General features: G+C 36.1%; 2 protein-coding genes across 4 annotated transcripts in view; both read left to right on the top strand.

Moving 5' to 3' along the window:
* The window catches only part of LOC134792296 (arylsulfatase B-like), a 20,723-nt gene extending 878 nt beyond the window's left edge, over positions 1 to 19,845 (top strand). The window contains exons 2-7 of the mRNA XM_063763565.1: positions 1 to 16; positions 7,205 to 7,428; positions 8,168 to 8,276; positions 18,269 to 18,421; positions 18,675 to 19,334; positions 19,421 to 19,845. The exon at positions 1 to 16 is cut by the window's left edge and continues 150 nt beyond it. Coding sequence (XP_063619635.1) covers positions 1 to 16; positions 7,205 to 7,428; positions 8,168 to 8,276; positions 18,269 to 18,421; positions 18,675 to 19,334; positions 19,421 to 19,800 — 1,542 coding nt within the window. The 3' untranslated portion in view covers positions 19,801 to 19,845. The remainder of the gene's footprint in view (positions 17 to 7,204; positions 7,429 to 8,167; positions 8,277 to 18,268; positions 18,422 to 18,674; positions 19,335 to 19,420) is intronic.
* A 20,185-nt stretch (positions 19,846 to 40,030) lies between these two features.
* Positions 40,031 to 120,890, top strand: LOC134792082 (fasciclin-1). 3 transcript variants are annotated; one of them, XR_010144384.1, is made up of 15 exons: positions 40,031 to 40,421; positions 98,970 to 99,108; positions 103,435 to 103,613; positions 104,654 to 104,793; positions 109,677 to 109,773; positions 110,643 to 110,820; positions 111,371 to 111,531; positions 114,428 to 114,585; positions 117,049 to 117,139; positions 117,490 to 117,501; positions 118,040 to 118,260; positions 119,161 to 119,323; positions 119,981 to 120,128; positions 120,408 to 120,658; positions 120,700 to 120,889. XR_010144384.1 is itself a non-coding variant. In XM_063763221.1 (14 exons), the coding sequence occupies exons 1-14, from the start codon at positions 40,320 to 40,322 to the stop codon at positions 120,599 to 120,601; spliced, it is 1,983 nt and encodes a 660-aa protein (XP_063619291.1). In that variant the 5' UTR covers positions 40,031 to 40,319; the 3' UTR covers positions 120,602 to 120,890. The 3 variants fall into 3 exon arrangements, 1 of the variants encoding a protein (XP_063619291.1); XM_063763221.1 differs by having other exon boundaries at positions 120,408 to 120,890; XR_010144385.1 differs by lacking the exon at positions 117,490 to 117,501 and having other exon boundaries at positions 40,060 to 40,421; positions 120,700 to 120,881.
* Positions 120,891 to 144,179: the final 23,289 nt, after the last annotated feature.

Genomic DNA, 144,179 nt, shown 5'->3' with positions numbered 1-144,179 from the left:
TACCCTATGAGACTCGGTAAATACTTTTTTACTATCAACAAAATGTGTTTATGAGCTTTTTCCCGACAGGCTTTAACATTTTATTGAAAATGTGTCACGGAGAGCCTGTTTTCAAGGCTTTTACTGCACGTTACGATGTTTGAAATCATGTGATTTTACTTAGAAATACTTAACACAAATCTAAATGGATCAAAAAACGTAGTATGAATAGGTATTAAGACTAATTCATAACTTCGAACAATTTTATTGCAAATCACTCATTAAAAAGTAGGTATTTATACTGTAGTTTCCACTTCACGAATAACTAATCTTATTGTACATACCTATTATTAAAATATCAATAACCGCATTTGTGTTGTAAATGAAAGTAGTGTTGCATATTTTATTATTTCCTAGCTTTATTTCTTGTAAATATCAATCAGTAACACAGAAAATCATTATTAGGGCCTGTCTGACTCAATTCAAATAATCAATAAAAAAACAGTCACTCACAACTGAATTATTGCAGTAAACGTGTGACAACTTTCAGGCAATTTTAATAACAAAACTTCCGTGAGACACGGACATATTAAATACTAGCTGTGCCCGCGGCTCCGCCCGCGTGGAATTCGGTCTGTATCAGTAAGCGGCTAATTTCTAATCCTAATTTCTCTCCCTCTCCCCTGGAGGCGGAACTTGAAGTAAAGTTGACATAATATATGGATATGCTAGAGGACTGTAGTCCAGATAAAATATTTTACAATTAGGGACCACTAAATAAAACTACACTCCAAAATCAATAGTTTTTTTTCGCCCTTATTCAAATTTTACACGTGATTTAAACCATGGTATAATAATATACTCCGCCTAGTACTCTATTCCGAGATTCGCGTATGACCTAACTGACACGGGCCTACGTCATCATGCTGTTTACAGGTTCTCAAACTTTAAAACGTGGGAGAATTTTAACCAACGGTGAAAATTATTTTAACGGCATTAATTTTAAGTTATTCATGTAGAAACATAGTAAAATAAAACAAATGTAATGTATTAAATTAAACTTTATTTATCTATACAAGACAAACGTTTGAAAAACTAATTCACAGTTACACATTAATTACCAAGCTTACGGCATGAAAAGTTTGGAAAACACTGCTACTGCTGACACTGAGCGAGAAGGAAATAACAATTAACACGCGTTCGACAAGGATGACGGACAGGGCATGAAGTTATCTAGATCCGAATTGTCAAATGTGACAGCGCTATCCTGTGTTGTCAGTAGTGTAAACAGAATTACCCGAACGTCTGAAATTTCTGTCGTGAATCGGAAGATATTGCTAACGAATAATTAAAAATGACGTGTTATTGTAAAATTTAAGATAAAATACATATAAATGAAAATTATAAAATTATAAAGAAATATTTTAACTTATTAACCATAGGTATAATGTACCCATGTAACATGTTATGTTGAAATAAAGTGGCAATGTTATTGTCACGTAGGCCCGTGTCACTCTGGGAATAGAAGACCATGTTTTATTAGACCATGATTTAAACGACAGAGTAACTGTAGGTGTATATCGGACAATACAGTAAGGTACTGGCGGCCTGCCTGGCTAGAGCGCCACTCACCGTGGTCTTCTTCAAACTCCTGAGGAAGACCATGTGCGCCTTGTACCTTCAATGCGTTGCGAGACTTTCGCGAATGATTCGATTTTTTTCGGGAAAGCATGGTAATGCGTATAAAATGTGTATAAATTGCGAGTCCCAAATCGTTTGACTCCGCAAACGATCAGTGCCGGATTAAGATATTTTGATGCCCAAAGCATTTCTAGACCACCATGGTCTCTCCAAGGTCATCAAGATTACATTGAATTTATTTGGTAAATTGAGTAAAGTTCACTGCCGCATTACAGCTGAGAATGGAAATCAGTCACATCATTTTATCACGAAAATTGACAGTGCCGCAGCAATAACGTTGCAACAGAGTACCTAATGCTGCTGCAGTCGCCACCCGAATGTCACCTTTATCATATCTTAGAATGTTATTGAAAAATTTTACGATATAAAAACGCAATTTGATAGACAGTTGTACATTTTTACTTTTAGTATGGAAATCAGTCACATAATTTTATCACGAAAATTGACAGTGCTGCAGCAGTAACGTTGTAACAGAGTAATGCTGCTGCAGTCGCCACCCGAATGTCATTTTATCATATCTTAGAAAGTGATTGAAAATGCGAGCGAAGCGAGCGCGAAATTTTTTCGATATAAAAACGCAATTTGATAGACAGTTGTACATTTTTACTTTTAGTATGGAAATCAGTCACATCATTTTAACTCGAAAATTGACAGTGCTGCAGCAGTAACGTTGCAACAGAATAATGCTGCTGCAGTCGCTACCCGAATGTCACCTTTATCATATCTTAGAAAGTTATTGAAAACGCGAGCGAAGCGAGCGCGAAAATTTTTCGATATAAAAAACGCAATTTGATAGACAGTTGTACATTTTTACTTTTCGTCCCAACAGGCGCGAATCCAGGATTTCATACAGAGAAGGGGTGGGACAGTTTTTTTATCAGCCTAGCTTCGCATAGGGCTCGATATTTAAGGGTCTCAGCGAGGTTGTTTGATGCAAGAGAGGTGAAAAGATGCAAGAAAGCAGAGCTTGGAATTGACCAAGTGAATTGAATTGGCGAAGAGTGAGCAAGGCAGAAGGCCCAGCTGCGAAAGAGGAAAGCTTGGATTTGGATCCACGCCCAAGTGTGATTAGGGCAGAAGATCAACTTTGCCGTAAGGCAGAAGGCCTCGCTTAAGACCTAACGCCGAACTGCAAAAGAGTGGCTTGAAATCGAATCTATGCATGTAATCACGACTCTTCTACTGCTCGCTGTTCGGCTTCACTCGAAGCCGAAGCGCTACTTGATAGGATGCTTTTAGTTTTCGGCTTTCACGGGGCCCCTTATAACACTTTTGACAGGTAGGTCTCAGGATCGCGGCTAAGGAGCAACTTGGCTTGGCCGACAAATCTGGCGTGCAAGAGAGCAAAATTCGCTATTAAATCGGTAACCTATGTCGCCAACCGAATGTCACCTCATCATAGAAAGTAATTGAAAACGCGAGCGAAGCGAGCGCGAAAAATTTTCGATATAAATACGTAATTTGATAGACAGTTGTACATTTTTACTTTTAGTATGGAAATCAGTCACATCATTTTATCGCGAAAATTGACAGTGCTGCAGCAGTAACGTTGCAACAGAGTAATGCTGCTGCAGTCGCCACCCGAATGTCACCTTTATTAAAAAAAATTGACAGTTGTACATTTTTACTTTTAGTCCCAACCAGGCGTGAATCCAGGATTTCATACAGACAAGGGATGGGACAGTTTTCTGTCAGCCTAGCTTCGCATAGGGCTCGATATTTAAGGGTCTCAGCGAGGTTGTTTTCATACAGAATAGATGCAAGAAAGCAGAGCTTGGAATTGACCAAGTGAATTAAATTGGCGAAGTGTGAGCAAGGCAGAAGGCCCAGCTGCGAAAGAGGAAAGCTTGGATTTCGATCCACGCCCAAGTGTAATTAAGGCAGAAGATCAACTTTGCCGTAAGGCAGAAGGCCTCGCATAAGACCTAACGCCGAACTGGAAAAGAGTGGCTTGAAATCGAATCACGACTCTTCTACTGCTCGCTTTTTGGCTTCACTCGAAAGCGCTACTTGATAGGATGCTTTTAGTTTTCGGCTTTTACCCCCTTATAACACTTTGACAGTTAGGTCTCAGGATCGCGGCTAAGGAGCAACTCGGCTTGGCCGACAATTCTGGCGTGCAAGAGAGTAAAATTCGCTATAAAATCGGTAACCTATATCGAAAAAATCGGCTGGCCGCAAGCTAGATTTTTTTTCCATGACTTTAAGGGCCTCCGCGTAAGGTCAAATCGAAAGCCTACGTTGGAGATGTTCTTTACGTACCCTCACTCTCTTACTTGATCCCTACGACCCTTCGTTATTAGATGGGTACTTGTACACGTATAAAAGTTTCATGTAGGTACCTACACCACGACGACTGCAATGCTGATGCAGCCTGCGCGTTTTTTTGCCTACGGTTTTGGTGCCCCCTCGACGTGGTGCCCCAAGAAAGTGCTTATTTTGCTTAAAAGGGTTAATCCGGCACTGCAAATGACAGAGGTCAATGTTTTTTTTTCAAAGTACCCATTTCCGTGGCCTTTATTAAGTGCTTAATACGTACGAATATGGATTTGATATGGATGCGATATAATTACGATTAGGTATAATTCATGACGGAGAAAATTAATAATTGTAAATAATTATACAATTATGCTCGTGTTGATAATTATGTGTGTTTATTTTACCACTACGAATGTAACTATGTAAACTCATTTTTAGTTTTCTTGATTACCCAACTAGCAAAATAGTCGTATAAGAATTGATTTACTCAGCCTGTAATCGTATAACAGCCGAGTTACGGTTGTTGAAGCACCAATATATCGTATAATAGCTGTTAACTCGACTATTTAGCAATTTTCGCTAATTAGTGCTATAATCATGTCGTATAAACGTTTATAGCACTTTTATTCCACCTTTTAATAAATGCTGAGTTAGCGCTACTAAATCACTTTTATTCAGCATAATTGTTCTATTAAAATCATATAACAGCTATAGATTAGCTAATTAATTGTCTGAATAAGGCGCTTTAATACAACTGTTACTTAACTCTCTTCTCTGTTGCTATAAAAGCCTATTAAAAGCAATCAAATATCCATTTGGCAACAATGCTGCTGTAACAGCGCGCTTATATCATAATTCGGGTAATGGGGTTCAAACTGCTGTTATAGGAGCTGAAGTGTATTTACAGGTTTTATTCAAAATGTATTCAGCTTAGAGTACTTTTAAAGAGTTTTGAACTACATTAACAGCACAAGTCAGCCATGTTGACGTTTCAATATAGTCCGGTGGCCAACTGCATGAAACCCTACCTGACAAAAAAATAGAATAATCCTACTCTGTAGCTGACTTTTAGTAGCATCAACTGTTCTTGGTCGGCCGCGGCTTAATTTGGAAAATTTTGCGCTAATGGCAAAATAGTGGCACAAAAATTCATAAAAAAAAACCCCATCGTATAATAGAATGAAACTTGCATGGTAGGATAGCTGCCTTTGAGGACAGCAAAACAAAACTGGTCAGCTACATCCTGTGTTGGTAGGTTCTTGTGTCCGACCGAATTTGTGGTACCACGTGACAGCTACAATTTACCTCATCGAAAAATAGAATCAAAACAACTGATTGTAATACCTACATTAAATTTGTTGACATATGTCTTGGTCGGCCTCACCTTAGCCTGACAGCGTTTTCAGTCCGTCCGCATTAAAATAAAAGTCAATGGCTACTATCCTACCATACAAGTGACATTCTATTTTTCGATGAGGTAAATTGTAGCTAACTTGGTACCACAAATTCGGTCGGACACAGGAACCTGCCAACACAGGATGTAGCTGACCACTTTTGTTTTTTGATGAATATTTGTACCACTTTTTTGCCATTTGCGCAAAATTTGCCAAGTTAAGCCACGGCCGACCAAGAGCAGTTGAAGCTGCTAAAAGTCAGCTACCCCTACAGAGTAGGATTTTTCAATTTTTTTATCAGGTAGGGTTTCATGCAGTCGGCCATCGGACTATAAATCCATAAACATGGCGACATCATGTGCTATAAGTGTAGCAGTAAACGCAGTTACTCGACTTATAGTCGAATTAATGAGATATAACAGAAACTAGATCGTGTAAGCAAATTTTTACTTATTTTTATTAATATTTTTTTATTGAAATTTAAGAAAATAGGCGGCCCATGAATATACCAGTGACTTTGGTTTTATCAATAAAGTATTTTTCGCGCTGGGTTTTACTGTATTACGTGTACTTACAGACAGTAAAAACTTATGTACACAATCACGGTAAAAATAAATGTCATGGATGACAGCAGTAAAAAATACTTAAATACCTTTTTGTTTTATTAGACACGTGAAGACGATTAGGCCTCAAACTGAATCAAATAATTGAAATATAATCGCTTACCTGAGATCGTTTTTAGCACATATTAGTTGAATAAAAGCATTTACTGCACTCTTACACATTTAAAATGCCGAGTAAAAGCAATCCGGCTACCTTTACGAAACATTTTTGCTGAGAAAAAGCAGTGCGGCTGCTTTTATAGAACACTTTTACTGAGTAATAGTAAATTGCTAATGTTTATAGAACAAATAGTCGAGTAAAAGCACTATCGTTGCTATTAAAACACTAGAAGTGCTTTTATCCACTTTTACTCAACTCTTACAGCATCGATTTGCTTCTTATACAGCGCTTACTCGATTTTTATAACACTTTTAGTCTGTATAAGTGCGCCTTTTCGCGTTGAGTAAACGCTTACAGGACTTTTACTAGACTGTTTTTACACCGTTTATAGCACCAAAAAGCGAAAATAAAAACGTGCTCTCAACTTTTATAGCACATAGATTTGCTAGTTGGGTACCTACTTAACGTTTACTCAGTTCCCCAAAAGATGGCACTGTGCAATGTGTGGCAATTAATTTATTGTCGTTTAATTTTGTTGTATTATTAAATTAATACAATTATTCAATTAAATTTGTTGATATCCGTACCCCCTCTTCTAAACTTAGAGTTAATTTGACAAAATCCTTCCTCAGTGGCGCCATCTGTTAGTTTACCACGGTACTCTATAGTGGTAGCACATATTTGAAAAAAGTTTGCCCCTCATTCCTAAGTAGCGCCATAAGATTCAGGGTCAAACTTAAGTCAATCGAGTGTTGTGGCTCCCCCCCCTTTCAGCGGTTGAATTTTTATAGCCTATAACCTGGCCGAGGATTTCCTCGACAGATTAGCAAAGATTTCATCAAAATCCGTTCAGCCGTTTTCACGTGATGCGCGTTCAAATAAACAGACAAACAGATAAACAGACAAACAGACAAAAATTCTAAAAACTGCTGGAATGTGTTCTGTTATCGATTCTAAGTATCCCCAGCCAACTTTTTTTCAAATATCTTCCATGTACAGACTTTTGACCCTCTTCAGCTTTATTATATGTATAGATAGATATTAAACTGGGTCACTCACGTTTATAAAGTCGATGATTTCTCGACATGTTTCGCTCCTTAATGAGGAGCATTTTCATACAGCGCACGCGTTGTATATTTAACTTTCAGGCACACAAAGCGACTCCATACTAGCATCAGAAGACCGAGGTATCCCAGTATCGGAGCCGCTGCTACCCGAATACCTACGGGAACTAGGCTACGACACGCACTTGGTCGGCAAGTGGCACGTCGGCAAATCCCGGGAACACTATCTGCCTACTTACAGGGGATTTGATACTTTCTACGGCTTCCTCGATGGCTCCGTGGATTACTATACGTACAACTTGGTCGAGGTATGACTAGTTGACTACTGTGGGCGCAGCACGGTTCCATTTTTATCGTCTATCACTATGCGCGTCCCTTTCGCACTTACATACTTGTTAGAACGTGACAGGCATGGTGACAAGGGATAAAAACGCGACCGTGCTACGCCGCCAGCTTAAGATTGATTAGACATAGATTAACCTAGTTAAATAGGCGATGTATTTTCGAAAATAAATGTATTTCTTCTTTTTCTTCTTCTTCGATGGTGCTTTATGGAAATTGTATACAAAGTGACATACTTTTATGGTTACCTATGTAATTAAACAAGTCTTTTCTAAACCATATAAAAGTGACATGATATTAGGAAAACGTAATATCATGTCACTTTTATTCATTATCTGTTAACTCGATTAAACATTACTGGTATCAAAATATTACTTATAATAGGTATTATAATTTAGGCTTTGCCGTAAAATTATTTAAACACTGATGAATAACGAACGTTATCATAATTACTACAATAAACCAAACTCGAATATTAATTTGTTCATTAACATATTCTTGTTTAAACAATAACCATTGTAACCGAGACCACAGGTACGATAAATTCACGTTAAGAGTAAAAGCGAGTTAATTATAACTTTTACGTAACTAGTTAGTAATATTTATTTTCCCGCTCAAGGATTTTACTGTTTTATTATTTCATTTAAGGTCTAGAAATTGTCTAACTAGAATCTCCAAGTACATATTTATCGTTTATTTTTACAGAATTGTAACGGCACATCGTTCTTTGGTCTCAATTTTTATGAAAACTTGGCGCCCGTGGAGGATCTAAGTGGACATCTTACGGAAATACTCACTGACAGAGCTGTTAACTGTAAGTGGTGTTCCCGACAAATCCTTTGAGTCCGCTTCGCACTCTAGGCATACTGAGGAATAAACTGCCACATAAGCAAAGCTGGAAATACTCCGTAAACGGTTACAGTTTCGAGTTTTGTAGATAGTTTTTTCTTTTATTTAATATTTGTGTTATTCTAAGGAATAAATTATAGTTTTTGCAATTTACTTGCGAATAATGAAAACAGGTAACCTTGTCTAAAATGGCCTTAAAAAGTGCCCCATTTTTATTATGATATTATTTTCTTATGACATAATATTTGAATAAAAATGGATCTCCTCATCTATTCAATAAGCCTGTCAATGATTGCTATGATGCAACGACCTCTGGGATTGTAATTGATCGAAAGCCTACACGTCAGCAGAATGAATAAATAAATGAATGAATGTCTCTTGAGATATTAATTAAGAGATCTGTGAAGTCAGCGTATAAACGGATATGTTTAGATTCACTTCACGAAGGATTATTTGTGATTTTTTTATAATAAAGCCAATTGGGATGATGCCACAAGTTGAATTTTATAACAAAATCTCTATGACTTAATAGTAGAGGTCCGGCCAGCGAACGAAACGTCTTCTAGAAATCGATTTTCGCTCATGTCGTCTCGGATAACCATATACCATACTAGCTGTGCCTGCGGCTCCGCCCGCGTGGAATTCGGTCTGTGTCAGTAAGCGGCTCATTTCTAATCCTAATTTCTCTCCCTCTCCCTTGGAGGCGGAACTTGAAGTAAAGTTGACAGATGGATATGCTAGAGGACTGTAGTCCAGATAAAATATTTTACAGTTATGTACCACTAAATAAAACTACACTCCAAAATCAATAGGTTTTTTCGCCCTTATTAAATTTTTACACGTGATTTAAACGACAGAGTAGTAGGTGTATATCGGACGATACAGTAAGGTATACGCGCGCGAGCGAAAGCGAAGCGGCCTGCCTGGCTAGAGCGCCACTCACCGTGGTCTTCTTCAGACTCCTGAGGAAGACCACGTGCCCCTTGTAACCTCAATGCGTTGCGAGACTTTCGCGAATGATTCGATTTTTTTCGGAAAGGCATGGAAATGCGTATAAAATGCAAGTCCCAAATCGTTTGACTCCGCAAACGACCAGTGCCGGATTAAGATATTTTGATGCCTTAAGCATTTCTAGACCATGGTGCCCCCTCTCTCTAGGGTCATCAAGATTACATTGAATTTTTTTGGTAAATTGACTGACGTTCATTGCCGCATTACAGCTGAGAATGTCACCTTACGCCACCCGAATGTCACCTTTATCATATATTAGAATGTAATTGAAAACGCGAGCGAAGCGAGCGCGAAAATGTTTCGTTATAAAAACGCAATTTGATAGACAGTTCATAAAAATGAACTGTCTATCAAATATGGAAATCTATACTTATAGTATGGAAATCAGTCACATAATTTTATCACGAAAATTGACAGTGCTGCAGCAGTAACGTGTAGCACCAGAGTAATGCTGCTGCAGTCGCCACCCGAATGTGACCTTTGCCATAATTTAGAAAGTTATTAAAAACGCGAGCGTAGCGAGCGCGAAAATTTTTTGATATAAAAATCGCAGTTTGATAGACAGTTGTACATTTTTACTTTTAGTATGGAAATCAGCCATATAATTGAATAGTAAATGAAAACGCGAGCGAAGCGAGCGCGAAAATTTTTCGATATAAAAAACACAATTTGATAGACTGTTGTACATTTTTACTTTTATTATGGAAATCAGTCACATCATTTTAACTCGAAAATTGACAGTGCTGCAGCAGTAACGTTGCAACAGAATAATGCTGCTGCAGTCGCTACCCGAATGTCACCTTTATCATATCTTAGAAAGTTATTGAAAACGCGAGCGAAGCGAGCGCGAAAATTTTTCGATATAAAAAACGCAATTTGATAGACAGTTGTACATTTTTACTTTTCGTCCCAACAGGCGCGAATCCAGGATTTCATACAGAGAAGGGGTGGGACAGTTTTTTATCAGCCTAGCTTCGCATAGGGCTCGATATTTAAGGGTCTCAGCGAGGTTGTTTGATGCAAGAGAGGTGAAAAGATGCAAGAAAGCAGAGCTTGGAATTGACCAAGTGAATTGAATTGGCGAAGAGTGAGCAAGGCAGAAGGCCCAGCTGCGAAAGAGGAAAGCTTGGATTTGGATCCACGCCCAAGTGTGATTAGGGCAGAAGATCAACTTTGCCGTAAGGCAGAAGGCCTCGCTTAAGACCTAACGCCGAACTGCAAAAGAGTGGCTTGAAATTGAATCTATGCATGTAATCACGACTCTTCTACTGCTCGCTGTTCGGCTTCACTCGAAGCCGAAGCGCTACTTGATAGGATGCTTTTAGTTTTCGGCTTTCACGGGGCCCCTTATAACACTTTTGACAGGTAGGTCTCAGGATCGCGGCTAAGGAGCAACTTGGCTTGGCCGACAAATCTGGCGTGCAAGAGAGCAAAATTCGCTATTAAATCGGTAACCTATGTCGAAAAAATCGGCTGGCCGCAAGCCCGAAAGCAAAATATTTTTCCATGCCTTTAAGGGCCTCCGCGTAAGGTCAAATCGAACTCACTCTCTTACTTGATCCCTACGACCCTTCGTTATTAGATGGGCAAGTACTTGTACACGTATAAAAGTTTCATGTAGGTACCTACTCCACGACGACTGCAATGCTGATGCAGCCTGCGCGTTTTTTTGCCTACGGTTTTGGTGCCCCCTAGACGTGGTACGTGGTACCATAAGCAAGTGCTTATTTTGCTTAAAAGGGTTAATCCGGCACTGCAAATGACAGAGGTCAATGTTTTTATTTCAAAGTACCCACCTTCGTGGCCATTATTAAGCGCTGTATACGTATGAATATGGATTTGATATGGATGCGATATAATTACGATTAGGACTAGGATTCATGACGGAGAAAATTAATAATTTTAAATAATTATGCAATTATACGCGTGTTGATATGTGTGTTTATTTTACTACTACGTAACTATGTAAACTCATTTTTAGTTTTCTTGATTACTTAATTTTTACTCAGTTCCCCTGTGCAATGAGGGGCAATTAATTTACTGTCGTTTAATTTTGTTGTATTATTAAATCAACATAATTATTCAATTAAATTTGTTGATAACCGTACCCTCTCTTCTAAACTTAGAGTTAATTAGGCAAAATCCTTCCTCGGTGGCCTATTCATGTCAACACGTATTAAATTCAGCGCCATCTGTTAGTTTACCAGGGTACTCTATAATGGTAGCACATATTTGAAAAAAGTTTGCCCCTCCTTCCTAAGTAGCGCCATAAGATTCAGGGGCAAACTTAAGTCAATCGAGTGTTGTAGCTACCTCCCCTTTTAGGGGTAGAATTTTTATAGCCTATAACCTGGCCGGGGATGTTCTCGACAGATTAGTAAAATTTGCATCAAAATCCGTTCAGCCGTTTTCACGTGATGCGCGTTCAAATAAACAGACAAACAGATAAACAGATAAACAGACAAACAGACAAAAATTCTAAAAACTGTTGGAACGTGTTCTGTTATCGATTCTAAGTATCCCCAGCCAACTTTTTTTCGAATATCTTCCATGTACAGACTTTCGACCCTCTTCAGCTTTATTATATGTATAGAATAGATAGAAGATATGCAATTATACGCGTGTTGATATGTGTGTTTATTTTACTACTACGTAACTATGTAAACTCATTTTTAGTTTTCTTGATTACTTAATTTTTACTCAGTTCCCCTGTGCAATGAGCAAGGACCGGAAAACCCCTCTTTACGGTTAATCCTATCCATTCGGTAACCCAATCGATTCGGTTACCGTATCATTCGGTAACCCTATCATACTGTTACCTGATTGTAATGGTAAGCTTATTGAAACGGTAACCTTAACCTTTAACCGAGTTAATTCAAAACCCCATCGCGATAGGGTTTTTGTTAGGGGTTTTTAACAGGTTTTTATTCGGTTATGGTAACCTTTATTATCGGTTGCTTATACGTTTGCAACATCCGTATTTAGTGATGTGCCGTCAGTAGAATACTAAAAAAAATAGTTGTTTTATTAATTGTTAACTTTCTTAATTTTGTTTTTTTTACTTTTTTGTTTATTTATTTACTATAATTCATTTATTTCATTAATGTTATTTATTTTATTAATAATATTTATTTTATAAATGTTATTTATTTTATCAATGATATTAATTTTATTAATGTAATTTATTTTATTAATAATATTCATTTTATTAATGTTATTTATTTGATTAATATTATTTATTTATTTTGATTATTTTGTTTATTGTATTTATTGTGTTTATTTCGTTCATTTCATTCATTTCATGTATTGTTTAGTATGTGGTTTCAGTTATTCATACTGCGACCTGCGACTTTCTGCATTATATTCAATTAGAATGTTATTCTGAATTAAGTTAACTTTTGTAGTACAATGTATATAATTTGTAAAATAAATTTCACTCCTCTTTTCAATGGTCGGATTGATTTGAATTTTTTTTAGCGTAAAAGTTGTGATTGTGATAGATAGGTAGGTACATTTTTTTTAGGAGCTTTCGAAACGGTGATGATAATTTGATAATGAAGCTACATAAAAAGTAAACTGCGAAATTATAATTATGATGGTTCAATGTATATTCCTTTGCCAATTAAGTATGTATTTTGTTTATTATTCTTATCAGCCTTGAGGTCTTACGTATGCTATCTCTTTCACACATACGGAAAGTGAATGAGATAGCAAATTACAGCAGGTAAGAAAAGAGTCCTACGCTTATCACTAGATTTGCAGAAAGTCGCAGATCGCAGCATGAATTATTGTATTGTATTATTTGGCGTGTTTCCACTTGAGACCGTCATTTATTACTCATTGGCAATAACAATAAGATTTAATCGTGGCGTGGTGAATTTTTTGACAGCATTTGATTTGAGACACGTGCGGTAGGCAGTGTGTGAAACGATATTAATACCTATTGATTTCCGTCTAATAATTAATGCAAATTTTAAATATCAGCTGAACTTTTAAAAACACAATGAGTCTCGGTAGTAACTCGGACACTGAAACTACATACTAATGCCTATTCCCATCTGTGCCCGGCGGAGATAAATAGGAATACACCATATCGAGCTATTCCTTATCATACCTTTAAAAACACCTTTTTTAGGGTTCCGTACCCAAAGGGTAAAAACGGGATCCTATTACTAAGACTCGGCTGTCCGTCTGTCTGTCACTAGGCTGTATCTCATGAACCGTGATAGCTAGGCAGTTGACATTTTCACAGATTATGTATTGCTGTTGCCGCTATTACAACAAATACTAAAAACAGAATATTATAAATATATAAGTTGGGCTCCCATACAACAAACGTGATTTCTTTGCTGTTTTTTGCGCAATGGTACAGAACCCTTCCTGCGCTAGTCCTACTCGCACTTGGCCGGTATTTTATTTTTTACATTAAATTAGGCACTGAGCCATTGAAGTGTTTCGCTATCCACCATCCGGTCAGATCAGCTGAATTGTACCTGATGATTTAGTTATCACATTAAAGCAATACGGGTATCGACCAACACAAAGACTATGCGGCAGTAAATTAAAGTAATAAAATTAGGTATAAATTAGACAAGAAACTATTATTATTTACTTCTATCTATACGGCACCCAGACTGCATTTTAATCCAGGAATATTATTAAGAATATAAAATCATGATTACATTTACTTGATTAAGAATGAGATTATTCTTATTAAATTTGTTCACATACGTTTATTATTTCCGATCAAAATTATTGGAATAATTTTGACGGAAATAAAATCAACATGATTTTATTCTTAGGAATTCTTATTCAAATAATGATTTTATTCTTGAATGCCCAACACTGCTTACTAAGTATGTATCTATTTAATTTAATCAAAATTATTTCACCTAGGTACCAATGTTACAGATACTCAATAAATATAATGAATTCTGGTGTTAATGAAAGATTTGAAGTATTAAAATAAGGTTATCACTGCTATAGATAATATATATATATTCTGCTCGCTGCATTAAGCAAAACAAGGTAAATTACGACTTTTAGCTGACACAACTCACCGCATCTGAAAACGTTTAAAAGTAGTTGCTTATTATAAAATAAGCCCATAATAACTACCTATTATGTCATTTGTCAACAATGGTTAAATATCTACCACACTACCACAATCCGCTAACGCATGTATCTTTATCACAAAGTGATTTATTTAATCACTCTATCTAAAGATAAACTATACCTACCAGTAAAATTACTAGTTAGGTTAAAATATTTCCTTAAATCAGTCTTTACTCTGTATGTACATACCAAGTTCGAACCCGAAAATAGAAAAATAATATCTAAGTAGCATTAAAAATATAACTAAATAATAGCAGATATTGCTAGGATAGGATGGTGTTTACTTGCAGCAAGCCCTTTTCTAAAAATTCCAAACTAGAATTGCTCCGAAATGAACAAAAACAATAAGAACACACAGGTATAAAGATAAACAAAGGAATGGCCGCGCTGCGGCTGTCGCTCCAAAGTAATACTGTAATCGCTCAATAATGTTTTCAATTTTAGCTTAAGGACTCAAAGTACAATATTGTTTGAATTGACAATAAGCGAAGTTACCGACAAAAAAACATGTTTGTGCTGGAGACTTAATAGACCGCCCATGCCAACCACGGTTATTCAATAATAAGTTCAATTTAAGTGTGCGTAAAGATTACAATCGTTTGAACTGGTTCAAAACCTTATTATGAGGTAACTGAATCGACTGGGTTTTTATTTCGGTTACCGGTAACCGAGGTTAACTCGATCTGATACGGTTACCGAATCAAAGTGTTACCTTATCAGACGGTTACCGTTATGGTAGGGGTTTTTATAACCACTTTTAAAATAACCCTATGAAAAACCCCGGTTAAGGTAACCGGTTCCGGTCCCTGGCAATGAGGGGCAATTAATTTACTGTCGTTTAATTTTGTTGTATTAGGGTGGATTTCAAAATCCAGCGAAAACTTATGGTTCGGTCTTTATAAAAAAAACTAGTAGGTTGTGCGAGTTGCAACTTTTTTATATGTTTTTAAGAACTATTATCTTCATGTTCCTTCAATTACCATCTCCAATAACTTAATAGTTTTTTTTATATAAAATGTTTTATGTGTCTAAAATCATCACCGTCGACCGGAAAAATCTGAACCTTTTTGTTTGCAGTGAAAATTATAGCATACCTATCGTACGATTGCGATTTTTCTTTTACTTATATCTTTTCCATGTTGTTGTTTAACACATGAAAAAATATGCAATAATTCCTTCACCGAGAAAGTACATTTAAAAATATTTAAAATTTTGTCACGAATATTCGTCAACACCGTCATGGTAATGTCAATGTGAGCTTATCTCGGTGTATGAACAACGAAATACCGCTAAAGGTCCTTGCCCTATTTTTCACTTTAGTATAGAATGCCAAAAATGATTTCACTATAAAGTCACATCACTGAATCGTGAGAAATATTACGAACAAATTTGTAAAACGTAGTTTGTCACAACAGAGCATCATCACCGTTATGCTTTGGTTTAAAAAAGTTACAAATGATATATTAGAAATAATTACTGAAATGAATGGCAAACTACATGAAGTTTATTGTGTAGCATAGACATTAACTACTATTATTCGTATTCTAGAAATAAAAACAAGAAACTCTCAAATCGTCAACACCATACCCATCATCACCGTGAAAAAATGACGACCGGTGATGATTTCATGTGTATGGTGATGACGGTTCTCAGAAACTTTTCTAGTTATTTTGCTATAATTCATTATGAAATTAAGCTGTATGTTTGAAAAACGTTCTCTATGTCTTCTAACACTATATAATGTCTACCTTATAAATGTAGAATAAATGTAGAAGAAGATATAATTATTTCTTTCACACTAGAGGATGCTTAGTTTTTAATTAACATTTTGACTGAAGTAGGCAAAATTTAGGTCATTTAGAACTTAGAACATACAAATGTTTTTTTTTATAATCTAATAATGTAAATCGTGCAACTTAGAGTCTGTAATTGCATGTTAGTCGTGTTAAAACAAAGTATTTAAACAAGCAACATATATTAAGTTTTAAGCGACCATAGGCTACGGTACTGGCTCACTATCGTGATGGCTTTATGTTTTTTGATAATATTATATTAATTGATGTATATAATTACAGCAATTAATAATTATACCATTGGGTAGTCACCGGACCCAATACCTAACATTTTGTAACTTATGACATGCATTACAAGTAGGGGTCTTGCAACTTATAAAACACTGATTATATATTAATGTTTAGCTATTAAACAACATATATATGGATTTAAATCATTATAGCTATTTTTAAAGTTAATTAATAAAACAACAAAAATACAAACTTGTGCAATGAATCAAACTATCAAAAAAAGGTAATATATCATAAAAATTAAGCTCATTGGTAAGCCAGTAATTTTATAATATGACATAAATACCAAGTTATGCAGTAGATAAAAGAAGATGCGGGTTTAAACTGATAATAAGAGTACAATATTGTTAATATGATTTAACATTGAAAAAACCCAAAAAAAAAAAATGAATACATAAATTGCCTATTTCGGAACATAAATTATTTAAAATTATACAATAAAAATACTTGTTATATATTTATTTATATGAATAAAATGTATTTTTTATAATTTTCTAAAAATAATTTATGTAGCTAGTCTTATGTTCAAAAACATGTTATTTTTAATGTTTATTAAAGTTCTAAAGTCTTACAATTAAAAAAAGTTTTTGTTTTTTTAATACGTTTTTAATACATATGTAAATTAGTTCCCAAATCGTCATTACCGTACATGCAGTGTCATTACCGTCTATAAAAGAGTCATTACCATACCATGGTTGTCATCACCATCTTGCGTTTTTATTTTCCGAAAGCGATAACTTCAAATATAAGCCACAAATGATTGTATACATACCATACATATCCTCAATATACAGCCCTCCATTACTTTACCCAGCTAGAATCGTGTTAAATTAAACATTTAAAAAAATTAATTTTTTGTATGGTGAAATTTTTTGTGCTGAAATCCACCCATTATCAAATCAACATAATTATTCAATTAAATTTGTTGATAACCGTACCCTCTCTTCTAAACTTAGAGTTAATTTGGCAAAATCCTTCCTCTGTGGCCTCTATTCATGTCAACACGTATTAAATTCAGCGCCATCTGTTAGTTTACCAGGGTACTCTATAATGGTAGCACATACTTGAAAAAAGTTTGCCCCTCCTTCCTAAGTAGCGCCATAAGATTCAGGGGCAAACTTAAGTCAATCGAGTGTTGTAGCTACCCCCCCTTTTAGGGGTTGAATTTTTATAGCCTATAACCTGGCCGGGGATGTTCTCGACAGATTAGTAAAATTTGCATCAAAATCCGTTCAGCCGTTTTCACGTGATGCGCGTTCAAATAAACAGACAAACAGACAAACAGACAAACAGATAAACAGATAAACAGACAAACAGACAAAAATTCTAAAAACTGTTGGAACGTGTTCTGTTATCGATTCTAAGTATCCCCAGCCAACTTTTTTTCGAATATCTTCCATGTACAGACTTTCGACCCTCTTCAGCTTTATTATATGTATAGAAGATAGATAGATTCACCCATATCTGAGACGACTTGAACGAAAACTAACCTAAAGCCTGTCCGGCCGGCCGTCTGTAGGTAGATAGAAAATACTTATCATCTAGCCTATTGCGATCGAGTCAAACAAACAAAGTCCTACTTAGAATATTATTACATTTTCATCGCGAATGAAGAAAAATGAAGTAGCGAGATGAAACTGAAAATCTGCTAACTTTTATTAGGTGACATTTGCATTGCGAAGATTGCAGTAATAACGCTGCTGTGGTCGCAATCGGAATCTAACCTCTATGTTTTAACATATTCCAGTGATAAGAAACCACAACACATCGAAGCCATTGTACCTCCACGTGTCGCACGCGGCTCCACACACCGGCGGAGGCTTGGTGTCCCTGCAGCCACCTGTCAACACCTTGGCGGAAAACAGCCATATAGCGCACACAGCTCGGCGCATGTATGCCGGTATGCATTGTTATTTGTGTATTCTCCTAACTGAACGAGAAATGCATCAGATTGGCATAATACGCGACCTTAACCCATGCGTTTTTATGTGAAGAATGACAACGTTGGCAGATTTTAGCTATTGTCGCTGTCGTGTGTGATAATAAGCTTAGGTATATTCGTCAAAGCTAATTTGTAACGTAAAAACAGAGCTAGAAGTCTACTTTTAGATAGTAGCAGATTTTAATGTGTACACCAATTTGGACATTTACAGGTCTTGTTACAAGCTTAGACAAGAGCGTTGGACATATAATTGCTGCTTTAGCAGAGAGGGAAATGTTAAAAAACACGATTATAGTTTTCGTATCTGATAATGGAGCAGGTGCAACTGAAAATTTTGGATGCAACTTGCCGCTGCGAGGAGAGAAAAGTACTCCGTGGGAAGGTGCTGCGAGATCTGTGGCTCTCGTATGGCACGCTTCAGTGGCACCTAATAGAAACGATCAGATATTCCACGTTACTGATTGGTTGCCCACTTTTCTATCAGCTGCAGGTGGCGATATACCCAAAAATATTGACGGAATCGACCAATGGCGTACAATTGTAAAGGGCGAAGTATCTAAACGGGACAGCGTACTAATAACAATTGACGATCTTAACGGTTGGGCTGCGTTCAGAGAGGGTGACTATAAAATAATTGTGGGGAATGTAAGCAAAGAGAAGAGTAAATATCAAGGCAAAGAGCTCAAGGCAGTGCGACTTGGCTCGTTTCCGTACGAAAATGTGCTACTGGCATCGGAAGCATGCTTAGTGTTTAAAGAAACACTGGATCTGAGTTTAGACATAGTATCAGTCTACGAGATGCGCAATAACAGTAAACTGGTAGAAACTGTTAATGATCTGCCAGACGAGGCAGTTTGTTTTCCAACATTAGGTGAATTGACGCAATATTTATATTTAACTTACTTTGAATACCTTTACTCTCAACCGATATAAAACACCAATTTTTTACTTTTACAGCAAAAGGCTGCCTATTTAAAGTATCTGAAGATCCAACTGAGGCTTTTGATCTGTGGCATGCAAAAATGGATATAGTTAGACGCATGAGTTTACGACTAAGAACTCTCTGGACAGAAATGACTCCAAGGCGACTACCCAAAGCGGATCCTAGAGCTAATCCATCAAATCAGAACTACGTGTGGTTCTCTTGGGTACCTAATGAAGAAAAAATCGATGCACCACGAAAACCCGTTCCACCTTTTCCTTTACAGGTGTCAAGAGATGAGCTACAGTACGTCGTCGACATCAATTTAAGTTCTTTCAAAGATAAAATTCACGAGTATATTAAAAACATGGGAGAATCATTTGTTACGAGCGTCGGTGGCTTGTTTAATTTTTAGTTTATTTTGTAATATTTGTGTTCTTATAGTCAGGGCAATGTAGAAACCAACCAACAAAGTAAAAGCATAAGTTAAACCGTAGGTCTAAGCTTCATAATATATAAGGATCAATTCATAAAGTAACTGTCAAATATTGATTCATACGTTGCGCTGACTATAGCTTCTTTGTATTTAGGTAGGTATGCGGTATCAAGGAGCTAAATAAGTAATGTTTTTATAGTTGTAACTTTTGTATCTATTTGAATATTTTGTCCTCATTTAACTAAGTCCGACAGCTGTTATTTCCCCCACCATAATTCTAGAATAATAATAGTACATTACTACAGCGGCCGGGACGAAAGGGGTTGCCGGCCGAAGACATATAGACGGCCGAGCGAAGCGAGGCCGGATAGGTCTGAGCGCGGGCAACCCCATTTCCTGCCAAGGTATGTATAGTGCTTTTCTCAAACATGCAATGAAATAAATAAAATAAAAAATCCACGAAACCCAAATTTTATTTATAGAAAAAAGTAAAGTACACCCAAAATATAACCAACACATACCTATATCATTATCACGCGTATGTTTTACACGAGTCGTGTATTTTTACTACCCGTATATTTTCATGTATCTTTGATTTTTTCGCCTTGTATCCGTCTGACTGTCGTTTTCGTCACATATGTTTACATAGTCTTTCATGTTGATATCATGTTTCACATACATCGTTGCTTTATGCACGGAGTAAATAAGTATAATTTCCACAGTGTTGACGAATTTGTAGTTACATTCATTTAAAATATGCCACAAAACTGTTTCTAATAAACTGTAAGCCATTTTTCTTAGTTTCTCAAATAATAAAATTGCCATAAGCAACCATATACATACTTCGTCTTTGACTTGGCGGCAGAGGCAGCAAGTTATTAAAATCAATTCTGCTTACGCTGCCAATTCCAAGGCCTACGATTACAATTAATATTAATTTCATTATTTCGTCGGAACTCATATTAAAGTCAAAAAATCAACAACGCACCATAAATCCAATAAAACAGAATGAATATTTTTCAACTTTACCTCCATAACAATTTAAAAAATATAACTACGCGTGTTTGAGTAGACCTTTTTACCGCTAACGTTTAGATGAAATATTTTAAATGTTTTTATTTGTGTCGTTAAATTTATAATTTAAAATTATAAAATTATAGAATGTATTATTTATTAAGTTCATGTTGATTTTATACAAATAAAACTGCAAATTATAGCAAACATTGTTTTTTGTTTTTTTTTTATAGGCGTAGTGGCAGAGTGTCATTACGAACCATAAAGCAAATACTGCCTCTAGTTTTTTTTTATGGATGAATGCCACGATGCTGTGTCACAAATATCTGTGAAATGAAAATTAAAAAAGAGGACTTTGCCGGCCTAGGCCTGCAAGATGTGTATGAAATTCCATTAACGACCTTTTGTCCTAGCCGCACCTGAAACGTCATACTTCGCAGCCTATTATAAGGAACATAACATCAATATTTCATTGCATGTTTGAGAAAAATATATTAAATTATACAAGTTTTAATTCCTCGACTAAAGGTACCCATTCGGATTCAGAACGACTCCAGCATTACTGGAGCAGTATTGCAGCGCATCATTCATTACTGCCTACTGCATTACTGCCCACATCCGGGCAGCACTATAGATTTTGATATTTTTTGTATGGTAATACAGACACAGCAATGAGGTGAATGGAACTTTTGTAGAATGAACCCATACTAACATGCAGTTCTTTACGGCCGTCAATTGAATGTTCAATTTTATTACATGTATCTTACGTGATATTGGATTTAAATATAGTAAACTCAATTAGCCGAATTAAAATATATAATTTTTATTTTTTGCTTAGTCGACTCAAATCAAAATTGATTGCTTAGTCGACTCAAATCAAAATTGATTGCTTAGTCGACTCAAATCAAAATTGATTTGAGTCGACTAAGCAAAAAATAAAAATATATATTTTAATTCGGCTAATTGAGTTAACTATATGTAAATCCATTGCAGCTTTATCTAAGTAAAAAAAAACGCAAAACAAATCAAAAGGATGTGGTTTTATATTATAGTATCTGTCGTAGCATGAATGATAGCCGAACAAAGTTATTGTAGTGGAGATTGCCACTTTGATTATTCCGTGACTGGTTGCAGTTCAACATGTCTAGACTTAAGATTATATTGGTATTGGTAAAGAAATACAGTATAGGTATGTTGTGATATTTTAGACTGGAATAGATTTTTTAAATGATGCTATTCAGCGATGAGTCGTAATGCGGGTCACAAAGCAAGTGACTGGTTGAATGTCTGTGTGCGACTGATTTGTAGGTTGCTAGAGTTAGAGCAAGATAAGTCTGCAACGATTTTGATAGCACACGCTATGCAAGTGTTATTTTAAACGTCAAATTCTATGAAATTATGACGTATAAATAACACTTGCGCTGCGTGTGCTATAAAAATCGTTCCAGAATTATCTTGGTCTAACTCTACTATGCTTACTAAGTACCTACATATGGTAAATAACGACTAGATTTGGTTACTGATACATTATCTTCCATTAGAAAACCGCTGTGTAAATTAATTACATCAAATGACAACAGAACTTGCACTTTGCAACAAGCTTTTAACTATGAAGTATTTGAACAAATTAAATTATTTTCCAGAAAATATTTTAATTTGTTTTTATCAAGTAGAAACACTACTATATAAATTATAAACTGAAATAAATGTCATATACTAAGAAAAAGTGACCAAGGCCTCCAGTGCCCCAGGCTGGAATCGAACCAGCGTCCTCTGCTATCGCGGCAGGTGCCTGAACCACTCGGCCACCGGGCCACAGCGACATTAGTCAAATTTTCCAAGTATATGCACTTCCTACTGAAGGCTTGTGGAGCCTGGGGCACTGGAGGCCTTGGTCACTTTTTCTTAGTATATGACATTTATTTCAGGTTAAGCTTTTAACTGTTAAATATAACAAAGTACAAGTATTTTTCTATTAATAATGTTGGTTATCTCGTTAATTAAGAGTCAAGAGTAAGGTAGACAGGAGCTCGCGTCACAGTAGACAGGCGTGATATTCCAATCGCTTAGAAAAGGCGCGTCAAACCCCCAGGTGATAAATATCTCCATATGTCTCTCTTTTAAGATACTTTTAGTATATGGACTTCTATCTTTAATTAAAAGAAGGTGTGGGTTTGGTAAGTGGCAGCTAAAGCGTTTTTGAATACCTATACCTAATGGTAGAATAAATATCGAATTACTGAAAAAAAATAAAAATTCTTTTATTAAGGAATTTTTAAGTCGAATATTGCAACTGATCCATAACAAGCTAATTACAAGCCCTTTTGACTGAGTCTTGAACTCGCTTGAACAAAGGCAAAGAGCAATAACACGGTATGACGGGTCGACCGCGCCGAAATAACGAATTTTATGAACCGATGAAGTCTTTTGTCACCGCCTCGTCGGCCGTCCTTTGATCAGTGCGTGCAGCAAATGGGAAAATTGGTCAGCTTTTCGGGTTCACCTAACCGTCCGGACAGCCGTTATCACGGTGAAAGACAAAAGTGAAAATTAACTTGCGAATGGCTATTTTTTATTGCTTTAATTTGAGACGTGCAATTTAATTGGAGTAAAAGGTTTGCAACTGCATATAGTTTATATGACTTTATTGTTTTTAACAATAACTAAAAGGAGTTTTTTTGTTGTAACCAGATATCATATTTTCATACTTATTGCCGATAAGTCAAAATCACAAAAATACCTACTTCCTTAAAATCAAACTGCCTGCTCATTCGTGCTGTTTTCAAGCAAAAGGCAAACCTGTAACAAAAAAAAAAGAAAATTGATTAAAGCCTTATGCTTACGCATCAAAATCGGCTCAGTAGTAGTTTCAACGCTACGAGATGAAGCACACGTCATAATACGTCCGTACCTATCCACTCACCCATAGGTATATTATTACACATGTAGAACAATAACCATAATTCTTTTTCGCTCACAGCTCAAATGGCTGCCTATTCGTTTTCGTCGTAACTTTCATATTCTGTCTCTCCTATATTCTATTATTTTCTTTCCAGCGTTGTCTGGAAGAGATCGCTCTTTAGCGATAAGACCGCCCGTTGTCTGCCTCTACATTTAATCTATTGTTCTTTTCGTTTGTATATTTTTACTGAGGTGTGCCAATAAAGAGTATTCTATCTATGTATGTATATATCTATCCTTTTTTATTAAATTAAATCATTTGTTTAGGTAATCATATAAAAAAAAAATTAAGGATTGATTGACTACCTACCTACTTAGATGTGAAGTATTTTCAAATAGGACATAGTATACTTAAACACAAAAATCGTTTTTCTGGTTAGGACAAACAGACAAGTTTAACCACTCCAATCTACTTATATATTTTTCTCTATATATTTATGGACAGAAGATATTATATCAAAAGCTTTATGACCACGAAGAAAACATTATGGTACAAAACAAAACTGGAGTGACGCATCATGAATAATACATCCGATGCTCCCGTTCCAATTGGACTCGTATAATTGGAATGAAATCCATGACCCTACAAAAAGCAACACCTAGGTACACATTGTGTACTGTACGACTTTCATTTTATTTATGAGCTTTGGATTATAATGGAGTAAAGTTCGAGTAATCGAGTTAGAACTGAATTATTTTAGAGATCCTTACGGCTACCACGAGCTTATCACTAACTTGGCACTGACATATTTGCTAACGTCGGCGTAACTTACTTTCTACACATCTCGCTCGCACCAGGCGTGGCTCACTCCGCGATTTCGTCGCTTTGCTACAGGTAGCTAAAAGTACATCCGTTCCACACCAATTTTGGTGGCTAGCCATAAGCCGCGCGTGGCGCTGTCGCCACCTAGCGGCCATATCTGTCCAGATCGTAACAGACGCGTTTTGTTAGAGAGTGAGTCTTCTGTACCTAGTACTATTATTTATTCTGTGCTCGCACTAATATGCGAGTACTAGCGAGATGCATAGAAAGTACGTTATGTACACGCTAGGGAATATGTCACTGTCATAAGGCTACCTAAGTTATAGTCTGTTCGAGAAACGGAAAACGGTGAAAAATAGAGATAATACTCCTAAAAATACGTGTGATACCTCATTAGATTCGTAATGATGTCTAGAAAAATGTATTCGAAGCGTGTATTAGCACACAAAAAATATCAAAAGTTATAAACAAAAAAAGGGGGAAAAAAGTACATATTTTTTATTTCCCTAAAATCTCAAAAAGTATTAATATTTAAGAAACCAAAATGAATATTATAAAAGAGGAGGATATTTTCAATCAAACATTCCATACATGAAGAACTGTATCTTCATTATTTATACTTTTTATTCAACGCTGAACACAGCCCTCCGCGCCTCATTTTCGAGAATCGCGCGCGGCATGAAAAAACGATTACGTAACATTAAATATAATTTAAATATTGATTAAATATTTTTTTAAATTATGGTGTATTTGAAACATGTTAGCAAATGTACTACTTGTATAAATTTATCTTAAAGTTATTTTTTCAATAAGTTATGCAATTGTTAATGAACAAAATTTTCTCGAACATCCTTCTTTATTGAAAACGAAAAAAAATGTATTAATAACTATTGTAAAATTTTGTTGCTTTCTAGAGCCCTTCTCATATACATGCTTAACAAGATCAAATTATAAAAGTTTTAATAAAGTTAATTCTTTGCTTAAAATAAGTTTTAGAATAACAAAGAAAATTGACGAAAAACGAAAAATCAAGGTAAAATTGTAAAATATAAAACAATATTATAACCAAACTATTAATTTTTCCAGAACTTTTATAACGTGATCTTATTAAGCATGTATATGAGAAGGGCTCTAGAAAGTGAGGAAATTTTACAATAGTTATTTATATTTTTTTTTTCGTTTTTAATAAAGAAGGAATTTCGGGAAAATTTTGTTCATTAACAATTGCCTAACTTGTTGAAAAAATAACTTTAATATAAATTTCTACAAGTATTACATTTGTTGACATGTTTTAAATACACCATATTTTTTTAAAATCTTTAATGAAAATTTAATACCTTTAAAATTATATTTAATGTTACGTATTAATCGCTTTTTCACGCCGCGCGCGTTTCCCGAAAATGAGGCGCGGAGGGCTGTGTTCAGCGTTGAATAAAAAGTATAAATAATGGAGATACAGTTCTGGAAGTATGGAATGTTTTATTGGAAATATCCTCCTCTTTTATAATATTAATTTTGGTTTCTTAAATATTAATACTTTTTGAGATAGTTGGGAAATAAGAAAAATCTACTTTTTTCTCCCTTTTTTTGTTAATAACTTTGTAATTTTTTGTGTGCTAATACACGCTTCGAATACATTTTTCTAGACATCATTACAAATCTAATGAGGTATCACACGTATTGTTAGGAGTATTATCTCTATTTTTCACCGTTTTCCGTTTCTCGAACAGACTATTAGTTTAAATTCGATAAGGTTTATCATTAAAGTTCCTGAGTTATGGATGTTTTCAATATCATTTAAGTATTTGTTCACATCGTAGTCTTGTTATACATAGGTAATACAAAACTATCATTGTTATACACATTCGTTGTCCAGTAACAACCACACGACTAGATTGATTTGTGTAAGAGTTTTAGTCCCATATTTTTTATTATTATATTGAATTGACATTGACTTGAAATACACTGTTTATAACTAGCCACTACTTAATTAATAGTATATGTAGGTATAACTTGTGTATTGTGTGACGGTTTCTTAAATGCGAGTAAAAGGAAATATTATTATTAATTTTTTCCATTTCTAACAAGAATGTATGTAAGAGGTAATATTAAAATTATTTGGATACGATAAAAACCTTCATATATTTTCTTCATCCAAGCAAGCCACTAATGATCACAAGGAACCGTAAAATATTAAATTCCTGCAATGTTTCATTTCCTGTGGTATTAGTTATTTATTGTAAACCAGCCATTCTTTCCATTTCTGAATCTTTCGCTTAATTTCTACCTTCAAAGAATGCATCAAAGAGCGGATTTTTTAGATATTTGACTTTTTATTTTTTGTATCGGTTTTTTAAATAGCCTTTGAAAGAAGCTGCTAAGTCATATCTACTGTGTATTGTTATAGTAGCAACCCATTTTAAGGGGTCCGTAGTCAAAATATCAAAAAACCCTAACAGTTTTTAAATATATAAAACTGTATTTACTTTCTTGTTGCGTCGCCCAGCCATTGTAAATAAGTAATTGTTAGTGCCATAAAAAAATGTGACTACTAATTTAAACAAGCCATTTTTTAATATTACCTACTTAAAGTAAAGTGCGCAATAAAGGATTGCTAAACGTTTTAAATCGACTTAGGTACTTATTGCCAGCATAAATCTCGGATCCCGACGACTAGAGTCTAATCTAACGGCGGACGAGTAATATATATCAGCTTCTGTTCAGGCCGATTTGTATTGCATTCTTGCAAAGCTGGCTTGTGGGAATAGTGATTTGCGAAAAATTGCTCTTCTTTCAAAACTTTCTATAACATTGTTTTGCTTTCATTTTGTTTTTTTAGGCATTAGGATGGAAACAGCTGAATAACTTCAATTGGCGTCTTATATCTTTTGTAATACCTACGATATTTCTCGAATTAATAGGTTCTCAAAAAATCTACTATATGTATATTTACTGGGTAAGGAGTAGGGACAAATGTAGGTACTAATACCAATCAACATTGCAAAGCTGGATAAAACATAATTGAATTAAATAGGCTTATAAAGTTTTATAAATAAGGAGGTTAGTTATTATAAAACATTGTCACGCTTTTTTGCGCTAACAGCAAATGATAAATAAGTTAATTACAAACTCCAGCAAGTTGAAAATAACATTCTAATTAGATGATGTCTTCACGCCATTATCTCGATAACAAAATTGTGTCCCTTCAACGGATCGTAATTTAGTTTGGCTCTAGTGTTAAGTCAGTGTCACGTCTCCGCCATTATCCTAACAAGATGGTTCTAATCTCAGCCTCCGCTGGAGCGATGTCCTTGAAGCCACATATTTGTCTATAAGCAGGGGGCGTTCCGATGGCGTCACGAGTATGGGCAGTTGAAAGCTCAGCCAAACCAGTATACAGAATCGGCTAAGTTTAAATGAAGTTTCATGAATAGGACGTGGTTGCCATGTACGAGTATTTCATTTGCTCTACCCCGTAGACGTGGTTTCATTTACGTATATTTGTTACAGGCATTTATTTATATATGCATAGTTCTCTCTGCAAGGTACGAGAGCGGGCCCCAAAAGTGTGATAATCCAAGCCTAGATTAACCTATATTACCAACGAGCAGGCAGTTTTAGGACTTTCCAGATTTGAAAGTCGAATGTGAGCTCTATATGTGCGGAGACAGGTGTCATTGTAGACTCGAACTGCGACTAAAACATGATTGCGTTTAACGTGGTCAAAGTCTAGTCTCTCGTGTAAATAATTTCACTTTTGTTCTCGAGAATTCAACTCGCCACGTGTAACCTTCAACTCAAGTTCCTCGTATCTCCAGCCAGTGGCACGCATTCTGGCGCCTCGCCAGCGGCCGGGTACTAACAACTTTATTATGCATTACTCGGTGTCCTGTGATCCTAAATAAGCAACAGTTCTCTTGCCAAGTTACGGCTTTACATTTTCATTAGATGATGCCTTAGCCACTAGGTACCGCCACGTGCTGACGATTAACACGGCGCCGTTGTCATAGAATATACATGAACTTTATTGTTAGGCTTCTTTGAAGAATGTCTTCCGACGCACTTTATTACCTAAACATGATGTAGGTACATTTCGACGAGTTAATATGATTAAAAGGTTCAAAACGCGCAAATTAGTAATCTGTAGCCACTGGTTACGATCTGCGGGGATTTATGTGTGTTTGCTTTAGATTAAAAAAGGGTGTATTTTTTTTACAAAAATAACGTTTAGGAACTAAACTCCTAAGAGTAACTGCTAGTAACTAACTAGTTATCAAATAAAATTGCGTACACCAGTTTCTAGAAAATCACAATTTTCTGTTTGAAAGCCGCACTCGTCTTGCCGCTTGTTTAAAATTGCTTCGAAAATATTTACAAGTCTGTATTATGGAAGTTATTTAGATGTAATTTTGCGATTTTCAAGCTGTCACGAGGAGCCAGCAGCGGGAGAATGCCGCCTCGAGGTGAGATCAATTAAAAGATACAAGCAACCTTGTGGGCAACTCATGCACACGAACACCTATAATGTTAGGAGAGAGTAGCTTCCGCCCTCGAAAACCTTTGTTATTGTAATGCCATTTAACTTTAACTGTAATGAAAACAGAAAAAACATGTGCGAAACAATTAAAAAGTGAGTGTAAAGCCCTAAACCACTTAGGTAAAATAAAAGTTTGCTTGTGCTCAATGTATGTATCCAGCAGTACCTATATGAGATGAAAAAAAAATCTGAGTAGATAAGTATCTATATACGATAAATGTATACATGCGTGCACACTGCACACGGTTATTAAATAATGGGGTAACTTAAAGTTGTTTGCGACGTAAGAAGTTCAGTTGTAAGATCTGTGATTACCTAATTATAAAGTATAATTTTATGAAATTCACGAGGCAAGTATTACGATCCGCTGTTAGGGGTTGGTACATTTCTCTGAGTTTACGACTTTACAATTCGTGTCTCCGACTTCACGAATGTTATTATTTTAATTAACTAAAAGTCGGCGTTTTGTCAGTCGTTGACAATTTGGTTGTAACCAACTTTCATTTAATTGTCTTCTATTTGATTAAACTTGGTGGAAAATGTTAATGTTGAACATGGAAAGTTCACCTTTAATATTTGTATAAACAAGAAACCTATTAGCAATGTGCCAGATAGTTCGGAGAATATCTAGCTTTGTTATGATTTAATTACCATTCTTGTTGCATCGCATTGCTTCGCCCGGAGAGTTTAAATTAGAACCTACTTTATATGTAGGTACCTACATATATCGGATGGAACAGAACGAAGGACTTTTACGTAAACTGAGAATTGTTCAGACTACGTACTTACTTTATTTTTCACTTATTAATCACGTTAATATTTCTAACCGTTTTTGAGATACAGTTTGTTAAACATTAGTGCGAAAATCTGTATGTTTCAACCCTAGCAAGTAGATCGTATGAATGACATGACATGTGTCAATTGAAAATGTAAATAACTTTGTAGGGTTGTCACTGATATAAAAATATTTCATTTTAATGATTTTGTTTTACTATTAAATCCAGCTTTACGATTATAATAACTCGATTGTAGATAACTCAGATAACACTATCCTTTCAGCTCAGTCTCTTATCTAGAAATGTTCCACCCTGTATATGTAATTGAAATGTGTTATTGGTAGGTACATATTTTATGTAAGACAATTATAAAGTAACGGCGCGATTCGGGAAATGAATGAGATTCACTAGATATGAAATAGTAAAGATATGTGGCGTTCCACGGCAAAAGGTACCTTATGGCGGCTGGCGTTTACGCTATTATTATCGCCGCTCCAATATTCAGCCGGGGCAATGGTAACTTTTGCCGTGGAACGTCACATATCTTTACTATTTCATATCTAGTGAATCTCTAATTCATTTCCCGAATCGCGCCGTAAGTTGATTAATCTACTGAACCCATAAGGGCCACTTGCACCATCCCACTAACCCGGAGCTAAACGGTTAAACCTGGAGTCACCATGGTTACCAGTACAATTTGACAGTGGGTTAACCGGTTAACCTCGGGTTAGTGGGATGGTGCAAGTGGCCCCAAGTTACCTATTACGTGACTGAAAACGGTTATGATTTTTTATTCAAAACGTTTATTATATTGTATTGAATCTATAAGAAGGTACATAGTTCATTCTTACCGAAGGCAAGTATCAACAAATAGCGGTTGAATTTTTTTGTAATCTACAGAACTCAAGAGACTACTTATATATGTTAGTATGTAAATGTTATAGGGCATAAGAAAAGTTTAAAAAACTTAAAACCATCCTTAAAACACACTTCACTTCCATACTTTCCATAAATTTAATATGAAAATATAATAATTTATTGACCCAAAAAAGAAAAACATAATAATAACAGCATAGGTACCTTCAGATCCACAGCGCAGGCTTCGAGGATTTAATATGAATCCTCGCAAGTTCCCGTGGACTTGTACAAATATAATATAAATTAAATTCGAGTTTTGAGCTCATATAGAAATAAAACAAAGTCCCAAATTCAAAAGCACCAAAATTGCCCTGGGTCTTACGAGGATAAAAACCGTTATAAATTAAGATTGGCCGCATATTCTTATAATTATCCTTCTTTTTTATTGGGTTATTTTCAAATTCATTAAATTTCCCATTTAAATAATTACAAAAAAGACTAGACCTTTTTTCATGGTTACTTAGAGACCCTTACTCCTAACTATCAAAATGCATAAAACTATCAAATCTATTTGTGATTAGATTTTGCCCATCAATAAACAACAGATTAGAATGTTCATTTCAAATGTATTGTCAACTGATTGAGTCTGATTCACTAAACTGATAAGTGCAGAAATTCATAGCGGTATCTCAGACTATACGAGTAATCTAAGGCAATTGTGCACTGTGCAATTTCAGAAATACCTTATCAGCTAAACATTAATCTAGAGAACGGAGTTAATTAGACTACCAGTGTCTTTGACAAATTAACTTAATTTACGCCCAGGAATATACCTTCGAAATTAACGGACTTCAAAAAAACAAGGTGAAGTGTAGTTGAAAATAATGGGGATATAAGGTGGAATCTAAAACTGTTGATAATCTTTACCTATACCTGCTCCTTCATATCGAATCTGCTGTTCTAGTTATGAGCACTGAAGACGCAGTTTTGATACAAAACTAGTTTCTGGACAAAGATTTAGTCTTGCACAAGACAATGTTTTCATATTACTAATTTATTTTCCACGGTTATCGCAAACCGCAACTCGGCGGGCTGTCTAGACGAACTTTGACTTTCGCCCGTTTTAGCATAAAGGGCTTTCATATCTTGACAGAGCGAAACGGGCGGTTGTTATACATTATTCCTGTATAACCCGAGGTAATTAAGAGACTAATGGATGTACATCCCGAAACTTAGTGGAAATAATTTATGACGTCGTAGATATCTCTACAGATTGTGCTGAACTCAACTATAAGGTTGGGCTCTGTGGCAGTTTGCCTCCAGCGATCTGTGGGGCAGGTTAGTGGCTAAGTTCTAGAAAGTGAAGACAGAGCGGACGGTTATCGTAGCGAGTCTGTATAGAATTGACTGGTCGCAATATTAGTCACTTGTTCATTCGTTACTTAAAATTTAAAACAATTTCGATCTTAAAATGATTAGATAAATTGATGTTTTATTAGGTATTAATGTTGAGTGCATATTTCGGAATACTCGAACTTTATTTAGACATATTTCGACAATGGCAAACGAATTGCAATGTCAAAAGCTGTAAACAATAAATAGTATATTCCTCTGAGGAGAATGTATATTGACGATGGGTATTGAACAAATACATCTATATATCTGCCTGTCTGTATCATAGTCATCGGCTTTCAATTGCATTTTTTGTTATTGTCAGTCGAACCATGCGCTCCGCGTTCACAATTGATCTTCTCGTTAAGCCTCCTCCACACTCGGGCGCGAATCGCGGCGCGAAGCCGCGAACGCGAGTGTGGAGTCGATTTTCGCAGACAGCGAACTCGACTCCACACTCGCGTTCGCGGCTTCGCCCGCGATTCACGCGCATAGTCTGGAGGGGGCTTTACTTTGCTATTCACATCACATTGCATTTAACGCATCACCTCTAAAACGAACCAGTAGCGACTATACTTATCAAAAAAGTAGACAACTTCAAAATCGTTTTGTTTTTTCCCGAGTAGGTGAGTAAGTTTAAAACGGAATTTTAAACAAATCAATATTTGTTTGGTGCTCATTTATTTTCCGGAAAATTTAGTTTCCTTTTAAAGGACTTATTGATAATTATGCATTTGTAAATTCTTCAACTAATTTGTCTTTTTTTTTGCAGCGACCGCGTAATAGCGGCGGTGGTGTTGATTTTTTGGTAGATAGAAGGAACTCTGTTTTTGACATTAAAGATATTGAAATTGAAATTTATAAACAATATGAAAATTTTGTGCTTTATTCCCTTCCCGTAGCTCATGATAACGAGGTGGGTCAGACGCATAATCAGAAAAAGGTCAGGTTTGTAGACAAAACAATAAAAAGCTTATTACTTATTTAACGATCCGAGTGCTTATTTATCAGATTTTTTATTTAAGTCTCAAGTACTGAACAAAATTATCCCGTTTGTAAGGGTGCAACGAAAAATTAGCTTTTGATTATCTTAACTTTGCGATGTCTACATAAAAGACGTGAACGAGTTAACTTACATACAATAAAATGTGTATGGCCCAGGTGAAACATCAAGCTAAAATAAGCTATCCTGTGCTCTGTTATGAGAGGAAATCACAGTTTCTGCAAGCACTCATTACACAAACAAGCACAGTGTCATACTCCGGTGTCAAAATTCACGGTAGCGAAGTGGGATTCTTTGGAACAATCGTATTATGGTACATTTTGTGTGATTTCTTCACGCGTGGCAAAATTATTTTAAGTTATAATTTAGGTAGGTAGTTCTGTAATAAATTAACATCCGCATTTGTGGTTTGAATAACTATTTCAGTTAGTTTCATCCTGTAAAATACTTAAAAATAAGTAATGATTTGTCAATATGATCGAAAACTTCCTTGCCCATTTTTGACGCATTTTTCGCCTCTTTTACGTTGTCATTGTTTTTTTATTTGATTTTAACTCTTAACAGAGCACAGGATAGCTATTTTATTTTAGCTGGATATTGCAACTGGGTCATACACATTTTACCTTGCATTTTATGTCATGCTGCCATCACGTCATGTGATGGGCGTGATTTAAAAAGTCGAATACCCGGTCAAGTGAGAATATTTTTATAAACAAACTTACTTGTAGGTATGTAGACTGTCGTTTCTTTTATGCAAAGACATATAGTTACGTGAACTTTAATCCCCTATGTCACTTGATTAATCTTCGACTACGTAGAACTTTGGTAGTTTGTTCAAAGTTTTTTATTTGTCTATTGTGACACCAACAGTAACATAAAAATATCGCTTGAGTTTGAACTTATCGCACCGCAATTTTATTGAGTCCTGGAGCCCGATCATTATTTTAATTTCTTGTTTTGAAACTGTTATCCACTGGTACAGTAATGCCACTTTCGACAGCTGACAGATCAAATTCATAACAGTTTCAGCCAATAATTAAAATCAGAATCGTACTCTTATGATATTGAAAGAATTTATCGAAGGCATTTTAAGGAGTTTGATGCTGGAATGCTGATAGAATTTGATTTATGTTGTCCTTATTTTACCATTTTTCAGATTTTAGATAATGCTATTATTACTGAGCACGGAGTACGTGAGCCTCCTTAAACCTAAAATTTGACTACGAGTTTCAACGAAAGATAATTAATGATAATCTATATATATCAATATCTGATGTAGTCTTATGATAATTCTCCAATCGTGCATGATGAGCCTAATGAGGCAAAGGAGCTATTGTTTGATAATGGATTATTCGACAACTTCGCAGACGAAGGCCTTGGTGGTGTAATTCGGCAGAATTAGCTCGCTGTTTGCTCAATTATCCAGGAGCTTCGTTTAAGGGGTGGCCACACGGTCGCGAACAAAGCTTCCGTCTAGCTTTTTGATCGTGTAGACGGTGGTTTGCCAGTTGAAAGTTGGTTGATCGCCGTGAGGCCATCCCTTTAAAATTGTTTAAGCTGCACGATTTAAGGTGACTGTCAAATTCAACGACTTTAACTGTACAATAAGACCATGAACAAAAAAAATAAAACGGCTGGTTAATCAATCACCAAACCAATAAACCAATAAATTTATGTTTATGTAACTATAAATTATATTATGCCATAGGCACAAGTTATAAATTGAAGCAACTGCCGCCTAACCTTTCAACCTTGAAAGGATAAGTAATATAACTTTTTGTGATCAAACCAGCTTCTTTTACCCACTAGTAAACACTGTCGGCAAACATCTAATAATTTAATGTGCATAATTTCCAAGAAACTTATTTATTAGTCTCACGCTGTAACCACTTGGCTATCGCTGCCTTTTACTTATCATTACTAGTATAATTATCAGCGTCCTCGGCACCATGCCAAAGGGGCCCAATTTCTTGGACGTATTTTAATTTAATTTAATTTAATTTAGTATTAGTTTTATTTTATAGATAAGTTAGTTTATTTTTCTTTTTAATGTTTGTATCTACATTACCATTATAATAATAAGAATATATGATTTTTAGTAACATTCACGATGTACATACTTAGGCTACAATACTTAATCAGGTTAGGTTATCTTTTTAGGAAACAATAATTATGTTGATTTTGATATTTTCTTATTATATAGGTACAGTCGCTATCTGAGGTGCTCATTAATATCTTTGACAATAGAGGCGTGTTCAGATATTTTTGAGCTTTCCGGACGCTCCGATATAATTATATGATGTACTATTTCTTAATATTTAAATAATAATTTAATTTAATATTTTACTACCTACTATAACCTCTTGAAAGTGTCGTAGCACCTGCGTCGCGTTTTCATTTTTATTTCGCTAAAATAATAAAGCTAAAAACGAAAGTCGCCTCTAGGCATCCAGTAGAGCAATGAAATTACGCACGGAATCCGGTTAGCAGAGGTTACAGAACCATAATGTTATCTTGAGGCTGTTACTTTAAAAGGTACTCGTATGTATTTTTAGATACGAGTAGAAGTAGGTACCTAATTGTCTAACAAATACTGCTAATCTTCAAATGTTCATGAACAATCTAGATATAAAAACTTTTTACAAAAAAAATTAAACCGACTTCAAAAAGGACGAAATAAAATATTACCTATCCTTTTTTAAGTCTATGCGAACCAAGTGATATGTTTGAAGTCGGTACCAAGCCAAATTTTGAAGCATACCATGACTTTGGTGCGATTCGATAAGGATAAGGATGTACCTAAAAAGTTTTTATTTTTCCATTTTTAGTTTTAACGCATTGTTAAGAGCACGACGCCTGAATGAAAAATAAGATCATGTTTAACACTAAATTCGTGTACCTATTACTTTTGTAAATAAGTATGTACTTAATCACTAATCAGGAATTTTCTCGAGTCCGTCTGGGAAATTATAATTCATGTCACTACACTAAATCCATCCTCCGCCCCCCACTGGCGCAATTCCTCAACCCTCCCGATCACTCAACCTCACAGCGCACCAACCCCTGAACCAGGAACCCCTCGACCCTAAACCAGCAACCCTTCAACCGCCATTCCCCGACCCCTTAATCCCTGACCCCTTAACTCCTAACCCTAACCCCCGATCAGTAGGCTTACCATGCAGCTTACCACGAGTTTGACATTGATATATTCGCTAGCGTGTGTGTAACTTACTTTCTATGCATCTCGCTCGTACTAACATTAGAGTGAGCGAGATGCATAAAAAGTAAGTTACAAAGACGTTAGCTAATATGTCAATGTCAAACTCGTGGTAAGGCTACTGATCGGGGGTAGTGTCAAACTCATGGTAAGGCTACAGTTGCAGTACATCAAATTGGTGGTATTCGGTAGCAAATGCTCGAGTTACTTTAGAAAACACCGAAATCACTTTACACGTGCCTTTAAAAATTGAGGAGTTCCCTCAATTCCTCATGGATTCCATCATCAGACCAGAACCAAAAATAATACGAAAACACCTTGGAGGTAACTTCTTCCAAACAAAAAAAGAATTACTCAAATCGGATCACAGGTGCCGGAGTAATCGCTGAACATACTACATTTAAAAAATCATCATCATTATCATCAAAACAACCATCATCATCAGGTCTACTTCATCAAATTGGTGGTTTTCGGGAGAAAATGCTCCAGTTGCTTAAGAAAACACCCAAATCACCATGCATGTGCCTTTAAAAATTGAGGAGTTCCCTCAATTCCTCATGGATCCCATCACCAGAACATAACCAAATTAATATGGGACTAACTCGGGGATAGCTCCTTTCAAACAAAAAAAGAATTACTCAAATCGGACTACGGATGTTGGAGTAATCGGTGAACGTACATAGAAAAAAAATAGCCACAACCGAATACAGAACCTCCTCCTTCTATGAAATTGAAGTCGGTTAAAAATAGGTCATCATCATATATTTAAGAGCCAACGGGAGTGGTAATTTCTCCATACAAACGTACTCCTCGTTTTCCTCCGTGGTTTTTGAAGCTAGAGCAATGATTTTTTCAACACAGATTAATATTGTCAATATCTGTGTCGGACCGTTTTGCTTTTTTGATATTTTTGTTTTTTAAGGCGCTAGAGCCCTTCAAAAATGGCCAAAATGGCCTAATTGACTATGCCGCAATGAGAGGCGTGGCATTCAAAACTGATATCAATTAGCCAAAAAAGCAAAACGGTCCGACACAGATAATTTCATAATCATTTAGATTTCCAAATTTGTTTACGATTGGTTAAGTTTTTGAGGAGGAAACAGAGGAGTACGAAACCTCGATTTTTGAGATTTTTACGCAGGATTTTTCGCCTTGTCCTTATCGCACTACTTTTAGGTGCCGCTTCCGTTAGCGAGACGGGTATATTTACCTAAAATATTTAAAACTCAGCTCGTGTTTCGTCTTAAGAGACTCTTGTCGGTGGAGCGATTTCCATGCATGTCGGTCCTCTGCCTTCTCGTTGATAAAATGAGAGATAACATGGGTGCGTTACTTATTTATTAATTTATTTATTTAAACTTTAATGCCATACGGCATTCTCTACCAGTCAACCTTTAGACAAAACAGAGAAGCATAGTTTGTGTTGGTACTAAAGGTTAATTAAAATTATTTGAACACATCGGTATATTGTATGTAGGTATACATGGTGTTCACGAGGAAACCGAAAGATTTTAAACACGCATTTCTGAGGTCAAAAGAAGGAAAAAATGTAATACGTGTTTAGGTCAATTTCGACAAAAAAAAAATATTTTTGTTTGTTTATTTCTTTCAATTTTTTGAATGTATTTGTACATAAAAAGTAAATGTTATTGGTAAACATGTCACTTAAAATGGATTTTTACTTTTTTTTTTTCGTAAAACTTAGTTTTTGCAAAGTGTTACTTGTCACTTTTTGACATCTATCAATAAGGATATTTAGACTACGTCCCATAGTAGTAACATCACCATAAAAAAAGCGTTTTGCACTATGTAACAATAAAAACTGGATTTTTTAAAAATTGGTATTAAGTCTGAAACTTTCAAAAAAGTTTATAGGACATTTTTGTATCTAAAAATGAGAAGGAATACGCTGTTAAAATTATTCGGTTTCCTCATGTTACACCGTGTATAGGTAGGTATTTTGAGATAAAAAATGAATACCTGTTTGAATATTATAAAGTTTTGTTAGGAGAAATGATCCAAAGATAATCATCATGTCTACATTTGTCCCGGCTTTTGCCACAACACGCTATGAGAGTTTTGGGCCTCTCGGTAATCATGAATTGTACTTAAGCATTCGTTTTTACTAAAGCGATAGCCTCTGACCTTTCAACCCATAGCAGGAAGTCCTGTTTCCGCACGAAGAAAAAAATGCATTTTATAAGTCAATCTAATATCGATAATTAAGTTCAGGAAAATTAATAGTTAAACTTCATATAGTTCATAGTCAAAGCGAAGGAACAATGTGTTTATTTATTTATTTAAACTTTATCGCACAAAATACAAAAAAATGTACAAATGGCGGACTGTTATCTAATATTGCTTTATACTGTAGTTCGTGAAATATTGCAACCTCTAGCCGAGCTTAATGGAACTGAAACCTCACTAAAGAGTACAATAAAAATGAAAAAATAAATTGTTTATTTCGGAGGAAAGCCAATTTGTATGGAAAGTTACTCTCTCTAATTGGATTGCGTTATGTAACTTATGTAATAAGCGATCAAGTGACACTGAGTTAAAACTGAGAAAATGGGTTTCAAAGATAACATTATAAATTATAGTTAATTAGCTGTCGTATATTCATTCTTTATGTTAAGGTTAAGAATATAATTTTTACTCTAAAGCCTAAGAAACACAAACAATATATAAAAGTTTAGCATAAACATACAATGCATATTAAAGCTTAAAAGTTATTAACATATGTAATTTCGTTTAATCATGTCGTATGATTCGTCAAGTGAAATAAGGTGTCTATAGGAGCGCTCATATGTCATAGGAGTTGGAATTGGTATTGCGTTTAATACATAAAAAAAGTTGGGATAGATAGTAAACAGTAACGGATTAAGTACCAAATTGTGAGCGTTTAATTTGTTGTGATAAAAAAGAATTGTGCATTTTGCAGAAGTAGGTACCTAAGTTTGGCGCCTCTTTCCTTTTTTTACATAACGAATGTGTGAATACGTCGTAACAAATTCTGATATTTCGCTTAATTCAACCTCTTATAATAAGGCAATAGACATGATTTTATAACATAATGTAACTAATGAGGTAGGTCTAAGACCTAGGTTGTACATAGCTTATCATGCCTACCTATAGAATAGATATGCATTCAGTTTTTTTCGATTTTGCGCTTAATTCGTTATTATATAACGTAATCCAGTTGACTTGTTGCTGATAGCAACACAAGGGTAGAAAGTCAAAGATGCCACGCGATAGGGAACAATGGGCAATAATCGGTTTCCGTCACGTCGCCGAGAGGCTGACGGCAGGTAAAAACAGCGCGTATTCCTAAAGGCAGCGAGACCGTGGGCGAGTCGCGTTCTCGAGTCGACTGGTGTAGTGTGACCTTAAAGACCCATAATTATAGTGCGTTATTGGAGAGATATATATATTGCATAATATACTGTTACAAATACATACCTATATAATGACATTATTTTTTTTTGAGTTTACCGTAAAATACCTACCTACCAATGTTGGATAAATGGTTTTAAGTAGGTAATACCTACTTGATTTGGACACAGGAGTATTAGGACAGTTTTGAAAACGAACGACCCACAATACCCACATTATGCGTTGGCAAAAGCATAATTTGGCTCTAAGTACTACCATTAGCCATTGTCTCAGTCGTTTCCACAGTTAGAGCACTAATCTTCGGCAATGAAGTGTACTCCGCTCGGAGTGAGCTGGAGTGCCAATTTTGAACTCACAACGGCCACATTACGGTGACTGGAATGACCAGTCTGAGTATACACTAACGTAACGGACGAGTGGGAAGGAGGGGAGCGCGCCGGCTGCGGCAGCCGCGTCAGTACCTCCCGCGCTATTCCGGCAGTTACTTACTGCGGCGCGTCCTTCGCGCGATCCACGCCTATGACATCGCGAGTGTTCGAGTTACAGTGAAGTTTCAAAGTGATTTGGATAACATAAACGTAAACATGGGACCTCTAGTGTTGTTCTTTGTGATGTTTGCGAGCGCCGTGGCCGACAGGAGAATGAGCATAGCCGAGAAACTTATGGAAGATGCAGACCTCTCGCAGGTATGTTAAAGTTAAGTTTGATTCGGGAACTTAAGGTTCGGCGAACTTTTTGGAGCGTTAAAAAGGTGTTTAGTTTTGCCATTAATGGAAGGATGATCGAAAACTTCATGTGCCCGTACCAGTACGAGTAAGTTGTGCTAGTTCAGACTGCTGAATCTGATTGGAGGATGAGAAGTTAAAGTTTCCAATTAGGTAAGCACTTGGTTCTCCATTTGAACAGAACAAGTTCTAGATACCTATACTTACTAATAGTTATCTAATTTTGTGTTTGAATATCTGAGAGGTATTAAAAATGGTTTAGAAATCTCTGAACTTAATCTGAACTGAATAATCGAATTCAATACTAACATAAAGTACCTACCTAATATAATACCTAAGTGACTTTGTATTCGTAGTTAGGACAATGATTCTAGATTTTTAAAAATTATGAATTACGATCTAATGAGCGTTTTTTTATTTTTTGCCATTTTTATATATTGTGACCCATTTTGCCACTTTTGTATTATTTCTACTCAGAAGCTCTTTCGATCCTAATGGGATAAAAAAATGTCCCAGAGTTTTTAATAGGTAAGCACTTTTTTGAAAACAGGTGATTTCAAAAACGAACGAAGAAAAAAGGCATACTTACTGTAAGTATGGCTTTTTTCTATACGTATTGAATGTTTAATGTTAAAATAATGTTAGTGTCATAACCAAATATATTTTTAGAAACTTACAGCAAGGGATACTCAAGTCGCGGAACATACTACAACTAAGAACAACGCAAACCTTGTACCGTATGGTTTGCTTATTTGCCTTTTTTTTAAATAACCGATTTACAAAACAATATGCCATCATTGTATGATCTTGATTAGCAGTTGTATTCCACCGAAAGACGCTTTCCGAGGTAAATGCACGAATTACTATCAAAAATACCCAAATAACTAAATATTATAGTGTGCCTATAATATTTGTAGAGTTCTCTTGATTCTTCCAGATCATGACGTGACGACAATATGACCAACTGTACAGTCCTTATACCCTTTAAAACAAAAACTGATTTACCAAATTTGTCCATCCGCAGCCGTGAAACCATACATAAATAAAGAAAAATCGGAGTTTTTTAACAATTGACTCGGTTAAATACTGTGGAATAGGTACTTAATGTAATTTAAATCAAACTACGCTCATAATAACTTGAAAAAGGCTTTTAAACTTCTAATATCATAACCTAAGCTACGAACAACGTAGAGAATATTTTGGCATATAGCAAAATATGTAATTACACCTTTGGTACATAACTATTATTAGTAGTAGGGTCGGACCAAGCTAACTGTGACATTAGCAATGACAATTAGTGTGGAAATGTCGTCATTAATGTTAAATTTCTGAAATAAAAATATGACGTGGATAATGACATTTCCTCACTTTGTTCTATTCAAATCGGTGCAAAGTTAGCTTGGGTGGAATCTAGGCAGTCTAAGGTCCACTTAGGACAAGGCCTACCGTATTCGCTGCGGAGACCTGCCCCAACAAATCATTAATATGCACCTACTAGTAATATGCATCTGCAAAACGTAATTCAAGACCAAAAAATAAGACAACAATGTTACCACTTTTTACTAGCTCGTCTTGTATTTATGTAAAAATAAGTAAATAATAGTACATTACTACAAAGGCCGGGACGAAAGGGGTTGCCGGCCGAAGACGTATAGACGGCCGAGCGAAGCGAGGCCGGATAGGTCTGAGCGCGGGCAACCCCATTTCCCGCCGAGGTATGTATAGTGCTTTTCTCAAACATGCAATGAAATAAATAAAATAAAAAATCCACGAAACCCAAATTTTATTTATAGAAAAAAGTAAAGTACACCCAAAATATAACCAACACGTACCTATATCATTATCACGCGTATGTTTTACACGAGTCGTGTATTTTTACTACCCGTATATTTTCATGTATCTTTGATTTTTTCGCCTTGTATCCGTCTGACTGTCGTTTTCGTCACATATGTTTACATAGTCTTTCATGTTGATATCATGTTTCACATACTTACATCGTTGCTTTATGCACGGAGTAAATAAGTATAATTTCCACAGTGTTGACGAATTTGTAGTTACATTCATTTAAAATATGCCACAAAACTGTTTCTAATAAACTGTAAGCCATTTTTCTTAGTTTCTCAAATAATAAAATTGCCATAAGCAACCATATACATACTTCGTCTTTGACTTGGCGGCAGAGGCAGCTAGTTATTAAAATCAATTCTGCTTACGCTGCCAATTCCAACGCCTACGATTACAATTAATATTAATTTCATTATTTCGTCGGAACTCATATTAAAGTCAAAAAATCAACAACGCACCATAAATCCAATAAAACAGAATGAATATTTTTCAACTTTACCTCCATAACAATTTAAAAAATATAACTACGCGTGTTTGAGTAGACCTTTTTACCGCTAACGTTTAGATGAAATATTTTAAATGTTTTTATTTGTGTAGTTAAATTTATAATTTAAAATTATAAAATTATAGAATGTATTATTTATTAAGTTCATGTTGATTTTATACAAATAAAACTGCAAATTATAGCAAACATTGTTTTTTGTTTTTTTTTTATAGGCGTAGTGGCAGAGTGTCATTACGAACCATAAAGCAAATACTGCCTCTAGTTTTTTTTATGGATGAATTCCACGATGCTGTGTCACAAATATCTGTGAAATGAAAATTAAAAAAGAGGACTTTGCCGGCCTAGGCCTGCAAGATATGTATGAAATTCCATTAACGACCTTTTGTCCTAGCCGCACCTGAAACGTCATACTTCGCAGCCTATTATAAGGAACATAACATCAATATTTCATTGCATGTTTGAGAAAAAGTACTTTTTTAAATCGTAGAAGTAAAATTACTAATAAATAAATTATCTTAACGTGATTATTTATCGAAGGGAATTTACTATTTTACAAACAAATTATCGCAGTGGCAACATTGTCTTACTTTATTTGGTCTTGAATTACGTTTTGCAGTATAGCTTCTATCTGACAAAGAGCAACCCAACCGGCCGCCCGTATTTCTAGCGAGGATCGATATTGACTCTTAAACTAATACAAAAAAAAGGTCCACATTTAGGTATTTTATTAGCACGGTTGTTGTGAAATAGGTGTTTGATACCCGAGTTTATTTTTATATTTTTATGTCATTGATCGCAATTAACATTAGGTAAGTACATCATGTAACTCATGCATGTTATTGTATGTATTAAAGCGATAAACTGGGAATGAACAATAATATTGTCAAGCTTATCTAGTGCTAATTTGGCAAAGACAAGAAAAGGTTAAGGGTTAAAAGATTAATTACCATTACATCTTTTAGGTGGCGTCAATCACTGTCTGGTTTGGATAAAGCATTTCACTATTTTAACTAGAAAATCACAAAATGGACGCAACTCAAATATTTGGGCAATTAGAGTCTAGTTTGTTGCCGCTGCCGGTCTTTGAATTTCCACGCTCGACTGTATATGTGCACAATGCGATAATAAAGAGAAATGGACTTGGATACCTATGTTGTGCTTACAATACACTTTAAAAAAATATATTGTGAGCGTAACTTTCGTTTGAGATATAAAAGAAAGAGATTAAAATAGGAAAGATTTAACACACCAAAGATTAAACCGATGACTAACGCCGATTGTTAAATTAATCGTATTAGAGATTAATTAAATATTATATATTATACAGTTTGTATAAAATTACACAATCCGGCAGCTGCATACAATTTGCAATGATTTGTAACCGACCATCTGGCTCCTGGTGTTTAAGTCGTGAGTCACCGTCACCGCGAAATGAAACCGTATAACGTCATATGTGTATAGGTACAACTTATGTTTCACATTTTCTTTTTCAGTCTACTAGAGTGCCTTACCCCAAAACAAAAAATAAATACAGCTTTTTTGGTATTTTTCTCTCTTTAGCGTGGTAGGTCACAGCAAATTACGACGAATTTCTATATAAATAATAGTGCGAACAATAAATTCAGTGTGCGAACTGAAAAAAATAGAAATAATTGCGTGCAAAGCGTTGAACGTAAGCATTTCAGTTCAAAAGAAGATAAGATTAAAGTGTAGATGTTTTCATTATAAGTAAATATTTACAAAATATTATCTACTATATTGTCAAAAACTAGGTACACATTACATTATACATAATCAATAACTGAGAACATGTCAAATTTATATGATTCAATTTACAATTTAAAATGTCAAGGTCATATACTCATTTACAGAATAAAGTGGATTATCCAATAAAAGGACTCTCAGTTGACGTTCAAATGTTGTTGACAGTATGTCGTTAGTGGTATGAATGTTTTTCTTTCAAGTGAGCGTTATTAGCATCAACAGGAACATCGTAGAAAAGTATTTTAGACGTCCATTTATAAAATGTCATTGATTCTATGTAATGGCGATGGCGTGGGATGTGTTGATTTGGTTTAATTACTCTTTAACTTATTTTCGTTACTAAGAAGTGTCCGTTGGAATCTAATATATGTATGAGATTGTAAGAAATATGATTAAATTTATCGTATATATAGCATCCTTATCGAATCGTAGGCCAAATTCGGCATGATCCATTGTACCTCTGTATTTCCAATAGATGTGTCAATTTGCCGTTGCATGAAGAATTTTATATTAAAACCACTGTAATTTCCTACTTCACCCGATTCCAATTACTCCAGACCTGGATGAAACCACACAAAGAAAATACGCGGTATAAAATACACCCGGAAAATGTTATCGTAATTCCAACGGTGATATTGAATTTATAATTGAGACAGCATTCAATTATGCTACTATTATTTCTATTATGTATTCATAAACCTAGGACTCAATTTGCTCTATTTCACTTTCATGACTAGGTAGTAAACTAACGAGTAAAAGTAGTTCTTTTTCAGCATAAGATCAAACTTCATTTGTTAAATCTCACCCTTACATTCATCATTCATCATCATTTCAGCCTATATACGTCCCACTGCTGGGCACAGGCCTCCTCTCATTGCGCGAGAGGGCATCCTTACATTACCCTGTAGTAAAATATACCTAAGTGTTTAAACACCGTTTGTAAAATTTGTGTCAGCGACAAATGAGAAAAACACGGTTGTGTGAGACTTAACGTGGATTTAGAAATATTCAAATGTAAACATTTAACTTTTATGAATGTTAATCCTTTTTCTCTTTTTGCGCCAATCCATTTAGATCATCCCGTGACCTTTATGTCTGTCATTCCGCGCAAAGAACTGTTTGATGCGCATACCTGGCCAGAGAGAAATTTATTAAAATACTTTTACCCCGACGGGTAACATGCCATTGTAATGCTGTTGTTGATAACACGGAATGTTTTTAATATTAATATTAATAAGTAAATTTTTCGCAAACGCGTGGACAGCATGAAATCAATAGACACTCTCAATTCTCTTCTCCACGCGAGAATGGCCTATTTTGGAGTATAAATACATGTTAATATTACCTCAACGATTTAACTTGTGTGCGTAACCGATTTTAATAAACATATAATAAGATATTCCTTAAAATATCTAATCACGAAATGTTTTCAATAGAAAATAGCTCCACTACAAACGACATTATTTGAGCCCGGGTCTTATTGGTTCATTTTAAAGTGATGTTGATGCGTCCACATTATTTTATTAGATAGGGACCCTCATGGGTTCCTCTTAGGTAACCTTATACCCATCATGAGTCGCAACCTCTACAAAGGAAGCTCAAATGAAATTTAACTGCCCGTTGATCGACGAACGGATCCGTTGTCCGCAATAATTACCTCTAAGAGGAAGTGAGTAAGACGAGATCAACTAGCGTGGTCCAAGAATTTATAATTTTAACATCATTCCAACGCGTTTTTGGGCATTTTCACTACTGTGTACCATTAACGGCCGGTTAGCAATCGTCACAAAACTGACGGTCAAATGTCAAACCCCATACATTTTGTCAGGAATGTTACGGTTAGACGTTACTGAAACACGACTTAAGCCGCGCTTCAAAGTACAAGTTAAAATGAAAATGCCCTTTACATCGTCTACAGATATTTAATTCTCTTGAACGCTGAAATGATACTTAAATGCCGGCAGCCTCGAATTAAATTCTTGATAATGTTCGCTCATTTAAAACCCGACTTTGGATTACATTAATTGTTCTAAACAACTAAAATATAAACAATTTGCTGTAAAGTTTAGCAACCGTACATTTAACTCATTCACAATGTTTTCATTTCATCGCTTAAAATTAAATGAGAGTCATCATGGTCCCTGGAGTAGAAATGGTTGGTGCCGTTAATGTCCACATATCTTCTGACCCATTACCACGCCATGCACCGTCGAGTGTAAGTATCTAGGACGCCTGCTATTACGCCGATCCTGTGTTTCCCTTTTTAACCATCGCTCATCTTTGTAATGTAGCGGATGATTGTTTTATTTTTGCTTACTTTTTTGCCCCTGTTGTGCGACTCATTTGAAGACGAAATGAAAAAGTAGGTATATTTTTACATGTATATACATACTGTGTAACTGGATTTTATTTGACAACAATAAAATTGAATGAAATTTATCGTATATTATTCAATCAATACAACCAGATGCTGTGATATATCTGCAATGTTACCAGTTATTAAACTGATATATTTTTGTAAAAAAGAAAATATTCGTTTTACACAATCGTGTGTTTTGGAAGTAGATCGCTACTTCCCATCTCATTTTAAAAGATAAAATATACCTATACAAAAACCGTTAAACGGCATTCTCATCTGAACATTCTGAATAAGAAAAGTTTGAAATAAAGTTGGACCACAGCGCAAGTTAACCAACATAAACGGATGCAACCGTTTGAGACGCTGCGTTCAATTATGTAACCAAGGCCTACAGTGACTTCAGTTTCTTTTCTTTTCTTTTATTAGTTAGTGCTGAACTTTTAATAAGAAGTTAAAATACTCGTATGAACTTTACTATAAAACATACAATCGAATTTATAACCTCCTACTTTTTTTTGGAGTCCGATGAAAATACTTATGAAGTAAAGGGGGGTTTATGTGGGTTTAAGTCTTAATTTGATTTTATGATTTTGACTGTCAAAGGTTTTGTTTTGTTTTCTAAAGAAAAATAGAATATAATAAAACATACGTCTCGTTGATACTTCAATAGTAAAACAATAGGCTAGATGTAGATGTCAAGTTTTTATTAATGGTATCAGTCGAACCGGTTTCTTTTGAGGATCATATGTTTAAGTACCTACATGGGATTCATTGTATTAAATCAATACAAAAGTCAGAAATGACAGTCAAAGAAAGTCAGAAGTGACACTCATACTCTACGCACGTAACGCCCCTTAGAAAACAGTACTAAGAAATGACGTTGCGAATTGAAGATGTCTTGAAGTGTCAAAATCAAAAAATAGTTATTTGTACAACAAGAGATCAAAGTTTGATATTTCTTCGAGTGCTTATTTTGAGTCCCGTGCAAGCGAAAGATTCTATAATTTAGAATCTTGAGCGTAGTAAGGGATTCAAAAGCGCACGAGATGTAAATAACTTTGATCTCATGTAGTACACAAAAATTTTCACCCTAAGCAGTGAGAACATACCTAGAGGGACAGAGATAATAAAACCCCAGTATATCGAACTTGTATTAGACCCCGCATGTTGAAATGACATTTGACTATAAAGGTAACTTGAATGTAATTTTGTCTCACTCAGTGAGCAAAATCGCATTTTGCTCACTGTTTTTAAGAAGCAAAGTACCCTTGTTCGAGCTGCTGAGGTGAAAATATATTTTCACATCACCTATTCGAAAAAGGGCTTTTTCTTCCCCGCTAGGAGGGATCAAAGTGGCACTTTTCTTTCTTGCTAAGAGGGATCAAAGTTGTACTTTTCCCTTCTAGGACTCGATTTTTTCTTTCTTGCATACTATTTTTTTTTTGGTCAAATAATACATATTTTGGAACATAACAATTTCCTCATAGTTGATGTGAAAAGCAGTATGTGTCACACGGTATCAAAATTATTTCGTCTTGGGCGTTAACACTTGAATCCCTCATTACGCTCAGGATTCAATGTACGCCCTTGACGGAAATATATCACAGGGATCAACCCTTGTAACACAAACTACTACTCTTTTATGTAGGTAAATTTGTAGTGGTAGGCTTTACAATTCTTTTAATTTTAGAAAATAAATAATAAAAAAATTTTTGAAACATACCTATTTTTTAGCATTTTAGTGTCTGTTAACTGTCATAAATTACTCATTTTCTATCTATTTAACTAGATAGTATTGTATAATTCAATATACATATTGTGTTATCATCCCTATTGCTACTAGTAGGTTCAACGTGTCCAGTCGATATCAATCCAGACGTTTCATCGGAGAGAGCTTTAGTAGTACTCTCAAGAGCCAGGGATCTCGAGTTCGAGATTAATTTGACCCACGTAACAGACAGCTGCAGCCCTCCAGATGCTCGATTAAGTGAAACTGTAATCAACGTGGACAAAGACCGTTTTGACGTGGTACAGTCGACATCGAAGATATGTTTACACTTTTGCACCTTACTTAAAGCTCATTTAGACGGTGCGAGAACTCGCATGCGAGTTTCATTACAATGCGTTTTTTGATCGGTCGGCTGAATTGATGTAACCTCAATGGTCCGCAATGTAACTAAAATCGTATAAGAGTTCGCATGCTGTCTAAATGAGCCCTTATTGACGTATATCTCAGGACTTGCCTTGTGGGCAATAAGAATAGTGCATGAATGGGGCCAGTACAGCGGTGTGACACCGCTACAACGCGATTGGTTGATGAGTTCGCAACGCAACACTCGCGCGATTGGTCGCAACTATTTGCCACTATATGAGTGACACCGCTGAACTAGCACTATTCTTAGTGCCCGTAAGGCCCGTCCTGAGATATACGTCAATGACCTTACTCCTTTGTAATAAGGCGAAAAACGTAAACATATTTTTGACGTCGACTGTCAATACCTACCACTCAATTTCTGATTCGTTGACTTATGAATGTTAACTGTTGCGGAATTGCTTTGTTGCTTGACATCTGATACCGCCCGAGGGTAGCTAACCTCACGGCGTCCTCAAAGCGTTGATAACTCGACTAGTATTCAAATTTCGATTTAGATAGAATATTCCGATTTCATAGTATGATATAATAGTATTTTAAAAAGTTGATAACTGTATCGGACAGCTATCAAAATACTGGAATAGTTTCTGTTTTGGCGGAATTGTTTAATTTCACAGTGTTATATTAGTTTTTAGGATTCCGGAAGTCAGTCGGCAAAACGGAACCCTTATAGGATCACTTTGTTGTCCATTTGTACGTGTGTTAAGGCCCTTTTTCTCAGTTGCATGTTATAACACTTTAAACTCTCGCGTTTTGTACACATATTTAATTACACAAACGGGTCTACCGCGATATAATTTCATTGTTTTTACCTTTAATTCCGACGTTTCAGCTGAGTTGCACCAGCTGTGGTCACGGAAAGACTGACGTCCCAACAAATGTCAACAGAGATATTAATAAAACACCACTAAACTACCCGAAATTAGTTTGCATGCAGATGTAGAAATAAAAATAAATATAATTCAACATTGAAGCTGCATAAACGTCCACATAAATTATAAACTGGTTACTTCCTGACAAAGAAAATTTTCAGAATGTGTAACTCACCGTGTTCTCTTACTATCTATAGAAGCACGTGTTTAGCATGTACCCTCTTAACGACTTGTCGCAATTTGCACTGCGGTCACTAGGATAACTTAAGTAATCTAGGGACTTAACCTCTCTGGCTGAATGTCCTATCATTAGAATGCAAATGACCAACCTAATGATGGAAATTGGGATTAAGTGCGGTGGCATGTATGACAAGTAGTGAGTGGCGCAGTGTTCTAAATCATATTTTACAGAAGTTTTATTCTTTATGTTGATTTATTTTTGTTATAACACATATTGTGCGAACGATACAACATCGATGATTCAATAAAAACGTTTATAAGTAAATGTTAGGATAAGAATAAAGTGCGATGCAGACAGCGCAGGCTTAGAACATAACATGTAAGTACATACTCGTACGTATAGTTCATGTCTGATCTGAGCCCCATTTACTTTACATTAGATCTTTTTGATACCTAAGACATATATGTAAAATAATACTGCTTGCACTTGGCGGGCCATAATTCTGTAACTTAAATTATATAAAATAAAGTTTTATTCTATTCTATTCCATTCTAATGAAGGGCTCTCGCTCTTCCATAGATACTAAATCTTCGGCACTTTCTAGATTTATCGGCGAAGGCAGTGGTGCAGGGTCATTGCACTCGTCACAGTCATAAAATTGACAATCTTGACAGTTTTCAGACTCGGTCTCTCTTTTATCTTCGAACAATAAAATAGAGTCTGACTGTACTTCAGGTTCTGGTGACCTTTGCTTCAGCTCTGTAAAACAATTCTCAAAAAAGGTTGCATCTCTGGACATAAACATTCTTCGTGGGCTGGCAGGATCCCTAAAAATATAAGTACCTGGATTTTCTGAATAACCGACGAAAATCGCTTCCTGTGCCTTGATATCTAATTTCCTTCTGTGACACGAGGGTATATGGACAAGTGCTCTACATCCGAACACTTTCAGGTGACTAAGATCACCTCTACGACCATACCACCTGTCATAAGGAATTTTTCCACCTAAGGCTCGATGAGGAGACCTATTCTTTAGGTACACGGCAACTTGAAATGCGTCTTCCCAGAATGCTTTCGACAGTGAGCTTTCAGCTAGCAACGTCCGCGCCTTCTCTGTAATCGAACGATGTGTGCGCTCCGCGACTCCAACCTGTTGAGGACTGTAAGGCGTCGTCGTTTGATGCTCGATACCTTTCGAAGCAAGATAATCAACAAACTCTTTATTAACGAACTCCTTACCTCCGTCAGTCCTAATCGCTTTTATTTTCTTGTCTAATTGATTTTCAACAAAAGTTTGAAACAGACAGAATTTATTTTTTACCTCTGTTTTGGAAGAAATGAAATAAGCAAACACCTTTCGCGAATAATCGTCTACTATAGTTAGCATATACCTATTTCCTTGAAAAGAGGTTGTAGACACCGGTCCCATGAAATCCATATGGATCAGCTCTAACGGGGAAATAGCCCTATTAAACGCTACCTTCTTGAAAGGTTTCCTCGCTTGTTTACCTTCCACACAAGCGATGCAACTATTTTTATCTTCTACTGAATACTTTACGCCTACCTCGTGATTCTTCAGTTGGTTCATGCCTATGCGACAAAAATGTCCTAGCCTCTTATGCCAAAGTTGATAACTGTCCTGACAGTCAGAGTGCACATCCTGTGTCATATAATTATCTGCCACATTCTCGGGAACATTGACAGTACCGTCTAAAACGTACAGTCCACCACAGGGCGAGGCATGAGCAACAGATTCACCTGTAAAACGAACATTATCAGATTTATAAAAATTACATCCATTAATATCAAAAAAACCCTTATAAAACCCTTTTCAACAGTTTTGTATACAGACAACAAATTAGCTTTTAAATATGGTACAAAATCAAGATCACTGATCTTGTTGACCACGTTCTCGGGTGTGTTTATTGATATATTTCCAATTCCGCAGCACTTAATCTGTTCTCCGTTTGCGACAGTAACGGTACCTTGATTCTGTATCGTAAGACTTTGAAACCAATCTCGTCTAGAAGTCATGTGTCTAGTACAGCCCGAATCTACATAAATGATATCCTTACTTGAGCTGCCAGAAGTATTAAGAGCTGTATGTGTAAATGTCGTATTGTTGACAGTTATCTCATTGGCTTTCTCCTTCTTGCCTCTCATCGGACAGTCTGGTCGCTTATGTCCAGGCATCTTGCAGTCGTAACAAACCAGATCCTTCTTCTTTGACTTCGGCTTCCTTTTCGCATGAAAAACCGATTCTAATGGTGTAGCCGCATCCTTGGACATTTCATTCAGCAGTTTTGTCTTAACTAAGTCTGTAGTCACATCGACATTACAGTTTTCTAAAGCCATAATGAGAGGTTCGTATTTTGGAGTGAGACCTCCCAAAAGTATCGCAGCAATAGACTTATCCTCTAAGACTACATCTATATCCGCCAGATCCTGTGCGGTTGACATAACTGCGTTAATGTACAGTTCCATATTCGAAAAGTCTGACAGACTTAACCTGTACAATTTTCGCTCTAAAGAAAGTCTTCGTCCCATTCCCTTATCCTCAAAAGCTTTCTGCAAAGATTTCCATGCGTCGCGGCTGCGGTTTTCGCACATCTAACCTGAATGATTGCCGCACCATCTATTGTCAGACATATCTTTGCCAGGGCTTTCGAATCTTTTCGTACCTTTGTAGAGGCAGGGGTCGTGTCTCCTTCAGGGTAGCCACCGATTGTCTCCCACAGACCCTCGTGCAATAGGTAATTGCGCATCTTAAATTTCCTCGCAGGGTATCCATCTTTGCTCCTCAGGCAAAATGATGGAATAGATGAGCTTGAATGGGAATTAGAAACACTGGAAGCATCTCCCGATTCGTGTGACATTTTTACGATTTTTATTATTTTCATCAATCACACAATCACTACAACTCAATATTTTACGAAATACACATTACACTAAACTTTGCATTATAAATTATAGCATTCGTGCTGATAACGTGTTGTGAAAATTAGGTATTTGTAAAATAAAGTAAGAAAGAGATGTTCATGACAAGAGTGTTTTATTCGAAGTAAGGTAACTAGGCAAATTTAAAATACATATATATCAAAAATAGAAAATAGAAAACTTAACAGTTGTCTGCATAAAAGAGGTCAACTACAACAAACAGAAAACAGCAAAAATGCGAATATAAATATTTTTACAGTAAATCTGGTGCTCCAATACGACACCCTGTGCACAATTAAGCACATTACATAACTACGTCAAAAGTTTAAAGGGTCACAATTATGTACCAACTGTAAAACGTTGTATGTACGATACACGTGCGAATAGGTAATTCGCAACTCGTGTCGATTTGAAACACTCCCTTCGGTCCAGTGTTTTAAAATTCGCCACTCGTTTCGATTTTCCTATTTTTCGCACTTGTATCGTAAATAACTATAACATTTATACTACATACTGTGCTTCTACTGCATAAAGGTGGCATTGAGCTTCCTAAAGACCGTTAAAATATTTCAATTCAAATGTATAGACAATGTATCTGAAGTAACTATCAATTACGTGCTTAGAAAAATTTAATAAATAAACAGGTACCATTGCGATAAATCACCAAATGTTTCCTGTTATCGTATCCGGCGTTCCTGGAGGTGACGAAGTATGAGTATCATTTGGCGGGGAATTCAATAAAGGCGATGGATGCGGGCCCTGTGCGTGAGTCACTTGTGTATTCTATCCCTGTTTTGTCTCTATGTGGGAGGGGGGCTAGCCAAGATGATAACCGTTTTTAGAAAACACAAATCGGAACTTAAATAATGTATGGAAATACTGCCCGATTCGAACTTTAAGATACGTGAATTAATAGATCTAGAAACGATATGAATTAGATGTGTCAGTGTCAAATGTGACGTTTTTGTTTGAAGAAACGTCACATTTCGAAAGTTCGAATCGGGCCGATAGTCACATGACTTTTCGTAGCATCTGTCCTTGCTTAATAGGTACAAAACACATAATTCTGGCCCAATTAAAGTCGAAGCACTAAAAGGCTACATATAAATCTTGCTCTTAGGCGACATGTGCGTTATTATGACACTGACTTGGCTCATGGACTCTAAAAAATCCTCTTTCCTATACTGTCCTACGTCAGTTCGATCCGATGCTTATTAAAACCTTTTAGGGTTTAATCACTCTAGCGCCATCTTTAAACATGTTGCTATATTAGACATACCTATCAGTTTTCAGGTACAAACTAGCAATAAATTATCAATAAATCAAGCTTGCTACAGACCTTCGACGAAGCTTTTTTTTAGCTACCTACTCATTTTGCTAAATAATTGTATACTTGCTACCCGTAAAGAAAGTCGGTATAGCTGCGATATGTTCACAACTCCAGCCAATATTGTTAAAAGAAGTTAGGTAGGTATATTGTATGTAACATTGGTCATCTGTAGGGCTTCAATGAAAATGAAAACGTTGCTTTTATTTCGTCAGAGGTTTTTTTTTTCAACAACGGTCGTCGGGCTCCATTTAATAAGTGGGCGGAATGCACAAAGGCTTCCCTTGTTGTCGAGTATTTTGACTAGTCATTCGGAGCTCTAATAATTACTAGGTACAATGCGAAACTTTGGGAGAATATCTTCAAAGTTGGACGTTCTTGGGATTTCTTTACGTAACTCGGCAAGGCGAGCTTATCGTTGCGCTAACCGAGTGATTAGGTATTATGCTAAACCAATGGATTTAACCTACAGTGGCGATTGTACTTAGGAAAGCATAATTTGATTTGAACTATTACAGGATGGCTAAAAAATAACTGCATTCCCGTTGCCAGAGAGGTTTTGGGATTATACTGAACAACTTTTACTATGGAACCAACGCAGAAATCGCGAAAAAATTTTTGACTGTTTCATACATTTTGGCTGGTCCATTTTCTATGGGAGGGTAAGTTTTTTTTCGTGATTTCGGGGTTGGTCTCATAGTAAAAGTTGCTAAGTATAATCCCAAAACCTCCCTGGCAACGGGAATAGAGTTATTTTTTAGCCACCGTGTATATACACCGTGTTTTTATTGAATTCCGTTAACTTCGGGGTATAGTTAAGTACGTTTATAAGAACTAAATGGCATAGTTAATTTAAAAAAAAAAATAAAAAAATTGTTTTCTTTTTTGTTTTTTTTTTGTTTAAAAAGTAATTAAATGTAGCATATAGCGTTGTTGTAACACGGGCATTACATTTAACTCAACCAAACAATTGAAATCTGTGACATATCAATGTCATTTCGTACATCAATCGACCGAGATTGTACTTAAGTTTAGTAGCAAATGTATGAACTCATTCTAAACACTAATCAATATGTAAGCCGGCCCTAAGGCAAGTGTACACGCTTGTAGAGGCCTTATAGGAAAAAAATAAATTATGGATTATCTCCGAAATGGACTTAATTAGAACATCGGTGTCTTTGAGAAAGTTACTTGATTTAAGCTCAGGAATGCACCCTTGAAATTAACGGAAATCAAAAAAAACACGGTGTATACAGAAAATTAAATACGTGATTAGAACTCAGAGGACATCAAGATTAAAATGAATGACATTAAAAAAAAACCTGTATAAATATATCTAATACCTTTAAACGAGCAATTCTTGTTTATTTATTTATATATATATTTCGGGGATCTCGAAAACGGCTCTAACGATTTCGATGAAATTTGCTATATGGGGGTTTTCGGGGGCGATAAATCGATCTAGCTAGGTGTTATCTCTGGGAAAACGCGCATTTTTGAGTTTTTATATGTTTTCCTAGCAAAGCTCAGTCTCCCAGATATTATATTATTATTCTCGTAAGTTAATAAATTAAAAAAAAAAAACATTTATTTCAAGCTATTTAGCTCATATTTGTAGGCATATTATTTACATTTTAAATATATTCTAATTAAATTAACATTACAATTTAAAATGTACAAATGACATTTAAAGAATAATAATAATACACAAAACACAACACTTATTAATAATATTTACGGGACACGGCCCGGTCTAACGTGAGTCATCCTTAATTGTTACAAGGTTTTTATTTTTACTACATTTTGACCAATATTAAAGCCGGTTGATTAAAAAAACTTGTTTTTTCACTGTTGCCATGAAGTAGCGATTTATAACTACCGCCATACTAAAATTTTATTATGGTTTGGAGACAGAGAGTTTATGCGATGGTGAATTATAAGACTCAATCACCGCTCCCAACACCCAACCCCACCACAATCAACAACCCAATTAGTTTTTCCGTAGCTTCACAGACTCAATGCGAATCATTCCAAGCCTTCTGAACCACATACTTGCCGACATAAGATTACGGATGCCGCTGTAATAATGCTCCTAAGTTAGTTACGTAGCCCAATCTCGGGCTTTGTCCTACGTGACTGCTTCTGCATGCCTTGTGGCTTTGACTCAAAGAGTATGAGTCTAGTTATTTGATATGAATTTGTGTATGTGAAGTTTTCTTGGACGCATTTATAACGCATAGGTTATATTTAAATGCAATGATGTATCCATTTATCTATAATCAGAAGAAAAAGCTTAGTAAAACTATAAAACTATTTAACATGTAAAATATAATTAAACATAATGAAAAGTTGCTCTTATTCGACTAGATGTTCGTTTCAATAATACTCTATAAACTGAAATAAATGTCATATACTAAAGTGACTAAGGCCTCCAGTGCCCCAGGCTGGAATCGAACCAGCGTCCTTTGCTATCGCGGCAAATAATTTAATATTTTCTGAAAATAATTTAATTTGTTCTAATACTTCTAATAATAATACTCTATGATTATGATTATATCCTTCCAAAAAATTTAAGTATTTTAAAAGAAATTAGCCCACAACTATAATATAGGAAGCAACATGTAACCGATATAATTTACAATAGTAATACAGTATATCAAGACGAATTGAGAAGGCACCTGCGCTGCCAAGTAGGTACCTACTTATACGTGTTCTTTTCAAACATTTTAATTTAATATGACATGGGTTGTTGCGGCAGTTTAGCCGTAGCGAATAAAGCCCGGAGCCACTTGACAGTGATGCGGGTGTCAACCGATACCCGGGATTCTCATTTGCTTTGTGATTTATGCTGCTGACTAACTTTTAATCATTTAAACGAACTTTTTATTTACCTAATTTTTCTGACAAAATGGCATCAGCAGTATTTTTTCTTCCTTACAGCCTATTTGTTCCACATTCGTAGCGCCTATTATTCAAGATCTTATTTAGGTACCTAATGCTGGCACAACATCAAATACTTCAAGCGCGTAGCTCTTGACGCTGTCATCAAGAACTTAGATTGGGATTCTCGTTTATTAACCAATTACCAGAATCCGCGCGTAGCGTCTCGAGACGTCGGTAATGGGATCCGAGCACAGTCTGACGATAAACGAATGGAATCCAATAATGTTAGGTTAGCATTCCGGAAGCACATAACACGTTCATGTCACGTCACCCGCAGGTGGAAGCCCTTTATATTCAGAAGAGTAAACCGACATCGAGATGCGAGGTCTTTATGTTCGCTATACCTACCCTAATATCAGAGAATTTCCATTTCCAGACTAACATCTATATTTAAAGTGTATTGTATTGCTGTACGCACGTGTCGATTCCTATCTGTGTGTCAACAGAATATTAATAAGTGCCATTATTATCATGAATTCTAGTTAGGTATGTACAGTAGAACACAATAGAAAATATCGCACATCTCACAAATAAAAGAGGCAAAAAAATATACTCAAATATTTGGGTAATATTTACGCAAAATATTATTTAGTATTTACACAAGTAGTTACCTATACTATACGGTAACATAAACACAAACATAAAATATTTTTTATTTGCTAAAAAGCTGGCAGTTAAAGATGTTATGCCGGACAAAGTAAAAAAAATATAAAGGAACATAAGCAAAAAATAAACGCTTGCTCCATATTAGGTGATTAGGTGCAATTCAATAAACATATTTTTTACCTTGATTGGTCAAACAACCAACAAAGCAAGCAGTTTATCGCAAAATATTTTAGTAACAACACAAATACGTATAATACTAGACTAGATACCTTATTGACATGCACTTAAGTCATTACGTCATAATATAAAAAGCATTATAATAATATTAAAAATGGTAAAAAAAAAAGTAACTTCACCATCATTAATTCATCATTATTTTAATCTACACCTATATACGTCCAACTAATAGTCTCTACACTAGGAAAGAAAAGAAATGTAGATACGGATGACTGATAAATCAAAAGAAGTGATTCTAAATGGGCATTAAATTCGGAAAACCATTTCCCACTAGTTTCAGGTCCATTCGTTCACTACGCGGGGAGCAACCGTAATGACGCAGGCATTTGTCTTTCCTTATTCGACCCGCAGCGAGTTTACCTATTTACTTATACTGTTAAAGTTTGTAAGTATGTATTATATACGTGACTGGCAGTCTTGGATGACTTTTCCTAATGCTTTGTTTGTAGACATTAGAATGACCCGGCGTCAACATAAAAGCGTAATGTAGTTTGGGGGTCCCAAATGTGACGTTAGCTGCGAAACAGGTAGCGAGATAAAATTAATGTTGTACCTACACAAGGCAAATTCGAAGTGACCGCTGGTGAAATGACAATCTTTAATGTACACTTAGATGATAATTTAAAATTTTCACTTATAAATAAATAAATATTATAGGACATTTTTACGCAAATTAAATTAAAGTAAGGTAAGCTCAAGAAAGCTTGTGTTGTGGGTACTCAGACAACGATATATATAATATATTAAATACTTACATAGATAACAACCATGACTCAGGAACAAATATCTGTATCATCATACAAATAAATGCCCTTACTAAGATTCGAACCCGGGACCATCGGCTTCATAGGCAGGGCACTACCCACTAGGCCAGACCGGTCGTACTTATAGTATAGTATTTACGAAAACCGACTTCTAAAGGAACTATGGGTAAATTCTAAGTAAAACTTCAACACAAGATTCATATCATATATAACAGAGTTCTGAAAATGGCCAATTTAGTTTGTAATTTGAATTAAGTGGACTCTTATTACAAGGTAAGGGTAAGTATTATGTGATGTCACAAGTTATCAAAAAACAATGCGAAATTATTGCCGCAATTTTATGGAGGCGCAGAAGGGTAGTAAAAGCAAAAAGGTAGATTTATGCAAAAACTGTTATATCGGAATAAAACACGTCGCTACAATAAACAAGCTATGAATACGTTTATTTCGGGGCATGCGCGCTTTTAAGAGATTTGGCCTAATAAAAGGGGATGGAGGACACGCGTTGGGTAGCTGTCAGAGCGCCGGCGAAAAACGAGAAGCGGTGAGGTATTTTACGAGGGCTGGTGTATTCTCCCAGAAAAAGTAATCACACACAAACAGTCAGTTTGGTCACATGGGATTTACAATTACACTCTTGTTCCTTGTACTTTAAAATTGATTTATGTAAAACATAATTAATTCATATATGGATGTGTGGAGATGTCGCAGTCGGATCGTATAATCCGCCGTATTACATTACGGCTAGCCGTTTTCAAAAACAGGGGCGTTTTGAAATGCGGCGGTTTAACGATTAGCCGGATTGAATGCGGCTGAATGAGAATCCGCCGGAATGTATTCGGCGTCATACGTTCTTCAACACGGCTAGCCGTAATGTAATACAGCGAGTCATTAGCCGCCGCTTTGACAGTTTTTAGTTCCCATTTTTAACACCCGTGGCGCTGCCTGACAAACGCTGGGGTGTCCATCAAATCTGGAGTTCGTCGGACTGTTTCTTTTCAAAAAGCATTTCTTTCGCAACTTAACTAGACGGAGCCCCGCTTCGCGGGGCTCCTATATCTGAGCGGTTTGCCCTTCGGGCATCTGAAGCTACCTAACGAACCTAACCTACCTACCTATTGATTTAGTGAGACGTCCGTGAAAACATTACACTTTGGGGAAAAAAGCGTAGGTAGGTAAGTAGGTTAGGTTCGTTAGGTAGCTTCAGATGCCCGAAGGGCAAACCGCCCAGAAATAGGAGCCCCGCTTGCGGGGCTCCGTCTATTTAAGTTGCGAAGGAAATGTTTTGGAAAATAAACACTACACGTGTTTATTTTCCAATTTTTGCGGTGGGACCATGGTAAAAATAAATTAAATTGCAAACATTGTCAAACTCCGGTTACGTAGGCGACCGAAAGAACTGGTCACTCTACAATCTAAAATAGTAGTACGATGCGGCTAAACGTTGGCCGCCTTATTGAAGAACGTATCGCAATGACAATCCGGCTAATCGTCGAACCGCCGCATTTCAAAACGCCCCTGTTTTTGATAACGGCTAGCCGTAATGTAATACGGCGGATTATACGATCTGACTACGACAGAGATACTAGGTGCCTATGTATGCTTAATTATTGCTATCGATTATGTACGTATGGTAAAATTTAGACTAGAGTAAACAATTGCATGTCTTGTTACGTAGATTATGCGCCTTGTGTAATATTCTGTATGTAAAATGTAAAATATTCTAATTTATTTCTCCAACAGTACCATAATTATGCAGTAAACTTCCTATTCAACTTTTATTTTCAATACTTAGTGATCGCTAGCACTCGCTAGTCACTTTCGCTAGTCTCGCCGCCAGTCAGACATGTGCTTAATGCGGATACTGTTGAGACGGGTTGGCAGATCTCGCAAGTCACGTGCTCGGAATCAACTCCTTTCTTCCAACCCCGAGTTTTACTATGTGCCTATCACACGTTGACATCACCACAGAAAAATAAAAACAGTAGAGGTGCAAAGGGCGTGTAGTGGCGTCTATACGCACGCAATGTTATGGATATGCTTTTAATACTACGTTGACATCTTAATCGGCTAAACGCCGACAGCATTTAAACGGTGGCTAAAAAATAACTGCATTCCCGTTGCGAGGGAGGTTTTGGGAGTATACTGAACAACTTTTATTATGGACCCAAACCCGTAATCGCGAAAAAAAAATTTGCCTGTTCCATATATTTTGGCTGGTCCATTTTCTATTAGGTACCTAAATATGTAAGTAATACGCACAAAACTACCTAATAAAAATTCTTAAATCGAATCTACCGCATGAAAAGAACATTATCAACTTTTTTCTGTGTCATTCTATAGAACTTGCTAACTATGTAAACAAACCGCCATATTGAAACTGTCAAAAAATGATGAATTTACTAGTGACGTTTGTTTACATAGGTAGTTAGCAAGTTCCATAGAATGACACTATAATATATATTATTTAACGAAGTTTAATATTTCTTAACATCTAAATTAATGAAATCTGACGAATGTTAAACTGTTTAAGGATTAAATTAATTTATTGACAAATTTAATAGCGGAACTCTCTTCATTAACTTGATTAAAGTACTTTTGAACCGAGCTGACATTCAATTACTTTGAATAATCATCGTCTCGACTCCGAATGAATCATGTCCCTTGACGGATTTTAAAACGAACGCACGGCCCATTGGCTCTGTCATCGGACGATTTATCGGCCCTACTCCCTAGTAATAAAACTTGATGAGCCATGATCAGCGACAAAACTTCCACAATGAACCAATGAGATAATTTATTGCGTTTCTAACTGAGAAATTCCCTGTGTCATAGACAGTTCATTTGATATTTATTGGCTTTACGATAATTATTATTCAACTTCAAAACAAATTATATGGAAGTAGGTTTATATTAGACTACTAGCGACCCGTCCCAGCTTCGCATGGGTTACACTAAACCTTAACAAATTATACACCTAGACCTTCTTCAAGAATCACGATTGATAGGTGAAAACCGCATGAAAATCCGTTCCGTAGAGTTTTGAGTTTATCGCGAACATACATACACACAAACAGACAGACGCAGCGAGGAACTTTGTTTCATAAGGTGTGGTGATGTTTTTTCAATTTATGTAAATATTTATAACTTATTTTAAAACTGTCAGTTGTGGTCACCAATACGAGTAAGTGCATGGCTAACTGTTCATGTTCTATATTTCTTTTTGTTTTTCTCTAATTGTGTAGACGTATTATCCGTTGCTGATCCTGAAATAAATAATATAAAAACTGTGATTTTGTTGTTGGGTGTAATTTTAATATTTAAATTTAGAATTAATTAACCGGGGAACGTTTACTTATATTATATCGTCTATTTAATACATTTTCTCTTATATATTGTTGTTTTTTTAAACTTCACATTTTACCTAGAAATTAAATACGATAACTTCTACGGATACTTAAATCACAAGTCTACCATTAACTATCATAGTTCGTAAGATATGTATCTGTCTGCTGTATTTACTTATTTAGGTAGGTACTGAGCAATTACTTACTACCGTAAAATAAAAATTACTTATTTTTTCAAAAAACATCTTATGATGCGTGTCCGATAACAGTTATTTTTGTATAGTGAGATGCGAACCCTTCGCATCGTAACTGGTTAAGTATAAGAAGAAAATAGTTTTTCATCGCAACCGGTTTCGTACAAGACTGAAAAAGCTTTCGATCGCAAATGGTTACGAAGCTCCGGTTTCGGGCGCGGCCGAAGGGAATTTGAATAGGTACTTACCTAAAAGCGATATATACCCGAGGGTAAATTTCGCAGTAAATCAAATCAAACTGATACTAAGCAAACTTTTGTACCAACAGCGTATTATTCTAAGTTCTCCCACAAATTGTTTATAAATAGACTTGTAATAAAGATGCTTACTTGTTTAAACCATCAATCATTCGACAAAGTTCGGACCAACTTTACCGTTCTGAACTTGCCATATAAAAGCAGCCTTTTACCAGTAATAAAGTATACATACAATTTTACCAGAGCCTCGGGCTGGCTCCTTTTCTATTCAACGTTGCAAATTCGACTTAGCTCAGCCGATTAGAGAATTTGCAATTTAAATGAACAGCCTGCACCGAGCAGCTCATGTTCTAACCCCCGTCGTTATTATTTTATCCTTATTATTTATTGGTAAGTTAGTGAGCTTAATACTCTTAGATGCGCCGGATTATGTCACGTATTACCTACGAATATTAATTTATCGCTTTTTTTAATTCTTAAATATCACTAGTTTTATTATTATCACACGTCTGCGTGTTGTTTAAATATTTTAGAGTCATGCCGGTCTGAGCAATGAGATTCTTTAAATAAACAGTTTTGTTCGTTTTACATTAACAGATTTTGTGTCGTTTGGATCCTCTGTGAATAATCAGATAATTGAATCAGATCAACATAAAACTTTCATAAATAAAATAATGAACAGAGGAACAGATTAATGAACTATTACGAAATAACTCAATAATAAATGTGTTACAACGAGACAGTTATCACATTCCAAAGTAAGTATATAACGTACTCAGTTTGAATAAATAATTCGTTAGTTACTTGATTTTTTTATTATTTTGTTGCGCTACAGGCCGCCTGCCTGCGGGGTTCAATTGTAAAACACTAAGCTAAGGTCCATGTTCGATACTTTCCTAGTAACTAAAGTTATTCTTTTCGACTTGTAAACTTTGCCTCTTAAGGCGCCTTCATACCAAAATTGTTAAAAAGAAAGAACCAGATTAACGACACTTCAACTGAACAAAGTTAATTAATTTTGGAGATCTTTGGGACAAAGTTCTGGCAGTATAAATCGAACTATAGATAATGCCTAAATGTAAGAGTAAATATCAGGGACTCAAAGATTCACCTAGATTTTAATAGATGATACATTACATTTTTATAAAAAGGCTAGAAAATGGAAAAAAAGAGTTTATTTAATTGTACAACGGGACTTAATCGTGTATTTAAGTTTTAAGATTTACCTCCGACATTTCGAGGACGGCGTTGTCCCCGTGGTCTCGGAGAAGACTGGCTAAAGTTGACATCGACATCTTCTAGCCGAAGAAAAGAAATAATGTATAAAAATCGTGAAAGTTAAAAAAAAGAATTTATCTGGATGCATCAGTAAAATCCAATAGGTATTTACATTATTACCTAGAATAAACGAAAACAGTCATTTCTGTAGACCGTAGGGGAAGAACATCTGACCAGGCAATAAATTTACTTTTATGACAAACGCAGATAGCTCTTTCCGAATCCAGCGGCCATTAAAACATCGATACGCGAAAGTAAACACCATACGCGCTGCTAAACGCCACAAAAAGTACCCGCTGCAGTAAAATTCGGGTGTAATCCGCCGCTTATTTGTCATACGAAATGGTTTAACGTGCTAACGTGTTGTGAGCTCTGCTTTTTTTTGTTAGGACACAAAAAATTGTGTGTTGTGTAACATGGCATTGTGTATGCGTTAGTATTAGCACACGAGCATGTATGTGACGGCAACGGACAATGATAATATTTGGGGTTCCATTGTGCTGCATAATTGAAAATGCGGGCATTATCCGTGTTAGGCTACTATGGATTATATTTTTCGAGCGCGTGTGCATTATGATAATAACAGTGCGTGCATACATAATAATATCATTTATTGTGAGTTTGTACCCAAAACAGCATAAGCGTATTGCAAATTACTTTTTCTAAAAAATGGACGGCAAAGTCGACTTTGCCGTTTAAAAAATAGGTCGCGAAGCGCGTAGTTTATGGTCAGTCAAAAATTAAAAAGTTAAAAACATTGCAGTCTCGATTTTGGGACTGCAATGTTGCATACAAATTCCATTATTTGTCGAGTTCCAAACTTTTTAAAAGTTGAAATGGCCATATCAAATGAAGGCACAGGCCCATTAAACAGCCAAACAGATGATTAGTACCGCGACTATTTAGCTGTCTCAAATAGGTTGGCGTATTTTCGGCAGAAAAATACACTTCTATTTTTTATTAAAAAAATTAAAAGGCGGCATAGCTAATTTTTTCAATTGTTTCTACTTTTTTCTGTTTAAATTTATACGTAAGAACGTTGCTATTGTAAAATATTTGTATGATATTTATATTTCTTGCACCATTTTTGAGAAAAGCACTATATATGACTCGGCTGGAAGGCTACTTGATGGCTTCGGATTCAATTAAACGGACTCCCAAGGTCGTCTGCAAGTAGCTACTTCCGAGCCTCGACAATAATGTACTATTATGGAATAAAAAACAAATAATCAAAATAAAAAAATATGAAACCTACCTATCTCAAATAAATACCCTTATAGCTGTTTCAAAGTGAAATAATAAACCACGCCCATTAAGAATAATATTCAATATTCATAAAACTGGCATATTTTTTATTTTTGAGCTTAATTATGATTGACATGTACCTAAAAACAAAATAAGTTAACGTTTGTATTTGTGTTTTTATTACACAAAGAGCAAGCAAAGTAAAACATAGTAATCAATGTTACAATTATAAAATATGCCTTTTCAATTATTAAAATAATCTGAATATTTAACCTAAACACATAATAAAAGCAATAATCTAATGAGGAGTATATTACACGAGGCGTAGGTGATTGTCAGAGCGACTCAATTTCAAGACTTACTGCCAAGCTGTAAATACCATAATTTCGATCATAACTAATCATAATAACGTTCCGTCAAATTGACGTGGTTGTTTTAGGATGATTAGTCAGCGCGACACGTATAGATACACGTATTTGTGGATGATGTGGTGGGGAAGCTCCTCAAGGGCCGTTCCGGCTTGTGCCGTACGGCTTCACACCGCAACCGTGTCACCTGTGATAAAGGAATTAGGGACATGTGGCTATCGTGACTAATATCACCTACCTATTCTACCAACTATTTTTACGAACTTACCTATTAATTCTGTAGACAGACTGGCTGGTAGAGTCAAGTGTAAAAATATCGGTGCACACGATATTTTACTCAAAAATGTCCCATAGCACGTCGGCGAATAAAAAACTATGGGAGATATTTTGAAGAAAGTTGTATGCCGCTATATTTTTACACTTGACTGTACCATGCAGTACCATAAATTATACTAGCTGCTGTTATTAGCTCTATTGTGGTTACTTTCCGGCGCTTCCTACATAGCTACAAGGCAGCTATAATTACATATATATAATTATTATTCATTCATATTCATATTCAATTCTTTATTGCAGATAACAGATGATCCATATTAAATTAAAATAATTAAAATTACGTACACAATAATAAAACAATAAATAGGTACACTTAAAAATGATTAAAATAATAAAATTAAAATTATAATAAAATATATGTAGTATGGAAATGGCACACAAAATGTTTAAACCAATATTTTTATTGCCAGGTAAGTTTATAAAATGACCAGGGTCTTCTTTCCCCTGCCCTTATCCCACGTTATGTGGAGTCGGCACAACATGTTTTTCTCTTCCATTCTCCTCTGTCTTTCGTCTCCTCAGCACTCACTCCTTTCTTTCTCATATCCTCTTTCACACAATCCATCCATCGTTTTTTGGGTCTACCATACGCTCTCCGTCCATCAACATTCATCCCTAACATTCTTTTGCCTATATGGCATTCATCCCTCCTCATTACATGCCCATACCACGCTAACCTAGTATATACTCCTCATTTTCTCCGTTACTGGAGCTACTTTCAAACTTCCTCTTATATACTCATTCTTAATACGATCCTTTCTCGTCACTCCACACATCCATCTCAGCATTCTCATTTCCGCTGCGTGCACTCTTCTTTCATCCGCTACTTTCGTCGCCCAGCATTGTGATCCATACATTACAACAGGTCTCACGATCGTTCTGTACATTTTCCCCTTAAGTTTAAGGGGCATTCGTGGATCGCAAGTTGTTCCAGAGACCTGTCGCCATTTCATCCATCCCACATTTATTCTATTTTTCACGTCTCGGTCGATGTTTCAAAATGACCAGGGTATTTTGATATAAATTGTTTCTGCGATAGCTACCATTGATATAGATTTGGAGTTAATTATTCGTTGTTCGATCGTTTCTAGTTCCACCTATAACTATATATTTAGATAAACGACGAGGTTGATAAAGTTAATTACTCTTGACTCAACAATTTATCATGTTACGGAAAATAAATATCCCTCAAAATCGCAATTAAAGTAAGAAATAAATTAACTTCTGAGATACTCTTCATTTTGAACAGCAATATAACTTTAGGTATAATGAGAATACCCTCCGCCGAGTTACTTTATTAGGAATAATATTTCACTCCTTGTCTAATACACTTCTCGTTTACCCAAAAGTGTCACACACAAAACGTTATCTTTTAAAGCAAGTGTCATGCCACTATTCATTAATTACAGGGTAATCCGTAGTAGTATCAAAAACTGAAACAGCGTTGTTCGCCGGGACATCTGTCACAAACGTTGCAGCGAAATGAATGATCACAGTTTTCAGAACTCCGCTTGTCTGATTTATATGGGTCTAGTAGAATCGATGGCAGTTCTGCTATATAACCATCAATAAATGTTCCGAAGGCATCACTCAGCGAATTCGGCGCCCGTGTGATAACGGGCCGTGTCCGGCATGCTTCCATTGTCATCGTTTCTGTACCCACATTAAAAGTTCATTAGGGACATAATAGTTTAGGGTGAAAGTGGATAGAAACACTTTAATCTTGTCATTATAGTACTGGTAAGAAATTAGGTGCTCTAGTTTGAATAAAATGAGATTTTGTACGAATATAATATATATATAGTTATATATATATGTGTTTTAATGCGAAGCTTTATATGTAAAATATTACGCATATAACAATCGAGAAATAAAATCGCGACAAAATAAAGTTGATGGCAAAAAATTCCGGTGATTTTATTGGGGCCCTTCGCAAAATAATAACAATACCTTGGTTCTTTTGTCCTCGGGTAAGTAGCTCATATTAAAATGCAACCAAGCGCGCCGCGCGGGCAGCCATCGTATCAAAAGGTCTTTTACGCAGGAACTCCGCGCTTGGTGGTCTGATATTCATTTAGAAGGCGTAATATCCCGGGAATAAGTATCTGGTTTTAATCTCATCTGAGCGTAAAGGCCACGTCTTTGAACTTACAATATTATAATTCCTATATAAGCAAACAATGGCGGTACAAAAATGCTAATATTCTATTATTGAAAATAAAAAGCTACATATTATCAATGATTTATTATAACTCAAGGCGTATTTGTTATACGCGTTCCAAAATTGTGACAAACTGTACAAGTTGCCAGGTGCGACTAAAGGTAGTCGCACCTGGGCAAGCGAGAAATGTGCACGTGTTAAGCTCCCACTCACCGAAAGAGAAAGAGACAAGTTCATGTTTAACAACGAGTATGACAAAAATGAATAAAATGCGAATATTAATCAAAAATAACAGATTTCTTTGTAGATGTAGAAATAAATATGGAATTATTTTTTTGCTCCTTATGTATGAGTAGTAACCTATCTATAGCTATATAATATCATTGCCTATTATCGAACCTCGGAATTATAAGGAGTAGGTACTATTTATGTATGTAATAAGACGTTGCACCCAACATTTTCGTTGTAATAATATACTTGGAAAGTAATGTAAAAAGTAGTTACTTAGCAGCAATTTAAGCACCATAATAGTCAATATCCAGGTTAAGCAAGACGGCAGTTCTATTACATCTACATTTATCGGTATAGTAGTAGCATCTACTGTCTTGACCTTAATATCGGCCCGCTACATGCGGGTTTACTTAGCTGTAAGCCTAGGTAAATCCACTGAATCCTTGAGGCTAAAAGCTGAAACGGAGGTCGCACAACTGGATAAAGTCATGCGATACCTAGAGACTATCAATATTACATTTTCTGTATACGCTTTTAAAGTGATACTCTATACAATACATCGTACAATAAATATTGCATGACGCTCTTACTTTTTCGTGATAGTGGAGTTTATTTGTGTTTAGGTATATATTGCTTTTGTTATTTTGTTTGATCACGATAGATATTTAATTTTAAACTAACTGTTTAATGATATATCATAAAATACTTTCTATTTCTAAAATAAAACTAGGGACTAAATAAGTGCCCATGCACGACTGTACCTTGATAATTAAAATGAAATATCTATGTAAAATTCAAGGATAGGTATGTTCCAAAATAAGTATCACAATTTGCCAAAAACTAAAATAGTTGAAACCCAATATAACATTTAAAACTTTCGCGTTTTGAACTCGTATCAAAATTCATTTTTATCCGGTCAGTCGCGAATTTATTTTTCATATCTCATGCTCTGAAAGTGGGTCGATGTTGTTCTAAAAGGTGCGCAGAAAGTGATACGTTTATGCTCTAGCGCAGAAAAGTGGTGTACTCCTCTGCGTGCCCGTCCCACGAACAACTGGGTGGAAACAAAATGGAAAAATAGTGTCTTTATTTCCTCGCCTGCAACAATTGGTAATTGTTTAATTTTACTAATCCCACGTTGATCCTTTTTTTATAAAAAAATATGTAAGTAAATTGTTAAAAACTAATTATTCTTGATTTCTTTCGTTGAATTCTATTTACTCGATTTCATAAGGCGGGAACCAAAAGGAATACACCAAAACTATTTTTTTAAACCTTACACTTGCGTAAATGAGCAAAGGCAGAATCTTATACAGCCACAGTTAAACGTTTGTTCGATATTAAATTGGTTTTTAAAGTTATTTAGCACTATATTCATGAAAATAAAATAAAATACAAGATAAAAATTTCTTATATTATTAATTAAACTGTTATTTAATATTTAAAATACTTTTATTACGTGGTGCGGCGCACCAAGGTCGCGGTGCGGTCCGGTAGTCTGTTGCGGCTTTTAGAACGAAAAAGTATACATTTAAAAGTAAGAGGCAATCCCGCTGATATTCATACTATAATGAATAAATAATTTTAAAATTACTGCAGTTTGTTAAAAATGTGTGTTTTCGTAAATATTGCAATCTAAATAATTTTCGCTAGGGGTTATTAATCTTCACACATGTAAAGTCTCCGATTGCAAGTAAGTCCTAAGGAAAAAAATCATGGCCGTAGTACATTAAGTACTTCAATTACTGACTTTGCGAAATTGCCTTGTCTTGTTTGGTTTCCTAGCATTCTATATGAAAAGTATAGTGTTTAACTCGGGTGTAAGGCACCATTTCCGTCTCGGACTATTGGCGCTCTCACTGCGTTCGAGCGCCAAACTACCTCGACAGAAATGGGTGCCTTTCAACCCTTGGTTAACAATCTACTATTGTTATCTTTTTTCCCGACGTTTAGGCGGGCCACAGACCATCAGTTTTAACTGCACAGTTTTAACTGTTCAGTCAAACTGTTCAGTTTGACTGAACAGAATGAAATTTCGATTAGATCGCCAGTTCAACTGCACAGTTCAAAGATTTGCCTACACACGTACGTTTTAACTGAACAGTTTGACTGAACAGTTAAAACTGTGCAGTTAAAACTGATGGTCTGTGGCCCGCTTTAGATGCAGGTGACGCAGGTGGTCGTGGTGGCAGATAAATGATGTTCCAGCAAAATGAGAAATCAGAGATTTGAAAAACTACCCGACGAAGTGTCCATAAAAAAAATTGCAGACATCACAAATTCAAACATCCGCGCATACATCCGAAGATACATCGATGGTTTTATTTATTGTGTATCACTGGTCCCCAAGTTTGTTTTAATTGAAACCCTTGACTTGAACCATTACAACCTTAGTAATTCGTAACATAACCTGCAACTGACGACGTAGAACTTCACTAATGAAGCATGGATTAGCGGGCACTTGAAAAGCTATTTTCCAGCGATACGTCAGCTGTGAGTATGCGGGTGCTATTGTTCCGCCACCTACTGTCTGCTTCAAGAACTCCACTCGAAATATCCTCCTTCTGGACGCTTTTACACAGACATTTATGTAGGTACCTAAAAAAAAAATATTTTACACAAGGACAAGTTTATTTTAAATTTTATTTTACGATTAGGTATACAACAATGTTTGAAAAATGTATGTACCTACAATGGAAAAAAATGGGCATGGATAGAAATAATGTGTGTATGCACTATACATATAGGTAGGTGCATATACTGCATATGCCGAATGATGCATCTATAGATTGTTTGTAGTACCTACCTTAAAACAGGTGATTTGTATAAATATATGGTTAGTTTTGTTTTCCATCTTTTTTTACCACACTAAAGTAAATTTTAATGCAAAGAATAATATAATAAAATGATAACTGAAAAAATATTACAGGATTCACTTTGTAAACTCTGAGAGACGCGAAAATTCTAAGATTTTCTCGTCTCACCTCGTGGAAAAAATTCCGACTTTTCGAATATGCCCGTAAACGAGTTCGCGGAGCATTTGCAAGGACTCTTAAATGTTCTAGACTAGGTTTTTGTCTATCTGTTACCTTTTGATGGAGAGAACTAAAAAACTAGCGCAAAAATGGAACGGATTTAGAAAATCGATAGCTACGAGTACGTTCCGGTTTCATCAGGTTTGTTATTTATTACGTTCGCATGTATTGCAAGCCCGACATCAAACGACAACATTTTTTTAACCAACTGCAATTCCAAGAAGAGGGAGGTTCTGTGTTTGGTTGTGGGCATTTTTATTTTATATGTATGTTCACCGATTATTCAGAGCCCCGTGGTTTTGATCTGATGACGGGATCTATCAAGAATTAAGGAAACTCCTCAATGTTGAAAGGCACATGTATAGTGTTTTGGCTGTTTTATTTAAGCAACTCAAGCATTTAGTCTCGAAAACCATCAATTCGATAGAATGGACCTCATGATGAAGATCACATATGATATGTGGATGCATGAAATCCGTTTTGGTATCCGTTTGGATTCTATGGATAGGGTGCGTGATTGAATTAGAATTACATTGTAATGAAACTTTCGCTCCTGAATATATAGGTACTCGGGTAGATATCACATGTACTAATTTGTAATTCAGTTATCCACAACAAAGGGCGCGATGGGGTCGGCAAAGTCAAATGACTTATGTTTCATTAAGCGAGGAAGCACCCCGTAATCAGACGAACAAAGCTCCGGACGATTGTTCCTGCAAATTTAATCATTAATATCCGTGCGATGCACCCTCGCGGGAAAAGTGGTATGGTATGATTTGTGCGTCAACTTTCTGTTGTCACACATGGCGGGATGGTTAAATATTTAGCCAATTTATGGTACGTGCACGCGTGTTGGGAGGAATGTTTTAAAAACTTTTAATTTTGAAGTTCTAAATTCAAACAAACTGAAAAAGTTCTTATATTTAGCCAATTTATGGTACGTGCACGCGTGTTGGGAGGAATGTTTTAAAAACTTTTAATTTTGAAGTTCTAAATTCAAACAAACGTAAAAAGTTCTTATACTCGTAACCATCATCGCAAAATAAATATTCCCAGATTCCTTTGTTCACCTTGGAACCAAGCGTACCTCCTGCGACTCCTACGAGTACGTTATGTTTTCTATCGTTATTGTTTAAACTCGCTAACGGCAAAGCGAAAACAAACGAGGGAGATATATTTTATGTTTGGGTAAATATTATTGTGGTGTGTTTTATATCCACAATAGCTTTGTAAGGTTGTAAAACGTAAACTGGGCTCTGAGCTGCATATTAATATAATTATTGTTAAACACAGAAAGCTAAATAAACACCCTCCCGAGTTTTTCTCAGTACCTAAGGCCGTAGGCCCGACGTGAGGTTGTCAAGAAACTTTTACTATTGGGTCGTGTTTAAGCTCCAACTTCCCCCTCTCGTATGACGCTTCGCCGTCGGGCCTTTAAGCAAAACGAATAGAAGAACTTGGTAAATTAACTACTATTTACGTACACAGTGTTTATAAATTAAATTCAGGTTTTTTATACACTATTGAGGTCTAATTAATATTATTTCAGTGGGTTATTACATATCTCGGCTATGCTAAGGGCCCGATTCGGATTTTGAAATAGACATCTATTAGACATCTTTTAGACATCACCAAGATACGATAACGATATGTTTAAGATCTAACCTGTCAAATTTGACATTTGCGCGATTCTGGAGATACTGTTGAACGATTTCCACAGGATATGACTTAGAGATCCAATTCACATCTAATAGATATCTTACTCTATCTAACGTAAAAGTGACATTGGTTGCCCGAATTGCGCTGCAAAAGAGAACTAGTTGATATCTAAACTATAACGTATCTAGTACGTGTCGTCTCTTGTGAATATCTTGAAGTTCAAATACGGCAGTAAGTAACTTTTGCTATCTGTACTTAATTCTATGTAAACGCGAAGGTTTTTCTGTCTGCCTGTCACCGCTTCACGCTTTAGATGAAATTTAGCAGCTCGAGTCCCGGGGAAGAACATAGGATATTTTTGACCATGAAAATTATCATTCTACGCAGGCATAGTGGCGGTCAAAATATATATGTACCTATATGTCAAATCACGGTCAATCGTTCCGTAAATTTAAGTCAACAACTAGCATCAGCCGAAATGCAAAAAGAGTTACCATTGCAGGAACTAAGCTGATCGGCCTACTCATGAGCCTTCATGAGACTTCAGTAGCTAAAGTAACCATGGCCTGCAATGAATGATGGACACCGAGAGCATGGCAAGACTCTCTCTAAGTAGTTAGCAATATGGGAGATAGGTTGACGGGTTTTAAGAATATCTCGTCTAAAACTTTCCTTCGTCCTTCGAAACTATTAACCCTCAAGTGAAAGTCAATGTCACCTGTTGGCTGTCAAGTTTATCTTTTCGCATGCATAGAAAATGTTTGTGGACAGATCACCAAAATTGTGGTATGACCGCAAAGTAGGTAGGTACCAGCGGCGGCGACTCTATACAACCCGATTCCCACCGGCTTGCCTAAAATTTCTTGCCACATATACCAAACTTATTATCCATAACGGAAACACTACGTAGTACCTTGCAATTGATAACACAAGTACTAAAGCTTTGTAATAGATTTTTCAACCAATCATAGCGGGCGCGCGAAGTGTAACTTCTCGAGTCTAAGCTTCACTATTCATTGATAAGCCACCACCACAGATACGAAAATTCACACACACACGCATAAACTCCGCTATTAGTAGGAGATCCCACATATATGGTCGACCTTCACCAATCTGTCTGACGGATGAAACTATGAAAATATGAAAGAAAATTAGTTCCAGAACATAAATAAATAGGGTTGCCTAAAGAAATATGGTCAAGGCATTTTTTTATAAATTTTTGAAATTTTGATTATCAAAAAAAGAAGTACCTAATGTTAGGTTAGTTGGGTGTTTTTTTTTGCTACGGGTTACCTAGCAAAAATTCTCACGCGCCGCTACCTAGTGTTATTTAAAATAGTCGAATACTGCCTCTTACTATTAAGAGGCAAAATACGACTATTGCCCTATGGCAGTGCATTTTGCTAGTGCGTTACGCGAGTGTAATTAAAGTTCGTTCGGACAGTGACCCCGAATGAGTGTCGTCTGGTGCCAACATACCCTGTTGGCGCCGTCCTGGCTCCGCGGGCGCGACGCACTGGCGCCGAATTTAGGGAAGTAGACACGACTTTGTTATTCAACACTCAGCTGAGTCAATGCAGTTTGTGCTCATGCCAGGGACCTTATTCTTCAGTGTGAATTTGACATTAAAATGGCATTGAAAGAATTTTAGATTGGGTTCTTCGTTCGCTGGAGAGAGTAATTTTCATGTTTATATTGAACTGATTTTGAATTTATCTATTCTGAATAAAGCCCCAGGACATTTTTAGCCATACTTACTCAATTCACCCTCCAGGCTAAATAGGATATTTATGTTTATCTAGTTACGAATACTTTTTACGGATTTCGAAGATAACTTAACCGGGGACGAGCTAATCGTCGACATAAAGCGCCTGCTTCGACTTAATTTGGTGACATGTTGTCAGGAGCAGGAGCGGTGCTAGAAATGGAATTAATATTCGATTTTGATTTGACTTTACTGTTATTATGTTAAATAAACGTAAAGATCATTGATCATTTACGTTGTTTTCATGTTGTCAATACGATGAAAAGAAAACCATCCATCCGCCTCCGGATCTTTAAAGAGAAATGTATTTCTTGCAGATAAACTATTCTATTGTTCGCCCAGGTATGTACTTAATTATATAATGAAACGTATTTACCTCAGCAAGGAACCGATTACACAGCTTCCATTTCCCTATTTGCCAAAGAACAAAACTATTTTATCGTTCGTTCCATTTTTTATCAAGTTACAAGCGATAAAACGTGTCTATATACGTTATAGAGAGCAATTGAACGACATAAAAGAGTTTTCATGCACATTTTTATTAAATCCAGGTGTACTTAAGATGTCGGCCGCGGGCGGTCTTATTTCCTGATCGCAATATCCCGTGCGTGAAATATTTGTTCGGCGGTGATTTGTTTTACGACCCATCGGGATGCGTGCCGCTCTGGTTTCATTGATCTCTTTCTGCCGATATAATACGATTTATTTGCAGGTATTGAAAACGGTTAAGAGCCAACGGGAGTGGTCATTTCTCCATACAAACGTACTCCTCGTTTTCCTCCGAGGGTTTTGAAGCTAGAGCAATGATTTTTTCAACACAGATTAATATTGTCAATATCTGTGTCGGACCGTTTTGCTTTTTGTGATATTTTTGTTTTTTAAGGCGCTAGAGCCCTTCAAAAATGGCCAAAATGGCCTAATTGACTATGCCGCAATGAGAGGCGTGGCATTCAAAACTGATATCAATTAGCCAAAAAAGCAAAACGGTCCGACACAGATAATTTCATAATCATTTAGATTTACAAATTTGGTTACGATTGGTTAAGTTTTGGAGGAAGAAACAGAGGAGTACGAAACCTCGATATTTGAGATTTTTACGCAGGATTTTTCGCCTTGTCCTTATCGCACTACTTTTAGGTGCCGCTTCCGTTAGCGAGACGGGTATATTTACCTACAATATTTAAAACTCAGCTCCTGTTTCGTCTTAAAGTGCTATTTGTTACTTCTCTGGTTATTTTCAGGCTCGAAACAAATGTCGTTCGCTTATTTGAGATACGCCTTTTTAACACTTATGTATGTAAGCAGAAAGTTTAACACGAACATTGTATCTGTGTATAAGCTTATGTAGCTAGCACATTTTGCCGTGATTCGCGCGAGAAGAACATATCGGCGTGACATTGTCGCACGAGTTGCGGCAATATATGTTAACCGTCTTGTCTTTGGCATCGCAGCTCTCAAAAATGACGTCTGTGCAAACGGCTGATATGGTTTTGATTCATGTTTTTTGGTGAATGATTGACGATATTTAAGTATGTTTAAATACCTACCTGTTATTTATTTAGTAAATAGTTTTCAGAAAAGCTGAACAAAATAATCTCCTAAAAGGCAATAATTTGCTCAAATTCGTTAAACTTTATTAAATGAATCGTAAAAATTGTTAATCTGTTACATTAATTACTAAAGCAAATATTTATTTTGCCAACCCTTGCACACCATATGGGGCGGCGAGTGTACCAGAATTATCCGCAAGGGCGAAATTTAACGGTGTTTTTTTTTAAATTTATTTTACAGTAAAGTATGGTACATTTTAAACTTATATTAGGTTCGCCAAACTTACGTTTAACGGCGACATGATGCACTCATTTTCAACGTTAGTACCTTAATCTTACTTACATTACTAAGGTTAATACATAATGATAACATATGAACACAGTTTTTTTTTTTCAATAATTGATAAACTGTTAAATATTCGCGGTGTGATATGGCTGCGCGTTCTTTTACCATAGTAGTTGCTAGCGGTAGGCTCCACGTATTTACGACGCTTTAACCCTCTTGGCGCTCGGGTATATACTCGCGGAGTTTTAAATTCGGGATTATTAAATTGATCGGTTGCTATTAAGTACTTAACTTTATCATGCACTGGCAGGATGTCCAATTTCTTAAATAAGACCGTATAATCGTTACTACAGTTAGCTTTAGTTTTTTTTGACAGCCCGTTATGAAATTTATCATATTTTCACGTCAACTTTCTGTGCTTTTGATGCTTTGTTTACATCCAAATCCGTGAGCTATTTCGATCGATGTTTTTCCAATATGGAAACCTAATTTAAAAACACATTGTTGCAACTTACACCATACTGAAATACTGAAATTCGATTAATTCATTTAAACTGTTAAAATATCTCCGGACTCGCCACCTAACAGTTCTATATGCTTGAATTGTTATAATATATGTATGTGTATAGCATAACATGCAATGCCTTAGAATTTAAAAACCACGAGCTAAAGCAAGCAGCCGTCGTTCCTTGGTGCCGACAAATGAGCTTAACAAACTGGAACATTTCCCTCTACTTTCCCTCTCATTAATTTACTGGGCTCTAACTAGGATTCCCTTCTTGAGAATTATTAGGGTGTTAAAATGACAAAAATAAAATATCTTATTATTTTTGCCATTGTGTTGCTGTTTTTAAAGTTTTTTTAAGAAAAATATGTACTATGCTAGTTCTAGACAGCTAACAAGTTAATTCTGTCATCGGTAATATTACAGGTGTATCTTGTAAAGATTGGCTATTCACCTAAATTTTTCTGGTATCAGATCTGTAGATATGTATGTTACATTATCAGGGAAATACCCAGTATAACATACTAACTACTACATTATCAGGGCTAATAATCACCTTGTTATCACAAATCATTACCTACGTGCTTAAGTGTTCGTGTTTTAATCTTTAAGTTTGACATCTCAGAAATTCTCAAACTCGAAACTTCTCTGCTACTGACGAAATTGCCCAATAAAAGGGAGAAATATTGGCATTAAAAGCACCTTTGTATTCATCCCTTATTCCGTTTTCGTAATAAATTTTAATCAAATTAACAACTTTTCTGAAACAAAAGACGTGCTTGCAACATTCCTTTGTGATTTCACAATTAGGGCGTGGTTGAATTTGAATAAGACATTTTACTTAAGGGTTTAAGAGACGTCAGAGGCTTTCATGGTTGACTTTTTGCATATTAACCAAAACAAGAAACTATTACTATCTCACATTCGTAACTTTTGCTTTACAGGCTAATTCGAATGCGGGCTGTAGGTCGACTCGTCGACTCGTCGTGAGACCCTGAGACAGGCCGAGAACGAGTGTATACATGCTGCGCCCCTTTAGTCTCGCCCTTCCTTGTCTCATCTCGCGTTTCTCCGATTGGATCGGAGCGGTGCCGAGACTCGGCGAGAGGCTCTCGACGAGTGTGTACAGCCGACAGAACGTATTCTGACATTAGAATTATGTAATTTAGTTATCGTGCGTCACGCTCGGGCCAATTACAACACGGACACGTACGGCGGACAAGTACGGGCGAAATACACTATAGGTATCTGAATGACGGCCCGATTCGAAGTGACGTTTCTTCAAACAAAAACGTCACTTTTGACACTGACACATCTAATCCATATCGTTTCTAGATCTATTAATTGACGTATCTTAAAGTTCGAATCGGGCAGTGACATCCTTTAAAAGTCATTGGCCTGTTAGTCACTATTGGCAAAATATAAATAAAATATTATATATTGTCTTTCGGACGCTCTCCTTCAGTCCGAGTGTCGAAAAATTGGCCATGGTGAGATTATCATGGTTTAAATTTAACTGATTAAATCAGAGTACATGTATGACAATACATTTGAATTCCTCGTTTCAATTGAAACTAATGTATTTTTAGCTGTGCAGTCTGCTGATATTGTTATCTGATGTCGGCGGACGACGGTAAATTATGAACGTTGTTGGATAAATCCAACAACAAATTGCAATTTGTATTTTAATAACCTGCGCAATAAATTTGGCAAAAGTCATAACTTAATGAGAATATATTGTTTATCTCAATACCGTGGAAAACCTTTCACGATTATTATCCCTTAGCTTTATGAAGTCATTACTGGTGCCACAGACTTTATTGAAAATACGTAGATAAATTATTTTGATTATAAAGCGTGAAATATTTGATTTTGAGTATAATTTCGGACGTTATTTTCTCTTCTGATGTCGGCAGGGAACGCAAAACGCAACGCAACACATAATATAAACTATAAATTGTTTCTGAGGTTAACTTACATACATACATTATAATCACGCCTATTTCCCAAAGGGAACGGAAATTATTTAGGCCGAAACTTTTGGCAGTGAGGCGACATTTTTTCGAATGTGCGTATGATCTTTTTCCCTTCTTTTTATAATGAAACATATAATAACACATTAAATACAATGACAAAATTAATTTGAAAACCCATCTTGTTATAGTAAAATTATGTATATATGTGATAGATGATACATTTATATGCGTAGCAGAATTGAAACGAACCAGCACTTCTAGCTGTCGTTGAAATTAAAATCAACAAGGAAATAGGAAATGCCTCCGGAGACGAAGAGTGAGAAGAGAAAACACTTAAACTAAGATGCCTGAACTTAAACATAAGTCTTCTCCGCTCGGTCTTGAGGCGGCTTTGACATGCGAGTTGAATAATGTTTCAGTTATCGTATGTTTTTTTTTATTGACTGTCAACTAATTACTAAATGTGACATTCCCTCGCAAAGGTAGGTACTTTATGGCGGTGGGCACTTACGTTGCGTAGCACCGCATTCGTATTAGAGAGTCGTTAATAACAGCGTAAGCGCCGACCGCCCTAAGATACCTTCACTCGTGGAACGTCACAAATAGATAATTAAATTATATTTGTACTATTCGACATATTACTTCAAATATTTGAGAATCCATATATTTTATTAGTTTATCTTAATAATCATTATCACGTTGATGACAAACGGGTGTACTGTACATCTGATAATATCCAATGCGAATAAATGCTTGATAAACATTCATTCAATAAAATTTGTAAACTAAGGTCGCCTCCAGAAACTCGCGAACTAAATTGACATGAATTTGACAAATAAAATGATAGCAGGAATAGCAAAAAAAATAGTCACGAGTATATGTCGATAAAATGATATCGATAAAAAGATATTGCTCGTACTACCCATGTGATAATTATAAAGGGGTCATAAACGATTTCGGTTTATATGAATGTGACGAGAAAAGTGGTTGATTCGATTTTAAGATTGTGACGTTACCAATCAAATCAGGAGGCGCGGATGCGAAATTGACAAATTTCAATGTTAGTATGCAGGTTTGGGGGCAACTTGTTTATTTCGAGAGCTCGGTTGTCGCCTTAAATCTAAAATTGGTGATTTAATTTTATACATGTAGCCGGTAGATGAGATTGATCCATAATAAAATTATTTAAATTCTGATCTAATTGTCACCTTGAATGTCCAGTTCAGGGAATGGTCTTTACAATCGAAGCAATAGGAATCACCGAGACGATATTTTAATTTTAGCATCCACACCACACAAATTAAATGAGAAATTAATCACATTGTACGAAATATTTCCCGGTCTGGGCCGGCCTTTTTTTGTATTTTGAGCCAAAATCACTGTTTCTATGTTATCACCTACAACTTGTTACTCTAGCTGTAAGTTTTCCTAACAAATAAAACAAAATAAAATATTTATTTAATTACAATATGTTCATCTAATATCCTTGTCTCTATTACTATAAAATTGCACAATTTTCGAAATACCAAATAACATTTTGTAAAATTACTTAAAAATACATTTTAACTGACCGCGCAACAGTAGCGCCCCTAGCGGTGAATTCTCGCGATATTCTCTAATTCAAACTTTTTTGAAAATACCGATATGCACAGCACTGGCCAAACTGTTGTATCATTTGTGCACATTGACCTGTCAATTTAGTTCGCGAGATTCTGGAGGCAACTATACAGGTAGGTACTATCACCTTCTACTCTTCTTTGACTTTACCGTCTGTCATCATGGCCGTCCCTTTCTAACAAGTACTTATGAAATTGCGAGAGTGACGCATGACACGATTCACGATAAAAGTGCAAACATCAAAGGATATTATGATATCGGTCCGTGCATTTCTGTACCGATGAAAACCCAACAAATTCAATAAAATAATACTGTTCTTTCAGCACAGTCAGAATTTCATTACGTTTGACTAAATGATATTAGCTTTGCCAGTGAAAGGAATGTTTCATCATAAAAGAATTTGTAGCTTTGGGCTAAAGCAATATTTGAAGTCCAATTTTCATTGTTGTATTATCCCTTGACACAGATTTAGCGATGCCCGAACAGAATTCGTTACGACCTCCTTATCCAAGTAGATAATCCCCTTGTATTCGCAATACATTTATTTGTAAATATGAATTAGTTAAATTACTTTTCCTTTCAACATTAGCGGAGTTAAGGCCGTAAATGGATAAAGTCGTCGCCTTTTAGATTTGTGTTCACGGTCGATTTGGATTATTCCGATAGGGATTGTTTGTTTGTTTATTGTACAGCTTCTGCTAAATATATAATGAAATCTGAGACCTCTGAAACAGATCTCCGCTCCGAATGAGCTTTGAGCTTTTACTTGAATTTCAACCATATAAGTACCTATACCTCCTTTCATTTATCATGGCGGGATTCCACTTGAAACTGCACAAAGAGAACCATATTGTTGATCGATTGTTTAACAATTACTGTACGAGCTCTGCTCTTTGTGGTGGGAAAAAAGTATGCCGGGTATATTTTGTTGACACTACTCGTATTGTTTACGCCTAATGACCGTCTCAAGTGGAATCCCACCATGGTAAATGAAATGTGGTATAAAAAATGAGCCGCTGCCTTACCAAGAAGTTAGTAAAATATCGTGCCCCCCTTCATCTACCTACGGGTAAAGAAAAATTGAAAAAAATCTATAATTTTGTAGTAACCGAAATAAAAAAGTGTTCTTTTGCTTCAGCTTGGCAATTTCTTCTTTGCAATTCTTAAATACAAATTATCAACTCACATCTAACTTGCATCTAGGAAAGTTTCCAGATATGAGCTAGTGACGGAGTTAAATGAGTTTACGTTACCACGTTTTCACATTTCAAGTCCTACATCTCGACAGAATTTAGTAATCAGATTACAAATATGCAATCTCTACTTGTAATATTATAAATGCGAAAGTAAATAACTCTGTCTGTCTGTCCGTATAACCAAGTAGGTAGTGGATGAGATTTGGTATGAGATAGTTCGAGTCCCGGGGAATGTTATAACATAGTCTTTATCACGGAAATCACTAAGACAAAGTGGCAGAAAGTTGCTAGAAATAAATCTCCACATAACAATTTAGTTAGGTAACTGATGTTCTACGACTGCGGCGTCTACAGTAACGCCGAGACCATTAATTTGACAATAGCCAAGATAGTGTCGTTAAAGCAATTCACTCTACCCTCCATGGGCGGGCCTTTGATTCCAAAAAATGTCATACACGTCTCCTGCCGCGCAAACACAATATATTAAATCTGATTAACACTCACTTTTAACAGCGCTTTGGGAACGATTTCGGATCAAGATTAGGGTGTCACAATGTAATTCTTTGCATTTGAATTTGGTGACAATGGGGCGCTTAAATGCGAGTGGAAATAAACAATTTCACACGTTGTTATCGGGGGGTTGCGCGCGTTTTGATTTTATCGTTAAATGAACGATTACAAAACTGCTTTATGTGAAGTTTTGGGTATTATTAGTACTATTTGGATAGCTGCCTTGATTAACTAACTGCTGGAAAGTCTATTTAATGGCAGAGATCTTGTAATTATCTTTTAAAAAAATAAACCTTTAGATCTTACCTACTATGAATACCGTAAAATCAGGTAACTATAGTCCTTAAGTACAACTATCATATGGTCCAGTTTTTAACGTTAATTATTAACGAGGCTTTATGATTTGTACTCGTTACATTTATTTTGGAGCTTAGATATACTAATGCTCTTTCTATATTAAGTATACCTATACTTACTCAACATAATTTGAAAAATACTTATATATATTTTACAGGAACTTGAATTTGGCCCATAGTTGTAAGCTGTGGACTAAAGTTACGTGATTTTACGGTACCATTACCACAATACCATTTTAACTAATATAAATTTGTATGAAATAAGCGGAGATAGTCACAGTAATTTTGTTAGGGACAACTATTTTATGTTACCGATTAATTGAAAAGAGCCGCAACCACAAACCGCCACCGCTAAGTATTGCAATATGCCTGATTCAGATTTAAGCTCTCATTAAAGCCCATTTGGTGGCTATAATGGCTGGAACCGAAGTTCTCAAGTAGATTGAAGTGAGATCAGCAGCGCAACTGTACCGCCGACCCATGAGAACTGAGGCACGCGCACTTCAACTTTGAGGATTCTAAATGTGATTCCAGTGAAATCGCGGATTTAGCCATCAATATTGAACATAGTTCGCAGAATTCATTTAAAATACTCTCAAGCGTTAAAGTATACTTAGAGTGGTATTTTATATCTTAAAATTATTTAATATGGACGTGCTGAATCTGAAAACAAACTCAACAAAAGATAAAGCAATTTAATAAGAAAAGTAATAAAAACATCAAGAATCAGAGAATGTATATTGGGATTGCAAACGAAAATGTTGTTTGTACATCCAAAAACGAATTTGTGCCTTACTGACTTTATCGCATAGCTGCTTGCTGTATAAGCAGTTATTACAGTTTCGTTTCAGCGCAAAAATGTAAAATCTTAAACAGTCAATTTGTGAACCTGCCTGTTTTTACGTTGCTCTGTATAATGTTAATTATACTCATATTTTTTTTAAATAATCACATAGTACCTACCTACCTACACATAGTAATACCATTTTAACTGAATTTGGAATAAAATAATTTAGTGAATCTGAGCAACTTTTGTAGACTTCTAATTTCTATAACACTCAAACAGTAAGTCTATAAAACACATTCACACATTAAATGGAAAGGTATGCCTCTGTTCTGTCCAAATTACTGTTACGATTTAATAAAAATACTAAATGTGAACGTGTAACCCCACAAAGACTCGTACTCATTTTTACTCTTCGCACTATATTCTTCCCACTTCTTGTCATTCGGCACTAATATGCTGTCGGGTGCGTCTTCACGGATTGATACAATTTATTATGCTTAGCTGCGTATTCCGCGCGGCTAACTGCAGTCTCTATATCTGTCTACATCATCCATAATTTACGCCGTGACTCACTACGCTTTCAGTGCATTAAATGTCATTCCATACATAACTGCATTAAGGTGCTCCTGTTTGTTTAATGCCCGCCCTGTCCTGCACCTCTGCTTTATCAAAGTGACTCGTGACTTGCACAAACATCGCTTGTTGATGTGTCGACGGTGGCGCGAGAAATGGTAACTTGATTCTAGTTTGCATAGGGAAATATTGATCGTAGGTATAATGTCATAGGTACATACACAAAAAAATATTTATATAGTTTCATTTTTTTAACAGCCATCATTTGTAGAGGTATCACATTATCTGACGTCATTCTTCTGTAAAATTAATTTAGAGTTTTGTTAATATATTAATAAAATTAGAAACAATTACCTATATTATAAATTCTAAGCACCACAGTCAATGCTTTATTAACACTCACCACAGATAATCTCAATTTAAAATGCTAAGGTTTTAAATTTGTTATTATATCATTTTAATTAACATTATGTAAACACAGATTCAAGCAAACTTTCAACATTTTATTAAGAAAAAAAAATGCATAGACAGTGGAGCATAACGATCCACCATAACCTTAAAGAATCATTAATAAACTTACAAGAAAATCTGGAACCCGCATCGTTGTTCCATTGCCATCTGCTACACCGTTAAAGTACCTACAAGTCCCTAGATAAAAAAAAACTTACTGATACTCAAAAGAAAATTCTCCTGCCGTGTATTTTGGGATAAATCTGTGTAAGTACTTTTTAGGGTTTGAGATTGCTATAAATTTGACAAACTCGTTTTACAAAAGTACGCTCTTACAATTTTATGGTGATTTACGAGTGTCCCTCAACCTGTTATAAAAACATTATTCGCGAGGCCCACGGCAGCTCGGTTTAGAGCCGGCTCACCCTCGGACAAGTCAATAAGGTTACTTCAAAGGGAGGTGGTTTATTATTAGATTTTCTGTTGGTTAAATGTAAAAGGAAGTTAAGGGATTAGGCTCTTGTGAACTTATTTACTACTCTATGTTTTATAAAACTCGGAGTTTAGGAGCTTTCCAATGGTCTAAACAAGTTCAGAATTTTCACTAAGCCAACTTTAAGCGCGCTCGCTCAACGTTCGATTAAGCTCGACATTTTCCATTAAAACTATTTTATTTAATAGTATACCTATATTTTTCCCAAAACTAAGTTAAACCGAGTTCTATTTCCATGCTATATTTTTAATGTTTCCTGTTTTTTCATTTCGGGAGTAATATGCGTAGTAAGTACTTACTCAATCATGATAATTACAAGCGACTCAAATCCTATTCCGTAATAATAAGTCCTTTACCTATGTGTCCGCGTATGTTGGAGGAAGCCTATTTGAACTTTTAAAATCTGATCTCAATCTGTTATTGATATCCGTGTTTCTTGCTCGTACAATGGTACGAATAATGAATGATGTATAATGATACAACATAGAAATTATAAACCACTTAGTGCACTCTATTCTACGAATTTTATCGACATTAAATTAATTTCCTATTGTCGCATCTGATTAATGGTTATGACTATAGTGAAATTAATAACTAATTAAGCTTTATGGTAAATTCATACAGCGAAAGTTATTCAATTGAAATTCAATTTGGATACCTATCATACCTATCTCTCCATGTTGTTTTTAAATATGACGATGGTGGCAAACAAGCTCACTCGATTGGATGGAATCAATTCTATCGGAAGCGGATACTGTAGCCCTTAGGCGCTCCAGAAGTATCACATGCATATTGCTAAACATATTAGAGTGAACTAGTTGATGTGACCATAAAAGATTAGTTGCATGTTGAAGGATAGGCTTACTTTAAAAAAGCTTAAATATATTTAATTCAATTTGTAAATCGCTGCTCTTGCTCTGTCCATTTTATATTCACGCGGAAAACGATCCAATTCCACTATGCCTAAAACTGTCGTTGCCAGAGGCGGTGTATTATTGCAGGAGCTATTGTTTCAAATCCCATACCATTTGTGGTTTCCTCGTGTAATCGCATGCAGGACAGGCTGCGGCGCTATTGCGCTCCCTAATTAGAAGGGCTGCCCATGTTTTACTCATGTATGTACCTACGTGTGTACGTATAAGACAATGTCGTAAGTACCGGAGGATTGATTGTTGTGGGCAACTTTTTGTTCTAGGAGGAAAACTATCGCCGTTCGCAATCTCCGCTGGCGGGTAGACAATGCATTGTTTACTTCTAGCTATCTTACTTGGAAAGAGCCCGACCTATTCATATTCAAGCAGGGGCTGATTTTGCTGAAGGCTATCTACTATTACAATATTACAATGAGACGTTGTATGTCAGATGAGCAATCAAAATGCGAAAAGCATTGGCTTTTCTGTATTGTCGCATTTTGATTTAGGGTAGATAGTCGTATTTTTATTTAGTTGTACAAAACTACTCGTACATTGGTTCCCCCCAAAAGCGCTTATATTTAGTATTTACTATTTTATTTATACGTAACATATTTCAAAACACAAATTTATACTTAACTAAATAAAACTTGATGATTTTTAGGTGTCTGCTACATTAATAATATGCCTATGTTTAACTAACTTGACTACCTACTGTTAAACACGTTTGATGACATCCGAAAACGTTACATCATAATAACGGCGTTTAATAACAGAAGTGTCAGACCCTCATGTCATGCGGGAGGAACCCTACACAAATAGAGATTGACCACTATAAGTTGACACTATGACTTATTAACTTTAACTACTTGTTAAATTGGTTATTACCAATTCTAGCTGTAATTACCTTTGAACTGTTTCCCGCATACTTAACGACCGTTTACCTATAATAATAATAAGCTTTTTTTGATTACTAATAACTTCTTAGAAAATTCTATGACTTCTCTTCAACTAAGACTATGTATTAAATACATAGTCTTCGTAATCTTAGTGACGGTAAATGTTTCTTTCACTTGTTTTAGTTCTAAATTATTCTTGACGTATCTATTATCTATGACAATTCAATCGTTAGACACAAATTAACATAAATAATATAACAAGATTAACAAGTGCCCGTGAATGTGGCGGGCGGTACAAATGTGTGATGTCATAAATAATCTCTACTCCATTTTATATTCTTGGGATATACACATTTTATCCACATTGGTATAGGCACCTGCAATAATATGTTACAACAACGAAGGCCGCAAAAATATCTGACACGATCTTATTTGTAGAGCCATAAGAGCGTGTCACATTTTTTTTTTGCTGCCTTCGAAGAGTAACATATTATTGCAGGTGCCTGTAACCAGTATATTATATATTGCAGCAACCTTCCTACAGATTATGATTGCCTTTCCGCAAGGCGCCGTAAACATTTGGCAGGCAAACAAAAGCACAAAAGGTTAATAGTCCCAGTGAAAGTATAAGCAGTTCACCCACCCCATGGGCAGTGCCCCAGCTGCGGCTGCTTATTGAAACACCGCCATGGCGCCAGGCAACCTGTTACAGAGATTTCTAAGGAAAGATATAATAAACTTATATTAAATAAGAAAACAAGGGCACTATCACAAAGCGTGGAGTAGAGTAGATGCATACTCCACGCTTTGAAACCATGAAAAGTCACAATGTAAGTTGATTAGGTAACGCATATTTGAAACCGTTCTTATGCTACGATGACCGCCTGCCAGCTGATTAAATGCTTATTTATCACAGTTGTGATAAAAAGGAAACAGAAAATCTTTTAAATATTTTTTATCTCTAATAAACTGCTAATAAAACAATTTTATAGCAAAAGTTAAGTCACACGTTATAACGACCTTAAGGTTCCGTCACACAGGCGCGTTTTCCGGGCGAAGCGTGGGCGTTTTATATGGAAAAACGGGGCGCCCCGCTCACGCGCCGCCCGCTAAACGCGCCTGTGTGACGGAGCCTTTAAGCTTTCCGTTGAGCTTTTTCGTTTTAGGTTATTATTAATAATTGAGTAGATTGTGTTAAACTGGGTTTTAAATTTTTAATCATCAACATCGCTTAAGGAAAGCTTGACGCGTAGGTAATTTCCTTCCCTTTAAAATCAAAATTTATGACAACGTTTTCAATCGCGTGATAAATTTAAATACTTTGCATTTGCTGAAACTAAAAGCAATCGTGGCTTTATCGAGGAAATTACCAATTGTGTGCTGTTAGAAAAAAACGCTTGTTGACGGAATTTTCCGTATGACGGAATTGGCCGCATTGACCTTACAGATTAAAAACGTGGATCAGTCATATTTACCTTTATTTAGAATTCGATGCTGATGACTCAACAATATTTATGAACTTTTAAGACTCACTTGTATTCTGTAGACTTAAATGCATGAATACAAAGAGACAGTCCGCTTAAGTTGAACTATAAAAGTTTTCTGTTTAACCGCACCGTCGGGATTGATGTCTTTCCGACTACTATACATTACCTTGAATGGCCACAGCACACAGAAAACAATACATTGTAAAATATTCATTTAAACTTTCACGATTTTTACACCTTGTTAATTACCTACTTAAACGGGACTTCATCACTTGTAAACACACACACACACAACTTATAAAACAAAGTCCCCCGCCGCGTCTGTCTGTTTACGTATTTGTATGTTTGTTCGGGATAAACTCAAAAACTACTGAACGGTTTTTCATGCGGTTTTCACCTGTCAATAGAGTGATTCTTGAGGAAGGTTAAGGTGCATAATTTGTTAAGGTTTCGTGTAACCCGATCGAAGCCGGGGCGGGTCACTAGTAATAACATATAACAAGAATCCTCCTAACAAACTGTGCTGCTATTGTCGCCTGGCTAACAGGAAATAATAACACTAAAAAATAGTTGATTCACCCAATTATATTACCATACATCACAATTGGTAATTCTAATTCTCAAATGATTATAGTACTTAATTTAAAAAATCGTAAGTTTTTCAGAATGGAGAATAATATAAGCAATCTTTAAAGAGACAGGATGGAAAATCGTGGGGAAATCATTACAGGTTATGTTACCCGCCAATATTGTTCACAACTCATTGGTTAGGTGCTCAACGCTGAGTACTTTGTCAGTGGATCTGTCAACACCACCGCGCCGTGATAGTAAATATTGATGTTGTGTGTAATGGGCATAATATCTCATGCTAAACGGCTCTATAACTCAAACTAGTACTATCTCGTGTTGACTTTCAAGGATAGCCGAGGGACTAGGATAATGGTCTAGCGCAGTGTACTCCTTGTATTGTTCTTTAAAAATACTGAAGCATGTAGAGGTTCTAAACGATCTTACGATCTTATCTCCATAAATATATTATAAAATATGATCGTAATGTACTAAAGAAAAAGTGACAGTATTCTCCGAGACAACGGGGACAACGCCGTCTTCGAAACGTCGAACGAAGGCAATATTAAAACTTACTTATATGCGATTAAGTCCCGTTTTCGTAATTAATTATGTGTAAAAATCGTGACAGTTTAAATCTGTGTAAATTAAGCATGGTTGAAAAAATTAACCTCAATCTATAGGAATTAATTAATACTTATTACGTTCTTATATTAGACCTAAACTGAGCATTACCAACCATACAACTGACCTAGGCAAAGTTCGTATAATGTACCGACATATAAAAACCGAAACGAATTCTACCGGAAATTGAAACTCAGGTCGCTCGAAAAGCAATCATAATAACAAAAATCTGTTCAATTTCTCTTAAAACTGGCTTGCGCGTAATAGAGCAAAAATTGTTAATAGGGATGATGACACAATCATGTTGAATTTTATAACAAAATCTAGTAAAATAGATAGCAAATGAGCAATTTATCACAATATTGTGGATATTAAAACTATAAATGGAAATAATACAAAAATACAGCACCTGAAAGTTTCAAAATGTAAGTTTTTTTTTAACTTCCAAAAACGAAATAAGAAAGGATACCATTCTATTCCTCACATTTTATCCAAAAAAAGATTATATAGCAACTATGTATATATGACACCGTAAGATTGTGAACCCGTTAGTTTATAATCTAACGTAGGTTAGGTTAGGTTAGATTGTAATCTCCCTACCGTCAGTTTATAATTTAACTAGCGAGATTATAAACTGACGAGTGTTTACAATTTTACGGTGACATATACATAAACGCAATATTTCACCAACAAAAACGCAATTTTCTTGTTTTGTTCATACTTCAAGATGGACTCTCAGTGACCTTGACGTCACGTTCACTTATCATTTTGTTAGGGGCGTTTCGCGAGTGAAGTACAACTGTCGGACTTTGACTATCATTTCTGACTTTTGTATTGCTTTAATGCAGTGGGTCCCTAAAAACAAACCTGATCAATTGATACCATAAATGAAAATTAGTCATCTAGCCTATTGTCTACGAAAAAGATACGTTGTTAAAAAAGGTAAGCTACGATAAAGACAATTCATTGTGATGTAGTCTACTTAGTAAGGAGTCGTGGCAAGGTACGACCTGTCTCCGTTAACGTGTCCCGCCGGTCTCCGCACGCCTTGCATACTTAAGTAATTCTATTTGCAAGGACCGTCCCGCGTGAGAACGCCCCCGAAGCTCGTTGTTCTGAAACAGTCGCAGGAATGTTGAATAAGAATAATTATTAAGATGGATGCAGATATACTAGTACAGTCACCACACGGGATTGTTATGCAATTTAGGGTTCTTGCTAAATTGGAAAGTCTATAGCGTACGTATTGAACAAACAATTTAGCTAGGACCCTAAATAGCGCGCGTTAACGTAATAGTTACAACCTTTTCCCATCCTTTTTTGTCGAGACTATTTTTTTCTGTGATAAAGGAAAAACCAAGTCACAAATTCTCTTTATTGGTAAAATGTTCTACGTTCTCATGTCTTCTCTCTATAGTGTAACTTTACATTAGACATACGGCTCGATTCGGAAAATGAATTAGATTTCTACTAGACTTCAACAAGTTACGATACGGATAATTTAAAGATATTTGTAAGATAGATATGTCAAATTTGACGTTTCCGCGATTTTGGAGGGCCTCTTGAACGATTTCGACAAGTTATGACTTAGATATCCAAGTCACATCTAGTCGATATCTAATGTAGATCTAGTTGATCTCTAAATCGTCTCAAGATCTTGTGATTATCTCGAAATCCGAATAGGCCTGTATGTCCACTCTTAATCTTTCTAGATTTGTTTTTTTTAGTAGGTTAACCGTGAGAACGAAATAGACAGACTGACAAACAGCTTGATCAAGTTATTTTCGTATAAGTTACCTATACTTACCTACTCATTTGGTCGGTATAAATACCCATATAAAATAATTCGGCTTTCAGTACTGAAGTCTCTCTTATCTGTATGGTTTGTCTGCTAGACGTACCAATCAATCAAGTGAACCAGCTCACATCCCTGCTGACTAAAATATTTTCATTTTGCTGCCCTGTTCGCTGCCACATTTTCTGACGCCCAAAAAATAATCATACTTCCTTGACTGATTTAGTATAGCAACTGACATTTACATGCAAAAGGGCTGTAACGCAATTTAAATATATTTATTTTTCTTGACACTGTTTACCGCCTTTTTATTAATAGTCTATTATCTTTAGGTATTTAAATAAAAGTAAACAAAAATGTGTAGGTAGGTAGTTATAACATTTATTGGTTAACCAACCAAATACAAAACCGCCTGGATCAGTCAGTGAACGACTTGACTTTAACCTACATTATTTGATCATGTAATGTTTTCATCTACCCTCAACTGGCTTAAGAGCCATTTGCGGGTAGTTTTTGTTTACTTTTATTTAAATACCTAAAGATACAGAGTATAGGATTTAGCTCTTCTTCCAGTGTCACGGTTGTTGGACAAATTTTACCCTCTTATGCATAAAACTTTACGGGCCTGATCTAGTTAAATTATGTTTTATCGCTTTCTTACAAATATAACACCCTTTCTTACTGATAAAGACAAACGACTATTAGCTAATTGAAGTTTGTAGCGCGGTTATGAATAAGGATGTTCGCCTTTAAGTATTACATTCAGCACATTGATAACATTGCTAACAAAATCACAGATTAGTCATGACTGTAGTCAAAACAAACAGTTAATTAAATTTATGCAATGGATGTACCCAATCGTAGCGCTTGTAATCATTATTAATGAAGGCTTTAATTGAGTGAGTATGAGTATTGTGGTTAAATATGTGTCTCGGGGGCTTAGTCGCGCGGCCGTAATCCGTTCGTGCACCTGCGCGGGCATTACTCTGCCTTTTTACAGGCTAAAGTTAAACATGAATTCAAAAAAAAAACTGACCATAGCGCTCTGGCTTGTATCTGCTGTCTTATATGCAGGGTGTTTATTTAGTCACCTGCAATAATTTACGGAGTGAATATATAGGTCATACTGAGCCACTTTTACTTACTATGGGATCAATCCCGAAATCGCGAAAAAAAATTTTCTGTTTCATACATTTGGCTGTAAATTATTGCAGATTGCAGGTGACTAAATGAACACCCTATTTCAACAGTTATATTAAATCAACGTGTCAGTACTTACTTACTATCGATGACATTGAAATAACATAACTTGAACCATAAAGTAATTATTGCTTGAATGCCTTGAACTAACTACTAAGAGGTGTAATATCATAATAGTTTTTTTCTGGTGAATTATTGTAAAATCTGGTCCAACAAATTATTATTTCAGACGCATATCTTCTTAAAAAAGTCGCACTTATATATCCGACACGTAAATGTTTTATTGGATTGATTACCTATACTACTGCTAGCAAAAAGTTTTTTGCGACCATAGCATTGCATTCATAATACAATAAAATTAATCATGAATAAATATTTGTGCACTATCCTTAAGTCTTATCGTATGAGTATTTTCTACAATCAGCCAAACATAGTGCTTATATATCTACTATTAAGATTCCTTCTAGTTATATGTATATACATATACCTACGGGCTGAATCTTAAGTCACAAAACAGAAAGTGCTACCGCACTGCTACCAGAATCTCTTTGAATTCACTGCCTTTTGAAGGGAATGTTTGGGTTTAGATAACGAAAACTTCCATTCGGTTTATCCGGGATTCCAGTTAGGGAGAACAACCAAAAACACTTTCGCTGCTGCTATACTATAGGTACTATTTCGGTACTAAATACTTTGATGGAAATAGATACCTATTGCTACGGAGGGCGCGATGATGCTCGGGATCCCCTGCGATACAGAATTCGAAAAGAGGACATTCGCCAACGCACGAAAGTTACCGACATCGCCAAAAGAATTGCGCAACTGAAGTGGGAATGGGCCGGCCATATCTGTTGCAGAAATCCATAAAAGAGGCATAATTATGTTCAGCCGTGAACGCAAATATGCTGAGAAGAAGAAGAGATATTGCTAAGGTTTAGTGCATCATATGCGCTGGAGCAGTACAAACAATGTATTTATTTATAACGTAACGACGTTACACGTACAAGTTTTGTTTAATATTAGAAATCCTATTTACGTTTTTCTTAGATATCAGCCTCTTCATTACTAAGCTCCTTAAGCTGCATTTCCGTGCGTAAGGGATGCGATGCCGGGTTTCTTATTAAATGTTTCTACCTATATTCTGCACTTTATGAATATATTGCATTTTATAAGCTAGGTCTCTATTGTTTCCCAAATAGCTTTAAGTCATAATGTATTGATTGTCCGAATTTTCGTTAGTCATAATTGGTTTTTCTCAGAAACGCGTAGATTTTCAGGATTGCCATAAAATAAACCTAACCTAACCTATCTACAGAATAACCTTTCGAAAATCCTGAGAAGTTAACGGTTTCAGTTTTATGACTAACGATATTATGACAAACACTACATTATGACTTAAAACTTTATGGGAAACAAAGGGACCCCACTTTTTCACATAATTTTTTCTTCATACCTATACTTTTCCTTTAATAGTTTTATACAAGACAATAGCGAGACTATGAAAGTGGGTCATTTTTTATCTATGAAGTGTGCAGAAAGTGATACATTTCTGTATTAGTAGACAGTCAGAAAATGAGTAAGTATGCAATCTTATTATGAAATAAGTCAGTGTCACCCAAATTTTTTTAGATCTATCCTCGCCCTAACTGATTTAATCGCCCCAAGAAAGGCAGAATGCCTTGCGCACATGAGAATGTACATTTACAACTACTCATTTAACAAAAAGGTACATCACACTGACGTATTTAATTTCCTTGCGTGTTGTGATGACTAACAGGCCTATTTGGATTTCGAGATAATCACAAGATCTTGAGACGATTTAGAGATCAACTAGATCTACATTAGATATAGACTTGATGTGACTTGGATATTAAGTCATAACTTGTCGAAATCATTCAAGAGGACCTCCAGAATCGCGGAAACGTCGAATTTGACATGTCTATCTTACAATATCTTTAAATTATCCGTATCGTAACTTGTTGAAGTCTAGTAGAAATCTAATTCATTTTCCGAATCGAGCCGTATCTCTGGTAACTGAAGATACAGCAAATAGTCATGACAATGACATGGAAAATGTGATTTACGCTCTTTTGGCATATGCATTTTCTCAGAATGTAAGAGATATTTTCACTTGCTTCCTTTATGGAGGGTATAATATGACCAAATACGAGTAAATGTCATTTAACCTTGTTACCACTAATAGTTACATCAACTAGTCATGACACGGCAGTGCGGAAATTTGACATGCGAAGGGTTATAGGTATTATTTATCATATATTAGGTATCATAAAGCCGGTCTTATGAATAAAAGACGAAGACCAAAATTCCTTACTAATCCATGTAAAATGCGGTTGTGTACTTAGTCTGTAGTTTGCGACCCGCATTTGGTCAACTTGAGGCCTAAACCCCAAGCCTCTGGGTTTAACTAAATAGCATGTAGATTAACTTAAACTATTAGAGCTAAATACCTAGTGATAGTGATAGGATATAATGTAAATAGAAACCAATACGAATTTGTAATTCAAATTGTTATAGTTACGTTTGCATAGCAGCATAGAGTAATATAAGTGAAGAAAGAGTGGTAACTCCATACATCAGTTTTCTTATCTAAACGCGAGTTATTTTGTAGTCGACATCTAACATCAAGTAGTGGGAATATCAGTACCGCTATTTGATACCAGAGGTCACAAGTGTCGCTACTGACGAAAAATGAATATTATATTATTAGCACAAGGAGTTGAAAATAGACTTCCAGTTAATCCGGTTATAATATTACCTGAAAATTTTTCAGCATTAAAGTTTTCGTTCGCCGCGACATCAAACAACTAGCAGGACTGATAAATTCCGCTACTTGACGCTAGATGACAACTACGAAATAACGCGCGTTTTGGTAAGAAAACTGATGTATGGAGTTTAATTCTTTCTTTACTTATATTACTTACTCTATGGTAGCAGGTAGATTATAGCGGCGCGGCGCTGTTAGCGCCGTGCGATTTAACCACCACTCGTCACAGAGCCTTCGTTAATCACGGTAAATGTTGCCAAATTGCGCGTGTTTCTGTTTACAAATAGGTGCCATTTGTAAACGCCTCCCTAAAGTTTGACATATAACTCATTTGTCAATTCATTCGTATCATATCCCAAATTAGTATATCTTTAGGTTAGTCAGTATCAAATGGATAGTGACGGGTAAAATGGCCAAATATATCGAGATATTTATATTACATTCTTATTTCTATGATACTTTACGTACGGTGTTACGATATACATAATTGACCAATGTCACTAGATATTTATTTGATGCTCACTGTACCTATTAGGCAGGTTATATTTTATACATTTTGTGCAAAATCAAGTAAGGTTTCTTACTTGAAAAATAAAGTGAAAGGTTACATACAGCAAACCAATTATCTTCTTAATAAAATAAATTATAACAAAAAGGAGGATCAATTTCCGCCCAAAACTAATCGGTACCTACCTGATGTTACAAAGTCTTTTTCACGTCACCAATTCGAAAAGGGGCTTTTTCTTTCCTGCTAGGAGGGATCAAAGTGGCACTTTTCTTCCCTGCTAGGAGGGATCAAAGTAACACTTTTCTGTTCTAGCACACTATTTTTTTAGCTCAAATAATCTGTTTAAGCATTAGATTGTGTCAACACTAAGATTTTTTTATTTTCCTCATAGTTGATGTGAAAAGCAGTATGTGTCACACGGTATCAAAATGATTTCGTCGTGGGCTTAACACTTGAATCCCTCATTACGCTCAGGATTCTACTTTAGAATCCCTCACTACGTTTGATAGAAATCCATCGCTTCATTCAGGATTCAATGTACGCCCTTGACAGAAATATATCATTTTGATCCCTTGTAACACAAACTACTATTAGTTTCACCTTCGTATTAGAAAATATATCACCTATTAGCAACATGGTCGATGGTCGTGTAACAGCATTCAATAGTTTACTTATGTATTTACATTATAGATCTTAACTAATGGCAAGAGGGTCCAACTCTACGTAGTTATTATTGGACATGGCGGCAAAAGTTTGTTCTCAAGGGACTTCATTGTTGAGCAGCGCTACTAGCGCTATGGACGCAATTTCTATTAGCCATTTCGAGTTTTGCCCACCTTAAATCCGGCCGGGCGACCCATAAGCCATTACTTGTAGAGAGTGAGCACCCTGTTTGCGTCTGATTTAATCGTTAGGGAATGGATTTTAATAACTACGCGGATAAGAAAATCTCTGCGGGATACTTCGCCTTTTAATATTGAGGAAAAATAAAATTTCGTTACTGAAGTTGGCTACTAATTTCTAAATACTTAAGTTTCTATAGATTTTACTTTTTAAGGCTTTAATTTTATTAACACTATCTTTATTTTGGTACAGTTAATCTCTCGGTAAAAAGTATAGGAATTCGTATTTCTATTATATTTTAGAAATTTGAATACTCCTCCTGATAACTATTACATTTCTAGATAATTAAGCATATTGTGCTCTGACCTAAATGCATTCAGCGGCATGAAATATTCAGAGATTACAACTGAAAATTATTTGCTATTAGTTGTTTCATAACACTAACTATTCCTATTATTTTGCCTCATTCAAAATAACGTTTTATTATAGGTATTATTTATAAATTGAATCGCCAATTCAATTTATAGTTTCATTAGTTTTGTTTTAGTTAGTTAGCTAACTGGAGCAATATAATTGTAAGAACTAATAGATAGGATATAGTTTAACTCTCAAGGTTTAACGTATGAATAGGAAATATCCGTATAAAATTACTTGTTTATTGCTTTTAACTGTTTTTAAAGTATGTATAATTATTTGTTATTAAATGCTCTAGAGTCATATTTTAAAAAACGTGTTTTATTTAGGTATTTCGAGAATTGATACCCGAGCGTTAACTCTTAATGGGAGAAGGTAGTATTTGTTCAGGGTTGTTGTTTGAACACCTGCTCGTATGTGCTTGCAAATATCGTTATGCTGTTATTTTCTATCATACATTTATGAAACGTTAACATCTTAGTTAGTTAAGTCTTAACTATTGGATACGAATTTAATATGTGCAGTGTCGTGCGGAAGCTCTAGAATGTTGTCAGTGTGTATGGAAATTATTCATGCTCGTGAATATTTCGGATATAATACGAAGAATGTTAATACCAAACAGTATAACCAATAATTTAGGCACATTATACGGTTTATCCCTAGTGCGTTATCTTTTGACGTGCCATGCTCCTTGCAGGTTTGAATCACCCTGATGCAAAGGAGGGAAGGTTACAAGTTAAATATTTTGTCTCTCTGCCCCTTCTTTATGTATGTGTCATAGTCATAGTAGCTCAAGAACAGGAGACCTAGATATTCAGAATCTTCCAGAAACTTTATTCTTGTTGTGAAACGAACGGATATGATCTGTTCTGTCAGCTGGCAACAGTGACAATTCTGATTGAATATTATAAATAACAAGATTATAAAATTCGAATTGCCCTCCAGATGGATTCATATCAAATGATTTCACTAAAAATAAATATTACTAAATTTGATTATGAAATTATTATCGTAACTGTTTACGAAAACGACTGCCATCAATCAGAGCTCTCGACTCAGAGTCCGATTTTCTTCTTTTTATGGTTCCGTAACCGAAGGGTAAAAACGGGACCCTATTACTAAGACTCCTCTCTCCGTCTGTCTGTCTATCTGTCCATCTGTCTGTCACCAGGCTGTATCTCATGAACCGTGATAGCTATCACGTAGGCAGTTGAATTTTTCACAGATCATTTATTCCTGTTGTCGCTATAACAAATAGGCACTAAAAACAGAATTAAATAAATATTTAAGTGGGGCTCCTATACTATGTACCAAAGACATATGTAACTTCGTATAAGACGAATAAAGTCTAAGGAAAAAACGTGCCTCGGAAATCAAGTAAAAGTCATTCTCGAATAGATGCGGCACACACCTTTAGCCTATCCTCGGCTAGATGGCGTGACGACACCGTTTCATATTTAACAATTTTAACACATAGATATCAGTGAATGAACATGGATCAAAATGATATAAAAATAATAAAATCATTTATCCATATATATACATTTTTTGATAACTTTATACGTTTTCATTTTGAGTTTTAGTCGTGTGTCGATAGATGGCAGTAAATTTACAGTGACTACAAAATTTACAATGACAGGACCCCTCTATACTATCTATTCTTTTTGCTATGTACAAACGTGATTTTTTTGCCGTTTTTTGCGTAATGGTACGGAACCCTTCGTGCGCGAGTGCGACTCGCACTTGGACGGTTTTTTTCATACGTATCGTGAAAGTATTATATCTAATGTGAAATATAATTTGTTGCAGTTCCTGGCCCTCCTGTCGCGCAACGCGGTGGCCAACACAAGCCTCCACTATCGGCAGATGACGCTGTTTGCGCCCACGAACGAGGCCTTCCAGCGGTACAATGGCGAGATGGACGACAATCTAGTGCTATACCACATCTGTAAGTATTTAGAGCTAAACATTTATTTACAAACGAGATATATATACAGTGGTATTACTAAAAGAAATTAATAACTAGCTTAAATCTAAAATAGGTCCTTGAGGCATTGTACCAAGGATGCTGGCGGCATTACCTCGCTGTATCGCAATTTTGATACGTTGTGCGAGGTAGCCGCCAGCTCTTCGGTCACCAGTTACGTCAACCAGACGCTTCGCGATAGATTTAGATAAAACATACTAGTTTATAATAAGTTTTGAATGATTCACGGTTAGATTCACTAGACTTATATCGACCGGGATATGAAATATCGGGAGCTCGAAAACAATAGAAAAGGTAATCACGGTTCATATCACGGTCGATATAAGTCTAGTGGAACATACTTATAATGCTGAATATCATTGTTTAGATTTAACTTACTTAATTTTTGTAGTCAAATCACTACATGGCGATCGATTCAAATTGTGTTAAATAATATGAAGACCTTAACCTAAGAAGGAACTAGGAAGGAGAAATTTAAAACTACCGTCTTTCAGTGATTTTGACCACAAAATTTTGTTAGCCGCTTACATTAAATAAAAACCGGGCAAGTGCAAGTCGGACTCGCGCACGAAGGGTTCCGTACCATAATGCAAAAAAGGCAAAAAAAACGGTCACCCATCCAAGTACTGACCCCGCCCGACTTTACGTAACTTCAATCAAAAATCACGTTTGTTGTATTCCCATACATAAATATTTATTTTATTCTGTTTTTAGTATTTGTTGTTATAGCGGCAACAGAAATACATCATCTGTGAAAATTTCAACTGTCTAGCTATCACGGTTCGTGAGATACAGCCTGGTGACAGACGGACGGACGGACGGACAGCGGAGTCTTAGTAATAGGGTCCCGTTTTACCCTTTGGGTACGGAACCCTAAAAACTATACCTAGTCAAATAAAAGTACGGAGGAAAACGTCAAAATAGAACACTAAGAGATCGTCGTGATGCCCTTTACATACTGGTATGTAAAACCGACAATTCATTTGTAATAAAATACAATCATCTTTCAAATTTACAATTAGACATAACAACTGTAAGAATATCTTTGAAATCTATTTTATTATTTATTTATTCATAAGCCATTAATTGTATGTGTAATTGTGTACTCTACATGTTGATATTGGGCAATACAGTGAGAATCAATTCAATTTTACCCAGTGGGTGTAATCTTATAAAATATTACATAGTAATTTAGAGAATGCGCAGCTTGGGCAGTGAAGTGATCATAATGCGTAGTCCTGGGCCTACTCCAACTGAGACCTAGCTTATTGCTCCAGATGTGTGTATAAGCTGTATTTCCATGCACGGTTGTGTACATTAGTCTACCCCGATTATTTTGCCCGATTTGGCACAAGTTGCCAAATAGCATTGGATAATTACAGCTCTGCCTGTTGATAATAGCTAATATTGATGTCCTCGCAGATTTATACAGAAGATACACATTATTGGACATGTTAGTTGCCCGAGTTGAATAGATTAGGCTTCTTTTAACTAATTGATGTTGATTAGTAGGTACATAATTTGTATAATATTAGTGCCGAGTTATTTAAGATATTTTGTAACTTTTGTTACATTAAATAACTCGGCACTAATATTATACACGGCGGCTCAAATATAACTGCATTCCCGTCGCCACGAAGGTTTTGGGATTATACTGAGTAACTTTTACTATGGGACGAACCCCGAAATCGCAAAAAAAAAGTACCCTCCCATAGAAAATGGACATGAAACAGCTTAATTTTTTTTTAGTAAAAGTAAAAGTTGCTCAGTATAATCCCAAAACCTACCTGGCAACGGGAATGCAGTTATTTTTTAGCCAGCCTGTATACAAATTCGTTTCTGTTCATAAATCCTATCTGAAACAGATTTCACTGAAGGGGGTATGCCAAGAGAACATGTTATAAATACTTAATCAAGGAGTACGGGGCTCTGACATGTATGTATAGGATGCTCCTCAACATACATGCCTCGGGCTGAGCGCAAATTATTAAACAGTGATATCCTTTACATATAATGTATATGTTAATTCGATGTTCTAACGCTATTGAAGCGTGATTACAGTGAATGAATCTGTATTTATAAAAATGATTAGGTAATGTTAGACAAAATCGTGTTCGACAATAATGTTTAGTAGATATGTAATAGGTATCTTGACCAGCGGGCTCAGCACGGTTCCATTTTTATCGACTATCACTATGCGCGTCCCTTTCGCACTTACATACTTGTTAGAACGTGACAGGCATGGTGACAAGGGATAAAAACGCGACCGTGCTAAGCCGCCAGGGCTCGGAACCGGTATTTTACTAAAACCCCGAAATAGCCCAATATTTTGCATTATTTCATGCTCTTTAGGTAGGACTGAATCATGTATTTAGATAACAACTTTGTATTATTAGATTGTCCCATTAAAAATGAAATAATAAACCAAAGAACGGAAAAGAACGTAATAATACCGGTATTTTTGTATGGACCAAATACCGGTTTCCGACTCCTGATCTTGACACCTTTATGACCCGTGTTAGTTATTTAAACAACTTTACAGAACATAATGGTCCTACTCTCCCGCACTAGCGCGGGAAAGAGCACTTTTCGTGCGTATGTCCAAAGTTTAAAGGGCCGTATGTGCTGTAAAACGTTGTACGATACACGTGCGAATAGGTAATTTGCCACTTGTTGCGTATTTCCTATTTTTCGCACTTGTATCGTGAATAATTATTGTAGTATAGCTTATTGTTTATGAAATAAACACCGAATCCAAGTTTTTATTGAATATAGCCCATGTCACCCGCACCGTAAAAACTCATTAACACCTCATTGGCTAAAAGTACCTCAGTATTTTTAGGTGCTATGGTGGAATATGACATAAATATACATACATAGACTGCTATAGGACTACTTACCATTTATTCAGGTAAAGAAGTTTTGCAGTGATTTTCTAGTATAAATAAGTAGCTGATTTTAGGGACTAAATCTAGTTTAGGACCTAAATTAAACAATTTTAGTACGTATATAAAGATGTACTCGTATAATATAGGTATACCTACCCAAAGTTTAGGTATATATTATACTAGTACATCTTTACTTACTTAAAATTGTCTAAAACAGCTTTATGCAGTCAAGCTATCAGTTTGTAGTTGACCATGATAACTTCTTATCAAGCGCCTCAGTTAAACAGTATACCTAATTAAATCTTGCCCTTCTCATACTCGTAGTCTGGTAAAATAAACATCCAAATGAATTCCAACCCGTGTCAGAATTTACTACAACTAGTCGGACGAATCTACAAACATTTCACGTGCTGTCATTTGCCTTTCGTGAATTATTTACGAAAGAGATCAGCTAACATCGGTATAAGCTAAATTTAATTTTAGTCCCGCTCGCAACGTTTGTTTCTGTTGAGAGTTTGTGTAAGCCGTACCAGGCCTTTTACTATTGTTATGTGCACTAGGGCTTATTTCTAATGTAAATATGTGAATATTATTTCTGTACAGAGGTTTATAATATTTTGATTGCCTATTACCGGCATAAATTATGGATTCAAAGTGGAATTAAACCTAGATATTAATCATCATCATCACGTTCATATTTACTTAGAGTAAATACGTACGTGCCTAGTATTCGAATCAGAGCCACAGAAGAGCATTATAAACATAATTACTCAAAATTCTTAAGATGAATGTACTTAACCTTGGTTCATGCGTTACATTTTCTAGATTGATAATGCACCATTTGTTTTTACTTCAGCTTTGCATCGTCTACAACAAAACGTGTATAGGCCATTGAAATGCTTTATTTCACTTTGCATTCAATAAGGTTCGGCTGATTTCTTTATATATAAATAGGTTTGATAGAGTCAATTTCCTGAGTAATTACGTCATCAAATGCCTGCCGCTTTATTACAAAATTTACAAATAGTGCAAATCGCACCCAAACAGATGATTGCACATACACGTGGGTTGTATCAAAATGAAAGCCGATTAAATATTCAAAGAGACGTTCAAAACTAGGTACATATTTGCGGACTGTTTTAGAGTGAACTGTTTAATACAAACCACTATACCCCTTATTTGGAACGATTGGCGTACCATACCTAGCCCACGTAGTAAAGAATCCCACATTTCCAGACTTTAACACTTAGCGATGTAAACAAATGAATATAATTAAATATTCTTCCATATGTTCACGAAAGCTCTCGCGGATTTTATTAGAAAATTTGACAATTAGGAATCTATCTATACATATGTAATACCCAATGAAAAAGCAGTAAAGGATTGTTTTTATTTGCAGCGAACCTCGCGACAACGTTAACCAACATCGACTACGCAATATCGTCAGAGCTGGACGGCAACCCGCCTCTGTGGGTGACGCGGCGGCGCGACGCCACGCACGACGACCTGTTCGTCAACAACGCCAAGGTGCTCGTGGCACGGTCCTACCAGACCACCAACTCCAATAACAAACGGCAGGTCAGTACCACGATCTTTACACCGATAGCTACATGACACTAGTACCTATTAATTAAGCTTTAGATTTAGTAGATTATTATATTTAGTAGAGTAAGATTATTTTTAGAATTGAATAGTTCCAAGTCTTCGGAACTATTCAATTCTAAAAATAATCTTAAACTTGACTTATTGAACCTTTGTTTCTGAACGATAGTCAAAATTAGGCACAATTTTTTTTCCCCCTTAATAATTTTATAGCAACAATATGTTAAAAACGAAAACCTAATATTGAATACTATTACTATTGGATCCAAAGCTTTAATAAATAGTTTATTGTAATACATTGTATATGTCATTACTGTCATAAGGTTTTGTCGGAAATTGATTACCTATATAAATATTGTAAATTTTTATATTGTAATATATAAAATTACCTGCATAAAAATAACTTTATCTAAAGAGCAAAGTGTAAACAGACTTTGCGAACGTCGCAAATCTAAACAAACTGTCCGTTCATTGCTATAAGGTGTATTAGATCAAATCAATAATCTGTTACTTAATAAAAATAGAATGTACAATTTCTTAAATGCGAATCCTGCAAAGCTACCGATTATGTACATAAAGTATATATTACCACTTTAGTTTACAGCTCATTGAGCTCGAATAATTTGACATCCCATTAGCTGAAATTGGCTCAGAGGGTTGAGTACTCGGAGGTTCGACGTCGAAAGTGCTTACACTGAAACCTACACCCATACGGGCCATACGAAGATATAACTTTGCTCTCAGATTAGTGTTAAAACTAATTACTTACTCGCGCTTTGAGGAAGAAAAACATAAACTTGCATCAAATAATGTTAAATCCTGGCTTGCAAAGAAGTATGACTTTGAATGGTCATTCATTATTTTTCTTTTTATTATAACATTGGATTACGTTTACGAGAATTCAATAAAATCGATATTTTTGAGATTATGAATTGTTTTATACCTATATAACCTTTATTTCTCTCGCTGCGCGGATATGTACACCTTATTGTATCAAAAAAAATTGTTTTTTGTAGGTTCTCCACGTAATAGACCAAGTGCTGCAGCCACTGCAGCCACACGGGCCGGGCTCCCTAAGCTCGCCCGTCTACAGCCCTAACGCTTACCAGTTCCTCGAACATTCCGACCTCTTCAACATTGGCCAGCACAGACTCAGGTAAGTAATTAACTGATAATTTTTCCTCGGAGTTTATGGTATCTATTTGTCCCTAGAACGAGCAGTAAGTATGTGGAATGAGGTAACTCCTGAGATACATATTTCCTTTGCGTTATGACATGGCGTTCTTCAAGAAGCAAAGTAGGTATTTAAGGTTCTCAAGGGTCGCACCTAATACCTTTAATGTTGTTTATGTCCATGGGCGACTACTTTATTTATGGTGCAATAAAATTAAGCAAATGAAATAAAATGTAGGTCTCGAATGTTATATAAAAAGAACATGCTCTCGTACTTTTAAATTGAAAACAGTGGTGCACCTATATCCGACACGCGAAATGTTTGAAAGTTTAGATGGACTCGGTTCAAGTGAAAAGTTTATCCTCTGGAAGTGTGTGCATCCGGTGACCTACCCCAACAATTGCTTTAATATTTCGACGGTGTATTTTTATATGGTGGTTTTGTAGTTTTTAGGAAATATACTGCTTTAAGTTTCCTCGTACGGGAAACAACAGGGAACAAAATATAAAGTAATAAGAGTTGTAGGCCGCCCCCCGTATTAGAAGCGAGGACATATAACTTTAAAAAAAGTATAATCCACTATTGCTAGGTATTTAGGTAGGCACTAAGAAATTCTATGTTTAAATATAAATCGACGCTGATTTTTGTTGCTGATGTACCTGGCTGTGTATGCCGAATGGGTTTTTGATTGCGAGTAAGTACATAGTGGCGTACTATTGTTTATCAGTTAAATTGTGTTTAACATTAGTAATTGTAACGTTGAATTTATTTCCTCGCGTGATGAAAAACAATGTGAACTAGGAAGGTAAGAATATTACACACTCGAGTCATAAAAGCCAACCGCATCCCATCGTGCTTCTATTAGATTTAACAATATTACCCTACATTTCACAAGAAACCTACTATTTTTGCTTCAGTACGCCTTGTTGTTAAAAGTATAACCTGCCGTAGTTCATCGAAACTTTAAAATTGCAGGCAAACTGTACTGTATCATATTCTCGTTACGAACAAAATTGCTGTTTAACAACTTTGGAGTTCAGTTAGTCAAAATTGTATGCAAACTACTCGTAGTTGCTTCGTCTCCCGTGCGTTCGCTCATTGTCTTCCGCCGCGTCAAAGGCATGGGGCGCTGGTATTTATCCTTTGCATGTCTAGTAAAAGCCGACGTTATTCTTTAAGAGCATAAATATAAGGCACAGTAGTTTACTAGTATCATTTTATAAGAAAATAACACATGTTGACATTTATTATGTCTCCAAGTTTTTTTATTGAGAATAAGTCGTTCCCGACTAGGGTTGAAAATTCTCGTAAAAATCTAATCGTTTTTATCCAGGAGTTTTTGGAATTTTCGTTTCTTTCCGTATTATGCACTTATTTTGGGAAAGAAATGAAACTTTTTTAAACTAACGACAGCATCAAAGTCAATAGACATTTTCACAAAAGATCGCCAGCGAGCATTTAGATAACAAAACACACGACTAAGCAGGTGTGGATTAAATATAAATGGAAAAATTCACAAGTTCTTATCAAAGTGCATTTTTTTCCGTTTATTTCCATTTTTTTGTTTATTTCGGAAAAATATATATTATAAACTAAGAGACATTGTATTTTTCCGAATAAAACTTAAAAAAACATGGCTTTTAGAAAAAAACGGGAATTTATCCGGGTTTTTTCAACCCTATTCCCGACACCGTTTTGGCGTTACTAAATGTAAAAGCTTTTTTCTACTCCCGTACTTTTATTTGTCATTTAAAGGGTCGTGCACACACCTTTAAAACCCTACCTTATAGTTGTCAAGACAAGTCTTTAGTCTATTCCCCAAAAAAAGAATTTGCGCATACACGCAGTATCTTTTTGGCGATTGTACGATACTTCGTGTAATGACCACTTAAAAAATATTGAATGAAATACAGTGTTGCCAACCTTATTTTAAATGTCATCTCTGACAAATAAGTGAACTATAGACATTTTATTTTTCATTCAATCATTCATTCTTTTTCCGCCCGTACCCTCCATTTTTGCTACTTCTTGAATTAAAAAGATTTGTTAAATTTTCAATTTTATTTCAAAGTAAGTGCGTAGAAAAAGTATTGTATGCAACGTTGTTTAACTGAGTCAAAAAATACTTGTGGCGTCTTTATTAACAATTTTCGGCTTCGCCTCAAATTGTTACTCACGCCACTCGCCTTTTTTGACCCCTCTTAAACAACGGTTGCATAAAATACTATTATCCACCAAGTTTTGTATAAAGATCAAAAATGAAGATTTAAATGGCCAAATAAAACGGGAATACTATTCAACATACATAAATAAAACACTTAACCAAAACCATTAAGCGTCAATGGACCAACCCATTATCAGTGGCGTAGCGTGAACTAATCTAGCCGTGGGCGAAGTCACACCTGCGAGGCCCTTTTCTTTCAATGTGTATTCCCGTAAGTATTTTACCCAATTTGATTCCATTTTGTTAAAATAACTTATGTGTTAAAATCATAAAAGGCCTTTAGATAGTAAGTAATATTATTTTAGCATCAGAAATAATAGTGACGAGATTATAGGGTGTGTCAATTTTGGAATATTTCGCTTGCTCGGGTATCAATATTGGCACGAGCTGTCCCCTTGTAAAACAATAGTTACGTATTTGTTTTACAAGCGGGCAAAGTTATTGTTTAACCTCTAAATATTTATTATTCAAAATCATAATTTAAAAGTCAATTCTGCCAGCAATCATAAGAAAACAAATCAAAATTTGCATTTGATTACTTTGCCTCACATGTGAATAAAATGCAGTTTCTTATCAGTTTTTGAATAAATAATTAATAAATAATTTTATATTATGGTATTATTGTAAATCATAGGTTCTTAGAAATGAAACCATATGTGTATTTCGATGATGTTATTATTATATAACTTACATTAGCTTCAATTTGTATATATTTAGTTATAGTGCCTAGTTTGTAAGAAAAATTTGCATGCTTCTTCAAGTGAAATGTACGCATCAAAAAATACTGTCCACTTATGTTCATCACTACATTTTTGCAAATAAATATCTTTATCTTTTTATCTTTAATCAAGAGAGTCTTTACCAGCTGGTCTGGTGGATGGCTTGGGATTTGTTTTTATTTCACTCTTCTCCTTCTTTTATGGGAAGCTCTTCAAACCGGTCAAATTTAAACCAAACATAAAAAATCTACCACTAAATAAAAATTGACACGTGTAATTCTATATAACCAGCACAATGTATACAGACAGATATATCCCAATTACCCTAGGAACTTTCACTACGTGCAAGTTCGAGATTTAATCGACCAATTTGTATTGGTATTTCACCTCAGCTCCCACTTAAGTACGTTACCTCTATAGCTGTTCGATAAGTTACATTGCAACGAGAATGAACGCACCGCGAACTAGGATGGAACTAGGATACAACAGCGATTACCCGTGCGCCGTCTAACTAGAGTTTCGCGTGTTTCAATTACTGCGAAACACGACCGGTTAACTGCGTATACAATTCTCATTCTACTTTTTGCTTTCGAGTGAATAATGCCTCGGAAAATGTACTATCTCGTTCGGGTCTGTTATTGAAAGGATTTCCCTAGTGCTATCGCTCTTCAATCGTGCATTCTCGTCATACTGGTCGTTTTTGTGTTGATGATATTAATGTTGCTAATGCGTCTCTATTTAAGTAGGACAGTTTCGATGCGTAGGTAAATACTACAACGAAGTTCTATGTAACAGCTAACAAGCGGTCTAATGTTATCAAAATTTTCAAGCGCGGCGGAGATATTAGGCATCGCTCTTTAAAAGTGATTGGTTGTCGTCATTATCAATATAAATCGCAAAATAATAAACGGTTTCTTAGACATTGGTAATTCAATTTCAAAAGCTGCTTTCGATAACTATATTATTATCATTTGCAGGCTTTGCAAAATCTACTTTTAGACTACAAGTTGATGGTTTTTTTTTTATTAAAAATGAGTTGTGATGGTTATGTTGAAACTTATATTTTATTGAAACGGTGCAGCAAAAGCGCTGTAATCGGAGTTATTTATTCAGCCGCACGTTCGTTCGGAGATAACCACATACATCCTGGCCGCGCGGGAACGTCCGAAATATCCACCACGATTCAAATATAAAAATCTATTGAACTCGATCCCGTTCGTTGCCGAATATTTCATTAACTTCAGAAACTCGACGCGATACACAATTTACCAAGTTTGATGTCGGCACCTACAAATTGCTTTAGAAGCAGAACTTTTAAATGAACTTTTAATTTATTTACTCTGTAAATAGACCGCAAATGAGGGCCTCGGCTAAATGGCTGCTGAGAACAAATTTCGTTTCATAAAAGTTCTAAAGCATTCGTGTTATGTCAAAGCAAAGTAATAGCGTTTCGCCGTGTAAATTATAAACAAGAACAAAATGAAAAATGAAAGTGTGCCTGCCAGGAGCGCGCCCGTTCGACCCTGGTTCGCTCGCTAATATTTTATGGGGAAGGGGATCGCAAATCCGTGACGCTAACTGCTAAAACTTTGACCTTCGAATAACATGACATGTTGGCGCATAAATATTAATTGCCGTTATCAAATTACTGTCGTGAAAGCAAGTCATAAAATGATAACTTCCGAGCCTTATGTACGAGCGCGCCAACTTAACTCTATTAAGGTTTCTTAAGGGATTTCGCACGAGGGCTGAAACAGCTTAATTATTACTAACTCATACATCGCAAATAAGTACTTAACCTGATAAAGTAGGTCAACATGATTAAATTGTTACGCAGGAAGTTGTATTACAAGAATACTTAAATGGTTATTAAAAACTCTTTTATAGCGAATAAAATGATACATATTTTTCTTTTATTACAGGTCATTCCGGCAAAAAGTAAATCAACTTCACAAGAAAGAAGTTTTTAATGCCGACGGCAAGCATACCTTCTTTATTCCTGTGGACGAAGGCTTTAAGGTTTGTAAATTAAAAATTCATTGTAACTTCTATATCTACTGTATATTTTATTGCGTTTTCGCATAATTACAGAAATTAATATTCTTGAAAGGTAAGGAAAACTTTAGATGAATTGACGAGATTTGAACAACCTCGCTTCTCTTTCCTTTAGGACGGGGTAGCTGGCTGAATCACTTTTAAAATTTTAGTACATTATAATTATATTATTATGTTTTGTATTGATTATGAGTTATCAGTACCTACCTATTTATAGAGCAAAGATAAAGCACCGATTGTATTGGTTGTACAGACAATAAAAATATAATATTATATACTAATCTGAATAGAAGTTAAAAGATTACATCTCTTTTAAGTTAATTTCGACACATTCATGCAGTTTTACAGAAGATTTTTGCTACTTTTTAAAGCTACGGACTACGACGCCAAGTAGCACTTCTACTAACCTCAGTAGCAAATCCGTCATTTCCCTGCGCGTTTACCGAGGCTAATAAGTTTTGAGACACGCGGTATAACATTTATTCCGTTATAATTGCGAGATTTACCAGAAATTCGTATTCGAATTTCACAGTTTTATTGATTTCCATTAGCGCTACAGTGTGGAATTACAAAATATTTTTTAACTACATGATCTTGCAAAGTTTTAATGAACTGTGAATGTTTCTGTATAGAAAAATAGGTACTTATGTACCTGAACTTTTATTTAGGAGTAGCATTTAATTTTTTCAATCTCTTATTACTAAATAAATAAGCGTGAGCGAGATGTATTGAGAGTAACATCATATCAAAATCCAATAACTAACAAATTTTTGAATTCTGACTGCCGTTCCCGTTTTTATAATCTCATCAATAATCCTGTTGTATTATTTTAGCCAACAACCCGCTCGGACCTGATAGACGCGAAGGTGGTGGATGGGCACGTGATCCCGCACCACGTGCTCTTCACGAAGGCCACACCAGACACGCGCGAGTTCGAGACCCTGGCCTTCGGTGACAACGTCAAGGTCATCGTCTCCTTCAGCACCGCCATGAATGGGAATGAGGAAATCAGTAAGTTGTACACGAGTAGTATTGGAGCAGTTTATTGCCTACGTTTAATTTATAAAAATATTGGTGTCTGTTAATACTTAATCACTAGGTACACCTTATAAAACAAAGTCCCCCGCCGCGTCTGTCTATTTGTGTGTATGTATGTTCGCGATAAACTCGAAAACTACTGAACGAATATTCATGCAGTTTTCATCTATCAATAGCGTGATTCTTGACAACGGTTTCGGTGTATAATTTGTTAAGTTTGTGTAACCCGTGCAAATACGGGGCGGGACGCTAGTATCTTAATAAAACACTTACCTACTTTTAAAATAAAGTGTATATTTGTAAGTGGATATTTACTAAAAATACTTTTATGTCCATGGGAATCAGGATAAATACGTTTCAATGGATAATGAAAATGGAGTTTTCCTGTTTTTGAGATGTGTGCAGGTGCCGTTATTTTTCCACCCGGCTATCCGTTTAGGAACGTCAGGTCAACCAATATATATTTGACCGAGCTAACCGGCTTATCTTATGATTGAAACTGACAGTTATTACCTTTATACAGCTTACGTAAAATCCAACACGGTTGCGGGAGACGCGAAGCACAGCCGAGGGGTCGTCCTGGCGGACATCGTGCGCGCCAATATTCCCGTCAAGAACGGGGTCGTCCACCTCATCCAGCGGCCGCTCATGGTCGTCGACACAAGCGTTATCGACTTCCTCAAGGTACTACGACGCTTTCAAATCAATAATATATACACACTTTACTACCACATAAACTATTCATAATGCCGATCAAAGTTCGTCGGTTCCAGATATAGTCACAGAGCACGCACATTATATTTAATCAGACCAACAAATTATACTGTGAAACGTTTAACTTCAAGGACTTTGAAAATGATTGAAGTTAGGGGATACGTTTTGCTTCAAACGTTACGCTATCCGTTTGATCCTTTAATAATAAAGGTTACTAGGTAGGTATTTAAATTGCTAATACTTATGATAAAATCTTAGCTAGATGCAGCTGGTGAGTCATGGCAGTACGAGTAGGTACTACGTACAAACAGCAACAATATGAAATACGAGTATATCGTTTTTAACAATTCTATACTTAAAATCAGAATTGTAATGAAATATTATTATTTATATACCTAGATATGAACCTACATGAACGATGAGTGTTAGAAATATTTCTATAAATACACCAATATTAATCTCTAGATATCATGATTCATGACGGTCGTCACCTAACCTACTGGCTGATTGTATTATAATAATTATCAATTTTTTTTAAACGTTTAATTACACTAAAAACTACTCCCAATGAAATTATATTTAAATTGGAAAATAAATTAATGCGAAATAAGACTTAAACTTTTTATGATATTTCCGTCTCTACGTAACCTACTTACGTTGCATATTTTATACGATTTTTATGAACAAATGTCTTTTATTTACTAGAAAACTACATTATTAAACTGTTGTATACTATCATTGTATACTTTCCGCTCCATTCATGACGGAACCAGGCAATGAAGGTAAAATTAAAAGAGCCTCATTTATTTCTTCTAATTATCCATTTTTGTGAGTGTCCCTTTACTCCATTAAAACTTTTTCTTTTTGTTGATACTGTTCTTAATTTTACTAATTATTTATTGAGCACGTTTATCTTTGAAATGTAGATTATTCTGCCGTTCATTGAAGTGTTGTAAGTATTTTGATAGAAAACGGTAATTACGTATATAAAACCATTGAAGTATTTGTTGAATTTGAATAAATCATTGTAAGGTCGCCGTAGCAAATACCTATAGTATAGTAAAAGTTGAGTAAGTAGCATTGCGTAGAAACCATTTGGAAACCTGTGTGGACACGCTGAACTTTCATACCCTTGGTACCAACACACACAGAGGCTTTCCACCTCTCCTTGCTTTTCACCGGTGAATCAAGGCGGTGATTTGATTGATTTCAAATTATTGACGATTATGATTACACCTACTAGTATAAATCTGAAATCATCGGCGATTGTATGAAATATATTCAGTCATGCCTTGCTTAGTCGGTGAAGAAAAACCGCAAAAATAAATAAGTACAAAATTCAAGACAGGTCTTTCTAAATCAGGGATGTTTTTGAGTGAATTAATCTCAATTGTTTTATATTTATTCCTAATATCTAAACATGAAACACATTCATACACATCTGTAACTATCATAAGTGTATCACGTGGATAATTCTATTTGTAAATCTATTTTGCATAGTTGTGCCGATGAAGCAATGTTTTCTCTTTCGTATGTTTGTGCCCGCCCTGCCCGCCGCGGACCCTGCATGACTTACCACTATTCTAGGGGATTGTAAGTATCCGGTAGTGTCGCATGTTGGTTGGCTTGTATCGTACTCATTGTTTTCTCACTTCCTACCTTTTCATATGGTTGTATCTACCCTATGCTATCTTTGAATAGTAACTACAGTTTATTTGTTACCTACGCAGTATTTAACTATCTATTTGTACTATAAGAGCTAATTTTATCCCATGTTGCCTACTGAGCTCTTGTAAGTATAAACTAACTAATAGTATTTTCCTTAGGACACTAAATTATACGAACATGTCTAACATCATGCTAACGTATCTAATCTACCTACATAACATTTTTTAATGGTAATTCCGTATTCATTAATATAATATCATTCTAATTATTTAATAAATAACTCCCTTAACTAACCGAATTAATATCTATGATGAAATTGATGATGGTATATAGCACTGCCTATCCGAATATTTATATTCCGAGTAATTCGGTATGAAGAATATTTATTCCTTAGAAAAAGTTTTTCTTTGAAGCCCCAAATCTTTCATCTTTTTAAAAAGGTCTACTTTAAACTTCGCCACGTGGAGGCGTATTCAGAAACTAAAAATATTATACAAGTTTAATTGTTTATTGTTTATTTACAAAATATATAAGCATTACAGTCAACAAAAACCAAGTCGCTTATATACTAGGACAATTCATTTAGAGATTAATAACCATAATAAAAATAATACAAGTGTCATTAAAACCAAAATTAAATTAAATATACATAATCATTAAGAATTCATTACATCAATTAAAAGAAATCCTTACAAAAACTATACACAATTATTATTTAAATAAATTAAAAGTTTTTGGCCGAATCCACCAACACTATTGCAAACACGTCTATATTAAATAGCCATATCCTTATTGTATTACACCTGCTCACACGAAAATCACACGAAAAGTAAGTTCACGCTCCTTGGTGAAAAGTGAGCGCGCCGCGCGTACTATATAGGTATGTAATTGGTACTAAGTAATTTGAAATATCAGAGTCATTGCGTTGCTTGTAGAATATGCATTCATGATAAAAATTTGTAACGAAGGCAAAGATACATCTCTAAGTTAAAGTTCAGTTTGCAATTTAAAAAAAATGTAGTTCACTAAAAATAACTGCGTATAGAATATACTAAGAAAAAAACATAACAACAGAATATACAACAGCATATTGGCACAGTCTCGTAAACATTTAAGTATGTAGATACAATAGGCGAAAGTGGGCAGTTGGGTAGGAAAACCTTTTCCTCACATTCTCATAAACATGTTAATACGACAGGAAAAAGAGGACGGCCCGCTGTGCAAGTTCTACGAGGTGATCCTGGACCTCGGCAACAACAACCAGTTCCTCAACGAGCTGAACACGGCCAAGGACATGACGCTGTTCGCGCCCTCCAACGAGGCTTGGAACGAGCCCAGCGTGCAAAACATCGTCAGGTATGGGCTTTTCCCATTAGTCGTGAAGTAGAAATCAATCTTGATACCTGCCATTTCAATATATTAAACTAAACTATATTATGAAGACAACCTGTTGAAAACAATTCAATTCAATATTTAATGTCAAAAACACAATTCAAAAATGACACCTACAAATATAATTAAAAATAGGTACCTACACAACTTACACTAAATTAAAAAAAAAACACTTTTAAAATAGTAATATACACAAATGTCAAAAAACCAATAAAAAACAAAAATACAAATGTCAATAATATTATGAGAATAATTTTATATCAAATTTACTATAAAATTCCTTTAAGTACTGTAAAGAATGCCTATCCAACAAAATGTTTTTTATTCAATATTGAGCGGCATTTTATTTTACCTAAGTAATGTAAACATTCTAGAAATTTGCCTCTTTGTAAAAAATAATAACGCCTATTTTAGGAAAAAATCCTCGCAAAGAGATAATCTCAGAGAGCAGTACAGATTTAATCTTGTATGTCCAAAATCAAACAACTCAATGTTTTACAGAAGTACATTCAATACTGCAATACGAGTTTTTAACGCCCTGCCAGTTGAAATAAAAATGTTAGAGGGGAATCGTTTTAAATTTAAATTAAAAAACTGGTTAATTGAAAATGTATTTTTCTGGAATCACCAGTTTGTTAAGCATATGTTATTCAGTAAGCTAGTACAGTTAGTAGTTTTAAGATCATATTGTATGCTCGAAATGGGCGACTGTTGATTCGATATCCCCTGTATATGACATCTTATGTGCAGTCGACGTCAATAATATGTTTACATATTTCGCCTTATTACAAAGAAGTAAGGTGCAAAAGTGTCGTCTTTGTCGTCGACTGTACACAGTTTATTAATAAACTTTACTTTACTTTACTAAAAAAATTACATTGAGCATGATAAATAATAAGTGTTGAAACTCGAAGTGTGAAGATTATAACTTAAAATTTACATTTAGCTATATAATGAATGAAGAAGTTTTGTTACACGCTGGGGTAATTAGAGGGTAACTTAACTGGAATGGTTTTCTCCTGATATAGAGAATAGTAACTTCAGCACAAATTAAAAATCAAACTAGGTGTTTCTACATTACATGTGAAGTTGTATACAGGGCGTTTTTTGAACAACTATCCATATTGTGCGAGGTGATTAGGTAGGCCATACTGATCAACTTTTTCTATGGGACCAACTCCGAAATCACAAAAAAATTTTTGGCCGTTTCATACATTTTGGTCGAGTGGATGTCGACGTTTTCTATGGGAAGGCCAATTTTTTTTTGGGAGTTCGGGGTTGGTCCCTTAGAAAAAGTTGTTCAGTATGAGCTACCTAATCATCTCGCACAATACGGCTAGTTATCCAAAAAACGCCCTGTATATAAAATGGTGGAATAAAAAGATGTTAAGGAAAAAAACACGAAAGATAAAAGTTTATGCGATTACATGAGTGCTTTTATATTTAATTTTCAAATGCATGAAAACATAAGAGGTGGCTTACATAAATCCTTATTTCATCCCAATAAATCTAATAAAATCCCCTTAAAATCTCCCGAACGATGAAGAGAAAAGAATTGGGAAACGGTAATTGAAAGGTATATAATGTGGGCGGATATGCGTATCTGATTACTACCGTGGGATCTAGAGGCCGGTTCTGATTCAACAATTTCTGAAAAGTGGACGTAAAGCCAGGAATTTACTTAAAAGGGAAATAAAGATATGGTGTGCCGCGCGAATCTTGCGACGGCAGATATGGCCATTTCGCAGATTTTAACGTTTTATCTTAATAACACTGAAAGTATAATTCTGGTTAAAATTTGGTTGTTTAGATCCGTCAGCAATACGAGTATCACTAGCTATTTTACGAGTATAAAAAAACATCTGGGAGACCGAGCTTTGCTCGGAAAACATATAAAAACTTAAAAATGCGCGTTTTCCCAGAGATAAGACCTAGCTAGATTGATTTATCGCCCCCGAAAACCCCCATATAGCAAATTTCATCGAAGTCGTTAGAGCCGTTTCTGCATGTGATCCCCGACACATATAAATAAATAAGAATTGCTCGTTTAAAGGTATTAGATATACTGCTGTGGTATGCAGGGTAACCATAAATGAAAATTAGACATCTTTCACATTATTTTTTGACTCGTCTCTTGATTGCTCGCACTAATTGGTGTGTGCGAAATGCAATCGCAGTCAATAGCCTCCTGAGTCCCCCTTGTCATTATTGCAGTTTTGAATCTGGAACCTTCTTATATTCCATTTTAATTCAAAATTCCATTTGGATTAAATCCTATATAAAGGCCTCTGGGACTCAGGAGGATAGTGTGATCTACAGTAATGATGAAACACACGGTGGCACTGTATGAGAGTTGATACTCTTTTTAAATTTACTTATCTCTGCAACTTCCTAATGACTATCTTATTGAGAATCGAGTGCTTTCAGGAACCACCAGAAACTTAAGGAGATCTTGAATTTGCATCTAGTGCGGGAAAGACTGGCTATGGATACCATAATTCATAATAACATGAATCAGGTAATATTATTGCTTATTTTATTCGTATGTTGCAGTCTATTTGCGCAAATTAGCATTATTGGGTAAGAAAAAAAACAGTAAATATTTAACAAATATGTAAAATATTAATCAGCATTAACTTTCATTGAAATGTTATCTTCTACGAACGAACCCTAACTTGCGCAACGGGACAAACTTTTATTTTGTGTATTAATCCCGATTGTCTCGAAAGAGGACAATTAATTTAGTAAAAGGTTAATCTACGAGAGAACGAAAATAGGACGCAACAATAATATCGCTGAAAGCAATTCTATTATTAACATTAATCTCATGTGTTGTATTTTATTGTGGTTCTGGCTGCGCGGACTCAGCTCCCTGGAACTGTACGTGTAATATATGAATGAAATTTAAATATTATCGGACGCATTAACAAAATACAATAATTACAAAGCTTTTGTGAACTTTAGTTTCCCTTTGATTCGGCTACGTCAATGTTAGAGACAGCATGTTCTAAGATGACCGAAAATGTCTATCAGAATGGTTTTATAAAAACAGATGGAATTACACTTAGTACCTATTCGTGATGTTTTGTTTATTTATTTATTTTAAACTTGTTCCCTGGACTGGAATCAAATTAGGTAGATGCATGGCTGTTTGTTTCAATGTACGTAGATGTTTATTTGTATACTACTCTTTGTGCCAATTTAATGTAAAAGTCAATTTTTAAAACTTTGTTATTCCCCTAAGTGTGCAACGTAGGCAAAATATAGGCATGGCACTGACAGCGTTATGTGGTGTAACCCTGCATTGTAAAAACTCAACTCAAAATATAAGACTTCAGGCTTAAAGCATTAAACCTGTGATTGGTGGTCCATTATTGAACCATGTATGACTCGTATAAGACATCTCTTCGTGTTTCAGATCTACCAAGCCCCGACAGCGATGCACCGCAAGTACCTCTACTTCAACGTGCTAACCCACAACAACAATCAGACTCTCACCGTGGAGGGGGGCGGAGTAAACGCCACAGTGACCTTGCCCAATATCGCCGCGACAAACGGCTTCGTTCACATCATCGACAGAGTTCTGGGAGTTCCTTACACCACTATATTCGAGAAGTTGAAGACGGACCCTATGCTGAAGTAAGACATATTCTAACATGTTTGAGAATATTTACTTTGAAACTTACCTAACTTGTTATAACTTTTTTGAAAGCGCAAAAAGAACGTCGACAGACACATGCCCTTTATTAGGCTTACAGTCAGACATTATTATTAGGGATGTACCGACTAGTCGCCGACTAGTCGGGAAAGCCGACTATCCGGCCACATTTTGTAGTCGGCGATTAGTCGGCGACTAGTCGGCAAAAATGGCCGATTAGTCGGCACTTTATTAGTGAAAGAAAAACAGAAAAAAAGAAATCAACAGTCAATATTTACCATATGTTTTATGTTTATTTTACTAAAATACCTATTCAGAGTGCATACGAAAACTTTTGTTCATATAATTGACCGTTTGATCGTTATCGTATGTTGGTGGGCTGGTGTTTTCCTCTACAGGTCGATCTCAACTGATTCTTGTGTAATTTCATGTGCAAGTTCGACAGTTATTTTTTTTATTATTATTCAGTTTTTGTTTTTTTTTAATGGTGGAGCCATGAGCAACTAATAATGTTATTGCAAAATTTAAAGATTTAGTCAGCCTTGGAAATACCTCCTACAAGCTGTACTGACGGTCTGCTCAGGAACGCAAAATAAAAGAACTAAAGACAGAAATTGAACGAGGATTCTTGTAATAGGTCTTTGGAGTCTTTGAACCTGTAGAGAACACAATACCTTTTAGCCAAGCTAAAATTATGATGAATAGCGCAACCAAAGCAGCAAAACTATTGTTTTTCACCTGAACTTATACGAAACTAATGATCGGCCGACTAGCCGACTAGTCGGCCGACTAATCGGCCATTCGAGCGCCGATTAGTCGGCTAGTCAGCCAAATCAATAGTCGGTACATCACTAATTATTATGTATTTTAATGTATCGCAGCATCACATACAATTTGGGCAAGCGGGAGATGTTCAACACGCAACTGAACGACTTGGAACACCGGTACACATACTTCGTACCTCGCGACCATGCATGGCTCAAATTCCAAGTGCGACACCCCTCAGCGTTCAAAGCGCTGTTCAAAATGGACTTCGGGTATTACGTAAGTTTATTCATATTTTAAAACATACCAGGGGAGTCACCATGTAGAAATAAAATGTATTTCCCTAGAAGAAAAAAACAATCGTCTCATTTAGCTTGGATTCGGTGGACACGGCTAAATATCGGCCGTTAACGAACGTGCTTTATACTGAATTTCTGATAGTGCCATTTTGCTAGCGTGCTAACGATGCCCGATCAAATTCAGACAGCCCAAACGGCTTCAGTCGCATCCGTTTGCCGCCAAAAGTACGTCAGCTAAATACTTGGCATCGATAAATGTGGTGCATCCCTAAGCCATACATTTTATGACTTTAATACGGAAGGGTGTGGACATGACGACCCCGAATGCAAATTATAGTGGTGAACGACTTAACATTCCTGTATTTCCATTTTGGACATTCCAAAAGTGCTGGGGCATATTTACGCCTATGGCCTTACGGCAATGCGAGGGTTTAGTTTAATGTACTTTCCTTGTCTCGGATATGCGTATAAGTATTTATTCACTAGGAATTCAACGATGAATTTAGGAAATGTAGGGTAAAATGTTTGAGATAATGTTTTCCACAGAATTCACTTAATCATATTAGGTACTAACTGATCAATGTCACTGACCAAATGACAGTAAAACGTGTTTTCATGAAAACTTTACTTTCCACAGACGAAACAAATTCTGGAGAGGCACGTGATCCGCGCCAGTCGCTCGTACACCATCTCGGACCTAAAGCTTCACGCCAACGAGACGCACCCGTTCGTGATGCCCACGAGCCGCGACCCGCTGCGACTGCGTGTCAAGGAGTCTGACAAAAGTGAGTAGTGAGCTCGTACATCATCTCCAAATTGAAAGTTTGGACCATCGAGATGCATCAGATTAAATTTGCATAAATTTGCAAGGTAGAATCGATCACAAGTACATGTTTTTCTCTCACGTACATTTTTATTTTAAAAAATGAGAACGAAATAAATAATTCTGTTACTCGCCGAGTTTTTTTAAACCGTAAAACAATAACTCTTTACACATCTCCATCGTTAACATGGCAAAAATGGGCAAAAGTGTCTTCGACTAATTCAAATTCCGTTCCGCCCAGACTACTACGTGGAATGGAACGGGCACTGGATACACGTGTTCCGGCCGGACGTGGAGTGCACGAACGGCATCATACACGTCATCGACGAGCCCTTCCTGCTGGAGAGCGACGTACGCGCCACCGGCGTCGCCTCGCCGCTCGCGCATGCAGCTGCAATGCTACTGATCTCGATCTGTCTTACAATCCTTCAATAAACCGATGAGGTTATTTACTTAATAGAATTTTTTACAGCTTGTGACATAGCATATGATGTAGAATGGAAGATGGAAGACGTCTCCAATGCCATTTTCAGCATAACCTCTTGACCAGAATTCCATCAAAACTATTAGTAAAATGTATAAAATGTCCACTTTAACTTTATGCATTCAGGAAAGTATTTTTATGGTAAAATCGCATCTATTAACCAAAAGCCGTATAGTCGCTATGTCACTAGCTGTTCATAAAATAAATCGAATTTGATTTCAGTTTACGTACGAGTAACCCTGTCGGAGTGTGATAAAAAAAGAATGTTCATATTTTGACATTAGAGAATTCGATGTAGTCTGTGGACAATCAAAAAAATATATTTTACAGTACATATGGCCCTATTTTCCTACACTAGTGCGTAAAATAGCACTTTTCGTGTGTATGTCAAAAGTTTAAAGGGCCATATGTACTGTAAAACGTTGTACGTGCGAATAGGTAATTCGCAACTCGTGTCGATTTAAAACACTCCCTTCGGTCGTGTTTTAATGTATCGCCACTCGTTTTGAATTTCCTCTTTTCCGCACTTGTATCGTAAATATCTATTATAGCGTGACGTTTATAGAACGTAACATGTAAAAAGTTGAAAAGCAATTGCGCTGTGCTCCGTCGGGTGTACCTACAGCATATCTAGGTTCAAACATTTTCTAAATTTTCTAAATCGCATTATGTTTGTTTGGTTGCCAAATTTAAAGCTGTAATATTTACAGCTTAATTTTTAACAAGTTGAACTTGTTTTATGCTATATTCTAATTGTTTTGGTTTCAACTTTAGTGAGATATTAATTCAACGGTATTAATTTTAGTATATAAGAGTTTGTACATGATGGTATCTCAGTATCTTAGTGTGGTAGTTAATTGGTATACTTATAGTTACGAGAGTTTGAAACTTAGTTACCTTAGGTTTGATTGTATATTTTTGAATTGTGTACGATATGGGTATTGAAATATATTATATTATAACTGCCACATTAAAGCAATTAACTCAGTAATATCTTGATTTTAGATAAATTTACTATATATATGTTTATATAATTGTACCTTTTGAATAAAATAAATAAATGACCAACATAAAAAAGATAATTTCTCATGTACAAGTAATAGTAGAAGAGCCGGCCGCAAAATTTTTAACCGACTTGATACCACGATGAAATGCACAATGGTTTCCCAGAAAAGTTATGCTAAGTCCGAATTCGATAGTCTGCCACGGCGGAACTTGCCGAAAGTACGAAAAAGAAGGCCACTTCCGGTGCGAAAAAAGGGGCTGATTTAACCCATCTGATACCGAGATAGTAGTTATGGCAGCAGTTAGAAATTTACATGTAGACACAGAAAAGCGAAGTCTGCCACTATTTTTTTTGCCGGAAGTGCTTGGCAGACGCTCTCAAAGGTGACCATCGGGACCCCTATTTTAACCCATCTGATACCACCATGAAACCAATGCCAGTCGGTAGGTATGAACTCTCATGTCAGGAATATATAAGTCTGCCAAGGCTTTTCCTGCCGAAACACCATGGCAGACGAGATTATGTAAGCAAGGTCGCCATCGGTTACCCTACACTAACCCATCTGATACCACCATGAAACCAATTCCATTCGGTAGGTATGAACCCCCATTTTAGGAATATATAAGTCTGCCAAGGTTTTTCCTGCCGAAACACCTTGGCAGACGAGATTATAAGCAAGATGACCATCGGTTACCGTACACTAACCCATCTGATACCGCCATGAAACCAATTCCAATCGGTAGGTATGAGCCCTCATTTCATGAATATATAAGTCTGCCAAGGCCTTTCCTGCCGAAACTCCTTGACAGACGAGATTATGTAAGCAACATCCGCATCCGTGGGACCGGTATACGTGATTACTGTAGGCTTATTTATTACTTTATGCTTTTACATATTTGTATATTATTATGTTATTAATGAAATATATTTATAATTTATTAAACCTATACCCAATACATTGGGAATTCATTACCTGCTTACGGCAGTAGTAGGGAGTAGTGGGTGAGTTCTGGCTCACTTAGCCAGGCCAACAGTCCCTCCCCCTTTTTTTCCCTTGTTGAGGCCCTGCAACCTTACCTTGAACCCAACCTAATGTCATTGTAGCTCGAATCTAACCTAATCTATTTTTATTGCTTTTAGAAAATATTCTAATAACAATTATCTACTTTTGCAAAGTTAAATGTTGAATTCTTTATTTCGCAAAATGGAATTTTAATGTGACTATAATGTATGTGCAATCTACTTAGAAACTGGGTTTAGAAATATAAAAACACACATTTTATATAGGATAATAAGTTTATTCAAGTAATATTCTGAACATATGAGATATAGTAACATCATTACTTATTCTGTGTACAGTGGAGAAAACATGCAAGTTGACATTTTTCGTTTTAAAATAAAGATAAACTAAACAGTATTTGCCACAAACCGATGTTAAAAAACTTTGCAGTTGTTGGTTGGCATAATACCATCTCTTACAATTTCTCTTCATTAACATTTTATGATACCTTCCTGTTTTTATTTACTTAATTTAATTTTTTACTTTTTATGTGATCGGTACTTCATTTATTTTCGATTTTGGGCTAATATTAGTTTGTTAACCGACTTCCAAATCTCAAAGAAGGAGGTTATCAATTCGGTTGTATGTTTTTTTTATTTTATGTTTGTTACTCTATATCTCCGACATTCCTGGACCGATTTTGAAAATTAGTTTTTTGATTGTATGTATATGCATACAGATTGGTTCCGTTTTTGTCAAAACCCAGTTCTGATGATGGGATCCATGAGGAATCGAGGGAACTCCTCAAATTTTAAACGCATACATATAGTGATTTTTGGGTTTTTATCATCAAATTAAGCATACACATTCAAAAAAGTGACATTTGATGAAGTGCAACTGCTGATGATGATCAGAACGGAACTCTTCAACGACGCATAGTTCACGTTTGGCGATTTGTCGTCTTCGTTATGTTTGTTAAGCAAGTCAAGTTTTTAAGCCACATTTTTGTCAAGCTCGAGTTCTGATGATGGGATCCATGAGGAATCGAGGGAACTCCTCAAATCTTAAAGGCATGCGTATAGACATTTTTGTATTTTCATCAGAAAATCAAGGATTTTCATTAAAAACTGGCGCATTTGATGAAGTGGAACTGCTGATGATGACCAGAACAGAACTCTTCAACCACGCATAGTTCACGTTTGGCGATTTTTCCTCTTCGTTATGTTTGTTAAGCAAGTCAAGTTTTAAAGCCACATTTTTGTCAAGCTCGAGTTCTAATGATGGGATCCATAAGGAATCGAGGGAACTCCTCAAATATTAAAGGCATAAGTATAGATTTTTTTTGTATTTTCATCATAAAATCAAGCATTTACATTAAAAACTGTCGCATTTGATGAAGTGGAACTGCTGATGATGACCAGAACAAAACTCTTCAACGACGCATAGTACACGTTTGGTGATTTCTAATTTCGATTTTGACTTGGACTGCGACCCGGACTCGGACCCAGAACCGGACTCATACCCGGATCCGGTTCGGACCCGGACTCGGACCCGGACTTGGAATCGAACTCGGACCCGGACTCGGACTCGGACACGGACTCGGACTAGGACCCGGACTCGGACTCGGACCCGGACTCGGAACCGGACTCGGAACCGGACTCGGAACCGGACTCGGACTCGGACCCGGACACGGACTCGGACACGGATTCGGACCCGGACTCGGACTCAGACTCGGACCCGGACTCGGACCCGGACCTTGACCCGGAAAACCACTATAATATATATTATATTATAATTATTATTATTACACGTAAATTTGTTCACGAAGAAACCGTGTACCGACTCTTCATGCCATTATATTTTTAATTTGCTGTTATTCTCTACAAATCGACACTAAAAGTATCAAAATATCAAAATATGGAGTTCCGTTTGAGAAAGAAGCAAAACAATTTTGTCTTTGACAGTAATTGAATTATTGTGTGATTTTGAAAGCTAGACAATTCAAGATTTATATTTTTACTCACAAAGACAACACAGAAATTCAATCTCAAATGTAAACCTTCGAACAATTTCCATACATTGACGACATCACTCAAAATTCTTCTTCAAGTCAGATGCCCGCTGGGGCTGCACCGGAGCACACGTATAATTCTTCAAATAAAAATGACAGCTTGATTTGACATTAAATCATATACGCACACGAGAAAGTATACCAGTAGATAAATTGTATTTCAAAAAATAGGGTACATAAATATCAGCTCGCGTCTCCTTTAAATTTGATTTGCTGTTATTTACGGGTCATAATGGTTGAAAACCTCAGTAAACTATCTTAAAACAATACGATTACAGTCGAATTTAAGTATTATGTTCCTTCAAATCAAAACTCGCTTAAAATGAAAAAAGTTTAAAGACTCATCCTTTACTGATTGGGATTAATTTTCATTTTGCGTCATTTTAAAAACGTATTTGACTTCTGTACGTCAATTAATTTTGATGACAATTGTAATCTTGTAATACAGGGTGAAATTTAATTCACTGGCCAAATTGAAACAACCGAAAGAACTCGAAAAAATATTAAACACGTGTTTTTTCTTTTAATACCGCTCAGTACATTTTTTTCGAAATAACTCATCATCAAGTTGTCCTAAAAACCTCGTACGTTATGGTGAACCGACAACTACCCACTACACCCGCTTCTCTCTTATCAGTTAAGGTCATTGACACCCCGCCCCTCCCGCTGTTTGCAATCACGTCACCAATTATGAACCCTATTGCAGCGAGATTACCTACATAAGTTGCTAATTTTTCCTTTCATACTTTAACGGGCTTAGAACCGTCAAAATGCAAAGGCAACCCATTTTTAATCTAAAATGTTATTTCTGACTAATGATTATTAACAAAACGTCCGTGGCTTAAAAACTAGGTCAGGAATCTTTGCATTCAGGCGTATTTAAAAAATTGAATCAACTTACGTACATTTGATTAAAAATCGACGCAATTAACGAAAGTCCCACGAGATGGTACTCTTGGATTCAATCCTTGTCTGCGAAGGCGTGGAACGGATTCCATTACGTATAATCTTTGTGCACCACGTAAACACTCACCACTTAATAAATAACACCGTACCACTTCGTAATATTCGCGGTTCGAAAACATTTTTTTTAACCTTAGTACGCGCGCGATTATTATTTTAAGGTTGGCGAGTGACGAGTGACTAATCATTTATGCTTACCGTTATGTTTATCGCTAGCGCGGAATGGTTTAGTTTAGACTACCCTCGAAATTGATAAACCTGCCTACCATCGCCAACACTAACTGGGTGGACCCTATTGCAACGATTATAAGGTTTAGTGAAGGTCAGATAAGGGTTTTGCTGATGTTGTTGTTAAAACCTACTATTAGGTTTGTTTACATTTGTGGTAATAGGGTGACCACGACTCGTGGAAAATATTTAAAAATTGAAAAATGAAAATTAAAAAAAAATGTACTCTTTTTTTTCGCTAAATAGATTCCTTAAGTGTAACCTAATGCCGGGAATGAATATGGCCAGTGATTTAAATTTCACCCTGTATATTATAGAACTTTTATCTTAAAATATTGCCTATTAACAGGAAGCGTTATGTAATTCGTATAAGTAATACCTGAAAGTCTTGTACCTAGATCTGTAATACCATGGATTGCGACGAATAAATGATTATGATTATGCCGTTCGTTCCGTCTATATGTATAATGCGTGTACGTGCTGTTCTCTGAAAATCTTCAAGAAAAAATAACGGCTAGACCAGCACGAAGTACTAGCGAGTTTTTGCGGCTTTGGAGACCGAGATAAAGCTTACAGGCCAATACCGCTGTGGCCTGGTTATTGTTATGTATACCTATGTATCGAATGTTTTTAAAAAAAATTTACTATAAAAAGCAATGTTTTATTTCGATTAGGTCTACATTTTGTGCATATTGTATATCTGAAGTATTTTCGTACTAAACTTGAAACTTTCGTTGAAACTAAATAAAATAATTATTCCTAATATACAGTCACCTGCAATTTATGTTACACAACACACAACGAAGGCCGCAAAAATATCTGACACGATCTTATTTGTAGAACCATAAGAGCATGTCATATATTTTTGCGGCCTTCGAAGAGTAGGTACCGGTCATTATCACCAACTTTGCCCGCATTTAAAAAAAAACACGAATTTCTCAAAAAAAAAACAAATCGTAATTACTTTTTTTGCTCAGCACGTCCATTGTGATCAAACGCATCAGTTTATTTGAAGAAAAAATATTTTTATCGTGTTTTTACCCATTTTTTTGCGTTTTAGAGGGTGGGCAAAGATATCCGGAGTTTTCGCCAACATTGCCCACGTCAATTTGGTATTCAAATACAGCTCGTATGATGATGATGTCTAAGGATCACTGGTTTTGGGCAATCCTACCATTCCCTGTTAATAACTTAGCGATAAGTGTAAAAACTTTTAAATAAATTTGCTGGGCAATGTTGCCTACCCGTTTTTGCTCATTTCCATATAAGGCTCGCCTAAGCATTTTACAAAGGCTAGGGTTGTCACTTTTGAGAAAATCTGTTACAATAGTTTAATGGCCAAAAATATGATTTTTGCTGTGTTTTTCATTAGTTAACGGGATAAAACATCTAAGTAAAGGATAATAAGACAAATTAAATACAGTATATATTTATAAACTTACTTTAGTGTACAAACATAACCTTATTTTACATGCGAAGTTGGGTAAATTAGATGAAAGTGACAACCCTAATCCGTTTTTGGTGGTGGGCAATGTTGGTATGGATGCCAAATCACCGGATTACTTTGCCCACCGCTAAAACTCGCTAAAAATTACAAATTAAAGATATCTTATTGATACTGTTTTAACACCCCCTGGCACTGATTAAAATAACCGACTTGGTTTCACATTACATCTCAAAACTTTTTGAAGTGAAAATTTCTTTAGCGGCGTGTAATAGTGCCCTTGCGGCCTATTTGCTGAATAAATGTTGAAGTTTGAAGTTTGCATGCCAAGTTTCGTGCTTTCTGCCGGATGGGACAGGATTTAGGATGGGTCAGACCAGGACCGCATTTTTGCAGGTTCATCTTTTATTAGCCAGACTCTACCTCCATACTAAATCGAGCTAAGGAGTCGCACTATAAAGAAATATTGAACATTTTCTTTCAAGTTGATATACAGGGTGTCCATGCATTAGGGTATTTATATTCAATATTCAATAATTTATTCATAAAATCAATACAATTTTACACGTCAATGGTATTTAGAACCAGTATACAAAGTATCATAACAAATTACGATTTTTTTACTTTGGAGCAACCTGTATGTGTTAGTAGCTCCTGAGGTAATAAATAGTATGACTAGATTTTGCCCTGTGCGCGGGGCCCGAGGGCCCCGCGGTCTTCTTGTAGTTTGTTGTTGGTGCTGTTGTTTTTGTTGTAGTAGTAGTAGTAGTAGTTTGTTTTCCAAAGGGAAAAAGAAATAAAGTTGTACTTTTGCTAGGACGAAAAGATCCGCGTGAAAGCACTACATTCCCGCAGCTCGGCCTGGCCTCGCGTGCTTGGGAACTCGTAAGGGACGCTCCGGGCCTTCGGCCCTACGCGGAGCTCGGCCTTCGTCCTTCGCTGGGTTTCGAAGCTCAGCGTCGGGCCTTCGGCCCGCCGCTTCGCTTATTAAAACAGTTGGGAGAGTTGGTTTTGCTTCGGGGCTTAAGCGGGAAGTTGGAGCTTAAACACGACCCAATAGGAAAACTGTCTTAGACAAGCGAAACGGCGGGCCGAAGGCCGAAGGCCGTAGGCCAACTTCCCCCTCTCGTGTGACGCTTCGGGCCTTCGGCCCTACGCGGAGCTCGGCCTTCGGCCTTCGCGAGCCTCGACGCTTCGCCGTCGGGCCTTCGGCCCGCCGGCTTCGCTTATCAAGACAGTTGACTTTGTAGAACGCTTGGGGGAACTGCATTCACGCAGCTCGGCGTTCGGCCTCGCGTTTTGGGAGTTCGGCCTCGCGTTAACCTACTTGGAAATTTGAATTTTGCCCTTGTCGCCCGCCATTTTGGATTTTTCCAAAAATTTTTTTTACATGGTAATGCTGGGCCCCCTAGCTCACCGCATGCCAAATCTCAGCGCACTCGGACCAACTTGAAAAATTAAAAAAAAAAGTCGGCCATTTTGAAATTTTTTAAATGCAGTTTGCTTTGTTTTGGGGCCCTCTATGACATTTGGTCGAGCACCCCCCATCTACCTCGCACCGTTTAAAAGTTGCCATACAAAATTAAAATGACCATTATTTCCGCCATCTGGGATTTTTTCCAAAAATTTTTTTTTTCATAGGAATCTAGAGGCTTCTATCTCTCGCCATGCCAAATCTCAGCGCGCTCGGACCAAATTGAAAAAAAAAAAAAAAAAGTCGGCCCGTTTGAAAATTTTTAAATGCAGTTTATTTTGTCTCGGGGCCCTCTATGACATTTGGTCGAGCACCCCCCACCTATCTCGCACCGTTTAAAAGTTGCCATACAAAATAAAAGGGGCCATTTTTTCCGCCATCTTGGATTTTTTCGTAATTTTTTTTCCCATACGAATCTAGAGGACCCCGAGATTCCGTGACCAAAATTTCAGCGCGCTAGGACAAACTTGAAAAAATTAAAAAAAAAGTCAGCCATTTTGAAAAAAAATGGCGGCGTCAAAAACTGCCAGGGTCCCTCTATGACATTTGGTCGAGCACCCCCCACCTACCTCCCACCGTTTGGCCGGGCCGTCGAACATTTTTCTGACCGGAAGCGGTAGGCCAAAAGTCGGAATTTTCTGAAGTCACGAGACCGCCCTCTATACGACCGTACCAAAGTCTAACACCCCACGAACCTCCTTCTGGGAGAACAATCATGTCAATTAATCAGTCGTGTTGCAGCTTTAAATAAGATTAATTATTAATTATTAAATTATTAAATTAAATTAAATTAATTAAAACTTTCTTCGACCGTTTTGATTATCTTTTTTATTTATGACATTAATAAGATTCTGACTTTTGACAAATGTCATCATTGCCGCACATTTTCAAACAAATTGTCAAAAGCACTGCCAATGATTAATACAGTATGTTTCTTTTTGTTGTCGATTATTGGAATTAACTTTTGTTTGATAATTTAATGTTTTATCTTTTGTTCTAATTAAAAAGAAATTACCGTTAGAGCATTTCTGAGAAGTAACCCTATGTGGGATTTCAGGGTTTGTCCAATGGCTAAGGTCACCCTGTATTTAAAAACGTAAACGTTAAAGTTTTTGGGATATATGTATAGTAGACTATTTATACTCCACATTGATACCATAAGAAGTTAATAAAACTGCCTGAAAGTTAGAGAGGACTATGGAGGAGATTACTGTTTACTAGCTTTTGACTTAACTCCTGGCCCCTGTTTCACCAACGTGACAGGTGCGACGAATTGTAAAATCACTGTTGCTGACGTCACAGGCATCCATGAACTACGGTTACCGCTTACCATCGGGCGGGCCGTATTCCTGTTTGCCACCATCATTGTATTATTAAAAAAAACTTTATGATATCGGAAAAAAAACAGATATTTCTCTTGCTAAGTTTATGACAATTGTCACAGAAACACTGCAATTGTCACGAAATTCCGACATATAACTCATTACCTGTCAAGAATTACCTACAATTCTTCTAGATCTTTGACAATTGTCAGAAACTTCACAGGAGAAATATCTGTTTTTTCCGATATAATAAAGTTTTTTTTTAATAATACAATGATGGTGGCAAACAGGAATACGGCCCGCCCGATGGTAAGTGGTAATCGTAGCCCATGGATGCCTGTGACGTCAGCGATAGTGATTTTACAATTCGTCGCACCTGTCACCGATGTGAAATTGGGGCCTGGCCTCTATTTCACTACGGTGGCAGGTGCGACACTTGTCGACATCACAGTTGGTACTGACGTTACAGGCCTCCATAGGCTACGGTAACCGCTTACCATCAGACGGGCGGTGTGCTTGTTTGCCACCAACATGTTAATAAAATAAAAACTCCATTATATCGCCAAATACTAAGTACTTATTTTGCGAAGCTAATGACAATTGTCACAAGAAACACGACAATTGTCGGTAATTCTTGACAGCAAATGAGTTCCGTGTAACACTATATGAGTAAAATGAATATAGGCGTGGAATCGAATGTATTTGCAGCCAACAAAATGCCAATGTTTGTTCAGCTACCTGTTCACCTGTTTAAATTGCTTATTATCAATTTAGATCCGGATTTTAAACCTGGCTGACATCGGATAGCCATTTATATTGATGTCAATGGTGTTGGTGAATATTTTAATTCATTCGGGCGAAAACCGGAAGGTTGGTTGGGTATCATAAAATGTTCACGGAGAGAAATTGTAAAGGCCCCAGTACACAATGGGCCATTGCCGGCCACTCCAAGGGACGCAGCCATGCGGTAGAATGAGATAGCAATATCATTTGCTCCCTCTAAAGCATAAATGCGTCCCTTGGAATGGCCGGCGATGGCCCATTGTGTACTGGGGCCTTAAGATATGGTATTGTAATCAACAACTGCAAAGTTTTTTTTACATCGGTTTGTGGCAAATACTGTTTAGTTTATCTTTATTTTAAAACGAAAAATGTCAACTTGCATGTTTTCTCCACTGTACACAGAATAAGTAATGATGTTACTATATCTCATATGTTCAGAATATTACTTGAATAAACTTATTATCCTATATAAAATGTGTGTTTTTATATTTCTAAACCCAGTTTCTAAGTAGATTGCACATACATTATAGTCACATTAAAATTCCATTTTGCGAAATAAAGAATTCAACATTTAACTTTGCAAAAGTAGATAATTGTTATTAGAATATTTTCTAAAAGCAATAAAAATAGATTAGGTTAGATTTGAGCTACAATGACATTAGGTTGGGTTCAAGGTAAGGTTGCAGGGCCTCAACAAGGGAAAAAAAGGGGGAGGGACTGTTGGCCTGGCTAAGTGAGCCAGAACTCACCCACTACTCCCTACTACTGCCGTAAGCAGGTAATGAATTCCCAATGTATTAGGTTTAATAAATTATAAATATATTTCATTAATAACATAATAATATACAAATATGTAAAGGCATAAAGTAATAAATAAGCCTACAGTAATCACGTATACCGGTCCCACGGATGCGGATGTTGCTTACATAATCTCGTCTGTCAAGGAGTTTCGGCAGGAAAGGCCTTGGCAGACTTAAAAAATTCCGAAATGAGGGTTCATACCTACCGACTGGAATTGGTTTCATGGAGGTATCAGATGGGTTAATGTAGGATAACTGATGTACACCTTGCTAACATAATCTCGTCTGCCAAGGTGTTTCGGCAGGAAAAGCCTTGGCAGACTTATATATTCATGAAATGAGGGTTCATACCTACCGACTGGAATTGGTTTCATGGCGGTATCAGATGGGTTAGTGTACGGTAACCGATGGTCATCTTGCTTATAATCTCGTCTGCCAAGGTGTTTCGGCAGGAAAAACCTTGGCAGACTTATATATTCCTAAAATGGGGGTTCATACCTACCGAATGGAATTGGTTTCATGGTGGTATCAGATGGGTTAGTGTAGGGTAACCGATGGCGACCTTGCTTACATAATCTCGTCTGCCATGGTGTTTCGGCAGGAAAAGCCTTGGCAGACTTATATATTCCTGACATGAGAGTTCATACCTACCGACTGGCATTGGTTTCATGGTGGTATCAGATGGGTTAATTTAGGGGTCCCGATGGTCACCTTTGAGAGCGTCTGCCAAGCACTTCCGGCAAAAAAAATAGTGGCAGACTTCGCTTTTCTGTGTCTACATGTAAATTTCTAACTGCTGCCATAACTACTATCTCGGTATCAGATGGGTTAAATCAGCCCCTTTTTTCGCACCGGAAGTGGCCTTCTTTTTCGTACTTTCGGCAAGTTCCGCCGTGGCAGACTATCGAATTCGGACTTAGCATAACTTTTCTGGGAAACCATTGTGCATTTCATCGTGGTATCAAGTCGGTTAGAAATTTTGCGGCCGGCTCTTCTACCATAACAAATTCAGTTATAAAAATGATATTGAGAGCAGGCTCTTTATTACCCAGTTTTGGTGTTAGTAAAATCGTTTACTTTATTTGAGAATTTTGGTCCATAGTGCCTTCTTTGGAAATTAAATAATTATTTATTTAAATCTATCTCCTAGAGCAAATCTTATTTACTGTGAACATCTTCATAGACTACATTCCATGTTGTTATCTGAAAAATCTATTTAGTATATTTAAATATTATTAACAAATTTATTAATGTTATCATTCCATGACAAAAATATTCTCGTCGTCTTTTCTTTCAGTCAATAATTTAAACATTTAAAAAGTTAAGCACGGTCGAGAATTAAATTTGTAGTAATAAAAATTATGCTTATATAATAGACGATTTTCAGTGAATATTTAGAAACATGTAAAGGATATGGGTGTGTCCAATATTTATCGAATTGCTAATATTGTATTTAATAAGAAGTAAAATTCTAGTTATTATTGAAAGGAAGGGGTGTGCTTACAGTACGGTGCGATTGTGAATCTTTATTTTCGATAAGCAGGTGTAAATAATTTGTGTAAGTTTAATTATAGTCCATTATAATTATCGTACTCTAATTTATTAGCTATTACTTGAATGCGACTGAAAATTAAAACATTATCATTATCACACCTAATGCTAATAAAAGGTATCAAATACTTTTACTGTGAAATGATGCTTTTTGCTTTATTGAAAGTTTTATATTTCTTTCAAAGAAAAATACTTATCTGATGATTGACGTGTGTACTCTAGTTGTGGCAATGTTAGTCCATGTTAGTCACAGTTCCTGAGAAATGTGAGTCCACTACTTATTATTACGTATAATGAAAATGTATTAATATCATAAGGTATATTCGCTGTTTCAAGGAGGCAAAAAGCAGCATTTATTAGAAAATAAAATCTTTAGGTAGAAGATAACATTGGTATAGGGTACCTACAGTATATTATGTATTTGTTGGTTTTTGCCGTTTATATCTAACATACCTATTGATAAAAACATAATCTTTCGCTTTATAGGGTTTACATAATATACAAATAGGTAAGTTTTTAAAAGCCAAAGCTTAATGCTATTTCAACCGGTTCCAGATTATAAGAGTAATTGGATAAGATTTTACTGTTAAACTACAATAAACTATCAAATGTAGTCATTATCGTAAGTCGTAGTATTACCTTTTGAACTATATACCTGTATACAGCAGATTTTTAAAATGGTAGTTGAAGTAAACGTTAATTGGGACGTAAATACCCCAGACAATATACTGTGACCAAATATTGAACCAAATATTTGGTGAGCGGCGACACTGGATTCCATCGGAGGTGTGTTCGTCGTATTCGGATTACGTCAAATTAGGAGAAATGACGATTAATGTACGTGTTGAATTAATAAAGAATTTACCTACAAGTAAGAATTGCATTTCATATTTTTTCATAATTAGTTACCCGTTTGTTCTAAAAAAAATTCAGTTCAAATTCAGTTGCTCGCGATGCGGTAACTCGGTAATATCATAAAATGAAGCCACAACTAATTAAGTACTTATCTTCCTTACACTGGTTTCACTGATATATTCATACTATAGCGTTCTAAACAGGTATTATGATTGGTACACATAAGTATAACCAGGGTCTACAGCTTATCGTTTGTTTTTGTTCCTACACAAATTTGCTAATCCTCTTCATAATAATCGAAATAACGTTCATCGAAACTTTAAAATTGATCGTCATTGCTTAGCACGACTTGAAAAATTTGTACTGACTTTTAATTGTATTCATATTTTAGTTTATGATGACTGTAAAAATAAAGAGCAGCGGCTTATTATTATCACGAACAAAGTTATTAGCCTTGTTTCGCCCTTCCCAAGTGGAACATACGCGAAGCTAAGTAATGGAGGATGTTAGACAGGCCGACGACTTAATCCATAAGGCCCTGCGACGACGGACCGAGGCTCTTATTGTAATCCCTTGATGGATAGGAATCAAGCTGCGTAGTTCTATCTCACGTGATCTGCGGTATTCAGGGCTTTTAGATCGAAGATCTAAGATTTATTTATATTTTTACTTACAGAAAACTTAACGAAAAATTGTAAAGGATAAATATTATACAAATCAGATGAAAGTGAAAGCTAATTTGAATTATTTTGTTTTGGGTAGGTATTGCAGCAGCGTTGACGCTGGCAATGTCATGGTTAATTAATTAATAAATAATGTAAAATTGCGTTATTGACTTTGCCGAAATGCTGTCTTGATTAATACAACGTTTAATTCATCGATCTTTTTATCAAGAAGATTGACAGTAACATTGATCGCGCTAAAGCTGTAGCAGCAACGAGAAAATTCAGGATTCAGATCCAATCAGTAAACAAATCATCCAAAATTCAATAGGAAATATCCGTCACCCAATCTAACAAAATGTTTAACTAAGATTTTATATGTGCAGGTATTCAGTAAAACATCAGTTGGATAGATCCGCCAATTGAAACGTAGCCACCGCGGTCACACCGTCAGTGCGGGATGTGCGGTCTGTTTCCGCTCATTCCGAGATACCCCGAATATGTTACCTTCCACCCAAACAAGATAATATCCATCCTGAGTACAAGGGTATTTTAAGGGCGCACCGTAGTTGGTTTTCCTCCAAGTACAGTAATAATATAATCGGTTTCAATTAGGATCGCTCAAAACCATTGGTACGAGCCAGAGTTCAAATCCATGACCACTTTGGAAACCGCACGCTTTATTTACCGCTAGGCCACCTGCGAGCTTTTAATAAAACTTAAGAGCCATATAAAGAGTACAAAATAAAACAACGTTTACATGCCTAGTTTTTATGCAAATTTCTCGTTATTTATGTTTATATGTGTCGGTACCGTAAGTAGAGCACTTTCCATTCCTTAGCATCAATAAATCAATCGTACCTTATGATTTACATACGAGATACTTTTAAGTTAATATCCCAAAGGAAAAGCTGAGTGGGTTGGAGCCCAGTTCAATGTTAATCGCGGCGTGAAAGTTATAACGTTTCTGGAGCTACGGGTCGTTTCCCGAACCCAACGCATTTAAGGTCATTCTGAGTAGGGTTAGTCAACTTATGTTCAACCCTCATTTGAACCAGGATAAATTTATATAAATGAAGATTGCTCCCTCAATATTTCAACCGTTGTACCTGTGTATCTCGCAAACTATGAAGCTGTCATGTATTTATGTTATGTGGCATACTTTTTCACGAATTATTTATGTCCTTATCCAAGTCGTATTTCTCTCATAAACAACCCCTATTTTTCTTGTGAATAGACAAGTATTGTATTCGCACTTACGTAGATAGACGTACGGAAAATTGAACGACAACAATAGTGAATTTACGATAAACTCGCTGCTGGCAAATCATGAAGTTTGTAAGAGTGCCTACTCTTATTATGTAAGTTTACAGAGGAGCGAGAAATGGAATTTTATTTCCGTTCGTTGCACGACCCTTGTTAGAGTAAAATTTTGCCGTGGAAGATAACTCTGCGACCGATTTTTAATATCGGCAGTGAAACAGTGCAGTCTACCGCAAAATAGTCAGTCTAGCGTGCACTGAATCTCAGTCGAATCGGGTGAGTAGATAACTAAGCGGTAGGTATTGGTAATCCGATTTCAAAGTTGCAACATATATTTAAGTAAAGATATTAAAGCTCCTGGTAAAGGTTTTGGCTGTTATAGAAAATGTTAATGCACTTTAAGTATACTTATTTAATTTTGATTGAACCAAAGAAAAAATAAGGCAACAAGAGGGATGTGGGCGGTGCTCTACAATAATATCAGCCGAAAACACACCAATTTAAAATTAACTTAAAATAAATATACATATAAACAACATATACTAATGGCTGCTATTTAACCGATCACCAGATTTAGTAAAATTTAATATCAAAAAAATATATTTTACCACCCTAAAATAATGAATGATCACCAAAATTATAACACCATTTAAATGTGAAATGATTACCAATTTTATTACATTTTACTATCCTTTTAAAGGAAATGACACCAAACTAATCATTATTAACCCAGAAATTGTAAATAATTACCAAATTTCAAACCCCATTTTAATGTGAAATGATAACCAAATTTTACATCTTGCTATCCTATTAAAGAAAATGACACAAAAATAATCATTGTAAACCCAAAAATAGTAAATGACCACCAAAGTTAGAACTCCATTTTAATGTAAAATTATAACCAAATTTTTAAATCTTGCTATCCTATTAAAGCAAATTACTCCAAAATAATCATTGTAAACCCAAAAATAGTTTATGACCACCAAAATTGTAACCACATTTTTATTAAAAATGTGCAAATATTTAATATAATACTATTAAATTGATTAATCCACTTCGTCACCTTATTCTAGTAGCATTTTATTTCTGTAACAGTCGCAGTTCTAACCTAACCTAACCCACTTTTCTAGTAGCATTTCGTTTCTGTAAGGGTCGCAGTTCAAACCTAATCTAACCCACTTTTCTAGTAGCATTTCTTTTCTGCAAGGGTCGCAGTTCAAACCTAACCTAACCCACTTTTCTAGTAGCATTTCGTTTCTCTAAAGGTCGCAATTCAAACCTAACCTAACCCACTTTTCTGATAGCAGTTTGGTTCTGTAAGGGTCGCAGTTCAAACCTAACCTAACCCACTTTTCTAGTAGCATTTCGTTTCTGTATGGGTCGCAGTTCAAACCTAACCTAACCCACTTTTCTAGTAGCATTTCGTTTCTGTATGGGTCGCAGTTGAAACCTAACCTAACCCACTTTTATAATAGCATTTCGTTTCTGTAAAGGTCGCAGTTCAAACCTAACCTAACCTACTTTCATAGTACCATTTCGTTTCTGTAAGGGTCGCAGTGCTAACCTAACCTAACCCACTTAACTGATAGCAGTTTAACTTACTTTTCTAGTAGCATAACGAAATGCGGTGCGGGGTACGGGGGGTTGAGCGGGAGGGGCTAGTAATTTTGGCATCAGTTTATTTTATTTGGTAATATGTATACATTTTTTGGTAATCATAGTGGTTTATTTAGGTGAAAATATCGCATTAATTTGGTCTTCAAGATTTGGTGATCATTAATGATTTTTGGTGGTCATTCAATATATTTGGTATTTGAATACAATTTGAAGGGCAGTCGTAATTAAAACGGCGGTACTTTTGTATTTTTTGGCCTTATTTTTTAGGTGTTCAGTAATTTTTTTTGGTAAGCATGTTTTTTTTATTTAGGGTACCAAAGTATTTTTTGGTGGTCATTATATTTGTAGCCTATACAAATATATAAGTCGGTTACAGGAGATCTAAGGTCCACCACCTTGCATTTTGGAGACAAAGCAAACCGCTTGGAACAGGTGTTCCTGGGGGTGATCTAAGCTGATTAAGCCCGGTTGCCAAGAGGTTCCCCCCAGCAGGTGGGCAGGGGAGGGGGGGTAAAAGTGCCTCCGGCGCGCCTCACTCTAAGCTTTATATCTGCATACATCTCGCAACTATATCAAGTTTGGTGTCTTTTTCGTGTAATTCGAGGATGAAGAATTCATTTCTGTGACTAAATTTTCACTTACCCATACAAAAATTTCGAGAAATTTAAAATTAAAAAAAAACTTTAAATTATTTTTTTCGTAAATCCTCTAAAAAAATTAAAACTATGAGGATTTGCTCTAGAAAGAAAAATACCTGTGAATAGCCCAGTTATCCTACTATACAGAATAGTAAACTTGTCAAACACTTTTTTTCATAACTCTGTTAAAAAAAATGTTTTGTGTCGCGCGGCGTACCTGCATTGTAAGAGCGGTATGCAGCGTTTAGGATTTTTAAGTATGTTTAGATGATTTCTGATAAGTTGTTATTCTTCTGGTTGTAGATTACATTAATAAATTACTTCTGGACGTGATATATATACAAATATAAATTAAATATATAAATAAAGATGTTGGGAAAACTTTCGCCAACAGAGCTAAATATTATAAATGTGATAAAATTAACATTATTATTTGTATGTCTTTTCCATATCTCGGGACCATGGGGTCCCGGACCTTTGGGAGGCGTACGTGGGGACGAAGCCAACAGCGCAGAGGCCCTTTAAGCCACGTTAATCTAAAAGCAAGGGATACATGTGGTGGATACTATCCCCGAACGCACAATGTGATACATCCGGAGATGGTCCCCGCCAGGTGCAAAGACTATTGCAGTGCAGCACTTTTGTGCTGAGATGGGAACTAAGGTCATGGGCTATAGATTTGAAAGTTGGATGGACTGGATAATGGGCTATGGGAGAGACTAGCGGACACCTGCCGTGACAATCAGTCTCAAAATTGTAAATGACAGGTGGTGACTCGCCAACTCATTGAGTGGGCCCCGCGCACAGTGCGACAACAGGGCAACACTTTGGAGTGGCTGTGAGGTTATCGAGAGCTGAGTCTGCGGTAGCCAGATCCCGGTAATCCCTTCAGCAGGCCGCCGGCGTTATGACATTTTACACTTCCAACCTGGAGCATAGGTCCCGCTCTTGCGACTCCATTCCGGCCGGCCAATCAAGGCAAGCACAGAGACGAGGGCCAGATGACAGGGCCCTCTGGAATAGGGGTCTGCGGTGTCGTCACTCACCGTCAGCTCGCCACAAGCTGCCCCCGCGGGACATTATTATTATTATTGTAGTGTTGTGGGCCTTTGAGTGTCGCATTGACCAGCATTGATCTATTGTGACGGCCCTTTAAGTTCATTACTAATGCCCGTTGCATCCAGAAAGTTCCAGATTCTTTGGGCCGTAATGTTTTGTACCTCATAGGGTTGCACTACGTGTCGCCCTAGAGGTAGGTACTTCTTTTTGACATTAGTAGTCCACAAGAACAGAGAATGTGCATTGCAGTCTCCTCTGATTCCTGACAGAACCTGCATGTCGCATCTTGTTTCTTGCTAATTTGAAACATATGTTTGTTCAACTTGCAGTGTCCAGTCAGTATTCTGGTCACCGCGCAGGTTTTGTGCCTTTTGGGTCTTAAAAGCTCCTTAGCAGTTTTGCTGTTGATCAGAGCTTTCGAGTGTTCTTGTCCTTTAACGAACTTCCACCAATCGATTGCTCTCGTTTTTTCTAAGTTGCTGAGCAGAGAATATGCATCTCGTTTTGTGCTTCCACAGAAGGGTTCTGGGCCGACCAGGGGTGTGTCTGCGCCCTTTCTAGCAAGTTCGTCCGCTTCTTCGTTTCCGTTAATGTCGGAGTGCCCTGGTACCTATCTAAGTGTAACTTTGTTGGAGTAAGCCGGTGCATTTAGGTTTGTTTTACAGTTCTGGACTAGTTTTGAGTTTGACTCAAGGGATTCTAGTGCCAGCGGAGCAGCCTGGCTGTCTGAGTTGATGTAGATAAGCTGGTGTCTTAGGTTTCTATCCAGGTTGATCTCCGCACATTTGTTGATGGCGAAGACTTCTGCCTGAAAGATTGAGGCCAGTGTGCCCATGCTGACGCTAGTTCTGAGCTTAGATCTCTCACCATAGATCCCACATCCTACATCATTGCCTTTCTTGGAAGCATCTGTATACCAGATGTGGCTTCCCTCTTCGACGTACATTTGGTTGTTGATCCATTAGTCTCTAGGAGGTATTTCTACTGTGTACAGTTTGGTGAGATGACATTCGGTGTGCGTGTCATCAGTGGGCATGCTAAGGGCTCTATTCGCAAAAACGCAGGCCAGGCCAGCCTAATAGGCTTTAATGCCTGAGAGCGCCATTTTGGCCTGTTTAGCGTGCATATTCTGTAGACGCACTGCTTGGCCTCCTTTTGCACCTGCAAGTGGAGTGGTATAATGTCCAGCAGTGCATCTAGGGCCGCTCCCGGTGTCGAGGAGTAGGCGCCTGTTACTGTTAAACAAGCCGTGCGTTGCAGGCTGTTTAGAGTGTCTATTGCTGTCTTTTGGCTGGTTTTGTTACACCAGACTGCGGAGGCGTAGGTGACAATTGGCCTCACTACCGCTGTGTATAACCACATAGCAATGTGGATCTTAAGCCCCATCTTGCTCCTGCCATTCGACAGCGTGACCACATGGCCATTTTCGCTTTTTGTCTAATGTTTCTCAGGTGAGGGTTCCAAGTTAACTTTTGGTCTAAGGTGACCCCTAGATACTTGACCTCTGCCGAAAACGGTATTATTTGTCCATTAAGTCTTGGTTTTGTGAGTTTATCGAGCTTCCGTTTCCTTGTGAATGGTTAAATGGCTATTACAGTCTTGCTCGGATTAATGGACAAGTCATTTTCTCTATACCATTTGAATATTGTGCTTAGAGCTCCTTGTATTAGGTTAGATATTGTGTTGAGGCAAGGGCCTTTGACGATGACTACAAGGTCGTCGGCATATCCTTGTGTATCAAAGTCTTAGCCTGACATGATTGCAAGAAGTTGGTCCACTGCTAGGGTCCATAATATTGGGGATAAAACGCCTCCTTTTAGGCACCCTTTAGTGGTATAAAATTCATGCTCTATATATAGTATTGATGGTCAGAGTAGCTACTCTGTTCGAGAGCATGCTATGTACCCATCTGGTGGTTTCGTCTACTCCCTTTGATTTCATACCATTGAGTATGGTCTCTGTGGGCGTATTTTCGAAAGCACCTTCAACATCAAGGAACGCACATAGAGCGGTTTGCTTTTCCTCTAGGGTTTTCTGCACCTTGTCAACCTGGTTGAAAATTATTTCGGCGACACGGCGGTTTTCAGTTGTGTCGCATGTTCCGGTGTAGGATTTGGTCTATGTTTGGGGACAGATTATAGCCCCTCAGCAACAGCCACCATGCCCTGCTGACTGGGGCTGGTCCAAACAACATGGTTATTGGGAGCCCATATGGACAAGCCTACCTGCGGCGGCTGCTGCTTGTTTAGAGCTTATTCGTTGCCGCTGCAAAACAAAATGCGCAGGGAGGTGCAACTGCGTTAAAAAAAAACCTAAAATGCACATTCCCATGGGCATGTAATGGCAATTACGAACAATATATATCTTATTTTAATCCGCATTTTTTGTCAAACTTCTCCTATGTTAATTTTATCACATTTATAATACTTAACTCTATTAGCGAAAGTTTTCCCAACATTTTTATTTATATATTTAATTTATATTTGTATATATATATATCACGTCCAGAAGTAATTTTTTAATGTTATCTACCACCAGAAGAATAACAACTTATCAGAAATCATCTAAATATACTTAAAAATCCTAAACGTTGCATACCACTCTTACAATGCAGGTACGCCGCGCGACACAAAACTTTTTTTTAACAGAGTTATGAAAAAAAATGTTTGACAAGTTTACTATTCTGTATAGTAGGAGAACTGGGCTATTCACAGGTATTTTTTTTCTAGAGCAAATCCTCATAGTATACATTTTGTAGAGGATTATCGAAAAAAAAATCTAAAAGTTTTTTTGAATTTTGAATTTTTCGATTTTTTTGGGTGAGTGAAAATTTAGTCACAGAAATGAATTCTTCATCCTCGAATTATACGAAAATGACACCAAACTTGATATAGTTGCGAGATGTATGCAGATATAAAGCTTAGAGTGAGGCGCGCCGGAGGCACTTTTACCCCCCTTCCCCTGCCCACCTGCTGGGGGGAACCTCTTGGCAACCGGGCTTAATCAGCTCAGATCACCCCCAGGAACACCTGTTCCAAGCGGTTTGCTTTGTCTCCAAAATGCAAGGTCCCCTTAGAAAACGGGACCTTAGATCTCCTGCTAGGTAGGCACGTAGTATATTAAGTATAGAAGGAATGCTAGGGATGAATTAATTTAATAGCGAATAACCGTTTTAATCGCAGGCTGTCAAACACTTTATAATAGATGCTATTAAAAACATAACTCGGGTGCGTTATTGGCTAAAAAGCATTAAAGTTTTACGTTGATTAGTTGCCTTACACATAAACGTTTTATCACGAGCGCCGTCTATTATTTTGATATCGCTCACTAGCAGCCTCTCAAAGAAAATACGAGGGTCGCGAAATATTAAAGGCACCGTAGGTACTCACAGTAGGCACCTTTCTTCCCATATCGTTTATAAAATAAATGCAAGCTGTTACGAAGCCTGCTCCTAGCTGGAGCAAAATAAAAGTTTTTACAGACTCGATTTATCTTCGCGCCTCAAGTGGAAGTGGTCTACGAAAATAACTCCCCGGCAACGAAGGTGCCCACTTTTTTTGAACAGGAATGCTATCAATCTTCTGTGCACATAACAAACTGTCACAAAATGTATAGCACTCTTAATAATCTTAGTTAAATAGAAAGTTTCGTGCCGAGCTAAGTATTGTACCTAAAATTGTTTTCTATTACTCTATTCGAGTGGTCCTTTAACGAGATTAAAATATTAAAATACTCTAATAGTGATCTTACCTCACCGAGATAATCATTGTTCTCTGATTCTAAATACTAAACTTATCTCATTGAGCATTTACTTACAGATAAGTCTGAGCTCAAAATCCTTTTAATTCCTTTAGAATCTACCTACGTCCTATTTAGTTTCAGAACAACAATCATTATTGAAGTAATTAACTTCAGGCAATCTGAAATTGAAATCTGGAGTACTTAACAATGAACGGACCGTAAAGATTGCTCAAAGCATTCCTTCTTAGCAATAATTCGTTGTAAAATCTACAATAATATCAAATGGTACGTGTATTTCCATTTGTCCCCGCCCCACGTGACCGCCGCCATACATGAGGTGGGTATAAATTGAAATGATTTATATGAAGCGCCTATTCCCATCTGGGCCCGGTGGGGGCAAATGGAAATACACTTCAAGATGGGAGGGTACCACCTTGAGGTGTATTCCCATTTACCATTTTCCCAGTACAAAAAATATAGAAATTACCTACGCAAATCTCGTTTTCCGTTCTCCTAAACAAGCCTCAACACAGAACAAGCGTTAGTAACAACCTACCCAGTGGTACAGTTTACACCGTTCTACCCTAAATAAGTACCTGCTGACAAAAGACTCTGGTCGAAAAACGATAAGTGCGTTGGAATATGTTACGCGAGCAATAACATAAATGCACTAGATACATATTTTAAATCTGCTATAATTAATTTAAAAATACCTACCGATCACGCACGTTCACATAATTTATTATCGTAGGCATTGAGTATAAGTTCTGTTAGTTTAAATCACACGTTCATACTTTATATGACCGATTCATGGATATTTATTTGGTTTCTTTTTAGCTTAACTTGAACAAGTTGGGTACGTACAACTTTTAATGGCCGAACTTGCGCTGAAATAGTTTCGGACGTAGTGAACGGACATTATTAGCGAAACGATGTTCGTCTGTCTGTCCAATCGTGAAAAGGAAACATAAGCTAGTATTGTGATAGTTTTTTTGTAACTACCATAAAATATAATCATGCTATGAAAATTCGTGGCAAAATCATTTTTTTAA

This window comes from Cydia splendana, chromosome 7 (assembly GCF_910591565.1).
Source record: "Cydia splendana chromosome 7, ilCydSple1.2, whole genome shotgun sequence".
NCBI classification, from domain to species: domain Eukaryota; kingdom Metazoa; phylum Arthropoda; class Insecta; order Lepidoptera; family Tortricidae; genus Cydia; species Cydia splendana.
The sequence above is the reverse complement of the archived record's forward strand: the minus strand, read 5'-3'. Positions and strand labels throughout refer to the sequence as shown.

Excerpts from the sequence above, each read along its gene's own strand:
- LOC134792082 (XM_063763221.1), top strand. The coding sequence starts at position 40,320 with ATGGGACCTCTAGTGTTGTTCTTTGTGATGTTTGCGAGCGCCGTGGCC. Across the intron at positions 111,532-114,427 it reads GCGTTATCGACTTCCTCAAG|GAAAAAGAGGACGGCCCGCT; the intron begins GTACTACGACGC and ends TTAATACGACAG. Across the intron at positions 118,261-119,160 it reads AAGACGGACCCTATGCTGAA|CATCACATACAATTTGGGCA; the intron begins GTAAGACATATT and ends AATGTATCGCAG.